This window comes from Triticum aestivum, chromosome 6D (assembly GCF_018294505.1).
Source record: "Triticum aestivum cultivar Chinese Spring chromosome 6D, IWGSC CS RefSeq v2.1, whole genome shotgun sequence".
NCBI lineage: Eukaryota > Viridiplantae > Streptophyta > Magnoliopsida > Poales > Poaceae > Triticum > Triticum aestivum.
Window position 1 is genome coordinate 483,567,415 of NC_057811.1, and position 144,179 is coordinate 483,711,593.

The following is a 144,179-nucleotide window of genomic DNA, read 5'->3' on the forward strand; positions in this document are numbered from 1 at the left end:
ATCTCTATAGATCTTGATGCCCAATATATAAGCAGCTTCACCGAGGTCTTTCATTGAAAAACTCTTATTCAAGTATCCTTTTATGCTATCCAGAAATTCTATATCATTTCCAATCAACAATATGTCATCTACATATAATATTAGAAATGCTATAGTGCTCCCACTCACTTTCTTGTAAATACAGGCTTCTCCAAAAGTCTGTACAAAACCATATGCTTTGATCACACTATCAAAACGTTTATTCCAACTCCGAGATGCTTCCACCAGTCCATAGATGGATCGCTGGAGCTTCCACACTTTGTTAGCATCCTTTGGATTGATAAAACCTCCAGGTTGCATCATATACAACTCTTCTTCCAGAAATCCATTCAGGAATGCAGTCTTTACATCCATTTGCCAAATTTCATAATCATAAAATGTGGCAATTGCTAACATGATTCGGACGGACTTAAGCATCGCTACGGGTGAGAAAGTCTCATCGTAGTCAACTCCTTGAACTTGTCGAAAACCTTTCACAGCAAGTCGAGCTTTGTAGACAGTAACATTACCGGCAGCGTCAGTCTTCTTCTTGAAGATCCATTTATTCTCGATGGCTTGCCGATCATCGGGCAAGTCAACCGAAGTCCACACTTTGTTCTCATACATGGATCCCATCTCAGATTTCATGGCCTCAAGCCATTTCGCGGAATTTGGGCTCATCATCGCTTCCTCATAGTTCGTAGGTTCGTCATGGTCAAGTAACATGACCTCCAGAACAGGATTACCGTACCACTCTGGTGCTGATCTTACTCTGGTTGACCTACGAGGTTCGGTAGTAACTTGATCTGAAGTTACATGATCATCATCATTAGCTTCCTCACTAATTGGTGTAGGAGTCACAGGAACAGATTTCTGTGATGAACTACTTTCCAATAAGGGAGCAGGTACAATTACCTCATCAAGTTCTACTTTCCTCCCACTCACTTCTTTCGAGAGAAACTCCCACTACCAAAAAAATACACTTCCATGATGATACGTGTTTGTCACAGTAGGTCGCGTTTTTTGTCATGCATGTACATCCATGACGATTTTATGACAGAATCAAGATAGTCATACCTGTGCTGTCGTAGAAGTGTTCCATGACATTACCAAAATTATCATCACGGAAGTGTCCACTGCCATGACGACAAATCGCGCGTCACAGAAGTGCTTTCATCAAGGGTGACCGACACGTGGCATCCACCGTAACGGAACGCCGTTAAGCTATCGGGTCGGGTTTTGGATCCGATAACCCGTTAACAGCCCAGACCAATGGGGATTTTCCACGTGTAAAATCATCATTGGCTGGAGGAAACACGTGTCGGCTCATCGTTGGGACAGATGTCATCCACTGATTGGACAGAAGGCGCCTATGATACGTCGACATGTGGCACGGCCCAACAGAGGCCCATTCCTGTGTAAAGGCCGGCCCGTTTGACTTGGTCAAAAGGTGGCGGGCCGGCCCATGGAAAGCCTGTTAACAGCCTGTTCGCATATAGCCCATTTACAGCCCGCTAACCCAAGGCCCGTTACGCCCTATCCGAATTAGGCCCAGTAGCGTCATCTGGGCCATCCAATATGATTCCAGCCTGTTTTCACTTCTGGCCCATGTATGGCCCATGACGTCTTTCGGCCCATATGAGGCCCTTTGTAACTCTTGGCCCATTAACGGCCTGTGGTGAAACTGGACCGCAATGAACAGTGTATCACTTTATACCCATTAACGGCCCGTGGTGAAACTGGCCCGTAATGAACAGTGTATCACTTTATACCCATTAACAACCCGTTATTCCATTGGGCCGTTTCGAGCCCATGTTATCTTTCGGCCTTCTCAGAGCCCATTTATTCTTGGGCTCATTTCCAGCATTCATTTACTTACGGCCCGTTACTGTCATTTTCTGCTTGTGGGCTAAATTCAGCCCGAGGTTACAGTCGGCCCGCGGCCCGTTAATACGTTGGGCCGTTTTCATAGCGTCATCAAATACGGTCGATTAACGACGGCCCGTTATGGTCGGCCCATGAACAGGCGATTCCAACTCTAGCCCGTTTACGGCCATAATGCGGTCTGTTATTGGCCCATGGTTGGCCAACCGATCATATGGCCCGTACAAGGCCCATTGATGATACGGCCCGTACAAGGCCCATTGTGTCTATGACCCGTATAAGGCCCATTGTTTCTATGACACGTAGAAGGCCCATTATTTCTACGGCCCGTAGGAGGGAAATGGTAACTACAATAAATATGTAGCCCATGGTTATTGTGGCCTAGTTTTAAAAAATAGGTTATTGCGGCCACTAGCAAACCGCGGAAAAAGAACTGCACTGACTACAAGCAAAGAAATAAGCAAGACAATAAGGAAATAAATAAGCAAGCAGACTAAGGCATAGCCTAGTGGTGGGAAGGGGCTGATGCCTTCCCACCCACCCAGGTTCAAGGCACAATACTTGCAGTTTGGGTTAGTTGCACCAACTATACTGTAGGGGGTTCCCTTACAGTCTTTCTGTCAAAAAAAACAAGCAAAGAAATAAACAAGACAATAAGGAAATAAATAAGCAAGCAACTTACGCTAGGCTATCACGGCTATTACACATATTACATCCGCTGGGCATCAAAGTTCGCCACCAGTGCAAATATAGGGAACACGGCAGCATATAAACGCCGTAGCAAAACAAGTCCAGAACTGAAACCACTTCAGAAGAGTTCAAGAAACAATATCCTGGGTACCCATAATGCTGGCAAGATGCTTAGCAAGCTTATTAACTTTCTCTTGTTTGGCGCTTATGTCCTCCAGCACTTGCTGTTGCACCAGAAAGTATGCATCTGAATTCTGCAGGGACTTCCTCAGTCCTTCGGCTTCCTGTCGCATAACATCTGATCGATGTCTTTCAACTTGAAGTTGAGACTCAAGAAGCCGAACTGATTCAGGCAACGAGTTCGAAGAGCTGGTGCCAGCAGTAGTAGCAAGTAACTCGAACACTACATCAAGACAGGACTTTGGGGTTGTCTCAGTGTCTTCAATATAGTTTTTATCAGCTTTCTTGGAGACCAACAGGGATGTCTCACTATCTTGAACCTTATCTGCATTACTTCCTTTACCATTGCATAACGGGGTACTCTTCTCCAATATTTTATCCGCGTTCTAAAAGAGAAACAAACAAACACATCACAGGTTTACAATGTAGTATATGAAACTCATTTTGGTAAACCAGTTCAGCAGTAAGGTGGACAGGATAACAGCACGAAACAAACATATATCTATGTAGTATGGTCACTGTATGGTCTATATCATTCTAGTTTATGTTGCCAAATCAAGATATATACAGTTCGAATCATATCTATTTAAGATAAAGCAACATAGACAGAATATAAGTGTGGGAAACTACACAACAATAACAACACTTGTAATGTGCATGGCATGAGAACATAACTATTTATTCAATTGAAACTGAAATCAACATAGAGCAAGTTACAACAGCAAACAACCAAACACGTTAAAGAAACAGGTTTAAAACATACCTATTGCGCCATTGGAGTTTCAATCGCATCCTTCAAATTTGAAATTAGTTGGTATGAGTAAATACAGTGATGCAAGAGCAAAGTAGTATGAACCATAGCTACGGAACCTGACCTGAGAACAATTCTTCTTCTGCTTTAAGCGTTGACTTGGGGTTCGGAGTGGTGGTCCTCGTGCTTTGGGCACTGCAGTTGCCTTACTAACTGCTCGTGTTTGGGTGCTCTGTGGTGGAGACGGTGCTGTGTCAACGGGAACTGGGTTACTATCTGCTAGGGTTGGTGTTGGGGATATTACTACTGGGTATAAACCGGCCAGGAGAGGCCGAGTTATCCCCATAATGAGTTATTCCTACTTGAAGCCCATGAAGACAAGGAGCATGGCGCTTTACTACAGAGACTTAAAGGCCCAAGGCCCAAAGATTAGGGCTTGTAGATATAAACCGCCATGTAATGTATAACTTGTATCGTAAGGTATGAGAAAGTAGAAACCGAGCCGGACACGTGTATGAACCGGCATCGGGATTCTGTAAGCCGACGGGTGTCAGCCTGTGTATATAAAAGGGACGACCCGGCGGCGGTTTAAGGACAAGAAACAACAACTCGAGATCTAGGTAAAGCGATTCCGCTCCCTGATCATCGAGACCACATCAATTCCACCACAACTGGATCGTAGGCTTTTACCTTCACCGCAAGGGGCCGAACCAGTATAAATTCCCCGTGTCCTTTGTCCGGTTTAACCCCTTTAAGTTAATCTCGTTGCGATGGCTCCACGACTAAGTCCTTTCGCTAGGACATCTGCCGTGACAATTCCACGACAGTTGGCGCCCACCGTGGGGCTATCGCACGATGGTTTCGAGTTCTTAAAGGGCAACTTTGAAGGACTCAAGGGATACGCCGTGGGCCGGATGACCAAGAGTCGTCGAGGCAAGCTCTACATCGACGACGCAGGCTGGGGCCCCGAGGCCGGCTCAATCGAGTACGAGTACCGGGTCCCCTTTGGAGGAATTCACGTCTTCATCAGCAAGACCGGCGAACCGGGCCGTGACCCGGACATCTACACCGACCTCGTCGAAACGGCTCAGCGTGCAAGCCCTGCCCGGGTTCAGCCTGCCATGAAGCGTGCGTTCGTAGGATTCATCAACGATGCGGAGTTTGAACCGGTGTCCGATGGTGAGACGGTCGTTTATTCAGATGGCGAATCATCCACCGGGGAGACCGAGTCACTGTACCAGCTGCAAGATGGACGGTGTGGGGGCTGTTCCGATGGCGACAGTATTCCGGATCCCCTTGACCTGCCGAATCGGGTTGCGATTTTCATGGCCGGTACACAGCCCACGTTGCAGTCTTCAGCCGCGGCAGCAATAATTTCCGGATCGACAGCTGGGGCAGGAGGCCCCGCGCGCCGGCCGGCCCAAGTCTTGTCCGGTTTATTGGACGCCTGGACGACATTACCGACTGCACAGGTTACCCCGGACACCCAAGATCAGCATAATGCGGAGGTTGCTAAGCTGCAGGATCAGATAACTCAGGCCAAGGAGGACTTAGCGGCTGAGGAAACCAGGATGGCTGAGGAGCGGGCCGCTTTAGATGCACAGGCACAGCGGATTTAGGCAGAAAATTACCGGCTCATGTTAGATCAGAACACTTCAAATGACATGTTGAGGAGAAGGCATCGGTCTCGATTGCCACCGGTTTACGAAGCAATGCATCTCTTCAGCACACCAGGAGCAGGAACCAGTAATCTGGCGGCGGTAAACCGGATTGAAGCGCCAGGGACAGGAGCACCGGATCAGCCACGGGTGACTGACCCGCCTCGACGGACCCATGACCCGCCGCAGTATATACCAGCACCGCCGGGTCACTTCTCCACCCCTTTGGATAACATGATTGCTGTGGCGTCACGATTGGCAGCTATTCCAATGGAAGGCAAGTCCCCAGCGGCGGTTGAGATGCGGCGCGCCAGGGATCTTCTTCAGACGGCTATGGTACAGCAGCAGGCCTATTCATATAGTCGACACAGACTTCATTCAACCCCACGACCAAGCCGGAGTTACAGCAGACACATTGATGAACCGGCTGTGTCAAGCAGTGCGCGAAACCGTGACGCCCCTCGAGGGCCTAATCCGGCGCGCGGTGGGGCAAATGCTCAGGATGTGGTGGATAACGGTAGAGCACAACGAGAAGCCGAGTTAGCAGCACAGGACTGTCGCTCACTCCGGTTCGTCCAACAACTTCCGTGGAACGAGGTCTTACTTTCAGCTCTTGGGGAGTGCCCTGTCTCGCCCCGGCTTTGCGTAATGTGCGGCTGCCCAAGGATTTCAAGGGTCCACGTAAGGTGCCTAATTACACCGCCGATTTACCCCCTGAGTCATGGGTTGAGAGTTATGAGATGGCAGTGGAGATGTTGGATGTTGATGAAGCGGCATGTGCGAAGTATTTCACTATGATGTTGGACGGAACGGCTCGCACTTGGCTGAAAAGTTTACCAGTTAACTCCATTAGGTCATGGGCCGAGTTAAAAGCCCGGTTTGTAGCAAACTTCAAGGACACGTGCAAGCAACCCATGTCAATTGTGGATTTAGCTGCCTGCGTCCAGGAAGAGGGCGAGTCGACAACCCATTGGGTGCGCCGGGTCTCAGAGATTTTGCATTCATCGGACCGCATCAATGCTGACTCGGCAATTATAACATTGGAGGGTAATTGCCGGTTTAAGCCTTTGAAACTGAAGCTGGGACGGCTCAAGCGTCACTGCAATGACATGGGAACACTTATGGCTGCTCTGGTTAAGTATGCCGATTCTGATAGTACCAAGGACCCTGAGTCTGATGATGAAAAGCCGGGGAAGGGAAAGAAGAACGGCAACACCAAGGGGCAGCAGCATAACCAGGCGGGCCACAGTAACAATGGTAAGCGTAAAGCGGATGGTAATTCAGATTTTGTGGCTAACACCAATACGCAGGGGAATGGCCAGCATCGTAAGGGTAAACCGCCCCCACGAGGAGGAGAACCAAGTCCCAATCCGGAGCGTTTGAATTACCTGTTGAACCAGCCCTGCCCAAAGCACGGATCGCGGGACAAGCCGGCCACACACCTCTGGAAGGATTGTTACATCATGCGGGAGTTCAAAAATTCAGATTTTTTCCGGAATGATCATGGATCGTCCGGCAGTTCAGGTCTCGGGTCTTACGGGCCGGGTTATGGTGGAGGCAATTTCGGTTCAGGATTCCAGGGTAATCAGGGTGGACATGGCAATCAAGGCAACCAGAGCAACCAGGGTGGTTATAACCAGCAGGGAAATCAACAGCAGCAGCAGTCAGGTTACCAAAGTCACCCGAAGCAGTTGAATAGTGGACAGTATCACGTTTTCACCACTAGCCTGTGCAAGCGTGATCAGAAGCTTCATAAAAGGGCAGTGAACTCTGTTGAACCGGCGGTGCCCCGTTGCTTGCGCTGGTCTGAGCAGCCGATTGTGTGGAGTCGAGAGGATCACCCGCCCCGAGTTGATAATCCGGGTCATCTAGCGTTGGTGGTGGCACCTCAGGTTGGAGGTTATAAGTTCACCAAGGTGCTCATGGATGGACGGAGCAGTATCAACATCTTGTATTATGAAACCTTCCGTCGTATGGGGTTAACAGATAAGAATCTTAAACCGTCAAACACTGTCTTCCATGGTGTGGTGCCTGGCAAATCAGCTTATTCGGTTGGCAAGATAGCCCTGGAGGTTGCCTTTGGAGATGATCATGACTCGAGATCGGAGATGTTGACTTTTGAAGTGGTGAAAATCAAAAGCCCGTACCATGCCCTGTTTGGACGGCCGGCTTATGCTAAATTCATGGCACGACCCTGTTATGTTTATCTGCAGCTCAAGATGCCGGGTCATAAGGGGACCATCACAGTGCATGGAAGCCGTAAGATCGCTTTGGAATGTGAGGAAGGTGATGCGGCCTATGCTGAGTCGGTTTGTGCAACAGAGGAGTTGAAGTTTTATAAGGACAATGTTGATCCGGCTGATATGACTCCTTTGAAAAAACCCACTACGGAGCATGATCCGGCCTTGAAGTTTAAATCGGCTGATGAGACTAAGCTGGTTGATTTTGTGCCTGCGATTCATCCAAGCAGTTCATCATCATCACTAATTTGGATCCGAAATAGGAAAGCGCGCTCATCGAGTTCATCCGTGAGAATCGGGATATCTTTGCATGGAAGCCTTCTGACATGCCAGGTGTACCGAGGGAACTCGCTGAGCACACCCTTAATATTGATCCCAAATTTAAACCGGTCAGACAGTTTCTTCGCCGGTTCAATGAAGAAAGGCGCAAAGCCATTGGTGAGGAGGTCGCCCGGCTCTTGGCGGCTGGGTTCATTGTTGAAGTTTTTCATCCGGAGTGGTTGGCTAATCCGGTGCTGGTACTTAAGAAGAACGGCACTTGGCGTATGTGTGTGGACTACACAGATTTGAACAAGGCGTGTCCAGCTGATCCCTTTGCCCTCCCTCGTATTGATCAAATCATTGATGCTACGGCGGGTTGTGAGCGTTTGAGCTTTCTGGATGCTTATTCGGGTTATCATCAAATCAAGATGGCAGTTAAGGACCAGGAGAAGACAACGTTTATAACTCCCTTTGGAGCCTTCTGCTATGTGTCTATGCCTTTTGGGCTCAAGAGTGCCCAGGCGACTTATCAGCGTTGTGTCCAGAATTGTCTTCATAATCAGATCGGGCGCAACGTTCATGCTTATGTGGATGATATTGTGGTGAAGTCCAGGAAGGAGGAGACATTGATAGATGACTTGAAGGAGACCTTTGATAACCTCCGGGTTTATAAGATGATGCTTAACCCGGCCAAGTGTGTTTTTGGTGTACCGGCAGGCAAGCTCTTGGGTTTCCTAGTGTCTAACAGGGGCATTGAAGCTAATCCGGAGAAGATCAAGGCGATTACTTCGCTGGCTAAACCGAAATGTATCAATGATGTTCAACGATTGGCAGGCCGGATTGCTGCCTTAAGCCGGTTTATCAGTCGTCTTGGGGAGAAGGCGATCCCTTTGTATCAAATGTTGAAGAAAACAGATGACTTCGTCTGGAGTGATGCGGCTAACGAAGCATTTGAGGCTCTAAAACGGCAGCTCGCCGAACCACCTGTTCTTGCTGCCCCCATTGATAAGGAACCATTGCTGTTATATGTGGCTGCTAACGCCCGGGCTGTCAGCGTGGCTATTGTGGTGGAGCGCAAGGAGGCAGGAAAGGAATATCCGGTTCAGCGGCCGGTTTATTATATCAGCGAGGTGCTTATTGAGTCCAAACAGAGATACCCACATTGGCAGAAGCTGGTGTATGGCGTTTTTATGGAAAGCCGGAAGCTCAAGCAATACTTACAAGGCCATCCTATCACTGTGGTCAGTTCTGCTCCTTTGGGAGATATCATCCAGAACAGGGAAGCGACTGGCCGGGTTGCGAAGTGGGCTATTGAGCTTGGTCCTCACGGATTAGAATATATGCCACGCATGGACATCAAGTCTCAAGCGCTCGTGGATTTCATCAATGACTGGACAGAGTTGCAAGCGCCGGAGGATAAACCGGATAACACATACCGGACGATTCACTTCGACGGTTCCAGGCAATTGGAGGGCTCGGGGGCTGGAGTGGTTCTTACTTCCCCTCGAGGTGACAAATTTTGTTATGTTCTCCGCTTGATGTTTCCTTGTACTAACAATGCAGCTGAGTATGAGGCCCTGCTCCATGGTCTTCGAATGGCTAAGGAGATGAATTTGAGCCGGGTTAAATGCTTTGGTGACTCGGACCTGGTGGCTCAACAAGTGTCTGGCACTTGGGATTCTAAGGACCCGCTCATGGCAGCATATCGTCGAGAGGTGGATATTGTTGCAGGTCACTTCAAGGGTTATCAGGTTGATCATGTGGACCGGCGAAAGAATGAAGCGGCAGACGCTTTAAGCCGATTGGGCTCCCAGCGTAAACCGGTGCCGCCCAATGTTTTTCTTGACGTTTTGCATAACCCGTCGGTCAAGCTCCCCACGAAGGAGGATTTGGCTGTTCCTGATCCGGAGGCTCAGTTGGTGGCGGCGCTTCACATCACCCCGGATTGGACGGTCCCATATCTGGTGTATATGAACTGGGGTGGGTTACCAGAGGATGAAGTTTTGGCCAGACAGATAATCCGGCGGTCCAAGTCCATGACTATTATCAATGGCGAGTTACATCATTGCAGTGTCTCGGGGGCTTTTCAGCGCTGCGTCTCTCCTGAAGAAGGTTGTGAGATTTTGCGTGAAATCCACGAAGGGGATTGTGGTCATCATGCCGGTTCAAAATCCCTTGTGGCTAAGGCTTTTCGTCACGGTTTCTATTGGCTGACGGCTGATGCTGATGCTGAGGACTTGGTCAAAAAGTGTGATGGTTGTCAGAAGTTTTCACGCCGAGCTCACGTTCCAGCCCAGGAGTTGAGGATGATTCCAATCACCTGGCCGTTTGCAACCTGGGGGCTTGATATGGTTGGGCCCTTCAAGAGGTCCAAGGACAAGAAGACCCACCTTCTGGTGGTGGTTGATAAGTTTACCAAGTGGGTGGAAGCAGAGCCAGTTAGCAAGTGTGACGCAGCCACGGCGGTTCAATTCATAAAAAGGTGATTTTCTGCTTTGGTTTTCCACATAGCATCATCACAGATAATGGCACGAATCTCTCCAAAGGTGCCATGGAAGAGTTCTGTCAACGTGAGCACATCCGGCTTGATGTGTCATCGGTAGCTCACCCCCAGTCTAATGGTCAAGCTGAGAGGGCTAATCAAGAAATCCTGAAGGGTATCAAGCCCCGGCTTATGGTCCCTTTGCAGAGGACGCCGGGTTGTTGGGTGGAAGAGTTGCCTTCCGTTTTATGGAGCATTAACACCACCCCCAATAGATCTATGGGTTATACACCCTTCTTCATGGTTTATGGAGCAGAAGCAGTTCTCCCAAGTGATATTCGCCATGACTCACCTCGAGTGGCAGCTTATGTTGAAGCGGACAATGAAAGAGCACGCCAGGATGCATTGGACCTGTTAGATGAGAAACGGGACATAGCGGCGGCTCGCTCGGCAATTTATCAGCAAGACCTGCGGCGTTAATACAGCCGCCAGGTTAAAACCAGAACTTTTCAAGAAGGCGACTTAGTGCTCCGGCTTATCCAAGATCAGACCAATATGCACAAGTTATCCCCACCTTGGGAAGGGCCCTTTGTGGCTAGCAAGAATCTAAACAACGGATCATACTACCTCATTGATGTTCGAGAGCACAAAGACTCACGCAAGTCGGAGGAGGAGACGATCCGGCCGTGGAATATAGCTCATCTACGGCCTTACTACACCTGAGCCATAGGCTCCTATCATGTACATATTTTTGGCGATGTATATATTATGATCAATATAATAAACCGGAGCCCCAGCTAAAGCGGGGTATCTGTTATTTTCTCATATCATGAGTGGTTACATGGGGGCTTCTGTTTGCAAAGCGGCCTCCGGTTTACCCCTTGATTCAGCTTATACAGTTCTGTCTATATAAATCACTTGGGGGCTTGGTCGCATCCGAACCATAGCTACACCTCTTGATAGGCTCAGAGCCAAAAAGAAAATTACTTAGGGGCCAAAGAGAGTGTTACAAAAGAACAACTCAAACATAGGCACCCGCTGAGCACAGCTCAAAATGTTGCTTGGGGGACCTTTGCTTCCACAGGAACAAAGAATCTACACCTTGCAATAGGCTATCAAGCCACGGCTTGGAAGCCTGGTGTATACACCTAAAACCCCGGGTTAACCTGCCTTCATCAAGTAAGTCACTCCGTCCAAGTAAACCTGGTATGACCCGCCAGACTTCGACAAGTCAATCTCATAAGACCCTGAACTTGTCAAAGTTATACCGACGATTGGTTAAGGATTGAGGACCATCTTAAAAGGCTTTGTAAAATGGTTTAACTCAGTGGCCTGGCAGCCCATGAAAAGCCTTGAATTTAGGGCCTGGCAGCCTGTGAAAAGCCTCGCACATTCTTTTTTCGCTTTTATTTGCTAAGTTTTTCTCCTTTGATGAAAGTTTATAATCTCTTATGATAAGCCGGCGTTTGTTGACCCGGCTTGGCTTTCAACTATAAGTTGTCAGTATATGATAAACCGGTGTTTTATGAACCGGCCTGGTGCTGACTATAAGTCGCCCGTATGATCATCCGGTGTTTATTATAACCCGATATGGCTTTATTATAAACCAGCAAAGCATGGTGAGAGTTATAAACACTCAAGATCTGGGTCATCACCCTTATTACAAGAACGTTGGTAAACCAACAATGTGATTCAATATCGCAGGTATGATGTGTTTCATATTTCATTATCTTTACAGCTTTGGTTATAAACCCTGGCTTTATATTGGGCATTATGACCCGTCCGGCGATAAACCGCCAGGACAATTTTCAGTCTATTTTATGCAGAAACAGGACTGTATAAAACTGTTAAGGATCATAAGCAGACATAGCATGATGGATTAACAGTATTGTGCAAAGTAAATATGCACGATGGCATAACATACCAAGTATTCAAGCTAGCCTATTACAAGGCGTTTTCACTGCCCAAAAGAATAATTGTCTTTCACAAGGATGACAGTGTGCAAATGATAAACCAGCTTCCGGATTATGACTCTTCCTCAGGTTGATGTGAAGGTTGCGGATCATCCTGCGCCGGTTCACCCTTCTTCTCTCCGCCCAGTGGCTGGAAGTCAATAGTTGTCCAATCAATCCCTGTTAAGGCTTGGAAGACAGCTTCATCGTTTATAAGGTTGGACGGTTCAACATCAGAAGCGTAAGTATGCTTACGAATTGGCGGGATCAGATTTTCCACGTCATAAGTTGGTGCATTCATCCGTTTGCTGCTGGCATCATAAGAGTTCTGATAAAATGACAAGTCAGTGTCTTCAGCCAACTTGCTTGCCAGTGGACGCATTTCTAGATTGATCGCCCTGAGGTCGTCGTTATCAAACTCTGACCCGTCCTCCTTATGGCTTGGATAACCATTCCCAATATCTTCCGGATTGAGGTCAGATACCCATGCCTTGGCCCGAGTCAACGCAGTAAGAGCACCGGCCCTAGCAGCTGATTTTTTCAATTCTTCAATCCGGGCAGGCATCATGGATAGCTTCTCCAGTGTCTCCTTGATTAGCGTTGGGGGTGGTTTATTATTGGAGGCTGTGCAGATGGCTCGTTGAGCGCCGGTATATTGCTGTTCTACCAAAGTATAGGCAGCCTTCAACTTTTTGCGCATGTCTGCGCCAAGATGAGTAACACGGCTACCTGCAAAAGGATCAAACTATTATTAAACCGGAAGTTTCATAGCTGGCACTGGTTAAGAAATTATTCATGAAGAGGTTCTTACCAAAGATGGCAGAGGTCATGGCATCGATCTACCGCTTCACGCTGCTCAGCTCTTCTGTTATCGGATTAAGGGCATTTTCAGCGTCTTCTGCCCGCTTTAGTAAAGTTGCTTTCTCAGCTTCCGAGTCTGCCCGTTCACCTTTAAAATACTCCTTCAGTTGTTCATTGGTTTTTAAAGCGGAAGTCGGCTCGCCTCTAGCCTTGCATGTCTCTTCTTGCTGGGATTTGATATTTACTTGAAGGTCGGCGATTTGAGAGTCTTTTTTGCTCAGCTCAGCCTGAAAGAGACAGTTAATGAGTTGATAATACATCTTTGAAGTCCCAAGCCCATAACAAGTTATACACTTGGCACTTGGGGGCTAATGCGGGTTGCTTTTTATCAGCTGTCAATTTAAAGTCCCAAGCACATAACAAGTTATCTACTTGACACTTGGGGGCTAATGTATATTTGCTCAAATTAAGATAGAATACCATAATCACAAGTTGTGGAAGCAGTATGACATGGATTGTACCGGTTCATTCTAAAGGTATAAGCCGGTCCATGGGGGCTACACCAGCAAAATTAAAAACAATCGGTTCTATTACAAGACCCGGTTCACAACATTTTTATGAACCGGTCCTTGGGGGCTACTGGAGTTGATAAGTCTACAACCAGTTATAAGGAACAAATATTTATGTATAAGGAAGTGATAATTACCTCATAACGACCCTTCATCAGGCCTACTAGGCCGGCTTCATAGTCACGGCTTGTGTACAGGCGGTTCAGAAAACCAGAATGAAGATCTTGAGCGTTGAGATGGGCATAGCTTGATAAATCAGATTTCCATTTGCCCTTGTCCATAGCGGCAAATTCTTCTTTGGCACTATGCTTTGATAAAGCGACAGGATGGCCAGGGGAGGTGAAACCAATACCAGTTACAACAACATCGTCATCCATAGTATTGGCTGGGCTTGGCGGTTTATCTGACATTTTTACTAGGCTTGGCGGATTAGCAGATGGACTTGGCGGATCAGTAGGCTGGCCCGTTGGGTTTGCCTCCGCCGGTTCAACATAAGTGTCTAGAGCTTGGGGTACCGGATCATCAAGGACCGTGTCAGCATCCGGATCAACAGCCTCTGGGATTTTCTCCGGTTCAGTGGCCGGATCATCATCAGTCGGTTTATTCAACTTAGCCTTCTTGCTAGGTCTGGCTTTGGCACTGGAAAGAACAGGTACAAAAATCAGTATGATAAAGTAATACAAGGCCGAAAAGGTTAGGTATGATGTGCTTACCCAGGAACAGTTTTCAGAGGAGGAAGTTGTGTGGCTGATGACTCGCCGGATGATGAATGGGAAGTGCCCTGATAATTTGAGTCAGGCGGATTAAGTGGATATCGGAAGTAACCCGCCTTAGGATAAAGTGTGTCAGGAATATAAGAAACCTCTTGGCGGCGTTTGCGAACCGGAGAGTTCGGTAAACCGGAGGAAGTCACCACTTGGCCACTATGCCGAGTTGTGCGGCGAGTTTCATGCTGCTGTGTCTTCAAAAGAAAGTGCGGATCCAAATAAGAAAGAGGGCATGAAAATTTTACTTTCCGGACTGCTCGACGGATTTTTGGTATTGGCACATGATTTGAATCGGAAGAAAGAATAGTTACCTCGTCAGCACGGCTAGCTTCCGCATCATCCTGATAATAATCATTGTCAATAAGGTGTATGAAAAATGAACCAAGAGAGTCAAGTTCTACCTCTGAATCCGGATTATCCAGATCGTCATCAATGATTGGCTCAGACGGTTCAGCGTTTCTCCTTTTTGCAGGCTTCTTTGTAGCTTTGGTCTTGAGCCGAGGAGCTCTAGCCGGTTTATCCTGTGATTTCCTTTTCCAGAACGGATCGGCGGCCTGCACAGACAGACAGTAAATTATGAAAGAGCATTTAACAAAGGATGGGTCAAGACAATAATGCGGTAATGCTTACTTTGGCGGTTTGTTGGAAGCATAGAAAGGACTAAGCCCTGTTTTGCTGCAATCAGCCACCGGTTCATCAAGCATCTTCTTGACAGCTTCGGTGACTTCATCATCGGTAAGCTAGATGTCGATATGACACTGTGGGTCTTTCAGATCCCCAGTGTACTCACACATTAAACCGGGGCGCCGGCTTAAGGGCAGTACGCTCCAAGAAACCCAGCATCGAACAAAGTCGATGCCTGTCAGTCCGTTTGCAACAAAGGCTCTGAGTTTTGCTAGCTGAGGGGCATATTTTGCTTTTCCTTGGCGGTCAGTCGTTGAGGCATTGGATGAGTTTTGGTAAGCCGGTGTGGACGATAACCCGGCAGAGGATTTTCATTGTCCGGGGCTGTGTTTCGGCAATAAAACCAAGTCTGATTCCAGTCCTTGGGATGGCTGTGATGCTTGGCGTGAGGAAAATCAACATCTTTTCTCTTCTGAATTGAAACGTCGCCCAGTTCAGCGTTGGGTCCGTCCGTAAATTCAGTACGGCGGTTTAAGTAAAAGAAGTCCCGGAAAAACTCGACAGTAGGTTCTTCTTGCAGATACACTTCACAAAATACTTGCCAGTTGCAAATATTGGACACGGAGTTTGGTCTGTTATCTTGAGGGCGGATCTGAAAGCTAGCTAGCACATCGCGGAAGAATTTTGATCCGGGAGGGGAAAACCCACGACTCAGATGATCAGCGAACACAATAACTTCTCCATCCTGGGGCTCAGGAGGATTTTCTGGACCGGGGACTCGCCAATGAATGATATCTTTGCTTGCTAAAGCGCCAGTCGCAACACACCCAGTCAGTTGTGCTTCCGTAACCCGGGAAGGAACCCAATTGCAAGAGTAAAACTGTTTGGCCATTTCGGTGGAAAGCTGGAGAAAAGGATCAATAACCGGTTTAAAATTCATGGTTGGCACTTATAAACCGGTGCAATGATGGAAGAAGATGACATTGAAACGTCTGTATATACTAAACCGGATTCTGATATTTAAAGCAGGTTGGCGGTTTAAAAGAGGGCTAATGGTACATGGCGGGTTATCATTTTCTAAAAGTTAAACCGCCTACAATGGTATGGAAGCTACAGATCAGAAAAATTCCTAAGTGTTGCACAAACAGTTTTCACAGATTGGTGTTATAATTTTGGATCTGCCGCAGTTATAAAAGGGAGATAAATTGTAAACCTAAAGTCGCGACAGTAGAAGAACATATATGCTTAGATGGGAGTTTATGCAGACCAAGATATCTTTTGTGATCAGAAAGGGATGCTAAACTACTGCCGCTCGCCTTTGCTATCAGGTTCAGGTCAAATTATGCTATCTAAGAAAGAAAAAGGAGGGACGGTGAAGAACACCGATAAACAGCAGAAACCCTAATGCAGATCTGGTATTCGAGAAGAGGGATACTTACTGGTGCTGCTGAACAGCAGAGATGCGTTGCAGTTTCTCTGGTCAAAACAGGTTGATGCAGCGGCCTTTGTTGGTGAAGAGGCGAAGGTCGTCGGCAGCGGCGGTGCTCGGGCTCTGAGGCGACGCGAGGTGGAAGAAGAGATGAAAAGGCAAGGGGGAAAATGGAAAGGACCCCCGGTCTTATTTATAAAGGTGAAAGGATAAGTGCCAGGTGCGAGAATCGAGGAGCCTAAAGGTTGGATATGTGACAGAGTTGTCGCCTCGATTGTCGAAGGCTTATTAATGAAGGTGAGATATATACCATTTTAAATAACAGGTGACGTCATGATGTTTATCATGATACTGGAAGATGATGTCATGGCGGTTTACAAGATTTATGCGAAGGTGCTGAATGAAGAATTGTTCTCAAGTTTTGAAGATTGACATGAACCAGTCCAAATCAATCTGGGGCCTAATGTTGGGGATATTACTACTGGGTATAAACCGGCCAGGAGCCTACTTGAAGCCCATGAAGACAAGGAGCATGGCGTTTTACTACAGAGACTTAAAGGCCCAAGGCCCAAAGATTAGGGCCTGTAGATATAAACCGCCATGTAATGTATAACTTGTATCGTAAGGTATGAGAAAGTAGAAACCGAGCCAGACACGTGTATGAACCGGCATCGGGATTCTGTAAGCCAACGGGCGTCAACCTGTGTATATAAAGGTACGACCCGACGGCGGTTTAAGGACAAGAAACAACAGCTCGAGATCAAGGTAAAGCGATTCCGCTCCCTGATCATCGAGACCACATCAATTCCACCACAACTGGATCGTAGGCTTTTACCTTCACTGCAAGGGGCCGAACCAGTATAAATTCCCCGTGTCCTTTGTCCGGTTTAACCCCTTTAAGTTAATCTCGTTGCGATGGCTCCACGACTAAGTCCTTTCGCTAGGATATCTACCGTGACAATTCCACGACAGTTGGGGTTAGAAGGGGTGTTGCTGGTTCTCTGTCCAACTGGGTAGGGGTACAATCTGCATGAGTCTGGGTTATGTGTGGTGGGGCTGGTTCTTGGGCAAGTACAACTGTGGTTCTATCTGCATCGACAGGTAGCACGATCTTTTCTGAAGACCGTGTTTTTACTCCCATAGATACTGCCATCACTCCCTCCAATTGAAATGGCTGATAAACAGGAAAAGTAATTGAATGTACAGACATTGTAAGATAGACAGGTGCACTGGATAGTAGGGAAGAAAACAGGGCATGAAATAATTCACATTTATGTTGTCTAACCAAATAGAATAGCAGGACATAATTTCACATATATGATGGCTAATTAATCAGGATAGCATGACACAATTTCACATGTATGATGGCTAACTAAATAGGATAGAATGACATACTTCAAAATATGATGACTATGTAAACAGGATGACATGATATAACTATAGGATGTGTCTATTAAAGTGGTTGGCATGCCATAAATCACAAACATGCCGTCGATGGAAACATGATGGCATGATATAATTCATGGATAGAATGACATAATTTAAAATATGATGACTATGTAAACAGGATGAGATGATATAACTATATTATGTCTTTAGAAAATGGGTTGGCATGCCATAATTCAGATACATGCTGTCTATGTAAACATCATGGCATGACATAATTCAAATGTATGATTTATATACTAAGGAAGTGAGCAGAGGGCAATCGCATATATGATGTGTCAACTAAGGAGATGGCATTCAATATTGTGTATATGATGTAAAAACTAAGCATTGCAATACAACATATGCATGATATGAGTAATATAACCCTGCCAAGTTTGAGCATACACCTCAGGGGGATAATAGGACTGGTCATCTGCCTCTGAATCCTCCTCTGAAGAGTTATCTATAACCAGCAAGATATCTGCTTCAGCAGGTAGCATTGTCTGCTCTGAAGACCTTGTTTTCACTCCAGATTTCTCCATCACCAATTCAAATGGCTGATGCATAGGAAGAGCAGTTGAATATACAAACATTGTCGACAAAAGCAATGAGAAATATAAAAAAAGGACGGCATGATATAATTCACATATATGACGCTTGCCTAAACAACATGGCATTGCATAATTCACATACATAATGCCTTGTAACAAGATAACATTGCATAATTCACATATATAATGTCTTGCAACAAGATGGCATTGCATAATTCACATATATGGTAATTAGACACTAAACAGGTGGCATTCACACAAAGCATGTCTAAACTAAGCAAATGACATAGCAATGCAAGATACCATACGCACGATATGAGAAACATAACCCTGCCAAGTTAGAGCATGCACCTCGGGGGGGGGGGATATGACTGGTCATCTGTCTCTGAATCCTCCTCTGAGGAGCTATCGGTAACCAGCAAGACATGCGCTTCGTCAGATAGCATTGTCTGCTCTGAAGACCTTGTTTCCACTCCATATTTTTCCATGACCGTGCCGAATGGCTGACGCACAGGAAGAGTAATTGAATGTACTAAAATTATTGACAAATTTAACACGTAATAAAAAAATGATGGCATGATATAGTTCACATATAAGATGATTGGCTAACCAGGGTGGCATTGCAAAATTCACATATATGATGCCTGGCTAAACAAGATGGCATTGCATGATTCACATATACGATAAAGAAACTAAACAGATGGCATTGACACAAAGCATGTCTAAACTAAGCAGATGACATCTTTAATGTATATAGTAAGCAATGCAAGGCACCATATGCATGATATTACCAACATCAGCATGCCAAGTTAGAGCGAAGACCTCATGAGGTAAATAGGAGTGGTCTTCTCCTTCTAAATCCCCCTCAGAACAATTATCTTCCTCTTGATTACGATCCGAAATGGGTGGAGGGGGGCTGCCTTTGCGCCCACCATGGAGTGACGTCTGCATGAAATTTTATTGCCACGCAAGGCTCGTCTCTTTTGCTCTACATGATCAATTCCATTGTGTACAATAACTGGCATGCATAGGAATAAAACATAGTGAGATTATGTAAGGAGTGCATGCACAAATCCAGGGTGATGGTAGCAAACTGTGGATAGACCCAAAACCAATGATAGCAGGCAGATAATAGCTTTAGTTAAAAAATACAGATAATGGCTCCTTTAATGTTTGTTTGCACCCAACATGAAACTCATAGTAGACACCCGAGATTAACCAGATAGTAGAAGATAGTACTGATTGCTGCCCCAATATGTACCCCACAACCATTTAAAAACTCAAGTTTCAGCATTAGTTTGGACCTGACTCGGAGTCTAATAGGTGAACACGACGATAATGTAGCATGTCATCATATTAAGCGATGCATAACATAAGCAGACACGGAAGAGTGCGACCTCTCTTGCGGACCCGTGTAGTCCTCAAGGTCATCTGCTCAGTTGATGATGGTAATGCAGTTGTCGTGGCTGCCGGCGGCGGGGAAGAAGATCTGAGGCAGCGAAAGACAGTCTGGAGAGCAGATCCCTGCTATGGTGAACCCTTCCATCGTTGGAGCAGCTGAGCTGGGGTGGAACACAACACCGCAGGAGCAGGACAAACCACACAAGGTTTTCTTTGACAAATATCTGTAACAGAAGTAATTGAGTAAGGGCTTGTTTGAATTTGAGGATTCTAACAATGCAGGGATAGGAAATAGACAGGAATAGGATAGGAATGCATGTGCAAAACAGAGAATTTAAAAACACAGGTTTTCTGCCAATCTCGGTGTTTGATTCACAACAATTGGAAGATCACAGGATGCAAAAAAGCATGGTGAGATTAAGTCAAACCACAAGAAAATGTACGGTTATAATGCTATTATGCTACTATCTCTTAGTCTTGTGCTTGATGAATCTCTACTCTTATAAAAAATAGAGTCGGTGATGATGGTGTGCCTGCCATCCTGCAATATAGGCCGTCCGATTTATATCTGACGGATAGGAAGGAAACTATGGCGATTTTGCAAAAAGATACCCACACCCCTCTCCACATTTTCAAATAAGGCCTTCCCTCGTTCATCCTTTTCTCCCACAAGATAAACTACTCATACACATGCTTCTTGATGTTCCGTGCAACGCATGTGCATCTTGCTAGTAGGAATATGAAAAGGAGGACAAGTGGAAATTAGAATTCCTACGGTTTTTCTTTGAAGGAGACACTAAATGAAAAAATCCTACAGTTTTCCTTTGCTCCATTCCTTTGCACCAAATTCATGAAAAGTAGTACCATAGGTAACTTTCCAATTCCTATGTTTTTCATTCACTTTTCCTTTCAAGCACTGGCGATTCTAGTAGGCAGGCTTGAGCAAGGAAAATCCTACACTAAAAAAATGTTTTTGTGGTACTTCTATTACTTTGGACCCAGGCCACTGCCATACTAGCTCAACTCCCAGGCCCATCGACAAATGCATAGCTCAAACGCGCAGAGATAAATAATGATGGCGTTCAAGAGAGTCCATCACGGATAGCTAAGTTGCCTGGTACCTCACTGCTTGTCATATAGTAGGATAAAATAATCGTATTTCCCGTTACTACGTGTGCTCAGTGGACAATATATATAACATGTAGAGTAAAAAAGAGATGCAACAAGTGTACAACCTCTTTGGCGAAGCCATGTCGATCTCAGCGTGATTGGGTTGGCCGGTGAGGATGCTCCGGCTGACTTGGCTGTCGGAGGAGGGGAAGAAGATCTTAGGCGTCTCGAGATGGAGCCCGAGGTATTGCTCCGCTGTGATGGAGGGTTTCGTCGTTGGAGCAGCTCCGGTGAGTTGTACGACGCCGAGGCTGAAGCAGGACAAGAGAGACAACGTTAACCTGAGTGGAATTCTAATAGCATCTCCAATACATGACGTAAAATACATAACCACAAAGTGCTAGATGTAAAATAAATCAGCCGCTCATCTCTGAACTTAACTGTCGAAACTGAATTTAACTGTCGAAACTGAACTTAATTGTCGAAACTGAATTTTGCTGTCGAAACTGAATTTTACTGTCTAAACTGAACGCACTAGCAAGGTGAGGCTACACATCAGTCGACTGACTTTTTCATCTCTGGTCAGTCGATTTTGCAGCCGTTGGATACGAAATCAAGGGCCTGCAGTTCATCTTCAACCTCCACCCCCCTGAGCCGCCAGCCACCACCGACCAAACAGCAGCCCCCGCCGCTCGCAACCGGCGGTGCACCGCCCCGCCCGCCCCGAAAACACTCCCCACCACTGGTCCGCCGCCGCCATCCCTCTAGGCCCCCCTCCGTGCCGAGATTTTTCTCCGGCGATCCCCACGCCACCGCCCCACCACCGCCGGCAACCACCGCCCCCACCCTGAACCCTAAGATAGATAGTGGGGTACCTCTCCGGCGAGCCCCCCTCCCCGCTACGGCTGGTTCTTCCTTCACCCCGGCGAGCCCCCCACCCCTGAAAATCGACTGACCCAAAAGTCGATTCACTCGATTGAAGTGTAGCTAAATCGGAGCAGCATCGCAAGCAAGAGCAGCAACGCGAGCAAGAGCAATAGCAAGAGCAGACCAGGCAGGGGATCGAGAGCAAGAGCAGAGCAGCAGCGCGAGCGAGAGCTAAAGCAGTAGCAGCTCCTACTAATGTGGACGTCGCCGCCGAGGGAGAGACGCCATGGAGGAAGTGTCCGGCGACGCCGCCGTGGATGGAGCCGCGCCGTGTCGGCTCAGGACCGAGCGCCGGCAGCACCGTGAGATCGAATCAAGAAGAAAATGCGGCGATTAGTGTACAACCTCTTTGGTGGCGCCGATTAGGCCGCAGCTTCATCCGAGGAAACGGTGATGATGATGCTCTTCCGGTGGTGCAGGTGAAGACGGCGGTGTGAGAATGGAGGTGGCGCGAAAGACGAGGGGAACGTCGGGGCAGCTCCTTAGAGGTGGAGGACAGGGTGGCTGAACCGGCGGGACGACGATATCGACGACGGATCCTCATCCGATAGGGTGGATGAGGGACGTCGAGGTGTTGTTGTGGACGGCGTCGTCGGGGAAGAGGCTCCGGCTGGGTGGCGGACGGAGGAGGGTGTGGGGCTTCGTCGCGGGTTTTCGCGGCCTCGGTGTATGGGATGGGAGTGGGGAACCATGGCTTAGGGACGCGCTTGTCCGAAATGTGGTGTAAGTTACGAAAGTACCCCCACCGATTTGAGGCGGTTCTTTCGGTTCAGGGGTACCACGGGCATTTCGCGTGCCGGGATTTCACAGGAGGTGGGAGTTTTCGCGCGCGTTGTAATTTCGGAGTAGCAAGGCGCGGGTTGAGATGGAGGGAGTTGTCGGAGCACAACGAGACAAAGATATATCTTAAATATTTCAGGCTAACAAGGCGCGGGTTGAAGAGGCGGGAGTTTCGCAGCACGATAGACAGAGACGCTAGCTTGAATTTTCGGCATAACAAGGCGCTGCTTGAAATTTCGGGAGAACAAGCTTAACGTGTACCCAAAAAAAGACAATTTGCACCTCAATACGCACAACACACACACAAACACCATTTAGACTAGAGTAAGGTACACGTGCATTGCACGCATGAGATTTGGCAACCAAATTATGAATAAATACCACATTATAGCATGTAAGCTTTGAGTCATATATGCATGATGTAGATGTTCGTTTAATTCGTATAGTTCATTTCATTCAAAATCATCTAGTTTTTATACGAAAGCTAATCTATTTTAAGATTCATGGAATTATGCGTTGTAAGACATAAAGTAAAACAAATAATGGCAAATCATGTAGAAAAACATTTGGGCAATTTTGATACGGAAGATTCTAGAATAAAGAAGAAGTGCTTGTGTTTTGATGTTTGTGCATTATGCTTAAGTTCAACCATGGAGTCTTCTAGATTATACATGTGGTGAAATCTGGTGGAATCTAGATGATATCCAACGGCCAGTAGTGCTCAAATTTGCCATCTTTGGACCATCGGATTCGCCTAATCCAACGACCATCTTTCAGAGTTAAAGTTACCCGCACACAATATAAAAAATATAAAATATAATATATATATATATAGGGGTATAGATATAGATATGTGATGCGAAAGCCACCCATCATCTCCAATTAGAATAGTGTGTCTGTAGCGACCAGACCTCAAACAGTCTGTGCTGCTGTGCATCAGTGTCATCCCTGGATCAGTAATGCTGACACGCACAGTACAGATGGAGGATTTATAACAGAGTAGCAATCACACACTTATTACAACGAGTATCTCAAAAGAGAATAAGTATGATAAATATGGCTTAAGGCCATCTAAATACGATAACAGCGGAAGACTTGGAAGATAAGTGAGTCCATCAACTCCAACGGCATCACTGAGTATAAGACCATGACCTAAGGCACCTTACTCGTCGTCTGAAAAGTCTGCAACATGAAACGTTGCAGCCCAAAACGGGTCAGCACATGGAATATGCTGGCAAAATAACACATAGAGAGTAATGAACAGAATGATGCTATCACTACATGCATATTTGGCTGGTGGAAAGCTCTATGGTTACTGTTTTGCGAAAAGCCAATTTTTCCCTACTGCAAAGGAAATAACTTTTATTTAACTATCATGGTGGTTGTTAAACATTGAGAATGGTTGACAGCATTCTCAATCCCAATTAAGTATCATCATTAACCCAACAAAATTAATTAAAGTAACATGGTGATGAGATTCACATGATAATCCAAGTACTAGATACTCAAGATGTCCATAACCGGGGACACGGCTAACCATGATTAGTTTGTACACTCTGCAGAGGTTTGTGCACTTTTCCCCACAAGACTCGATCTCCTCCGTTGGGATTCTCGCACTTCATGGTGTTTGAGAAACGGATGACCGAGACACAGTCTTTCAGAAGCGTTAACTCTCTACTCCGGGTAGACAGTACCACCTACAACCCCTACATCTGCTAGTCTACCTCTTCAATAGCTCACACAACTTAATCAACTATGCTAGAGCCCATAATAGCTTGTGGCTGCACACGGAAGTTTCTAGCATGAATAATCTCATGATCCCTTTGAGCCTGGGTGGCGGTCCTTAGAAAAACAGGCAATCCTGGAATACCCAGGTACCTCAATCCACCCAGATGTGAGTTTTAATTGCCACCTTAAGTTTAACCATATATTAACAATCTCACATCTGTCATGGATACACTCAAACCCAATCCACGTCTACTAGCATAGCAATATAAGCAAACGTAGAAGTAACTCCCAAGGGTTTGATAATAAAACAGGTAATAGGTACTACCTCAACTACTTCCCTATACCCTCAATTTAATTAGATCCTAATCATGCAATTGTTTGAGGATTGATCTAATGCAATAAAACTGGGTAGTAAAAGAGGTATGATCAAAGTGTTACTTGCCTTGCTGATGATCCGTGAAACTTAGAGATTCGAAGTAGCAAGCGGCGCACTCCGGGTACTCTATCGCAAACAAACAAGCATACAATAAGCACTCATCAAATGCACAGGTAAAACTCAAATAAAAGATGTAACCAGAAAGTTTAACTTAAGAACTCCGGTTTGCAAAAAGAAACAAATCGAACGAAGCAACGAAAGTCAAACGGCGAAAGAAACAAGCTTCGTTTACTAATCTGGATCTAGGTCAAATTTTACAGTAGCAAAAACTTGTTTGAGTAGGTTAAACGGAAAGATAATTTGGAGATGAAACTCTAGGCGCTTGAATCGCCTGATTCCGATAAACGAGCGAAAAGATAAACCAGAACGAAAATCTGATCAGAAATCGCGATCTGGAATAATCGCGGAAAAACCGACGAAAAAGAAAACTGACGAACAGTTAAACGAACGGACGTTCGTTAGCTGCGACAAACCGACGAACACGTTCGTTAAAACGAACGGATCGGTGAACGTTCACTAATTAACTAAACCGAAAAAACCGATCTATAAAAAAAACTAGGGTTTCGGAAAAAAAATAAACCGAACTGTTTTTTGAAAAAAAACCGGCTCGGCGGTGGCGGCTCGGCTACCTCGTCGGGGCAACTCCGGCGGGGCTCGGGATGGGCTCCGGCGGGGCTCGGGGGGTGCGGCGAGGGGCGGCGCGGCTCGGGGTGACGTCGGGGTGGCGAGATGGGGCTTCGACAGCGGCGTACGGGCTCCGGGGCGGCGGCGTCGGGCGCTCCTGGCGGCAGGGACGGGTGCGGGTCGGGGCGGCGGGGTGAGGAGAGGGACGGGGGGTGTATATAAAAAGGGGGGTTGCCTTGGGGAAGGGGCGACGGCGGCGGCGTCGTGGCCGTGCGGGAGTCGGGCGGCGGCTCCGTCTCCAGGTGGGAGACGACTCGCGGCTGGGTCGCCCGGGGAGCTGGGCCGTCGGCTGGGCTTCGGCCCAGTCGGCGCGCTCGGGATTTTTTTTAATAATATTCCGCCGAACAAAAAAACGTAGAAAATAAATAAAAATCCAAAAATGCCAAAACAAATTTTCGCCGTCTAATTAAAATAATTAGAATGACGTGAACATTTTCTTGGCCCTAAAATGCAGTTTTTAAAACGTGCAATTTTTCTAATGCAATTAAAATTGCAAATAAAATCCGAATAAAATCAAATATTTGATTTTAATATTTTTCCTCCAATATTTCAATTATTTTGGAGAAGTCATATTTTCTCCTCTCATTTATTTTAATATGAATATTTTTAGGAGAGAAAAATAATTAAAACCAAAAATCCTCGTTTTATTATTTGATAAAAATAAAATATGAAAACCGGGAAAAATCCCCAACTCTCTCCGAGGGTCCTTGAGTTGCTTAGGATTTTCGAGGATTTGCCAAAATGCAATAAAATATGCTATGCAATGATGATCTAATGTATAACATTCCAAATTGAAAATTTGGGACGTTACAGTGTCCATGCACGGATGCGACGTGGCCAAATGATGTCTGCCATCGGTATCACAAATTCAAATCAGTCTGACCTTGTTCAATGTGTATACATTACAACATGCTCGTTTCCAAACCACACAGCGCAGATCTCCGTTATATTCATGCATGCATGGGTTTCAAACATCAGGATCTCTTATTCAAATATTTGAATTCAACTTTACATTGATTATGACCTCACCTAGTCTTTTACACCCACACAGTCGTCTTCTCTTTATAATTGTACAACTAACTTTCTCTCGTGCATGCATGCACACACACTACGAGTCAGCATTGTCCATCGCACACATGCCATCTTTTTCTTTAGGTCGGTCTCCCATGAAGGCACACACCCACACACATCCCCCTCTCCATCATATCGGGCATTCTTTATCTCTCACGCGTGCATGCGCAATGATCGATGTTCCTCTATGTATGTGTGTATATAGCTAGGTCTTTCATAGTTTTCCACACAAACCGATCAATCGATATATCCAGTGAGGTCTCACCCTCTTTCCCACGTCCACATCGATCAATCTATACCTCTCTATATAGGATTAACATATATAGCTAATACACCCACATTAATTATATATCCAACGTCCCCCTCTCATCATCCATGCCTTCCGCTTCATCTCTCACACGCGCGCACAATGGCGAAGACAGGGGGCAGCAAGGGCCCTGCCCCCCCTAACATCACTATATATCGAGGCTAATATGAATGTGATCATTAGACAATTGCTGCTAAAAATGGTTTAAGTTCATGAATTGACCCTCCTCGTAAAGGATTAGCAATGCTTGGCCCCCTAGCTCATTTATTTTTCATGGCTCTGCCACTGCGCGCAACAGCGCACGTTCTCGCCCCCTCTCTCTAAATATCGATCTCGCACTTGTGCACTCCTTCATAGTCTCCCTCCACTCGGCCCCTCGCACCATCTTCTAGCCCCCCACCGGATTTTGCCACATGTACAATCTAGCAGACTCCATGGTTGAACTTAAGCATAATGCACAAACCTCAAAACAACAGTGGCTCTCTTTTGTTCTATAATCTTCCGTACCATAACTGCCCAAACTTTTTTTCTAGTTGAATTGCCATTATTTGTTTTTACTTCATGCTTTACAACGCACAATTCCATGAACCATAAAATAGATTAAGGGCTTCTTTGATTCAAAGGATTCTCAAAGGAATTTTGGAGGATTCTAATCCTTAGGAAATTTTCCTATCTTGGTTGTTTGATCCGTAGGATTGTAAACCATAGGAATTTTTCCATATGATTCATTTGCACTAGATTTCATAGGAAACATCCCATCCACTCAAACCTCTTTGAAAGAATTCTGCGTTTATTCTATGCACAATCAAACACTCGTACAATCCTGTAGGATTCAAGATGATATTCCACTATAATCCCATGTTTTTCCTATTCCCGCCTTTTGAAAATCCTACGAATCCAAGAGGCCCTAGCTTTTTTATAAAAACTAATTGATTTTCAATGAGATGAACTATAAGAATTAAACGAAGGTCTACATCAGGCATATATGACTCAGAGCTTAATTACATGCTATAGTGTGGTATTTATTCATAATTTGGTTGCAAAATCTGATGTGTGCAAGCACGTGTACCTTACTAGTACTTCGAGTATGTGCAAAACACGTAAATTAGAATTCCAATGGCACGCTACATTCATGAAGCCACGTGGCACATGTGGAGGCGTTGTCGCGACCTCCTTGTGTGGATTGATCAAGTGACGTGCTGCTGGTTCCAGAAAAATGTACTCGTCCTCCCTGAGCCATACTGTCGGTACATGCACGAAGCGAAGATGTGCACGCACGCCACGCACGCACTCATTCGCTCGCACGCACACGCGGGTACACGGGCGGACGCAATTTTGTACCAAGATCCACCCCATGTGATAATTTGACGCGTGTAAAGTCGTTCACTTCATTGATGGTTAATTAATACAGCGCATGCAAATTGAGTGGACGTGAGGGCGGAAGAAAGACATTACCACTCCACTGCGCGCATGCGAGTAGTTAAATCATGGGTTGCTAGTAGTACTTCCATTGGTCTCCTTCGTATTTTGTGCCAATTTTTGACAGTAACATAATATTTACGCATTTGAGCAGTGTAGTCTACTTGAAATTTATGTTCCACTAAACTCATCGGGCGCCGTTTCGGGCCTCGAAACCAAAACCATCAATTAATCTTTACCTTGTTCCCATCCCATTCGAAAGCCTGCTCACACCTACGAGTACGTACCAAACCTGAATGTGTTCCCACTATGCAGGTATTAGTACTAGTGCTAGTACTTAGGTTATAATAAAGGGAACTACCTAACCGAAAATTATTGTACCTTTCCTCCTCTTAAGTGCTTCTTCTTCGTCCGTCCTTGCCATGACCGGTGAGCAGAGCTCTAGGTCGAGAACTACTCGTAACAAGGGAGCGGCAACCAAGGCTGAAAAAAAAAGAGAGGGCTTGCCGCCACGCAGAGACCTCGAAAGATCTCTCACGGGCAGGCAATGGCTCCCAGGAGCGCCCTAGCCGCGGAGGCGAACATGCTGAGCCGGCGGGGCTGGAGTCGTTATCCCTCAACGGCATGCCCGATCAGCTCAATAAGCACCTCAATAAGCAGAAGGAGTTCATCCAAGGCTTGGTGGAGCTGCTGAAGGAGAGCCTCGACGACATGCCCGCTGAGCTCAATAAGCAGGGGGAGTTGACCGCCGGCTTGGTGATGCTGCTGAAGAAGAGCATTGCCTCGGAGAAGAAGGCGACCGACGAACTCCTGCAACTTCAGGAGGACAAGGCGAAGCTCTGCCACGAGCTCGACATGTTGAAGGAGAAGAACACCGGCTGGAAGAAGCTGCATGAGAATAGTAGTTCCTCGATGAAGATGCTGCATGCCCTCGTCATGGAACAGAAGGAGGAGTTGGCGAAGCTCCGCATCGAGCACCCGGCTACTGTCAAGGTACGTAATGCGGCCGTGGAACAGATGATGAAGGCTCGCGCCGAGAAATCCCGCGTCATGGACAAAATGAAGAAGATGGCGGAGGAGACGCGCAAGGAGATGGAGGTCGTGGAGGCGATGAAGAAGTAGTTACGACTCCGCGGCAAATTAGATCATTTGGGGTGATAATCTTCCTTCTTCTTTTGCTCCTGTGTTTCATCTTTTGCTTCGGGTGTTTCGCCGCACGTGTCACGTTCTTTGCGAGGCATGAATAGAACAATGCTTTTTTTGAGGGAATGAATAGGACAATGCTAACAATTTTATGACTAGAAAATTAGACCATTTTTAATGCCATATGGCACTGGGCTGCCGTGTTTCGTGCTCCTCAGTCGTAGTACTACTCCAGTGGAAAACTTGAGTATACCGCACGGTTCTTTGCTCCTCCTCAGGTTGTCGACGCATTTATACGAGCAGTCAAATCACAAGGCCCCGCCTTCCAGCAGTAATGAGTCGTCAAATCACAAAGGCCCTCGCCTCTCGTGAAACCGACCAAGCTAGACTGCCCCGCCCTCCAGCCTTTTAAAAAATGTATACTTTTGTACAGTAGTAGTATCGATGGATTGCGCCATGGAGCAAAACTTGAAATTAAAAAAAGGTGGTACATATAGAGAGCGCTCGTCGCCAAATTATGCATATGTACTATTAAAAAGGCTAGTCACAATAATGGTGTCCAACACAACCCACCCCTCAAATAAAACTAAGGATCCTGGAATTCTTTGACAAAACTAAGCACCCTGAAATTCTTTGACAACTAAACTGCTGGCTATATGATGTTGGCCATATATATTGTACGTATATAATGTGAAGAAACGAGTGGTAGTACTATACCAACTAAAAGATGAAATGTGAGAAATACTAGTATGTACGTACTGAAGAGTTAAAGTAACGAGAAGAAACATAACATAGTTCTTCTGGGGGCTCAGCACAACACACCCCTCAAATTAAACTAAGCACACCTGAAATTAAACTATGCAACTAATCCGGTAGACACTGCATTAGAACCACCATGAGCAACGACACTGCCACCTTACTCGGAGTCCTCGTCCACGTCCTCGACTTCGTCCTTGTCCCTCTTCCTCTTGGCCGATACTTCTTTGCTAGAACCGCACACTTGGCTCTTGCTCTTCATCCAACCCTTGTAGATATTGAAACAAAGGTAGCCATCCATTGCAGCGTAGTGGATGTGGTCTATATCTGGTACATTCCGCTGCCATGCATAACGATGAAACGTGCATTGAGGTTTCTCCAGTTTACCGTACGAAGGATGAACCATGGCTCCTGCCAGGGTCAGCATTGAAGGCTGGCCACCGGAGGGCAGCAGCCGATTCTTCTGGAGGTCGAAGGGGTTGCCTACAACGAGGCCTATCCGACCCAGGACTTCTTTGTCGTTCGTAAAGTCTACAGTAACGAATTTGACTAGGTTGCTCTCGAGGAAGTTCTTAAAATCCAGGCATTCAACGTCGGCATGGCATATGTGGTAGACCAAGCATAAGTCATGCACGCAAACCTGGATCACGGCGGGCTTCTTCCTCTCTTCGTCCTTTAGATCCTTCTCTCGTCCCAGGACTGTGGTGTACTCAACATCTAGCCCAGCGACCTACTCATCATCTGAGTTTTCGAACATGCGTCTGAAGCGAGAAAGGCATCCTTTCACCGTCACGGAAGAATGGGTGTAGATGATGTCGAACTCATCGCCGGTGATGGTTCTAACCTTGTACTCACCGCCGATCATGGAGATTTGGGACGCCATGGATTTGGAAGGAGGGTTAGGATTAGTGGAACTGCCATAATGTGAAAGGACAGGACGACTAGGAGCGAACCGCCGTAATATTAAAGGACGTGCGGGGACGAGCAGGAGCGAACTGCCAGCGTGCGAATGGAAGGGTAGTGGCTTTCCATTCTCCCATGATACGGGCTTCCGAGAGCCGTTGGATCTGAGATCGAACGGTTGCACGGCGTGATTCTAGACCTATGGGTGAATATCCTATCCTGGAAGGTTATTCTGCAAATTTTCAGCAACTTAGCATGCGACCGTTCGATCTCAGATCCAAGGGCTGCCAGCAGCCCGTATCATGGTCGCGCCTACCACGACCGCCGCGTCGCTCGTGCGGTCGCACCCTTGGAGATTTAACCAGGTGCGTTAGGCTATCTGATGTTGGCATGTCATCACTTAGTCACTCATACTACAACAAGGTTAGCTATAAGGTTGGCTATAAGTGTATTTTTTTACTTCTCTCTATCTCTTTATTCGTAGTAGTATTTATTGCATTTGCCAAGGAGTGACCTCTTCCAATGAAATGGTGTGCTTATTAGTTTTTTGTTGCTAAGTTTGCTTCATTTAATTAGCTATAGACTCAAAATTGTCTTTTCACCTAGGTACACGCGCTTAGCACCATTTCTTCCTTGGGTCACCAAACTAGTATCTCTCTTCTTGATTAACTTGCCACATCAGACTTTATGCCTATGTGGCAAGCTTAGCACCTGTAGGAGCAAGTAAGTACAATAGTGCGCTTTACATGGCATTTTTGCATATGTGGAGGAAAGAGAGGCAAGGAAAAAGTGGGGAAGTGGGTTCTCATGCAAGAGCCAGCCTCTACTACATGGTGGAGCATTGGGAGAGGCACCTGTATGGAGGTGGTCAGGAATTAGGAGACTCACGCTGGTCGTAGCACCGCAGTTAAAATGATAATGGCAAGTCAAATCACGGGGCCCCACCTATCCAGCAGTAACTCGCTGTCAAATCACACAGCCCTACGTTTGCAGCAGCCTACTCCCTCATCTTCTCGCGTCTCTGTCGAACCGACTAGGCGGAACTGCCCCGCCTACCGCACAGGAAAAGCCCCGCCCTTGACTTTTAAATAGTACAGTATACTAATTTTGTATCCATGGATTGCGCCATGGAGCAAAGCATCTAGAAAACGGCGGTACACATGTACGGAGTATACAGCACGCCCGTCGCGTTCGCGTCGCACCCCAGACGGTCGGTCGGTCTGGCATGCTTCTCCCCGAATGGAACGCGCGTCATACTGCGTTTGCACACACATGTGGGACCACAATTGAGAACCGACCATAGGCACACTCCCTGGCCCCGCAAGTCGGGTGACTTAATAGGAGAGGGAGACGAGCGATAGTACTAGAGAAGTGTTGTACTACGTTAGTGCCTGGACGATCCCTGCAAGACACGGAAGATCAGTTCGTCCATGCATGTGACCAGACTCCAGCAGACACGCCTGGATTGGCTATCGTCTACATATAGTGCAGGCTGTGTTGTACATGGCTGTAGTTGTGGTGAGAAATCTAAAAAAAGGTTTCTTGTCATCTCGCAAAATTAGGTGTCATGTGCTTCGGATCACTGCGAGGGTTAAACAGCGACAACTGAGTTGGGCTAGTCATTGGGGGCACATGCACGAAGACTACTCGGCTGCCATCTAGGTCAAGCGGGCTATGTTAATTAGGACATCTATCGACGGACCCCTTTTCTACGAGTTTATCTTTAATTTGAGCTTTGTTCCTCGTCTAGTTTGTCCGTCGGGATTCATGTTGTCTCCTTTGGGCAGTGAGGTTATGATTTCTTGTCATGTGGCATTTTTTCGTGTTATATGTTATAATCCGGTGCTTCAGATCAAAATGACGACAACTGCGCCTCCGGGCCACGTGCATGAAGACTTCTCGACAGTCATTGACGAGGTCAAGCCGTCTCTGCGGTAGTACCGCGTACCCCTGCGGTACTACCGCGCCTCTGGTGCGGTAGTACCGCGTGCCCCTGCGGTAGTACCGCGTCTGAGGTGCGGTAGTACTGCGCTGCGCAGGCTGAGTTGGTGGATAACGGTTGGATTTGTTCTCCCACTATATAAGGGGTGTCTTCTTCCTCTAGTTGACCACCTCTTCCACCTCCAAGCTCCATTGTTGCTCCAAGCTCCATTTTCGCCCGATCTCCTTCCCTAGCCAATCAAACTTGTTGATTCTCTAGGGATTGGTTGAGGAGGCCCCGATCTACACTTCCACCAAGAGATATTTGAATCCCCCCACTAATCCCTTGTGGATCTTGTTACTCTTGGGTGTTGAGCACCCTAGACGGTTGAGGTCACCGTGGAGCCATAGTCCATTGTGGTGAAGCTTCGTGGTGTCGTTGGGAGCCTCCAATTAAGTTGTGGAGATTGCCCCAACCTTGTTTGTAAAGGTTCGGTCGCCGCCTTCAAGGGCACCAATAGTGGAATCACGGCATCTCGCATTGTGTGAGGGCGTGAGGAGAATACGGTGGCCCTAGTGGCTTCTTGGGGAGCATTGTGCCTCCACACCGCTCCAACGGAGACGTACTTCCTCTCAAAGGGAAGGAACTTCGGTAACACATCCTCGTCTTCACCGGCTCCACTCTTGGTTATCTCGTGCCTTTACTTGTGCAAGTTTATTTGTGCCTTATCTCTTGCTTGCTTGTATGCTTATTGTTGTTGCATCATATAGGTGCTCACCTAGTTGCATATCTAGACAACTTACTTTGATGCAAAGTTTAAATTGGTAAAGAAAAGCTAAAAATTGTTAGTTGCCTATTCACCCCCCCTCTAGTCAACTATATCGATCCTTTCAATTGGAATCAGAGCCTCGTCTCTTTATTAAGGACTTTGCCGTCCGAAGAGTATGGTTGACGTCGTAGACGGTGTGGAGGAGCACTCCGGTGTGAATCCGGTCTCGTCTATGGGAGATGGGGGAACCGCGGTCTCTCGTGAGGAATTAAATGTGGCGTTGGACACATTGAAAACCTCCATGACTACCGAGGTCGAAAGCATGTTTAATAAATACTTAGAAGGGCTTAAACTTTCCACCGCACCGTTGAAAGTGGGTGATCCCGCCAACAAGGTGACGGATGCTACCTCCGACAAAGGGGAAGCTATTAGCGAGAAAGCTCCTTCTTCTAGTGGTAAAAATGGCACCGGCATCTTTGCCCATGTGGAACCTCCACCTGTCTATGGTGGACCGCTCCCTTCCACTCATTTGAATCATGCCGGTCCGGCTCCGAAGATTGAGAAGAATGTAGGTTTTGATTCTTGGGTCTATCGTTTTAAGCGTCATTTAAATCATGTGAACACTAACCTTTGGAGAATCATTGAAGAAGGTTTTTATCCGCATGACCGAAGTAACTTCACTCCTAGAGAAGTTGTGGATCATCAATTCAATGAGAATGCTCTCTTCATCATCCAAGAAGCCATCCCACCCGAAGATCTTCCTCATCTCCGGCCCTACACCGTGGCCAAAGATGCTTGGCTCCAAGTCGTTTCCCTCTATCGGCGAAGCGCAAGCATTCAACGCTCCAACTATGAAGTGGTGCAAGATGAAGCCGATTAGTTTGCAATGAAAGAAGATGAAGAACCTCGTGAGCTTTTTCGGAGAGTAACCAAACTCGCGGTCTCTCTCCGAGATCATGGAAGTAAAGACACGGATGACAATTGGATCAAGCGCAAATTCCTCAAGGCAATGATGCCCTACCACAAAGCCATGTCCTCCGTCATTCGTCAAAGGCCGGACTTCCACACCTTGTCCTCAAGTGAAGTGTTGGATGAGTTCGTTGCTATGAGCATCTTGGACAAGACCGCCGACAATGCGGTTCTTCGCTGTCAAAGAGTAAAGAAGCCCAACCTTGCTCTAAAGGCCAAGGTTAGTATGGAGGAAGAGGATGAAGAGGAAGAAGAGGAGGGCAACCTCGAAGATACGAAGTATGCCTATCATGAACACATGGCTCTTGCTTCAAGGCAATTTTGGAGCAAGAAGAACACAAGGCCAAACTTCAACAAGAGCAATTCAAGTGGCGCAAGGGGCAAGCAACGAGTGAGGACTTGCTTCAATTGTGGCAATGTGAGCCACTTTGTTGCGAAGTGCCCTTACGAGAAGAGGGAAGACAATGGTGGCAATCTCATTAGAAAGGACAAGGCCCAGTCGTTCCCCAACAAGAGCAACTTCACCAAGAAGACTCCTTCCAAGGCATTGGTGGTACAAGAAGAGTACAATGAGGATGATGACGATGATGAAGATGGTGAGTCGGTTGCCATGGCCTCCGTTGCCATTGCGAAGACTCCACGGATGTCTCTCTTCGACTCACCCAATGAGAACATCACTGCCAAGTGTTTCATGGCTAAAGCCACCAACAAGGTAACCCCCAACATCAAAACTACCATCATTAACCATCCTTCTTCGACGGATAGCGTTGATGAACATGAGGGGGCAAATGTGGAGGAAAATGAGTTTGAGACCTTTATGGGTAAACTCAAGGGTAAATCCAAGAAGCACTTCGTTGCTCTCTTGGAACAACTTGGTGAAGCCAATGACATGATCGAGGCTCACGAAGATACCATCTCTAAGATGGAGGGGCATAGTCGTGACTATGCCGATGAGATTTCGGATCTTTCCAATGCTCTTAATGAAGAGCGTGGTCTTCGTTTGGCTCTTGAGGAGTCATACAACGATGATCATGCTAAGTTAAAGAAAGATCTTGATCATGCTCTTGTTGTCTCTCGTGTGCTAAACTCCGAGAAGGCAAAGCTTGGGGTTGATCTTGCTAGACTCAAAGAGGAGTTTGACATTCTTGACAAGGCTCACAAAGTCTTGAAGGGTGTTCATGCTAGCCTCAAGGAGTCTCATGATCAACTCCAAGTGAAGCTAACTAAGGAGAAAGACACCTTTCCTCATATGGTGTTAATTGATAATGCAAATGCTACTAATCCTTGTTGTCAGCATCTGCATCTTGTTGAGGAGAACGCTAAGTTGAAGGAGCAACTTGAGAAAGGCCTTGTGTCATGCATACAAGGTGAGAAGAACCTCAACGACCTTTTGAGCAATCAAAAGGAAGTTATGGCCAAGGAGGGGATTGGTTTCGCACCCAAGCCCAAGAACAAGAAGAAGAATGACAAGACCAAACGACCTCCTCCTCTCAAAGCAAACTTTTGTGAAGGAGGGAGAGGGTGCTTCCAAGGATAAGAAGAACAATGCGAAGGGTGGCGGTGTCAAGAAGGGCAATGCCACCCCTTCCAACAAAGCCGGCGACTTTAATCCTTCTTATGTGCTATGCCGTGCTAGTGATGGGCATGTTTATGCCAAATTTGTTGGTTCTCCTCATGAGTATATTGAATGGTCTATTTGGGTTCCTAAGACCCTTGTTACTAACATCAAAGGACCCAATACAAAATGGGTACCTAAAACCAAGCACTGATCTCTTGTAGGTGTTTGCTTCCAGTGGGGGATCATGGTTGCTCGATAGTGGAGCTACAAATCATATGACCGGAAGCAAGGACTTGGTGGTGGACGTGCACAAGATTCCATCTATGCCCACCAATGTCGAGTGGGGTGATGCCTCGTCTTCTAAGGTATTGGGACTCGACAAAGTTGTCATTTCTCATGATCTCACGATCGAGAAGGTCATGCTAGTTGAGTCCCTTTCATACAATTTACTTTCCGTTCGTCAACTTGCTATCATGGGCTTTGCCACTTTCTTTGATATTGATACCGTGGCCCTCTTGTGGAGCAAGACTCTTAAAGTAGCCTTTGTTGGGCATGTCGAGAATGGTCTCTATGTGATTAACTTCTCGGAGCGACCCACTAAGACCGCGACATGTCTAATGGCTAAAGTTGACGTGGGATGGCTTTGGCATCGCCGTTTAGCCCATGTCAATATGAGATCTTTGCAAAGTCTTCTCAAGGGGGACCATGTCCGTGGACTAACGAACGTTAGTTTTGCTAAAGATCGTGCTTGCAGTGCTTGTATCGAAGGAAAGCTTCATGAGAAGGCTCATCCTCCCACGACTCTCATTTACTCGGAGAGGCCTTTGGAGCTCCTTCATTTGGATCTCTTTGGGCCTCCATCCTTTGATAGTCTTGGGGGTAGAAAGTATTGCTTGGTAATTGTGGATGACTATTCAAGATACACTTGGGTGTATTTCTTCAAGAGGAAGAGTGAGACCCAACAAACCGTCATTGACTTTGCAAATGAAGCCCAACATCAACACAATGCAAAGATCTTGACAATAAGAAGTGACAACGGCGTCGAGTTCAAGAACTACACCTTGGATGAGTTTCTTAGTGATGAGGGGATCAAGCATCAATATTCCGCACCTTACACCCCTCAACAAAATGGTGTTGCGGAGAGGAAGAACCGGACGTTGATGGATGCCGCAAGGACCATGATGGCGGAGTTCAAGTCTCCATACAACTTTTGGGCCGAAGCCATCAACACCGCGTGTCATGCATCCAATCGGCTCTACCTCCGCAAGGGCTTGGACAGGACTCCATATGAGATACTCACCGGTAACAAGCCCAACCTCAAGTACTTTCGGGTGTTCGGGTGTAAGTGTTTCATTCTCAAGAAAGGTGTTCGATTGTCTAAATTTGAGGCTAGAGCATATGAGGGCATATTTGTTGGTTATGCTACAAACTCTCATGCTTACCGTGTCCTCAATAAATCCACGGGACTTATTGAGGAGACGTGTAACGTGGAGTTTGATGAGAATAACGGCTCCCAAGTGGAGCAAAGTGGCACTTGTGATGTAGGTGATGAAATTCCTCCTCAAGCCATATAAAGAATGGGTGTTGGTTTTATCCTACCCATTGAGGAACCCCTTGTGGACGAAGGAGAAGGACAATGCTCCACTCAAGTGGAGCCATCACCAACCCAAGGCCCACACGCTTCCGAAGAACAAAGTGAAGGCCCTCAACCTCATGAACAAGACCAAGGGCAAAATCATGATCAAGACGGTGGTGACACACCAAGTGATGTCCAAGGTCAAGTTCTCTCCCCCGAGCAAGTTCAAGATCAAGAACAAGCTCAAGACGGCGCTCAAGATGATCAAGTGACCACTCCTCGACTCACCACCGAGGAGGAATTGGAGTGTCGTGCCGCCAAGATTGCATCCAAGCTCTCCACCAAGGGTCATCTCATGAAAAATGTGCTTGGAAGCATTCAAAAGGGGGTAAGCACTCGTAGACAATTGGCAAACTATTGTGAACATCACGCGTTTGTCTCTTGTGCTGAACCCCATAAGGTATATGAAGCACTCGAAGATCCGGATTCGCTTAATGCCATGCATGAAGAACTCAACAACTTCGAGTACAACAAGTTGTGGAGATTAGTGGCGTGGCCATCGGGGAACCACAATGTCATTGGAACCAAGTGGATATTCAAGAACAAGCAAGATGCTCATGGGACCATCATTCGCAACAAGGCACGATTGGTGGCACAAGGCTACTCCCAAGTCGAGGGTATCGACTACGGTGAAACCTTTGCTCCCGTTGCTCGCCTTGAATCTATTTGTTTGTTGATTGCTTATGCCTCTCATCACAACTTTAAGTTGCAACAAATGGATGTGAAGAGTGATTTTCTTAATGGTCCCATTAATGAGTTGGTTTATGTCAAGCAACCCCCCGGGTTCGAGGATCCCTACTTTCCCGATCATGTGTATCAACTCGATAAGGCACTCTATGGCCTTAAACAAGCCCCACGTGCGTGGTATGTCCACCTTACCGAGTTGTTACAAGATCGTGGGTTTGAAGTTGGGCTAATCGACCCCACTCTTTTTACTAAGAAGGTCAAAGGGGAGTTGTTTGTATGCCAACTATATGTTGATGACATTATTTTTGGTTCCCCTAACAAAGCTTTCAATGAGGAATTTGCCGCACTCATGACCTCAAAGTTCAAAATGTCTTCCATGGGAGAGTTGAAGTTCTTTCTCGGTTTCTAAGTAAAGCAAAGAAGAGAAGGAACCTGCATCAACCAAGCCAAATACACTCAAGACATGCTCAAGAGATTCAAACTAAGTGATGTCAAGCCGGCGTCCACTCCAGTGCCCACCAAGTGCCAACTTGACATCGATCCCAATGGTAAAGCGGTAGATCAAAAGGTATATCGCTCCATGATTGGTTCCTTGCTTTATCTTTGTGCATCTAGACCAGATATCATGTTGAGTGTGGGAATTTGTGACGGTTTCAAGCCGCACCTAAGGAAAGCCACTTTGTGGCGGTCAAGCGAATCTTTCGATATTTGGCTCATACCCCAAACTTTGGCTTATGGTACCCAAGAGGAGCAAACTTCAAGCTTGTAGGATATTCGGACTCCGATTGGGCGGGAGACAAAGTGGATAGGAAGTCCACTTCCGGAGGGTGCCAATTCCTTTGTTGCTCTTTGGTAAGTTGGTCTTCTAAAAAGCAAAGTTGTGTGTCTATCTCGTCCACCGAAGCGGAGTATGTGGCGGCCGGGAGTTGTTGTGCACAACTCTTATGGATGAGGCAAACTTTAAAGGATTACGGTGTCATTTGTGACAAAGTGCCTCTTTGGTGTGATAATGAAAGTGCCATCAAGATTTCTCTCAACCCCGTGCAACACTTCAAGACGAAGCATATTGAGATTCGGTATCACTTCATCCGAGATCACATTAGGCGAGGGGAGATCGAGCACAACTACGTCAACACCCATGATAACCTTGCAGATATTTTCACGAAGCCTTTGGATGAAGCAAGATTTCGCGAGTTAAGGCTAAAGGAAATATGCCCTAGAGGCAATAATAAAGTTATTATTTATTTCCTTATATCATGATAAATGTTTATTATTCATGCTAGAATTGTATTAACCGAAAACTTGATACATGTGTGAATACATAGACAAACAGAGTGTCACTAGTATGCCTCTACTTGACTAGCTCGTTGATCAAAGATGGTTATGTTTCCTAGCCATAGTCATAAGTTGTCATTTGATTAACGAGATCACCTCATTAGGAGAATGACGTGATTGACTTGACCCATTCCGTTAGCTTAGCACTCGATCGTTTAGTATGTTGCTATTGCTTTCTTCATGACTTATACATGTTCCTATGACTATGAGATTATGCAACTCCCGTTTACCGGAGGAACACTTTGTGTGCTACCAAACGTCACAACGTAAATGGGTGATTATAAAGGTGCTCTACAGGTGTCTCCAAAGGTACTTGTTGGGTTGGCGTATTTCGAGATTAGGATTTGTCACTCCAATTGTCGGAGAGGTATCTCTGGGCCCACTCGGTAATGCACATCACTATAAGCCTTGCAAGCATTGTGACTAATGAGTTAGTTGCGGGATGATGTGTTACGGAATGAGTAAAGAGACTTGCCAGTAACGAGATTGAACTAGGTATCGAGATACGGACAATCAAATCTCGGGCAAGTAACATACCGGTGACAAAGGGAACAACGTATGTTGTTATGCGGTCTGACCGATAAGGATCTTCGTAGAATATGTGGGAGCCAATATGGGCATCCAGGTCCCGCTATTGGTTATTGACCGGAGACGTGTCTCGGTCATGTCTACATAGTTCTCGAACCCGTAGGGTCCGCATGCTTAACGTTACGATGACAGTTTTATTGAGTTTTGATGTACCGAAGGAGTTCGGAGTCCCGGATGAGATCGGGGATATGACGAGGAGTCTCGAAATGGTCGAGACGTAAAAATCGATATATTGGACGACTATATTCGGACTTCAGAAAGGTTCCGAGTGATTCGGGTATTTTTCGGAGTACCGGAGAGTTACGGGAGTTCGTATTGGGCCTTAATGGGTCATACGGGAAAGGAGAGAAAGGCCTCAAAAGGTGGCCGCACCCCTCCCCATGGTCTGGTCCGAATTGGACTAGGGAAGGGGGGCACACCCTTCCTTCTTTCTCCTTCCCCCTTCCCTTCTCCTACTCCCACAAGGAAAGGAGGAGTCCTACTCCCGGTGGGAGTAGGACTCCCCCCTATGGCGCGCCTCTCCCCTTGGTCGGCTGCCTCCCCCTTGCTCCTTTATATACGGGGGCAGGGGGCACCCCAGAGACACAACAATTGATCTCTTGATCTCTTAGCCGTGTGCGGTGCCCCCCTCCACCATATTACACCTCGATAATACCGTTGCGGAGCTTAGGCGAAGCCTTGCGTCGGTGGAACATCATCATCGTCACCACGCCGTCGTGCTGACGAAACTCTCCCTCAACACTCGGCTGGATCGGAGTTCGAGGGACGTCATCGAGCTGAACGTGTGTAGAACTCGGAGGTGCCGTACGTTCGGTACTTGATCGGTCGGATCGTGAAGACGTACGACTACATCAACCGCGTTGTGATAACGCTTCCGCTGTCGGTCTACGAGGGTACGTGGACAACACTCTCCCCTCTCGTTGCTATGCATCACCATGATCTTGCGTGTGCGTAGGAATTTTTTTGAAATTACTACGTTCCCCAACAGTGGCATCCGAGCCTGGTTTTATGCGTTGATGCTATGCACGAGTAGAACACAAGTGAGTTGTGGGCGATATAAGTCATACTGCTTACCAGCATGTCATACTTTGGTTCAGCGGTATTGTGAGATGAAGCGGCCCGGACCGACATTACGCGTACGCTTACGCGAGACTGGTTTCACCGTTGCGAGCACTCGTTGCTTAAAGGTGACCGGCGGGTGTCTGTCTCTCTCACTTTAGTTGAACCGAGTGTGGCTACGCCCGGTCCTTGCGAAGGTTAAAACAGCACCAACTTGACAAACTATCGTTGTGGTTTTGATGCGTAGGTAAGAACGGTTCTTGCTAAGCCCGTAGCAGCCACGTAAAATATGCAACAACAAAGTAGAGGACGTCTAACTTGTTTTTGCAGGGCATGTTGTGATGTGATATGGTCAAGACATGATGTGATATAATGTGTTGTATGAGATGATCATGTTTTGTAACCGAGTTATCGGCAACTGGCAGGAGCCATATGGTTGTCGCTTTATTGTATGAGATGCAATCGCCATGTAATAGTTTTACTTTATCACTAAGCGGTAGCGATAGTCGTAAAAGCAATAAGTTGGCGAGACGACAACGATGCTACGATGGAGATCAAGGTGTCGCGCCGGTGACGATGGTGATCATGACGGTGCTTCGGAGATGGAGATCACAAGCACGGTGCTTCGGAGATGGAGATCACAAGCACAAGATGATGATGGCCATATCATATCACTTATATTGATTGCATGTGATGTTAATCCTTTATGCATCTTATCTTGCTTTGTTTGACGGTAGCATTATAAGATGATCCTTCACTAAATTATCAAAGTATAAGTGTTCTCCCTGAGTATGCACCGTTGCGAAAGTTCTTCGTGCTGAGACACCACGTGATGATCGGGTGTGATAGGCTCTACGTTCAAATACAACGGGTGCAAAACAGTTGCACACGCGGAATACTCAGGTTAAACTTGACGAGCCTAGCATATAACAGATATGGCCTCGGAACACGGAGACCGAAAGGTCGAGCGTGAATCATATAGTAGATATGATCAACATAGTGATGTTCACCATTGAAACTACTCCATCTCACGTGATGATCGGACATGGTTTAGTTGATATGGATCACGTGATCACTTAGAGGATTAGAGGGATGTCTATCTAAGTGGGAGTTCTTAAGTAATATGATTAATTGAACTTAAATTTATCATGAACTTAGTCCTGATAGTATTTTGCAAATTATGTTGTAGATCAATAGCTCGCGTTGTTGCTTCCCTGTTTATTTTTGATATGTTCCTAGAGAAAAATTATGTTGAAAGATGTTAGTAGCAAAGATGCGGATTGGATCCGTGATCTGAGGATTATCCTCATTGCTGCACAGAAAAATTATGTCCTTGATGCACCGCTAGGTGACAGACCTATTGCAGGAGCAGATGCAGACGTTATGAACGTTTGGCTAGCTCAATATGATGACTACTTGATAGTTTAGTGCACCATGCTTAACGGCTTAGAATCGGGACTTCAAAGACGTTTTGAACGTCATGGAACATATAAGATGTTCCAGGAGTTGAAGTTAATATTTCAAGCAAATACCCGAGTTGAGAGATATGAAGTCTCCAACAAGTTCTATAGCTAAAAGATGGAGGAGAATCGCTCAACTAGTGAGCATGTGCTCAGATTGTCTGGGTACTACAATCGCTTGAATCAAGTGGGAGTTAATCTTCCAGATAAAATAGTGATTGACAGAATTCTCTAGTCACCATCACCAAGTTAGTAGAACTTCGTGATGAACTATAGTATGCAAGGGATGACGAAAGTAATTCCCGAGCTCTTCGTGATGCTGAAATCGACGAAGGTAGAAATCAAGAAAAACATCAAGTGTTGATGGTTGACGAGACCACTAGTTTCAAGAAAAGGGCAAAGGGAAGAAGGGGAACTTCAAGAAGAACGGCAAGCAAGTTGCTGCTCAATTGAAGAAGCCTAAGTCTGGTCCTAAGCCTGAGACTAAGTGCTTCTACTGCAAAGGGACTGGTCACTGGAAGCGGAACTACCCCAACTATTTGGTGGATAAGAAGGATGGCAAAGTGAACAAAGGTATATTGGATATACAAGTTATTGATGTGTACTTTACTAGTGTTTATAGCAACCCCTCGGTATTTGATACTGGTTCAGTTACTAAGAGTAGTAACTCGAAACGGGAGTTGCAGAATAAACAGAGACTAGTAAAAGGCGAGGTGACGATGTATGTTGGAAGTAGTTCCAAGATTGATATGATCATCATCGCACACTCCCTGTACTTTCGGGATTAGTGTTGAAACTAAATAAGTGTTATTTGGTGTTTGCGTTGAGCATGAATATGATTTGATCATGTTTTTTGCAATTCGGTTATTCATTTAAGTTAGAGAACAATTGTTGTTCTTTTTACATGAATAAAAACCTTCTATGGTCATACACACCAACGAAAATGGTTTGTTGGATCTCGATCGTAGTGATACACATAATCATAATATTGAAGCCAAAAGATGCAAAGTTAATAATGATAGTGCAACTTATTTGTGGCACTGCCGTTTAGGTCATATTGGTGTAAAGCGCATGAAGAAACTCCATACTGATGGGACTTTTGGAATCACTTGATTATGAATCACTTGGTACTTGCGAACCGTGCCTCATGGGCAAGATGACTAAAATACCGTTCTCCGGAACTATGGAGAGAGCAACAGATTTGTTGGAAATCATACATACAGATGTATGTGGTCCGATGAATGTTGAGGCTCGTGGCGGATATCGTTATTTTCTCACCTTCACAGATGATTTAAGCAGATATGGGTATATCTACTTAATGAAACATAAGTCTGAAACATTTGAAAAGTTCAAAGAATTTCAGAGTGAAGTTGAAAATCATCGTAACAAGAAAATAAAGTTTCTACGATCAGATCGTGGAGGAGAATATTTGAGTTACGAGTTTGGTCTTCAATTAAAACAATGTGGAATAGTTTCACAAATTCGTGCCACCTGGAACACCACAGCATAATGGTGTGTCCGAACGTCATAACCGTACTTTATTGGATATAGTGCAATCTATGATGTCTCTTACCAATTTACCACTATCGTTTTGGGGTTATGCATTAGAGACAGCTACATTCACGTTAAATAGGGCACCATCAAAAGCCGTTGAGACGACGCCTTATGAACTGTGGTTTGGCAAGAAACCAAAGTTGTCGTTTCTTAAAGTTTGGGGTTGCGATGCTTATGTGAAAAAGTTTCATCCTGATAAGCTCAAACCCAAATCGGAGAAATGTGTCTTCATAGGATACCCAAAGGAGACAGTTGGGTACACCTTCTATCACAGATCCGAAGGCAAGACATTCGTTGCTAAGAATGGATCCTTTCTAGAGAAGGAGTTTTCTCTCGAAAGAAGTGAGTGGGAGGAAAGTAGAACTTGATGAGGTAACTGTACCTGCTCCCTTATTGGAAAGTAGTTCATCACAGAAATCTGTTCCTGTGACTCCTACACCAATTAGTGAGGAAGTTAATGATGATGATCATGTAAACTTCAGATCAAGTTACTACCAAACCTCGTAGGTAAACCAGAGTGAGATCCACACCAGAGTGGTATGGTAATCCTGTTCTGGAGGTCATGTTATTTGACCATGACGAACCTACGAACTATGAGGAAGCGATGATGAGCCCAGATTCCGCAAAATGGCTTGAGGCCATGAAATCTGAGATGAGATCCATGTATAAGAACAAAGTATGGACTTTGATTGACTTGCCCAATGATCGGCGAGTCATTGAGAATAAATGGATCTTCAAGAGGAAGACGGACGCTGATAGTAGTGTCACTATCTACAAAGCTAGAATTGTCGCAAAAAGGTTTTCGACAAGTTCAAGATGTTGACTACGATGAGAGTTTCTCACTCGTATCTATGCTTAAGTCTGTCTGAATCATGTTAGCAATTGCCGCATTTTATGAAATATGGCAAATGGATAAACAAAACTACATTCCTTAATGGATTTATTAAAGAAGAGTTGTATATGATGCAACCAGAAGGTTTTGTCAATCCTAAAGGTGCTAACAAAATATGCAAGCTCCAGCGATCCATCTATGGACTGGTGCAAGCATCTCGGAGTTGGAATATACACTTTGATAAGTTGATCAAAGAATATAGTGTTATACAGACTTGCGGTGAAGCCTGTATTTACAAGAAAGTGAGTGGGAGCACTACAGCATTTCTGATAAGTATATGTGAATGACATATTGTTGATCGGAAATAATGTAGAATTATTCTGCAAAGCATAAAGGAGTGTTTGAAAGGAGTTTTTCAAAGATAGACCTCGGTGAAGCTGCTTACATATTGAGCATCAAGATCTATAGAGATAGATCAAGACGCTTGATAAGTTTTTTCAATGAGTACATACCTTAACAAGATTTTGAAGTAGTTCAAAATAGAACAGTCAAAGAAAGAGTTCTTGCCTGTGTTAAAGGTGTGAAATTGAGTAAGACTCAAAGCCCGACCACGGCAGAAGATAGAAAAAGAATAAAAGTCATTCCCTATGCCTCGGCCATAGGTTCTATAAAGTATGCCATGCTGTGTACCAGATCTATTGTATACCCTACACTGATTTTGGCAAGGGAGTACAATAGTGATCTAGGAGTAGATCACTGGACAGCGGTCAAAATTATCCTTACTGGAATAAGGATATGTTTCTCGATTATGGAAGTGACAAAAGGCTCGTCGTAAAGGGTTACGTCGATGCAAGTTTTGACACTAATCTAGATGACTCTAAGTCTCGGTCTAGATACATATTGAAAGTGGGAGCAATTAGCTAGAGTAGCTCCATGCAGAGCATTGTAGACATAGAAATTTGCAAAATACTTACGGATCTGAATGTGACAGACCCGTTGACTAAAATTATCTCACAAGCAAAACATGATCACACCTTAGTACTCTTTGGGTGTTAATCACATAGCGATGTGAACTAGATTACTGACTCTAGTAAACCCTTTGGGTGTTGGTCACATGACGATGTGAACTATGGGTGTTAATCACATGGTGATGTGAACTATTGATGTTAAATCACATGGCGATGTGAACTAGATTATTGACTCTAGTGCAAGTGGGAGACTGAAGGAAATATGCCCTAGAGGCAATAATAAAGTTATTATTTATTTCCTTATATCATGATAAATGTTTATTATTCATGCTAGAATTGTATTAACCGGAAACATGATACATGTGTGAATACATAGACAAACAGAGTGTCACTAGTATGCCTCTACTTGACTAGCTCGTTGATCAAAGATGGTTATGTTTCCTAGCCATAGACATAAGTTGTCATTTGATTAACGAGATCACCTCATTAGGAGAATGACGTGATTGACTTGACCCATTCCGTTAGCTTAGCACTCGATCGTTTAGTATGTTGCTATTGCTTTCTTCATGACTTATACATGTTCCTATGACTATGAGATTATGCAACTCCCGTTTACCGGAGGAACACTTTGTGTGCTACCAAACGTCACAACGTAAATGGGTGATTATAAAGGTGCTCTACAGGTGTCTCCAAAGGTACTTGTTGGGTTGGCGTATTTCGAGATTAGGATTTGTCACTCCAATTGTCGGAGAGGTATCTCTGGGCCCACTCGGTAATGCACATCACTATAAGCCTTGCAAGCATTGTGACTAATGAGTTAGTTGCGGGATGATGTGTTACGGAACGAGTAAAGAGACTTGCCGGTAACGAGATTGAACTAGGTATCGAGATACCGACGATCAAATCTCGGGCAAGTAACATACCAGTGACAAAGGGAACAACGTATGTTGTTATGCGGTCTGACCGATAAAGATCTTCGTAGAATATGTGGGAGCCAATATGGGCATCCAGGTCCCGCTATTGGTTATTGACCGGAGACGTGTCTCGGTCATGTCTACATAGTTCTCGAACCCGTAGGGTCCGCACGCTTAACATTACGATGACAGTTTTATTGAGTTTTGATGTACCGAAGGAGTTCGGAGTCCCGGATGAGATCGGGGATGACGAGGAGTCTCGAAATGGTCGAGACGTAAAAATCGATATATTGGACGACTATATTCGGACTTCGGAAAGGTTCCGAGTGATTCGGGTATTTTTCGGAGTACCGGAGAGTTACGGGAATTCGTATTGGGCCTTAATGGGCCATACGGGAAAGGAGAGAAAGGCCTCAAAAGGTGGCCGCACCCCTCCCCATGGTCTGGTCCGAATTGGACTAGGGAAGGGGGGCGCACCCTTCCTTCTTTCTCCTTCCCCCTTCCCTTCTCCTACTCCCACAAGGAAAGGAGGAGTCCTACTCCCGGTGGGAGTAGGACTCCCCCCTATGGCGCGCCTCTCCCCTTGGCCGGCTACCTCCCCCTTGCTCCTTTATATACGGGGGCAGGGGGGCACCCCAGAGACACAACAATTGATCTCTTGATCTCTTAGCCGTGTGCGGTGCCCCCCTCCACCATATTACACCTCGATAATACCGCTGCGGAGCTTAGGCGAAGCCCTGCGTCGGTGGAACATCATCATCGTCACCACACCGTCGTGCTGACGAAACTCTCCCTCAACACTCGGCTGGATCGGAGTTCGAGGGACGTCATCGAGCTGAACGTGTGTAGAACTCGGAGGTGCCGTACGTTCGGTACTTGATCGGTCGGATCATGAAGACGTACGACTACATCAACCGCGTTGTGATAACGCTTCCGCTGTCGGTCTACGAGGGTACGTGGACAACACTCTCCCCTCTCGTTGCTATGCATCAGCATGATCTTGCGTGTGCGTAGGAATTTTTTTGAAATTACTACGTTCCCCAACAAAGGCATGAGCTAAATATCATTGATTCGAGCAATGTTGCTTGACCCCTTGCACACCCCACCACACTCAACTTGTTGTCTATTCTAGGTGTAGGCATGGACATAGGGGGAGTGTTGTTCTCTCAATGAACTCTCCCCCCCCCCCATTATGCATAAAGTGATCAACTCTTTCACATTAGCCATTTTTGATGGTACTTGTGCTTCAAAGACGAGTTTTGGTCATGGGCCCAAGGATAATTCTTCGCGGTGCCATACCAATTGACTCAAACATAGGTGGCTCCGGCCACCGCCCTCTGATTGGAGAGGTTGTGTCTCGTGGTTGATTCTTGTTGTCTTTTGCCTTTCCCTCTTCGTGTTGAGCGTGTTCCTGTGGTGTCTTGTTTGCTTGAAGATTCCGTGCAAAGACCATTTTTTTCTTGTGTTTGAAACGTGCATCTTCTTGAGCTCACGGTACTACCGCGGCCTGCCACGGTACTACCGCGTGTGGAGTGCACGGTACTACCGCACCTAGCGCGGCAGTAATTTTTTACTGCCGCCTGGGGGAGCGGTACTACGGCCTCGGTGCGGTACTTCCGCCCGGGCAGTAGTACCGCGATGACGTGCGGTACTACCGTGCGAGGAGTGAGCGGTACTTCTGCACCCAGCGCGGCAGTAATTTTTTACTGCCGCCTGGGGGAGCGGTACTACGGCCCAGATGCGGTACTTCTGCCCGGGCGGTAGTACCGCGATGACGTGCGGTACTACCATGCCTTCACGGGCGCGTGGGGGTTAAACACAGGCAGGGGGATTTCTAACTCCCCCATACCCATTCGTCTCTCTCCCCACTTCGTCTCTCTCTCTCTCTCTCTCTCTCTCTCGCTCAAGAACGGCACCGGAGGACCTTGCCGGATCTCCGTCTCCGGCCGCTCTCCTCGGATTCCGACCGGTGGGATCGTTCCCCCCCACTCCCTCTTGCCATGGAACAAGGTTTCTCCCCAATCCCTCTCGTTTTCTTGTTCATCTTGTTGCTTTTAGGTTTTGGGGAGATGCAAGTTGTTCTTGAGATTTTTAGTCAAATCTATGCAAGAGTAGGATGTAGGAGAGTAGTTTTGTGTAGTGTTGGTACTTGCTATAGTTGTCCCGTGATGGATTTGATCGACCGTAGTACCGCGTGTTGACACGGTTGTGCTCAGATCTCCATGGCTTTTTCGGATCTGCACCCGTGCGGTACTACCGCTCCTCAAGTGCGGTACTACCGCTCGTCCGGTACTACCGCCCTACTGGCGCGGTACTACCGCACGTCCGGTACTACCGCCCTGCGGGCGCGGTACTACCGCACGTCCGGTACTATCGCTCCTTGGAGCGGTACTACCGCACGTGGCACAACACGCGTTACTACCGTTGTCTCAAATCCCTCTTGTGGCACTTCTTACGTGCCATGTCTACTTGTTTCATCTGCTTTGCTGTGGTCTTTGCATTGATCCTTCTCGTGTTTCGTGCGTGTTTGTTTTGTGGTGTGTTTTAGGTGGTGGCTCAGGTGCTCCAGCTCGCCGCTCCAATCCACCCCGTGACACGGGGTCCAAGCGTATGCGCAACACAGAAGAAGCAGAGGGCTCCAATGCCCCCCAACGCAGAACCAAGACCACTGCCAGCAAAGAGAAGGAACCCACCAAGGGCATGGATGAGATACCGCTTGCTGAGTTCATCGCTCGGAGGAAGGTCAATCCGTATGGAAACCCTCGTGCCATCTTTCGAGGGAATGATCTATTCTGGACCAAGCAGCAGAATCTCATTTATCTGGATGTCATCAAGGCCAAGCAAAATACCCATGTGGAGGTGAAGTGGATCAACATGCATCACATGCGCAAAGAGGCGCACCGGGAATACTTTGGTGAGGCTTTGGACCTCGTGGAGCAATTTGGCATTGAGCATATCATCTCATTCCACAAAGACTATGATCCTGAGATCCTTGCCCAGTTCTTTGCCTCCATGCATTTTCATCCCAATGAGGAAAGGACCATGACTTGGATGACCAATGGCCGACAGCTGATTGCTACCTGGAAGGAATTCATGACCCTGCTTGGGGTTCTGGATGAGGGGCTCACCACTCCCCAAGGTGTTCGCCCTCATGCCAATTCCGAGTCTGCCAACAAGAACAAGCTCATGCCCTACCTTGTGGAGAAGAAGCTCTCCAATGGCAAGTCAACTTGGGTACTCAACTCATTTCTTGACATCATGCACCGGATCTTCCGCAACACTCTCTTCCCATGCATTGGGGACAAGGACAAGGTGCATGCCTATCTGGTGGATATGATGCTCTTGTGTGAAGATGCTCGCAACTCTCTCTTCTCAGCCACTTGATGTCTCACATATCATGTGGACTGAACTTCAGTTTGCGGTCTACAACCGCAAGGTCCCCATCTATGGACCTTATCTGTTTCAGTTGATCTCGGCTACTTGGGAGCGGGTCTACCCTCAGGATGAGTTTGAGGCCCCTGGTTGGATCCGGCATGAGCCCATCAACCTCCGTATCAAGTCTCAGTGGGCCAACACTACCTCTCATGCTGATACTGTGGCTGCCATGGACATGGATGCAGATGAGGAGGAAGAGGAGGCAGCAGACGAGGAGAGCTCTGAGGGTTACATCCCTCCCACCTCTGAGCCATCTTGGGCTAAGTGACTGAAGAACAAGATGAAGATGCTGTTCTGTATGCAAGCCAAGGGGCAGTACCAGATCCATGTGGCTTCCAAGGAGGTTCGCCGCCGCGACAAGCGGATTTTCAGGACTTTTGGCGAGAACATATCGAGCGGGTCAGAGGTGAACATCACCCCAGAGGCAGAATGGCTGCACAAGCAGGGCTATCGGTGGACCGAATCTGAGGAGGAGTCCGTCCCAGCTGCAGAGTCCGACGAGGAGCGTGACAGTGACTACTCCGCTTGAGCCACCACTATTGCCGTAGGTGTCCTCTCTGCCTTTTTTGCGTCTCGATGCCAAAGGGGGAGAGAGTGTAGGATTTGCTGCGAGTTATGTCGTGTTTGGGTCAGTTGAACTTCGTTTATGTCGTTTGCTTTGGTTTGCTTTGGTTTGCTTTGGTTTGTGCTCGTGAGACCTTCTATCATATGGTGTAAGACATATGCACTCTATCGTACCGTAGTAAGCTTATTCTATCGTGTGCTTATTACATTATGCTCCTGTCTATCTTGCTTAGCTTTAGCCTTATTGCAAGATTTGCCATGTCTATAAAATATAGGGGGAGTGTTGATCCTAATATGTGTGCCATGCAGTCCAAAGCACTATCGAGAGAGCACACATCTAGGGGGAGCCCGTCTATATTTTAGAGACTTGGGGTTTGCCCTTGCTCTTTGCGTTATACCCTCGTGCAAATCCCGTGTTGTCATCAATCCACCAAAAAGGGGGAGATTGTAAGGGCATTTTTATCCCTTAGTTGGTTTTGGTGATTGATGACAATGCTTTTGCGGACTAATCATATGCATCAAATATTTCAGATATATTGACTAGGCACAAGATGGTTGGGTTCCCCTCGAAGGCTATAGAAGACGGCGTTTCTCTTCGGTTCTTTGCGGTGGTATTGAGTCGTAGGGAAGCCGTACTATTAAGAGGGGGTCCGCTTTGGAAAGGTTGGGTGAATTCATCATGTACACATGGTCCCTTGCACCTCCTTTCCTCTTGCCTTTGGAGCATCCTAAGTTTTCTTTGTCTATGCAATTATAGCTCCTGTCTGCCGAACTAGGAAGTGCGGTAGTACTGCTCGTCAGAGCGGTACTACCGCAGGACCTTGCGGTAGTACCGCCCGCTGGTGCGGTAGTACCGCAAGGCCCCATGGTGGTACCGCTTCTGGTAAGCAGTAGTACCGTGGTCCCTGCTTAGTTCCGCAACTACGCGGCTGTAAGGGGCGGATGTAATTTTTTACATCCGCACCTCGCGCGGTAGTACCGCGGCAGGCTTACGGTACTACCGCGTCGGGTTTTTGCATCGACTCCAACTCTGCGGAAGTAGACACAGATGTAATTTTTTATATCCGTGCCTTCCCATTCCTGGACAGCCCCTGCCTTGCGGTAGTACCGCAAGGGGGAGCGGTAGTACCGCGCCAGCAGTACTACCGCCCTCTGCCGTAGTGCTGTGTGGCTGTTCTGGTCTCTGCTGCGTGGGCGGTAGTACCGCGGGGCTCTGCGGTAGTACCGTGCCTCTGGTGCGGTAGTACCGCGTCCGAGGTGCGGTAGTACCGCGCTGCGCAGGCTGAGTTGGTGGATAACGGTTGGATTTGTTCTCCCACTATATAAGGGGTGTCTTCTTCCTCTAGTTGACCACCTCTTCCACCTCCAAGCTCCATTGTTGCTCCAAGCTCCATTTTCGCCCGATCTCCTTCCCTAGCCAATCAAACTTGTTGATTCTCTAGGGATTGGTTGAGGAGGCCCCGATCTACACTTCCACCAAGAGATATTTGAATCCCCCCACTAATCCCTTGTGGATCTTGTTACTCTTGGGTGTTGAGCACCCTAGACGGTTGAGGTCACCGTGGAGCCATAGTCCATTGTGGTGAAGCTTCGTGGTGTCGTTGGGAGCCTCCAATTAAGTTGTGGAGATTGCCCCAACCTTGTTTGTAAAGGTTCGGTCGCCGCCTTCAAGGGCACCAATAGTGGAATCATGGCATCTCGCATTGTGTGAGGGCGTGAGGAGAATACGGTGGCCCTAGTGGCTTCTTGGGGAGCATTGTGCCTCCACACCGCTCCAACGGAGACGTACTTCCTCTCAAAGGGAAGGAACTTCGGTAACACATCCTCGTCTTCACCGGCTCCACTCTTGGTTATCTCGTGCCTTTACTTGTGCAAGTTTATTTGTGCCTTATCTCTTGCTTGCTTGTATGCTTGTTGTTGTTGCATCATATAGGTTGCTCACCTAGTTGCATATCTAGACAACTTACTTTGATGCAAAGTTTAAATTGGTAAAGAAAAGCTAAAAATTGTTAGTTGCCTATTCACCCCCCCTCTAGTCAACTATATCGATCCTTTCAATTGGTATCAGAGCCTCGTCTCTTTATTAAGGACTTTGCCGTCCGAAGAGTATGGTTGACGTCGTAGACGGTGTGGAGGAGCACTCCGGTGTGAATCCGGTCTCGTCTACGGGAGATGGGGGAACCGCGGTCTCTCGTGAGGAATTAAATGTGGCGTTGGACACATTGAAAACCTCCATGACTACCGAGGTCGAAAGCATGTTTAATAAATACTTAGAAGGGCTTAAACTTTCCACCGCACCGTTGAAAGTGGGTGATCCCGCCAACAAGGTGACGGATGCTACCTCCGACAAAGGGGAAGCTACTAGCGAGAAAGCTCCTTCTTCTAGTGGTAAAAATGGCACCGGCATCTTTGCCCATGTGGAACCTCCACCTGTCTATGGTGGACCGCTCCCTTCCACTCATTTGAATCATGCCGGCCCGGCTCCGAAGATTGAGAAGAATGTAGATTTTGATTCTTGGGTCTATCGTTTTAAGCGTCATTTAAATCATGTGAACACTAACCTTTGGAGAATCATTGAAGAAGGTTTTTATCCGCATGACCGAAGTAACTTCACTCCTAGAGAAGTTGTGGATCATCAATTCAATGAGAATGCTCTCTTCATCATCCAAGAAGCAATCCCACCCGAAGATCTTCCTCATCTCCGGCCCTACACCGTGGCCAAAGATGCTTGGCTCCAAGTCGTTTCCCTCTATCGGGGAAGCGCAAGCATTCAACGCTCCAACTATGAAGTGGTGCAAGATGAAGCCGATGAGTTTGCAATGAAAGAAGATGAAGAACCTCGTGAGCTTTTTCGGAGAGTAACCAAACTCGCGGTCTCTCTCCGAGATCATGGAAGTAAAGACACGGATGACAATTGGATCAAGCGCAAATTCCTCAAGGCAATGATGCCCTACCACAAAGCCATGTCCTCCGTCATTCGTCAAAGGCCGGACTTCCACACCTTGTCCTCAAGTGAAGTGTTGGATGAGTTCGTTGCTATGAGCATCTTGGACAAGACCGCCGATAATGCGGTTCTTCGCTCTGAAAGAGTAAAGAAGCCCAACCTTGCTCTAAAGGCCAAGGTTAGTATGGAGGAAGAGGATGAAGAGGAAGAAGAGGAGGGCAACCTCGAAGATACGAAGTATGCCTATCATGAACACATGGCTCTTGCTTCAAGGCAATTTTGGAGCAAGAAGAACTCAAGGCCAAACTTCAACAAGAACAATTCAAGTGGCGCAAGGGGCAAGCAACGAGTGAGGACTTGCTTCAATTGTGGCAATGTGAGCCACTTTGTTGCGGAGTGCCCTTACGAGAAGAGGGAAGACAATGGTGGCAAGCTCATTAGAAAGGACAAGGCCCAGTCGTTCCCCAACAAGAGCAACTTCACCAAGAAGACTCCTTCCAAGGCATTGGTGGTACAAGAAGAGTACAATGAGGATGATGACGATGATGAAGATGGTGAGTCGGTTGCCATGGCCTCCGTTGCCATTGCGAAGACTCCACGGATGTCTCTCTTCGACTCACCCAATGAGAACATCACCGCCAAGTGTCTCATGGCTAAAGCCACCAACAAGGTAACCCCCAACATCAAAACTACCATCATTAACCATCCTTCTTCGACGGATAGCGTTGATGAACATGAGGGGGCAAATGTGGAGGAAAATGAGTTTGAGACCTTTATGGGTAAACTCAAGGGTAAATCCAAGAAGCACTTCGTTGCTCTCTTGGAACAACTTGGTGAAGCCAATGACATGATCGAGGCTCACGAAGATACCATCTCTAAGATGGAGGGGCATAGTCGTGACTATGCCGATGAGATTTCGGATCTTTCCAATGCTCTTAATGAAGAGCGTGGTCTTCGTTTGGCTCTTGAGGAGTCATACAACGATGATCATGCTAAGTTAAAGAAAGATCTTGATCATGCTCTTGTTGTCTCTCGTGTGCTAAACTCCGAGAAGGCAAAGCTTGGGGTTGATCTTGCTAGACTCAAAGAGGAGTTTGACATTCTTGACAAGGCTCACAAAGTCTTGAAGGGTGTTCATGCTAGCCTCAAGGAGTCTCATGATCAACTCCAAGTGAAGCTAACTAAGGAGAAAGACACCTTTCCTCATATGGTGTTAATTGATAATGCAAATGCTACTAATCCTTGTTGTGAGCATGTGCATCTTGTTGAGGAGAACGCTAAGTTGAAGGAGCAACTTGAGAAAGGTCTTGTGTCATGCATACAAGGTGAGAAGAACCTCAACGACCTTTTGAGCAATCAAAAGGAAGTTATGGCCAAGGAGGGGATTGGTTTCGCACCCAAGCCCAAGAACAAGAAGAAGAATGACAAGACCAAATGACCTCCTCCTCTCAAGCAAACTTTTGTGAAGGAGGGAGAGGGTGCTTCCAAGGAGAAGAAGAACAATGCGAAGGGTGGCGGTGTCAACAAGGGCAATGCCACCCCTTCCAACAAAGCCGGCGACTTCAATCCTTCTTATGTGCTATGCCGTGCTAGTGATGGGCATGTTTATGCCAAATTTGTTGGTTCTCCTCATGAGTATATTGAATGGTCTATTTGGGTTCCTAAGACCCTTGTTACTAAAATCAAAGGACCCATTACAAAATGGGTACCTAAAACCAAGCACTGATCTCTTGTAGGTGTTTGCTTCCAGTGGGGGATCATGGTTGCTCGATAGTGGAGCTACAAATCATATGACCGGAAGCAAGGACTTGGTGGTGGACGTGCACAAGATTCCATCTATGCCCACCAATGTCGACTGGGGTGATGCCTCGTCTTCTAAGGTATTGGGACTCAGCAAAGTTGTCATTTCTCATGATCTCACGATCGAGAAGGTCATGCTAGTTGAGTCCCTTGCATATAATTTACTTTCCGTTCGTCAACTTGCTATCATGGGCTTTGCCACTTTCTTTGATATTGATACCGTGGCCCTCTTGTGGAGCAAGACTCTTAAAGTAGCCTTTGTTGGGCATGTCGAGAATGGTCTCTATGTGATTAACTTCTCGGAGCGACCCACTAAGACCGCGACATGTCTAATGGCTAAAGTTGACGTGGGATGGATTTGGCATCGCCGTTTAGCCCATGTCAATATGAGATCTTTGCAAAGTCTTCTCAAGGGGGACCATGTCCGTGGACTAACGAACGTTAGTTTTGCTAAAGATCGTGCTTGCAGTGCTTGTATCGAAGGAAAGCTTCATGAGAAGGCTCATCCTCCCACGACTCTCATTTACTCGAAGAGGCCTTTGGAGCTCCTTCATTTGGATCTCTTTGGGCCTCCATCCTTTGATAGTCTTGGGGGTAGAAAGTATTGCTTGGTAATTGTGGATGACTATTCAAGATACACTTGGGTGTATTTCTTCAAGAGGAAGAGTGAGACCCAACAAACCGTCATTGACTTTGCAAATGAAGCCCAACATCAACACAATGCAAAGATCTTGACAATAAGAAGTGACAACGGCACCGAGTTCAAGAACTACACCTTGGATGAGTTTCTTAGTGATGAGGGGATCAAGCATCAATATTCCGCACCTTACACCCCTCAACAAAACGGTGTTGCGGAGAGGAAGAACCGGACGTTGATGGATGCCGCAAGGATCATGATGGCGGAGTTCAAGTCTCCATACAACTTTTGGGCCGAAGCCATCAACACCGCGTTCATGCATCCAATCGGCTCTACCTCCGCAAGGGCTTGAACAAGACTCCATATGAGATACTCACCGGTAACAAGCCCAACCTCAAGTACTTTCGGGTGTTCGGGTGTAAGTGTTTCATTCTCAAGAAAGGTGTTCGATTGTCTAAATTTGAGGCTAGAGCATATGAGGGCATATTTGTTGGTTATGCTACAAACTCTCATGCTTACTGTGTCCTCAATAAATCCACGGGACTTATTGAGGAGACGTGTAACATGGAGTTTGATGAGAATAACGGCTCCCAAGTGGAGCAAAGTGGCACTTGTGATGTAGGTGATGAAATTCCTCCTCAAGCCATAAGAAGAATGGGTGTTGGTTTTATCCTACCCATTGAGGAACCCCTTGTGGACGAAGGAGAAGGACAATGCTCCACTCAAGTGGAGCCATCACCAACCCAAGGCCCACACGCTTCCGAAGAACAAAGTGAAGGCCCTCAACCTCATGAACAAGACCAAGGGCAAAATCATGATCAAGACGGTGGTGACACACCAAGTGATGTCCAAGGTCAAGTTCTCTCCCCCGAGCTCGGTTTCTAAGTAAAGCAAAGAAGAGAAGGAACCTTCATCAACCAAGCCAAATGCACTCAAGACATGCTCAAGAGATTCAAACTAAGTGATGTCAAGCCGGCGTCCACTCCAATGCCCACCAAGTGCCAACTTGACATCGATCCCAATGGTAAAGCGGTAGATCAAAAGGTATATCGCTCCATGATTGGTTCCTTGCTTTATCTTTGTGCATCTAGACCGGATATCATGTTGAGTGTGGGAATTTGTGACGGTTTCAAGCCGCACCTAAGGAAAGCCACTTTGTGGCGGTCAAGCGAATCTTTCGATATTTGGCTCATACCCCAAACTTTGGCTTATGGTACCCAAGAGGATCAAACTTCAAGCTTGTAGGATATTCGGACTCCGATTGGGCGGGAGACAAAGTGGATAGGAAGTCCACTTCCGGAGGGTGCCAATTCCTTGGTTGCTCTTTGGTAAGTTGGTCTTCTAAAAAGCAAAGTTGTGTGTCTATCTCGTCCACCGAAGCGGAGTATGTGGCGGCCGGGAGTTGTTGTGCACAACTCTTATGGATGAGGCAAACTTTAAAGGATTACGGTGTCATTTGTGACAAAGTGCCTCCTTGGTGTGATAATGAAAGTGCCATCAAGATTTCTCTCAACCCCGTGCAACACTTCAAGACGAAGCATATTGAGATTCGGTATCACTTCATCCGAGATCACATTAGGCGAGGGGAGATCGAGCTCAACTACGTCAACACCCATGATAACCTTGCAGATATTTTCACGAAGCCTTTGGATGAAGCAAGATTTCGCGAGTTAAGGCTGAAGGAAATATGCCCTAGAGGCAATAATAAAGATATTATTTATTTCCTTATATCATGATAAATGTTTATTATTCATGCTAGAATTGTATTAACCGGAAACTTGATACATGTGTGAATACATAGACAAACAGAGTGTCACTAGTATGCCTCTACTTGACTAGCTCGTTGATCAAAGATGGTTATGTTTCCTAGCCATAGACATAAGTTGTCATTTGATTAACGAGATCACCTCATTAGGAGAATGACGTGATTGACTTGACCCAGTCCGTTAGCTTGACCACTAGTTTCAAGAAAAGGGCAAAGGGAAGAAGGGGAACTTCAAGAAGAACGGCAAGCAAGTTGCTGCTCAATTGAAGAAGCCTAAGTCTGGTCCTAAGCCTGAGACTAAGTGCTTCTACTACAAAGGGACTGGTCACTGGAAGCGGAACTACCCCAACTTTTTGGTGGATAAGAAGGATGGCAAAGTGAACAAAGGTATATTGGATATACAAGTTATTGATGTGTACTTTACTAGTGTTTATAGCAACCCCTCGGTATTTGATACTGGTTCAGTTGCTAAGAGTAGTAACTCGAAACGGGAGTTGCAGAATAAACAGAGACTAGTAAAAGGCGAGGTGACGATGTATGTTGGAAGTAGTTCCAAGATTGATATGATCATCATCGCACACTCCCTGTACTTTAGGGATTAGTGTTGAAACTAAATAAGTGTTATTTGGTGTTTGCGTTGAGCATGAATATGATTTGATCATGTTTTTTGCAATTCGGTTATTCATTTAAGTTAGAGAACAATTGTTGTTCTGTTTACATGAATAAAAACCTTCTATGGTCATACACACCAACGAAAATGGTTTGTTGGATCTCGATCGTAGTGATACACATAATCATAATATTGAAGCCAAAAGATGCAAAGTTAATAATGATAGTGCAACTTATTTGTGGCACTGCCGTTTAGGTCATATCGGTGTAAAGCGCATGAAGAAACTCCATACTGATGGACTTTTGGAACCACTTGATTATGAATCACTTGGTACTTGCGAACCGTGCCTCATGGGCAAGATGACTAAAACACCGTTCTCCGGAACTATGGAGAGAGCAACAGATTTGTTGGAAATCATACATACAGATGTATGTGGTCCGATGAATGTTGAGGCTCGTGGCGGATATCGTTATTTTCTCACCTTCACAGATGATATAAGCAGATATGGGTATATCTACTTAATGAAACATAAGTCTGAAACATTTGAAAAGTTCAAAGAACTTCAGAGTGAAGTTGAAAATCATCGTAACAAGAAAATAAAGTTTCTAGGATCAGATCGTGGAGGAGAATATTTGAGTTACGAGTTTGGTCTTCAATTAAAACAATGTGGAATAGTTTCACAAATTCGTGCCACCTGGAACACCACAGCATAATGGTGTGTCTGAATGTCATAACCGTACTTTATTGGATATAGTGCAATCTATGATGTCTCTTACCAATTTACCACTATCGTTTTGGGGTTATGCATTAGAGACAGCTACATTCACGTTAAATAGGGCACTATCAAAAGCCGTTGAGACGACGCCTTATGAACTGTGGTTTGGCAAGAAACCAAAGTTGTCGTTTCTTAAAGTTTGGGGTTGCGATGCTTATGTGAAAAAGTTTCATCCTGATAAGCTCAAACCCAAATCGGAGAAATGTGTCTTCATAGGATACCCAAAGGAGATAGTTGGGTACACCTTCTATCACAGATCCGAAGGCAAGACATTCGTTGCTAAGAATGGATCCTTTCTAGAGAAGGAGTTTTCTCTCGAAAGAAGTGAGTGGGAGGAAAGTAGAACTTGATGAGGTAACTGTACCTGCTCCCTTATTGGAAAGTAGTTCATCACAGAAATCTGTTCCTGTGACTCCTACACCAATTAGTGAGGAAGTTAATGATGATGATCATGTAAACTTCAGATCAAGTTACTACCAAACCTCGTAGGTAAACCAGAGTGAGATCCACACCAGAGTGGTATGGTAATCCTGTTCTGGAGGTCATCTTATTTGACCATGACGAACCTATGAACTATGAGGAAGCGATGATGAGCCCAGATTCCGGAAAATAGCTTAAGGCCATGAAATCTGAGATGAGATCCATGTATAAGAACAAAGTATGGACTTTGATTGACTTGCCCAATGATCGGCGAGTCATTGAGAATAAATGGATCTTCAAGATGAAGACGGACGCTGATAGTAGTGTCACTATCTACAAAGCTAGAATTGTCGCAAAAAGGTTTTTGACAAGTTCAAGATGTTGACTACGATGAGAGTTTGTCACTCGTATCTATGCTTAAGTCTGTCTGAATCATGTTAGCAATTGCCGCATTTTATGAAATATGGCAAATGGATAAACAAAACTACATTCCTTAATGGATTTATTAAAGAAGAGTTGTATATGATGCAACCAGAAGGTTTTGTCAATCCTAAAGGTGCTAACAAAATATGCAAGCTCCAGCGATCCATCTATGGACTGGTGCAAGCATCTCGGGGTTGGAATATACACTTTGATAAGTTGATCAAAGAATATAGTGTTATACAGACTTGCGGTGAAGCCTGTATTTACAAGAAAGTGAGTGGGAGCACTACAACATTTCTGATAAGTATATGTGAATGACATATTGTTGATCGGAAATAATGTAGAATTATTCTGCAAAGCATAAAGGAGTGTTTTGAAAGAAGTTTTTCAAAGATAGACCTCGGTGAAGCTGCTTACATATTGAGCATCAAGATCTATAGAGATAGATCAAGACGCTTGATAAGTTTTTTCAATGAGTACATACCTTAACAAGATTTTGAAGTAGTTCAAAATAGAACAGTCAAAGAAAGAGTTTCTTGCCTGTGTTACAAGGTGTGAAATTGAGTAAGACTCAAAACCCGACCACGGCAGAAGATAGAAAAAGAATGAAAGTCATTCCCTATGCCTCGGCCATAGGTTCTATAAAGTATGCCATGCTGTGTACCAGATCTATTGTATACCCTACACTGATTTTGGCAAGGGAGTACAATAGTGATCTAGGAGTAGATCACTGGACAACGGTCAAAATTATCCTTACTGGAATAAGGATATGTTTCTCGATTATGGAAGTGACAAAAGGCTCGTCGTAAAGGGTTACGTCGATGCAAGTTTTAACACTAATCTAGATGACTCTAAGTCTCGGTCTAGATACATATTGAAAGTGGGAGCAATTAGCTAGAGTAGCTCCATGCAGAGCATTGTAGACATAGAAATTTGCAAAATACTTACGGATCTGAATGTGACAGACCCGTTGACTAAAATTATCTCACAAGCAAAACATGATCACACCTTAGTACTCTTTGGGTGTTAATCACATAGTGTCGTGGAATTGTCACGACAGATGTCCTCGAGCTAGGACTTAGTCGTGGAGCCATCACAACTAGGAAGCTTGAAGGGGTTATGTGGGACAAGGAACACGAGGGTTTATACTGGTTCGGCCCCTTACGGTGAAGGTAAAAGCCTACGTCCAGTTTGAGGTGATATTGATTAGGGTTACGATCGTCAGGGAGCTAAACAGCTATGCCCGGCTCTCGATCAGATTGTTGTCGTCCCTAAACCGCTACCGGGTCGTCCCTTTATATAGGGAGGCTGACGCCCAGCAGCCCTTAGAGTCCCGGTCGGCTCATAAGAGTGTCCGGCTCGGACTCTAAACAATACTTGCCTTACACTACAAGTTCTACTATAATGATGATTGTAACTACGGGCCTTAAGCCATATCCGTGTCTCAGCCCATCTCTGGCCCGTTGTCTTCAAGCTTGGCTCCGGGCTTCTGGCAATGACCACGCGAGTAACCCGGCCCCTCCTGGCGGGTGACTCTAAGGTCTATATCCTCAACATTAGGCCCCAGATTGATTTGAGCCGGCTCATGTCAATCTTCAACTCTTCTGACAGAAAAAACCTCTGGCTTACCATTTATGAGAAGGCCATAACCCGGAGTGACGTCATCCTCTGGACTCCGGATAATCCGCCATGACGTCATCCTCCATTAAGTCCGTTTTTTACTCCGCCAGATCCGCAACGGATCTTTGCTTTTACTGCCATTCCGAAAATCGAGGCGTCGTGGGGGGGGGGGGAGATAACCACGCCGTGGTCTCCTTGAATCTCGCGCCCACTTATGACCTTGCCTTATAAATAGGCCGGCCCAACAGGTTCTTCTCACGCCCTCTTCTTCCTCCTCACGCCGTCGCTCCTCTGCCCGAGCTCTGCCACTTCCGCCGCCGTCGCGCCCCTGGTCTTCATCAACCCGGCCGCTGCATCACCCTGATTCGGACCAGATAAACGGCGGCGACTTCCGCTCTTCTCCAACTCCGGTGAGTCTCCTTTGCCCTGTCAGATAGATCTACTGTAGGGTTCGCCTGAGTTCTTCGCGTTCATCGCCATTGCCACGACCCTCAGTACTTCTCGTAGCCACTGTACTTGGTTGATCTTTAACCTTGCATAAAGTTGCTGCGGTAGTTGTTTAACCCTCATTTCAAGTACCAGTAGATCTCCTTCCACTGTATAGATGCTTCGTTCGAGCTCAAGAACTCCCCTGCGTCCGCATTTTAGGTCTAGAAAATTTTCTTTACTCCAACCATTTTGATCCAAAAAAGTTACGGTAGTATGCGAAACCTGTTTTACCACACTTAGTAAAAACTGCAACTTATTGAATCCTGGCGGCTTACATTTCCGGCTTAAAGAAAAACACGCACCGTAGAACTCTCCGGTTTAAAGAGAACCATGCTCTGTAGAATCCTCCGGCTTAACTGTAGTAAAGCCGTAAATAACCAATTTACTCTGAATCCCCCTGCGGCTTAAATAATCCACCGTATCTGAATATACACCATTAGTCCCCTTCATAAGCCGCCATCTTAATTTGAACGATAGATCTCCGGCTTATAATTAACCCGGGCACTTTTCTCTTTATCGTAGACCACCAACCTTCACCATGCCTCCCAAGGCTCCCATCACTTGCAACTGGATGAGGTCCAACGTCACCGACGAGACCCTAGCCAATTTTGTTAAGTCCGGATATCTGCCCAAGAAGGAAGTGATGTCCTACCGTGCCCTTGACCCGTCAGAAGAAAGACCACAGCCGAGGGACGGGGAGGTAGTGATCTTCGCAGACCATATGAGCCGGGGCTTCGCACCGCCCGGCTCAAAGTTTTTCAGGGACGTGCTCAACTTCTTTGACCTACGGCCTCAGGATATAGGACCCAACTCCGTATCCAACATCTGCAACTTCCAAGTCTTTTGCGAAGTGTACCTTGGAGAAGAGCCTAGTCTGCTGCTCTTCAGAGAGCTGTTTTATTTAAACCGCCAGAATGAGTGCGCCAACGGGCCAAGTCTGGAGTTAGGTGGCATCTCCATCCAGCGGCGTAGGGACTGTCTGTTCCCTTACGCAGAGCCGCCGAGCCACCCCAAGGACTGGAATATGACTTGGTTCTACTGCCAAGATACGTCTCCGGCTGACGAAAACCCGCTGCCCGGCTTTCGCCCAACACGTCTAGAGCCGACTCATCCGCTGTCGGACAAACTGACTGCAGCAGAACGCCAGCCTCTGCTTCCAACTATCAATAAGATCAAGGCCCTGCTAGGCAACGGTCTGAACGGAATTGACCTGGTCCGGGTCTGGATCTCATGGCGGGTGATCCCATTGAGCCGCCGCCCCGGCTTAATGTGTGAGTACACCGGGCGAAAGGATGACCCGCAGAGGCACAGTCGCAATGATCTTCCAGAAGACGTTGCAGAGGAAGAGACCAAGGCTCTTTAAACGAGAGCCTGGCAGACTGCGGAAGAACCGGGCTAGCCCCCTTCTGCAAGACCAATCCAGCCCCAGCGGTAAGCCGCTGACTTTAACCTTTATCTTCGTCTGCATATAACCTTCAACCGAACCGTTTTAAGAATCAATCCTTGTATCTTTCAGGCTGATGATAAGTTCTGGCGGGTCAAATATGACCATGAAGCGGCCAAGAAGGCCAGAAAGGCGAAGAAAGCCGCCAAGAAAGCCGCCCCTCGCAAGAAGGGAAGCCGACCCACTGCTTCGGAGCTAATGCAATTAAGCGACAGCTCCGAGTCAGAGGTAACCCTTAAACCTTTAAATTCTTGCTATACTTGTTGTTTGCTGCTGTCCACCTTATCAACACTTTGCTCATTGACAGGATGACACCGGCGCCAGTAACCCGGTGGTTGAGGAGGTAATGTCACTTTCCTCCGACTCGGAGCCTTTGCCACAGCTGAAAGTCCGAAGAGTAACCCGGAAAGTAAGCTTTTCACATCCGTTAGCTCATCAAGACCCTCAATTTCTTTTGAAGCAGCAGGTGCACGAAAGCCGGCGTCACACCCGGGCCCGCAGGGACACCGACCTCTCCGCCGGGTTACCCGACGCAACAAGGAAGCGTCGCACTGAGGGTTTTTTCTCACTTATACCCTTTTCCTCCGTTGGCGGGTGTTATCCGTCAGCCAGTCAGCTCTTCTGACTCCAATTATCAGGAGACCTCCCCCTCTTCGGGTGACTCCATGCAGTCAAATCTGCCGGCTTTCAAGACCGCGCCCGGGTAACAACAATCATCTCATGTCGTTCTGATCTTTACTCATATGCTTTGTACTAACCTTTGTTGTTCTTTCAGTGCTCAAGCAAAGCTCACCAAGAGGGTGAAGAAAACCAAGTCGGCCGGAGTGCCGGACTTGCCTGAGCCGGCGGTGACAGTCCAAGAACCGCCAGCTGCCTCCACCCCCGAAGCCGCCACTCCAATGGACACGGTGCCTGAGGCCCCTGCCCCTACCACCAAGGTAACGACCGAAGCTTCGGTTAATCCGGAGGCCTCCGGCTCAGCTCCACCAGCAGACGACCCGGACGTGGTAATCACCCGGACGGAGTTCGTTGAGCCGGGGAGACCGACCGCGTTGGCCAAATGCTCCGCGAAGGGGGAGTTGCTGCAGCCCCACCGGGTGAACCTGGACCTCTCCGGCTACACCGACTTGAGCATTGGAGAGCTCGTCTCTGGCTACATCAGCCAAGTACACAAGAGCCGGGACGCCGAGGTTGCCATGGTCAACCAGATCCAACAAAAATCTGAGGTATCCTTCTGTTGTCTTCTTACTTTACTGCATAGTTACCTTTGCCATGCTAGCCCCCAAGTCGACGACTTATACTTGAATATGTTGTAGACTTAGGTTCCGGTTTACTCAATTGAGCCGGCAGTATGTAGATAGATACGTTCAACATGCATTAGCCCCCAAGTGCCAAGTGTCTTTGCTTGGAAAGTGCTTGGGACTTGTATAGTAACTGTTAATTAACCCGGAAACATATGCAGGCTGTTGGCAAGAAATTAGAAGCGGACCTTGCGGATCTCAAGAGCCTGCTGAAGATGCAGGAGATGGAGACCCGGAAGGCAAACGCCAAGTTTGTCTCCAGCATCGCCGCTCAAGAGAAGCTAAAGACCGAATTTGACGCTCAGCGGAAGGCCTGGGCTGAGGAGAAGGCCGCACTGGTGACCCGGGCAGAACAGGCGGAGAAGGCTCTCTCTGAGAAGACCGCCGAGCTCTCCGGCCTAAAACGCCAGGTTTCCCAAATGGTAGCCGCCATCTTCGGTAAGTTGCTTCACCGGCTTTCATCAAATTAGTATGTGGCATGATTCATCCTTGTTACCGGCTCATCTGATTCTGTTAAACAGGTCCCAGGAGTGCCAACCTCAACCAGAGCGTGGTCACCAAGTTAAAGGCCGTGTACACCCTGGTGGAACAGCTCTACACCGGGTCACAGCGCGCCTTAGCCGTGGTGGCCCTATCCAACGAGGTGCCAACTCATCTGGCCGAAGTCCTGCGCCGGCTCGCCGTTCTGCCTCAGCGGATCCAAGAGCTGCGACGGGCCTCTGCGAGAGCCGGAGCGATCGCCGCGCTGAGCCGGGCCAAGGCATTTCTGCCGGAGCTAGACCCGGCAGACATCGCCCTGGGTTACCCAAGCCTGAAGGAAGACGGCTCCGCCTTTGACCAGAAGGACTTCGCGGCGTGTGTGAAGGCTGTACGCCCGGTGGCCACCCTTATCGGGGACGACACTGATCTAACAAAGTACCAGCCGGGCTACAATGCAGAGAATCAGAGGATTCCAACCCCTCGCTATGAAGACCTGAGTTTAATTCCACCGGCTCGTCAGCACACCTTTGCCCCAGAGATTGACCCGGCGGGGTTAATTGATGAAGAAGCCCAATTCGAAGCTCTCCGCGGCATCGACTGGAAGTCATCAACTTTCCAAGTCTTGGGGTCAGCCGGAGGAGAGGACAGGAACGAGCCGGAGACTTCGACTCAGCAGGCATCATAAATCGGCTGACGGTTCACCGAACAACGCTCCATCCTTGAGACTTGATGAATTTTGTAATAGAATAGGTGCAACAATTTATCTCTGCCGTGCCATCGTGCACGTAATGAATGCTGAAATCCCTTGAAGTTATCCTTTTGATGTTTCTCCGGGTCATAATCATCCCTTTGTCCTTCTCAACCTTAAAAGGTGCCTTTAAGTATCTGCATAGAAAGGCAAATCACAAGTCTCAAGGCGGCTTACCGCCCTGAGAATCAGGTGTTTGAGATGGATAACCCGGAATACGAATCAAAAAAGACTGGTCCTTAATTATACTCTGAACATAGCCGTGATAACACACTTAACGGCCTGTAAGCATATGTCCGGTTTAAATAACCCGGGTAGCACGGTTGGTACCTTAACTCTAATTTACTTGCCTTGATGACATCCATGATGTTCAACTAAAAAGATAAACCAAAATTAAGCCGGCAAGTGAGACCCGGCAGTACACACCTTGACGTAATCAGAGTAAACTTGTGATAAAATATAAGAACTTAGGGGCTTCCGGTTCGAATACGACCAGAAACCCGGCCCAAAGGGGTTAAGCTAAGATTCGGATACGATCACATAGCCCCCAGTGGGTGTGGCGGTGCCAATCAAGAGGGTACCGACAGCTATGTTCTCTTTGGTTCGAATACGACCTATGTTTGAACAGGAAGCCCCCAAGTGATTTAAAATTGTTTAACGACGCTGATTCGAATACGATCCACGTCGGTTCTCAGAGGGGTTAAACTATGATTCAAATATGACCAAAGATAACCTCCCAATGAGCTCGGCACTTTGCCAATCAAATGGGTATCGACAGCTATGTTCTCTTTGGTTCGAATACGACCCATGTTTGAACAGGAAGCCCCCAAGTGACTTTACTGCTTACGGCTAGATTCGAATACGATCGTAAGCCGGATCCTCCTTTAAGTCAGCATGTAATCTTGTAATAAAAACAACACACACATATTTGGAGGAGAGAAAAGGACAGAGGTCCTGCTTTATTGCTTATCATAATATATACATGGCTGAGATAAGTATGTACACCACGAGAGCCGGTAGCTCAAGTGTAATAAGGCCGAAGCTGAGCTATGTTCCACGGCCGACGGGTCTCTTCCTCAGACTTACGTGAATCTTTGTGCTCCCGAATGTCAATGAGGTAATATGACCCGTTGTGCAAGTTCTTGCTGACCACAAAGGGCCCTTCCCAAGGTGGGGATAACTTGTGTGCATCTGTTTGATCCTGGATGAGCCGGAGCACAAGGTTGCCTTCCTGGAAGACCCGGGATTTGACCCGGCGACTATGATAACGGCGCAGGTCTTGTTGGTAAATCGCTGAACGGGCTGCTGCCACATCACGCTGTTCGTCCAACAAGTCCAGAGCATCTTGGCGCGCTTGTTCATTATCCGTCTCAACATAAGCCGCCACGCGAGGTGAATCGTGACGGATGTCGCTGGGGAGGACTGCTTCTGCTCCATAAACCATGAAGAAAGGCGTGAAGCCGGTAGACCTGTTAAGGGTAGTGTTGATGCTCCACAAGACGGAGGGCAACTCCTCCACCCAACAACCCGGCGTCCGTTGCAAAGGGACCAAAAGCCAGGGCTTGATGCCCTTCAGAATTTCCTGGTTAGCTCTCTCAGCTTGACCATTGGATTGAGGATGAGCCACTGAAGAAACATCAAGTCTGATATGCTCTCGTTGACAAAATTCCTCCATGGCGCCCTTGGAGAGATTGGTGCCATTGTCAGTTATAATGCTGTGTGGAAAACCAAAGCGGAAAATCACCTTTTTCATAAATTGAACCGCCGTGGCTGCATCGCACTTGCTAACTGGCTCAGCTTCCACCCACTTTGTGAATTTGTCAACTGCCACCAAGAGGTGGGTCTTCTTATCCTTGGACCGTTTAAAAGGCCCAACCATATCAAGCCCCCAGACCGCAAAGGGCCAAGTGATTGGGATCATCCTCAACTCCTGAGCCGGCACATGAGCCCGTCGTGAGAACCTTTGGCAACCATCACATTTACTGACCAAGTCCTCTGCATCAGCATGAGCCGTCAGCCAATAAAAACCATGACGGAAAGCCTTGGCTACAAGGGATTTTGAGCCGGCGTGATGGCCACAATCCCCTTCATGGATCTCACGCAAGATCTCTTGGCCTTCCTCAGGGGAGATACAACGCTGAAATGCCCCTGAAACACTGCGATGATGTAACTCGCCATCGATGACGATCATTGACTTAGCCCGCCGGGTTATTTGCCTGGCCAAAGTTTCATCCTCAGGCAACTCTCCCCGGGTTATATAAGCCAGATATGGCATTGTCCAGTCTGGTATGACATGAAGAGCCGCCACCAGTCGTGCCTCCGGGTCAGGGATAGCCAAGTCCTCCTCTGTAGGCAATTTAACCGAAGGGTTATACAGGACATCCAGGAAAGTGTTAGGCGGCACCGGCTTTCGCTGAGAGCCTAGTCGGCTTAAAGCATCAGCCGCCTCGTTCTTCCTGCGATCAATGTGCTCTACTTGGTAGCCCTGAAAGTGCCCCGCAATGGCATCAACTTCGCGGCGATAAGCCGCCATTAGAGGGTCCTTAGAGTCCCACTTGCCTGATACCTGTTGAGCCACCAAGTCTGAGTCACCGAAGCACCTTACCCGGCTCAAGCTCATCTCCTTAGCCATCCGAAGACCGTGGAGCAAGGCCTCGTACTCAGCCGCATTGTTAGTGCAAGGAAACATCAACTGTAGCACATAATGGAACTTGTCACCTTTAGGGGAAGCCAATACAACACCAGCCCCCGAGCCCTCCAACTGCCTGGACCCGTCAAAGTGAATAGTCCAATAAGTGTTATCCGGCTTCTGCTCGGGCACTTGTGATTCTGTCCAATCGTTGATGAAATCCACCAAAGCCTGAGATTTAACAGCAGTGCGTGGCACATATTTGAGACCATGGGGTCCAAGTTCTATAGCCCACTTAGCAATTCTCCCTATGGCCTCTCTGTTTTGAATGATATCACCAAGAGGGGCAGAACTGACCACAGTGATGGGATGACCCTGAAAATAATGCTTAAGCTTCCGGCTCGCCATGAACACTCCATACACAAGCTTCTGCCAATGCGGGTACCGCTGTTTAGACTCAATGAGCACTTCGCTGACATAATAAACCGGCCGCTGAACCGGATGCTCCTTACCCGCCTCCTTGCGCTCCACCACAATAGCCACGCTGACTGCTCGTGCGTTTGCTGCCACATACAGTAGTAAGGGCTCCTTATCAACCGGAGCAGCAAGGACCGGGGGCTCTGCCAGTTGTTTCTTCAATTCTTCAAAAGCGGTATTAGCTGCATCATTCCAGACAAAGTTATCAGTTTTCTTCATCAACTGATATAAGGGCATGGCCTTTTCACCCAAACGGCTTATAAACCGGCTTAAAGCAGCGATGCGACCCGCCAAGCGCTGAACGTCATTTATACACGCCGGCTTAGCCAGGGAGGTGATGGCCTTGATCTTCTCCGGGTTAGCCTCAATGCCTCTGTCAGAAACCAAGAAACCCAAGAGCTTGCCTGCAGGAACACCAAAGACACACTTGGCCGGGTTAAGCATCATCTTATAGACCCGGAGATTATCAAAGGTTTCTCTTAAATCATCTATCAGGGTTTCCTCTTTGATGGATTTAACCACAATATCGTCCACATATGCATGAACATTGCGCCCGATCTGTTTATGAAGACAATTCTGTACACAACGCTGGTAAGTTGCCTGTGCACACTTGAGTCCAAAGGGCATAGACACATAACAGAAGGCTCCAAAGGGAGTGATGAACGCCGTCTTCTCCTGGTCCTTAACTGCCATCTTAATCTGATGATACCCGGAATAAGCATCCAAGAAACTTAAGCGTGCACAACCTGCCGTAGCATCAATGATTTGATCAATACGGGGGAGAGCAAAAGGATCAGCCGGACACGCCTTGTTCAAGTCCGTGTAGTCCACACACATCCGCCAGGTGCCGTTCTTCTTGAGCACGAGCACCGGGTTAGCCAACCACTCTGGGTGAAAGACTTCAACAATAAACCCGGCCGCCAAGAGCCGGGCCACTTCTTCACCAATAGCCTTTCGCCTCTCTTCATTAAACCGCCGAAGGAACTGTCTGACCGGCTTAAATTTCGGATCAACATTGAGAGTGTGCTCAGCGAGTTCTCTAGGTACACCTGGCATGTCAGAAGGTTTCCACGCGAAGATGTCCCTATTCTCACGGATGAACTCGATGAGCGCGCTTTCCTATTTTGGATCCAGATTGGCACTGATGCTAAACTGCTGAGATGAATCTCCTGGAACAAAATCAACAAGCTTAGTTTCATCAGCCGACTTAAATTTCATCGCCGGCTCAGTCTCCGTAGTCGGCTTCTTCAGAGAGGTCATGTCTGTTGGGTCAACATTGTCTTTGTAAAACTTTAACTCCTCTGTAGCACAAACAGACTCTGCATAAGCTGCATCACCTTCCTCACACTCCAGAGCCACTTTCCGGCTGCCGTGAACCGTAATGGTCCCATTGTGACCCGGCATCTTGAGCTGTAAGTACACATAACACGGCCGTGCCATGAACTTGGCGTAAGCCGGCCATCCAAATATAGCATGGTATGGACTTCTTATCTTGACCACCTCAAAGGTCAACTTCTCCACCCTGTAATTATTGTCATCACCGAAAGCCACTTCCAATTCGATCTTGCCGACTGGATAAGCCGACTTACCAGGTACTACCCCATGGAAGATAGTGTTTGACTGGCTGAGGTTCTTATCAACTAACCCCATACGGCGAAAAGTCTCATAATAAAGGATGTTAATGCTACTGCCTCCATCCATAAGTACCTTTGTGAACTTATATCCTCCCACCTGAGGAGCCACCACCAAGGCCAAGTGGCCTGGGTTATCCACCCGAGGAGGATGATCCTCCCTACTCCACACTATGGGCTGCTCAGACCATCGTAAATAGCGTGGGACTGCCGGCTCAACAGCATTCACAGCCCTCTTGTGAATCTTCTGATCTCGCTTGCACAGACTAGTGGTAAATACATGATACTGTCCACCGCTTAGCTGCTTTGGATTGGTCTGGTAACCCCCCTGCTGCTGTTGATGACCCTGGCCAGACTGTTGATTAAAGCCCCCTTGACCGTTCTGAGGACCGGAATTTGAGCCGCCGCCCGGGCCATGAAAGCCGCCGAGCGACCTGAGCCGCCACCCGGGCCATTGTAGTTTTTAAAGGCCTTCATGATCGCACAATCCTTCCACAGATGAGTCGCTGGCTTCTCTCTAGAGCCATGCCTTGGACAAGGTTCATTCAACAGCTGCTCCAGCGTCGGACCTGACCCGCCGCCTCGTGGAGGGGGCCTCCCCTTGCGTCGCTGGTTATTACCTTGGGAGTTGGCATTGGCTACAAATTCCAGGCTGCCATCGGCCTTGCGCTTGCCTCCTCCTTGGTTCCCCGGGTTAAACTGAGGACCCTTGCCATTGCCGTTCTTCTTTCCCTTCCCTGTCCTTTCATCATCTGAAGGGGGATCCTTGGTACCATCGGAATCGGCGTACTTGACAAGAGCCGCCATTAATGTACCCATATCTGTGCAGTCGCGCTTAAGCCGCCCGAGCTTCATCTTTAGGGGCACAAAGCGACAGTTCTGTTCCAACATTAAGACTGCAGAGCCGGCATCCATCTTATCTGATGAATGTATGATCTCCTTGACCCGGCGGACCCAATGGGTCGTGGATTCACCCTCCTGCTGCTTACAGTTAGTCAAATCCACAATTGACATAGACTGCCTACAGGTATCTTTGAAGTTTTGGATGAACCGGGCTTTCAGCTCAGCCCAAGACCCAATGGAATTCGGTGGTAGCCCTTTCAACCACGTGCGGGCAGTTCCATCTAACATCATGGTGAAATACTTGGCCATGGCCGCCTCACTGACCTCCAGCAATTCCATAGCCATCTCATAACTCTCAATCCAGGCTGCAGGCTGTAAGTCAGCTGTATAGTTAGGCACCTTCCTAGGGCCTTTGAAGTCCTTGGGTAGACGTTCATTACGGATAGCTGGCACCAAACAAGGGACACCCCCGGTCCTGGTAGGGATACCCACATCAACGGAAGTCGTCGGATAAGCCGGGGGGGTCTGGTAAGCCGTCAATTGAGGCACTTGCTCCGCCTCTTGCCGTGCTTGGTCTGCTGCGTAAAAGGCTCCGTTATGAGCCGGGCCATGGCCAGGGGGCGGGTCATGGCGCCGGACATTGCTTGAGCCGGTTGCTGAGACCATGTGCCGGCTGTAACTCGGGCTCTGACCTGGACGAGGGGTCGAGTGGATCCTGTCCCGGCTGTAGGAGTACGCCTCTTGCTGTGCCAGTGCCGTCTGCAGGAGTTCCCTGACCCGGCGGGTTTCGATGGCCGCCGGAGAATCGCCGTCAACGGGGAGAGCCGCCAGCCGTGCTGCCGCAGCTACCATGTTCTCCAGCGGGTTATCATAATGACCCGGGGGTATTGGCACATACTGAGGCGGGGCAGGGGGCACCTGGGGAGGCCCCATCACCCGTGGCTGAGTAAGGGGTCCAGACCCGGGCGCAATGACCCCTGGCGGGTTACTAGACCCTGCACCCGGCGTGTTGAAGAGATTGCGTGGATCGTAAACCGGTGGGAGTCGAGACTGGGCCTTCTGATGCCTCCTTCTCATGACCTCATTGGCCGCGTTCTGATCCATCGTGAGTTGGAAGGACTGCGCCTGAATCAGCTGAGTCCGGGCGTCGAGAGCCGCCCGCTCCGCAGCCAGCCTGATCCCTTCTGCTGCAAGATCCTCTTTAGCTTTTATCAGATCCAATTTTAACTGCGCCACCTCCGCATCATGCTGATCTTGATCCGCCGGGTCAACCGTGGCGGCTAACAGGGCCGTCATCTTGTCCGTCAGATCCATCAGCACCTGAGCCGGAGAAGGCACCGGGTTTCCCGATCCAGCAGCGGGGTTCTGAACAGGCTGCGCCCCAGCCATAAAAACTCCAACCTGACTTGGCGGCTCAAAAAGGTCCGGAATACTGTCGCCATCGGAACAACCCATGAGCCTGCCATCTTGAAGTTGGTACAACGAGTTTGACTCATCAGTGGCCGACTCGCCGTCAGAACCGGCGGCCGCCTCATCACCAGACCCAGATGGATCAGAGGGCCCTCCATGGATGCATCCCACAAAAGCGCGCCTTAAGGCAGGCCGGGCCCGGGCGGGTCGTGCGCGCTGAGCCGTTTCGATGAGATCGGCGCAGAGATCCGGCTCGGGGCCCGGCTCACCAATCTTGCCAATGAAGACATGAATTCCGCCAAAGGGGACCCGGTACCCGTACTCAATTGAGCCGGTGTCGGGGCCCCAGTCCGCATCGTCGATGTAGAGCTTGCCGCGACGACTCTTGGTCATCCGGCCCACAGCGTATCCCTTGAGCCCTTCGAAGCTGCCCTTCAAGAACTCAAATCCACCGTGCGCTGGCCCCACGGTGGGCGCCAACTGTCGTGGAATTGTCACGGCAGATGTCCTCGAGCTAGGACTTAGTCGTGGAGCCATCGCAACTAGGAAGCTTGAAGGGGTTATGTGGGACAAGGAACACGAGGGTTTATACTGGTTCGGCCCCTTACGGTGAAGGTAAAAGCCTACGTCCAGTTTGAGGTGATATTGATTAGGGTTACGATCGCCAGGGAGCTAAACAGCTATGCCCGGCTCTCGATCAGATTGTTGTCATCCCTAAACCGCTACCGGGTCGTCCCTTTATATAGGGAGGCTGACGCCCAGCAGCCCTTAGAGTCCCGGCCGGCTCATAAGAGTGTCCGACTCGGACTCTAAACAATACTTGCCTTACACTACAAGTTCTACTATAATGATGATTGTAACTACGGGCCTTAAGCCATATCCGGGTCTCAGCCCATCTCTGGCCCGTTGTCTTCAAGCTTGGCTCCGGGCTTCTGGCAATGACCACGTGAGTAACCCGGCCCCTCCTGGCGGGTGACTCTAAGGTCTATATCCTCAACACATAGCGATGTGAACTAGATTACTGACTCTAGTAAACACTTTGGGTGTTGGTCACATGACGATGTGAACTATGGGTGTTAATCACATGGTGATGTGAACTATTGATGTTAAATCACATGGCGATGTGAACTAGATTATTGACTCTAGTGCAAGTGGGAGACCGAAGGAAATATGCCCTAGAGGCAATAATAAAGTTATTATTTATTTCCTTATATCATGATAAATGTTTATTATTCATGCTAGAATTGTATTAACCGGAAACTTGATACATGTGTGAATACATAGACAAACAGAGTGTCACTAGTATGCCTCTACTTGACTAGCTCGTTGATCAAAGATGGTTATGTTTCCTAGCCATAGACATAAGTTGTCATTTGATTAACGAGATCACCTCATTAGGAGAATGACGTGATTGACTTGACCCATTCCGTTAGCTTAGCACTCGATCGTTTAGTATGTTGCTATTGCTTTCTTCATGACTTATACATGTTCCTATGACTATGAGATTATGCAACTCCCGTTTACCGGAGGAACACTTTGTGTGCTACCAAACGTCACAACGTAACTGGGTGATTATAAAGGTGCTCTACAGGTGTCTCCAAAGGTACTTGTTGGGTTGGCGTATTTCGAGATTAGGATTTGTCACTCCGATTGTCGGAGAGGTATCTCTGGGCCCACTCGGTAATGCACATCACTATAAGCCTTGCAAGCATTGTGACTAATGAGTTAGTTGCGGGATGATGTATTACGGAACGAGTAAAGAGACTTGCCGGTAACGAGATTGAACTAGGTATCGAGATACCGACGATCGAATCTCGGGCAAGTAACATACCGATGACAAAGGGAACAACGTATGTTGTTATGCGGTCTGACCGATAAAGATCTTCGTAGAATATGTGGGAGCCAATATGGGCATCCAGGTCCCGCTATTGGTTATTGACCGGAGACGTGTCTCGGTCATGTCTACATAGTTCTCGAACCCGTAGGGTCCGCACGCTTAAAGTTACGATGACAGTTTTATTATGAGTTTATGTATTTGATGTACCGAAGGAGTTCGGAGTCCCAGATGAGATCGGGGATATGACGAGGAGTCTCGAAATGGTCGAGACGTAAAAATCGATATATTGGACGACTATATTCGGACTTCGGAAAGGTTCCGAGTGATTCGGGTATTTTTCGGAGTACCGGAGAGTTACGGGAATTCGTATTGGCCTTAATGGGCCATGCGGGAAAGGAGAGAAAGGCCTCAAAAGGTGGCCGCACCCCTCCCCATGGTCTGGTCCGAATTGGACTAGGGAAGGGGGGCGCACCCTTCCTTCTTTTTCCTTCCCCCTTCCCTTCTCCTACTCCCACAAGGAAAGGAGGAGTCCTACTCCCGGTGGGAGTAGGACTCCCCCCTATGGCGCGCCTCTCCCCTTGGCTGGCTACCTCCCCCTTGCTCCTTTATATACGGGGGCAGGGGGGCACCCCAGAGACACAACAATTGATCTCTTGATCTCTTAGCCGTGTGCGGTGCCCCCCTCCACCATATTACACCTCGATAATACCGTTGCGGAGCTTAGGCGAAGCCCTGCGTCGGTGGAACATCATCATCGTCACCACACCGTCGTGCTGACGAAACTCTCCCTCAACACTCGGCTGGATCGGAGTTCGAGGGACGTCATCGAGCTGAACGTGTGTAGAACTCGGAGGTGCCGTACGTTCGGTACTTGATCGGTCGGATCGTGAAGACGTACGACTACATCAACCGCGTTGTGATAACGCTTCCGCTGTCGGTCTACGAGGGTACGTGGACAACACTCTCCCCTCTCGTTGCTATGCATCACCATGATCTTGCATGTGCGTAGGAATTTTTTTGAAATTACTACGTTCCCCAACAAAGGCATGAGCTAAATATCATTGATTCAAGCAATGTTGCTTGACCCCTTGCACACCCCACCACACTCAACTTGTTGTCTATTCTAGGTGTAGGCATGGACATAGGGGGAGTGTTGTTCTCTCAATGAACTCTCCCTCCCCCCATTATGCATAAAGTGATCAACTCTTTCACATTAGCCATTTTTGATGGTACTTGTGCTTCAAAGACGAGTTTTGGTCATGGGCCCAAGGATAATTCTTCGCGGTGCCATACCAATTGACTCAAACATAGGTGGCTCCGGCCACCGCCCTCTCATTGGAGAGGTTGTGTCTCGTGGTTGATTCTTGTTGTCTTTTGCCTTTCTCTCTTCGTGTTGAGCGTGTTCCTGTGGTGTCTTGTTTGCTTGAAGATTCCGTGCAAAGACCATTTTTTTCTTGTGTTTGAAACGTGCATCTTCTTGAGCTCACGGTACTACCGCGGCCTGCCACGGTACTACCGCGTGTGGAGTGCACGGTACTACCGCACCTAGCGCGGCAGTAATTTTTTACTGCCGCCTGGGGGAGCGGTACTACGGCCTCGGTGCAGTACTTCCGCCCGGGCAGTAGTACCGCGATGACGTGCGGTACTACCGCGCGAGGAGTGAGCGGTACTTCCGCACCCAGCGCGGCAGTAATTTTTTACTGCCGCCTGGGGGAGCGGTACTACGGCCCAGATGCGGTACTTCCGCCCGGGCGGTAGTACCGCGATGACGTGCGGTACTACCATGCCTTCACGGGCGCGTGGGGGTTAAACACAGGCAGGGGGAGTTCTAACTCCCCCATACCCATTCGTCTCTCTCCCCACTTCGTCTTTCTCTCTCTCTCTCTCGCTCAAGAACGGCGCCGGAGGACCTTGCCGGATCTCCGTCTCCGGCCGCTCTCCTCGGATTCCGACCGGTGGGATCGTTCCCCCCACTCCCTCTTGCCATGGAACAAGGTTTCTCCCCAATCCCTCTCGTTTTCTTGTTCATCTTGTTGCTTTTAGGTTTTGGGGAGATGCAAGTTGTTCTTGAGATTTTTAGTCAAATCTATGCAAGAGTAGGATGTAGGAGAGTAGTTTTGTGTAGTGTTGGTACTTGTTATAGTTGTCCCGTGATGGATTTGATCGACCGTAGTACCGCGTGTTGACACGGTTGTGCTCAGATCTCCATGGCTTTTTCGGATCTGCACCCGTGCGGTACTACCGCTCCTCAAGTGCGGTACTACCGCTCGTCCGGTACTACCGCCCTACTGGCGCGGTACTACCGCACGTCCGGTACTACCGCCCTGCGGGCGCGGTACTACCGCACGTCCGGTACTATCGCTCCTTGGAGCGGTACTACCGCACGTGGCACAACACGCGTTACTACCGTTGTCTCAAATCCCTCTTGTGGCACTTCTTACGTGCCATGTCTACTTGTTTCATCTGCTTTGCTGTGGTCTTTGCATCGATCCTTCTCGTGTTTCGTGCGTGTTTGTTTTGTGGTGTGTGTTTTAGGTGTTGGCTCAGGTGCTCCAGCTCGCCGCTCCAATCCACCCCGTGACACGGGGTCCAAGCGTATGCGCAACATAGAAGAAGCAGAGGGCTCCAATGCCCCCCAACGCAGAACCAAGACCACTGCCAGCAAAGAGAAGGAACCCACCAAGGGCATGGATGAGATACCGCTTGCTGAGTTCATCGCTCGGAGGAAGGTCAATCCGTATGGAAACCCTCGTGCCATCTTTCGAGGGAATGATCTATTCTGGACCAAGCAGCAGAATCTCATTTATCTGGATGTCATCAAGGCCAAGCAAAATACCCATGTGGAGGTGAAGTGGATCAACATGCATCACATGCGCAAAGAGGCGCACCGGGAATACTTTGGTGAGGCTTTGGACCTCGTGGAGCAATTTGGCATTGAGCATATCATCTCATTCCACAAAGACTATGATCCTGAGATCCTTGCCCAGTTCTTTGCCTCCATGCATTTTCATCCCAATGAGGAAAGGACCATGACTTGGATGACCAATGGCCGACAACTAATTGCTACCTGGAAGGAATTCATGACCCTGCCTGGGGTTCCGGATGAGGGGCTCACCACTCCCCAAGGTGTTCGCCCTCATGCCAATTCCGAGTCTGCCAACAAGAACAAGCTCATGCCCTACCTTGTGGAGAAGAAGCTCTCCAATGGCAAGTCAACTTGGGTACTCAACTCATTTCTTGACATTATGCACCGGATCTTCTGCAACACTCTCTTCCCATGCATTGGGGACAAGGACAAGGTGCATGCCTATCTGGTGGATATGATGCTCTTGTGTGAAGATGCTCGCAACTCTCTCTTCTCAGCCACTTGATGTCTCACATATCATGTGGACTGAACTTCAGTTTGCGGTCTACAACTGCAAGGTCCCCATCTATGGACCTTATCTGTTTCAGTTGATCTCGGCTACTTGGGAGCGGGTCTACCCTCAGGATGAGTTTGAGGCCCCTGGTTGGATCCGGCATGAGCCCATCAACCTCCGTATCAAGTCTCAGTGGGCCAACACTACCTCTCGTGCTGATACTGTGGCTGCCATGGACATGGATGCAGATGAGGAGGAAGAGGAGGCAGCAGACGAGGAGAGTTCTGAGGGTTACATCCCTCCCACCTCTGAGCCTTCTTGGGCTAAGTGACTGAAGAACAAGATGAAGATATTGTTCTGTATGCAAGCCAAGGGGCAGTACCAGATCCATGTGGCTTCCAAGGAGGTTCGCCGCCGCGACAAGCGGATTTTCAGGACTTTTGGCGAGAACATATCGAGCGGGTCAGAGGTGAACATCACCCCAGAGGCAGAATGGCTGCACAAGCAGGGCTATCGGTGGACCGAATCTGAGGAGGAGTCCGTCCCAGCTGCAGAGTCCGACGAGGAGCGTGACAGTGACTACTCCGCTTGAGCCACCACTATTGCCGTAGGTGTCCTCTCTGCCTTTTTTGCGTCTCGATGCCAAAGGGGGAGAGAGTGTAGGATTTGCTGCGAGTTATGTCGTGTTTGGGTCAGTTGAACTTCGTTTATGTCGTTTGCTTTGGTTTGCTTTGGTTTGCTTTGGTTTGTGCTCGTGAGACCTTCTATCATATGGTGTAAGACATATGCACTCTATCGTACCGTAGTAAGCTTATTCTATCGTGTGCTTATTACATTATGCTCCTGTCTATCTTGCTTAGCTTTAGCCTTATTGCAAGATTTGCCATGTCTATAAAATATAGGGGGAGTGTTGATCCTAGTATGTGTGCCGTGCAGTCCAAAGCACTATCGAGAGAGCACACATCTAGGGGGAGCCCGTCTATATTTTAGAGACTTGGGGTTTGCCCTTGCTCTTTGCGTTATACCCTCGTGCAAATCCCGTGTTGTCATCAATCCACCAAAAAGGGGGAGATTGTAAGGGCATTTTTATCCCTTAGTTGGTTTTGGTGATTGATGACAATGCTTTTGCGGACTAATCATATGCATCAAATATTTCAGATATATTGACTAGGCACAAGATGGTTGGGTTCCCCTCGAAGGCTATAGAAGACGGCGTTTCTCTTCGGTTCTTTTCGGTGGTATTGAGTCGTAGGGAAGCCGTACTATTAAGAGGGGGTCCGCTTTGGAAAGGTTGGGTGGATTCATCACGTACACATCGTCCCTTGCACCTCCTTTCCTCTTGCCTTTGGAGCATCCTAAGTTTTCTTTGTCTATGCAATTATAGCTCCTGTCTGCCGAACTAGGAAGTGCGGTAGTACTGCTCGTCAGAGCGGTACTACCGCAGGACCTTGCGGTAGTACCGCCCGCTGGTGCGGTAGTACCGCAAGGCCCCACGGTAGTACCGCTTCTGGTAGCGGTAGTACCGTGGTCCCTGCTTAGTTCCGCAACTACGCGGCTGTAAGGGGCGGATGTAATTTTTTACATCCGCACCTCGCGCGGTAGTACCGCGGCAGGCTTACGGTACTACCGCGTCGGGTTTTTGCATCGACTCCAACTCTGCGGAAGTAGCCACGGATGTAATTTTTTATATCCGTGCCTTCCCATTCCTGGACAGCCCCTGCCTTGCGGTAGTACCGCGCCAGCAGTACTACCGCCCTCTGCCGTAGTGCTGTGTGGCTGTTCTGGTCTCTGCTGCGTGGGCGGTAGTACCGCCGGGCTCTGCGGTAGTACCGCGTACCCCTGCGGTAGTACCGCGCTGCGCAGGCTGAGTTGGTGGATAACAGTTGGATTTGTTCTCCCACTATATAAGGGGTGTCTTCTTCCTCTAGTTGACCACCTCTTCCACCTCCAAGCTCCATTGTTGCTCCAAGCTCCATTTTCGCCCGATCTCCTTCCCTAGCCAATCAAACTTGTTGATTCTCTAGGGATTGGTTGAGGAGGCCCCGATCTACACTTCCACCAAGAGATATTTGAATCCCCCCACTAATCCCTTGTGGATCTTGTTACTCTTGGGTGTTGAGCACCCTAGACGGTTGAGGTCACCGTGGAGCCATAGTCCATTGTGGTGAAGCTTCGTGGTGTCGTTGGGAGCCTCCAATTAAGTTGTGGAGATTGCCCCAACCTTGTTTGTAAAGGTTCGGTCGCCGCCTTCAAGGGCACCAATAGTGGAATCACGGCATCTCGCATTGTGTGAGGGCGTGAGGAGAATACGGTGGCCCTAGTGGCTTCTTGGGGAGCACTGTGCCTCCACACCGCTCCAACGGAGACGTACTTCCTCTCAAAGGGAAGGAACTTCGGTAACACATCCTCGTCTTCACCGGCTCCACTCTTGGTTATCTCGTGCCTTTACTTGTGCAAGTTTATTTGTGCCTTATCTCTTGCTTGCTTGTATGCTTATTGTTGTTGCATCATATAGGTTGCTCACCTAGTTGCATATCTAGACAACTTACTTTGATGCAAAGTTTAAATTGGTAAAGAAAAGCTAAAAATTGTTAGTTGCCTATTCACCCCCCCCCCCTCTAGTCAACTATATCGATCCTTTCAAAGGGGCCTAATGGTATATGACTAATTACGTGAGGTTATGTAAACCGCCATGAAGCAGTGCAAATTACTTAAGCCGCCATGATAAGTTGGATGATGTCCTTTGAGCATTGCAATTTAAGTCGGCAGTTTGAGCCGCCATGGTTAGGTGGATCTAACAAAATGCAGTTTTTGCTTAAGTGTTACACAAACAAGTTTCACAGGCTGCGGCTATTATTTTGGATCAACGGCCGTTCAGGAAAAGAAAATAAATCTAGACCTGAAACCAGTACAGATGAGTTCATGGGCTCCTACAAGATCTTTTCTTCAAGGAAGGGAATCTACTGATACCAAAAGTGGAAACAAAACAACTACCGCATTAGTTAAGCACCATTTTTTAGATCAAAAAGGATGTGTTACGAGCACTCAAGACGAACTACGATGAACAGCGAAGAACACAGAGAAAATCGCAAACCCTAATGCGGATCTGAGGTGCGGAAAAGTGAAGACTTACAGCTGCAGATCTACTGCGGAGGGTCGCCGCCGTTCTCTGGATCGACTCAGGTTGATGCAGTGGCCAAGATTGAGGAAGACAAGGTGCTCTGCGGCGGCGGCGGAGCTCGAGCAGCAGAAGGGTTGCGAGAGGAAGAAGATGACTGGAAAGGAGGATAATGTGGAAAGACCGGTCATGCCTATTTATAAGGAAGGGCTCTTAAGTGGGCGCGAAAAACGAGGAGGCCGAAAGCATGGTTATCCAGCTACAAGGACGCCTCGATTCTCAGGATGGTCATTAAGATAAGGATCCGTTGAGATATGTTGGACAAAGTGCGAATTAAAGACAGATGACATCATGGCGGGTTACCACAAATCCAGAGGATGATGTCATGGCAGGTTACGAAATTTTTTGTACAAGCAAAGAGCAGAAGATTTTTCTTAAGTGTTGAAGATTGACATGAACCAGTTCAAATCAATCTGGGGCCTAATGTTGGGGATATAACTATTAGGTATGACCCGCCCAGGAGGGGCCGGGTTATACCTATGACAATTATTGAAGCCCAAGACGACACTTGAAGATGGCGGTTCAGTTAAGGGCCCAAGCCCAAAGGCGACTCGTGGCCCGTAGAGATAAACCGCCATATGTATATAACTTGTATTGTAAGGAAATAATAGAGAGAGACCGAGCCGGACACTGTTTATGAGCCGGTCGGGACTCTGTGAGCCGGTGGGCGTCAACCTGTGTATATAAAGGGACGACCCGGCGGCGGTTCAGGGCAAGGAAGATCAGATCGAGAGCTAGGTCAAGCGTATTCGCTCCCTAGTTATCAAGACATAAGCAATCCCACTCAAAACTGGATTGTAGGCTTTTACCTTCACCGTAAGGGGCCGAACCAGTATAAACCTCGTGTCCTTTGTCCCGATTAACCCCTGTAAGTTTCCTAGTTGCGATGGCTCCACGACCAAGTCCTTTCACTAGGACATCTGACGTGACAATTCCACGACACAACTCACGCCCCCTGGAACACCACAGCGTAATGGTGTGTTCGAACTTCGTAACCGTACTTTATTGGATATGGTGCGATCTATGATGTCTCTTACCGATTTACCACTATCGTTTTGGGGTTATGCATTAGAGACAGCTGCATTCACGTTAAATAGGGCACGATCTAAATCCGTTGACACGACACAGTATGAACTGTGGTTTAGCAAGAAACCTAAGTTGCCATTTCTTAAAGTTTGGGATTGCGATGCTTATGTGAAAAAGTTTCAGCCTGATAAGCTCAAACCCAAATCGGAGAAGTGCGTCTTCATAGGATACCCAAAAGAAACTATTGGGTACACTTTCTATCACAGATCCGAAGGCAAGATCTTTGTTGCTAAGAATGGATCCTTTCTAGAGAAGGAGTTTCTCTCGAAAGAAGTGAGTGGGAGGAATGTAGAACTTGATGAGGTAATTGTACCTTCTCCCAAATTGGAAAGTAGTACATCACAGAAATCAGTTCCAGTGATTCCTACACCAATCAGTGAGGAAGCTAATGATGATGATCATGAAACTTCAGATTAAGTTACTACCGAACCTCATAGGTCAACCAGAGTATTGTCCGTACCAGAGTGGTACGGTAATCCTTTCTGGAAGTCATGTTACTAGACCATGACGAACCTATGAACTATGAGGAAGCGATGATGAGCCCAGATTCCGCGAAATGGCTTGAGGCCATGAAATCTGAGATAGGATCCATGTATGAAAACAAAGTGTGGACTTTGGTTGAATTGCCCGATGATCAGCAAGTCATTGAGAATAAATGGATCTTCAAGAGGAAGACGGACGCTGATGGTAGTGTTACTATCTACAAAGCTCGAATTGTCAAAAAAGATTTTTGACAAGTTCAAGGTGTTGAATACGATGAGATTTTCTCACTCGTAGCGATGCTTAAGTCTGTCTGAATCATGTTAGCAATTGCCACATTTTCGGAAATCTGGCAAATAGATGTCAAAACTCCGTTCCTTAATGGATTTCTTAAAGAAGAGTTGTATATGATACAACAAGAAGGTTTTGTCAATCCTAAAGGTGCTAACAAAGTGTGCAAGCTCCAGCGATCCATCTATGGACTGGTGCAAGCATCTCGGAGTTGGAATATACGCTTTGATGAGTTGATCAAAGCATATAGTTTTATACAGACTTGCGGTGAAGCCTGTATTTACAAGAAAGTGAGTGGAGCACTACAGCCTTTCTGATAAGTATATGTGAATGACATATTGTTAATCGGAAATGATGTAGAATTTTCTGGAAAGCATAAAGGAGTATTTGAAAGGAGTTTTTCAAAGAAAGACCTCGGTGAAGCTGCCTACATATTGAGCATCAAGATCTATAGAGATAGATCAAGATACTTGATAAGATTTTCTTTACATACATACCTTGACAAGATTTTGAAGTAGTTCAAAATGGAACAGTCAAAGAAAGAGTTCTTGCCTATGTTGCAAAGGTGTGAAGTTGAGTAAGACTCAAAACTCGACCACGGCAGAAAATAGAAAGAGAATGAAAGTCATTCCCTATGCCTCAGCCATAGGTTCTATAAAGTATGCCATGTTGTGTGCCAGACCTATTGTATACCTTGCTATGAGTTTGGCAAGGGAGTACAATAGTGATCTAGGAGTAGATCACTGGACAGCAGTCAAAATTATCCTTAGAGGACTAAGGAAATATTTCTCGGTTATGGAGGTGACAAAGAGTTCGTCGTAAAGAGTTACGTCGATGCAAGCTTTTACACCGATCCAGATGACTCTGCGTCTCAATCTGGATACATATTGAAAGTGAGAGCAATTAGCTAGAGCAGCTCCGTGCAGAGCATTGTAGACATAGAAATTTGCAAAATACTTACGGATCTGAATATGGCAGACCCGTTGACTATGCTTCTCTCACAAGCAAAACATGATCACACCTAAGTACTCTTTGGGCGTTAATCACATAGCAATGTGAACTAGATTATTGACTCTAGTAAACCCTTTGGGTATTGGTCACATGGCGATGTGAACTATGGGTGTTAATCACATGGTGATGTGAACTATTGGTGTTAATCACATGGTGATGTGATCTAGATTATTGACTCTAGTGCAAGTGGGAGACTGAAGGAAATATGCCCTAGAGGCAATAATAAAGTTATTATTTATTTCCTTATTTCATGATAAATGTTTATTATTCATGCTAGAATTGTATTAACCGGAAACTTAGTACATGTGTGAATACATAGACAAAACATAAGTGTCCCTAGTATGCCTCTACTTGACTAGCTCGTTTATCAAAGATGGTTATGTTTCCTAACCATAGACATGTGTTGTCATTTGATGAACGAGATCACATCATTAGGAGAATGATGTGATGGACAAGACCCATTCGTTAGCTTAGCATTATGATCGTTGCAGTTTCATTGCTATTGCTTTCTTCATGACTTATACATGTTCCTCAGACTATGAGATTATGCAACTCCCGAATACCGGAGGAACACCTTGTGAGCTATCAAACGTCACAAGTAACTGGGTGATTATAAAGATGCTCTACAGATGTCTCCGATGGTGTTTGTTGAGTTGGCATAGATCGATATTAGGATTTGTCACTCCGTGTATCGGAGAGGTATCTCTGGGCCCTCTCGGTAATGCTCATCACTATAAGCCTTGCAAGCAATGTGACCAATCAGTTAGTTGCGGGATGATGCATTACGGAACGAGTAAAGAGACTTGCCGGTAACGAGATTGAACTAGGTATTGAGATACCGACGATCGAATCTCGGGCAAATAACATACCGATGACAAAGGGAACAACGTATGTTGTTATGAGGTTTGACTGATAAAGATCTTCGTAGAATATGTGGGAACCAATATGAGCATCCAGGTTCCGCTATTGGTTATTGACCGGAGACGTGTCTCGGTCATGTCTACATAGTTCTCGAACCCGTAGGGTCCGCACGCTTAACGTTCGGTGACGATCGGTATTATGAGTTTATGTGTTTTGATGTACCGAAGATAGTTCGGAATCCCTGATATGATCACGGACATGACGAGGAGTCTCAAAATGGTCGAGACATAAAGATTGATATATTGGACGACTATATTCGGACACCGGATGAGTTCCGGGGGTCACCGGATATTTATCAGAGTGCCGGGGGGTTATCGGAAACCCCGGGGGAACTAATGGGCCAACATGGGCCTTGTGAGAGAGAGAGGAGGGAGCCATGGGCTGGCCGCCCCCCCCCACCCTTGGGAGTCCAAATTGGACAAGGAGGGGGGCGGCGCCCCCTGTTTCCTCCCTCTCTCCCTCTCCTTCCTTTCCCCTTCCCCCTTCCTAGTTGGACTAGGAAAGAGGGAGTCCTACTCCTACTAGGAGGAGGACTCCCCCCTCTCCTTGGCGCGCCCCAAGGCTGGCCGGCCTCCCCCTTGCTCCTTTATATACAGGGGCAGGGGCACCCTAGAACACACAAGTTGATCATTGATCTCTTAGCCGTGTGTGGTGCCCCCCTCCACCATAATCCACCTCGGTCATATCGTCGTAGTGCTTAGGCGAAGCCCTGCGCCGGTAGCTTCATCATCACCGTCATCACGCCGTCATGCTGACGAAGCTCTCCCTCGACACTCTGCTGGATTGTGAGTTCGTGGGACGTCACCGAGCCGAACGTGTGCAGATCGTGGAGGTGTCGTACCTTGGGTACTAGGATCGGTCGATCGTGAAGATGTACGACTACATCAACTGCGTTGTCATAACGCTTTCGCTTACGGTCTACGAGGGTACGTGGACAACACTCTCCCCTCTCGTTGCTATGCATCACCATGATCTTGCATGTGCGTAGGAATTTTTTTGAAATTACTACGTTCCCCAACAACACGATCATAGGCACCCACTCAATGCCTTCCATCTTTCCTCGTCCGCATAAAGTGTGTTATCTCGCAAGCTAGAAAAACATTATATATTATCATACGACCTGGGATGAAACATGATTGCGTTGGAGAGATAATCCCTGGCAGCAACGACTTCAAACGATTTGCAAGGGATATCCAAGTTCACAGTGCTCATGCGTGAAGCGTCACGGATCCACAACACGTGCACGCGGAGTGTAAGGCACACCAAAAGTAGTTGGCGCATCAGTTGACAGATCCACACCACGTGGATGACGAGTGTAAGGCAGACCAGAAGTAGATGGCGCATCAGTGGACGCATCCACAGGACGTGGACGACGAGTGTAATGGAAAGGAAAAGAGGGATAGGTAGGAATCACCGAAGGTGGAGACGGGGAAGACATCGGTGCTGATGGGGAAGGCATCATTGATGAAGGTGGAGACGGAGAAGGTATCGGGGATGAAGTTGGAGACTCATGTGACAAGGGGAGAGAAGAAATTGTGAGAGAGGATGGCGTCGTATCTGCAACAACGGGGGAGGAGGAGTAGGAATATGGGGCATAGAGGGAGCTGTATCGGGAAATGTGAGGAAAGAGATGTCCTCCAGAAAAAAGGTCGAGGAGGATGGACGCGGGTAGAAAGGGCGAAACTCATCAAAGGTCACATCACGGGAAATACGCATCCGACGACCGACAGGATCCCAACACCGATAACCCTTATGCTCATCGATGTATCCTAGAAAGACACACTCAGCAGACTAAGCGATCAGCTTGGTGAGTTCACGTGAGAGAAGAAGAACATAACAAACACAACCAAACAAACGAAGCGCTGAATAATCAGGAGAACGATCAGAAAGTCTCTCAAAAGGAATACCACCCTGCAAAGCAGCAAATGGCTAAATGTTGATGAGATAGGTGGAAGTGGAAATAGCCTCAGCCCAAAAGTGAGGCGGAAGAGAGGCATCGATCATCATCGCACACGTCGTCTCAAGAAGGTGATGATGCTTGCGCTCAACACACCATTCTGAGCATGAGCACCAGGACAAGAGAACTGGGGAAGAGTACCATGTTCAGCAAGAAATCCTCGCAACGCATGAGAGATATACTCACCAGCAGTATCTATGCGAAAAACACGAATAGGAGTGGAGAATTAGGTATGAACCATGGCAGTAAATTTTTTGTATATAGATAAGACCTCACTACGAGAAGATATTTAATAGATCCAAGTGTAGCGAGTAAAATCATCTATAAAGAGAATATAATAGCGATGACTCCCTTTCGAAGCGAAGGGAGCAGGAGCCCAAACATCTGAGTGAATGAGATCAAAAGGATGCTCAGACACTGACTCACTGTGAGGATAGGATAGCCGAATCCTCTTACCAAGCCTACAACTCAAACAATCCAACGAAGCGTTGCCAGAGACAGACCCCAGAACACCACGATGAACTAAAGACAAGAGACGAGAACCACATAAATGGCCAAGACGATGATGCCGCTGCTGAAAAGAACTGGTAGATGCAACAACAGGGGCTACGAGACTGGTGGCGGTGGTAGCAGAAGGAAGACGAAGCAAGTCAAGCTCCCAGAGACCATCAGAGCGTCGAGGGCCAGCACCAAGCAGTGCGCCTGTGCGACGATCCTGAACAGAACATGAATCAAAGTCGAGAATGACCCTACAACTAGAGTCAACAATCTGACCACCGGATATGAGCTGCATGGTAAGTCGAGGAACATGAGCGATAGAGGGAACATGAAATGAAGAAGTGCTAAGAGTGCCTCAACTAGCTACAGGGATGGGAGTGCCATCAGCCGTAAGAACACAAACAGGAGAATCGACAGGTCAAAGGGAGGTCAAAGTGGAAAAATTATAAGTCATATGAAAAGACGCTCCAGTATCAAGAATCCATAGGGATGTACCTGAATGAGTAGAAGGTGGTTTCTCAGTGCCAGAAGAGTCAGTCACTGAACCTGCAGAACCAGTCGATGAAGAATCCCAAGCAGCAAGCAGGCATCACAGCTGTGCAATCTCACACGCAGACAGAGACACGACGGAAAATGTCGAGGTAGAAACACATGCCGATGATGACCAATCACCACCACCCGTGGAAGTCGTGTGTGGAGTCAACCGAGAGTAGTTAGTCGACGTAGTGCTGCATGTGGAAGCCACTGGGGAGTCGACGTAGAGCAGTCACCACTGCACACGGAAGCCTCGAGAGGAGTCGACGTAGAGCAGGCACCACCACCTCGGGCAGAAGCCGTAAGAAGAGTCGATGAATAACGACCAGCACAGCCTGTTGAAGACAACTAGGGGACAACATCACAGACAGGCGAGTACCCAGCATCGACCGGCGTCGCTTGTGTGAGACATGATCAATATAGGGAACACTGTCAGAAGTCAGCGGGCAACCACGAAGATGCAGGCCCGGTGGAAACATCATATCATTTTCTTTTTACGCCCTTCCTTTTTTTACTCTCTCACCGATCTGGATCAGGTCCACCACCCACACACGCATAGGCACACGCACGTTCACCACAACATTGCCCACAAACCGCATGAATTTGAGGAGCACCGGCCTCGAGACGACGACGGCCGGGAGATAGCAGACTGGACACAAGGGGCGGCGGCCTGGCCTGAAGGAGGCGGGGCGGTGGCGTCCTGGGGGTCGGCGGCGGTCGGGCCTGGGATCCAGGCATAGGCAGCGGCGGCGATGGCCTGGCCTTGGAGCCGATGCGGCGGCGGCTTGGAATCATCGGCCAGGACGGAGATGCGGACCTCCGATTGCGGCTCCTCCCACGAGTACGTGTCCAGATCGAGAATGATTTTTGCAGACGCCAGATTACTTTGATGACGGGGATATTGACCAGGCAGGCGGAGGGGTAATACAGGAGGAAGCAGCGGACTAGGGTGTGTTTGGATTGTAGCCAAAGTGCACCCTATTAAAATTTTAATGATGATTCAAAGATTGATCTTTGTTTGGATTGTTGCCAATTTTTTGGCATGTCAATGAACTCTAGGCAACTATTCATTTTTCCTGCCAATGTTGGCCAAATCATGGGCAACCAAAACCTCAACCAAATTTTTGGCTAGACAATGCTTTGGTGGGGCAACCTTAAGTATAAACCAAACACACCCTTAGGTGCTGCCCGACCCGGCCTCTTTGGTCTGGATGGGGAGACGCCTCTTCGAGGGAGACAAGAGAAGGGGAACTGGCTGCCTGAGGAGCGAGGACAACAAGGGCGGCGTGGCAAAGTCAGAGAGAATCGGAGGAGAAGTTCAGCTGGCCTGAAAGAAGACAGCGGCAGCAGCAGTACTAGGCAAAATTTCGTGTTTTGACCCTTTTCCGTAACAATTTCAGGATCTGGCCCTGGTTTGAAATATTTTTGGGATTTGACCCTTTTGCTACCGCCAGGGCCTCTGGTGGTAGGGTTAGACAGGCTACCGCCAGAGCCCCTGGCGGTGTGACGGAGGGGGACGGCGGCCGTTTGCCTGTGCTGACGTGGATAAGTACCTTACCGCCAGGGCCCCTGGCGGTAGGCTGTCTAACCCTACCGCCAGGGTCCCTGGCGGTAGGGTGTGGCAGGGTTTTGCAGTGTAAAGTTTCTGTGACGAAATGTGCAATGGCCCTGGCGGTAGGGTCACCCTACCGCCATGAGGTCTGGCTGTAGGTTGTATGACCCTACCGCCAGGGACCCTGGCGGTAGGGTCCTGTGTTTTGCGGTGTAAAGTTTCTGTAACGAAAAATGCACGGGCCCTGGCGGTAGGTTCACCCTACCGCCTTGGGGGCTGGCGGTAGGCTGTTTAACCCTACCGCCAGGGTGCCTGGCGGTAGGGTCCTCTGTTTTGTTGTTTCAAGTTCATTTGGTTGCTTGTTTTCAAATTCAATATGACAGCAATATCACGGCAAGTTTGACAAAATATGACAGCAATATCACAGATTTTAAACAATTAAACTTGGACATCACATAGACCCATATTAAGATAACTTGAAATGCATAGAACATTTCAAATGAACTTTAACTAATCAGTAAACGGAGTTCCACATAGTAGCAAACACATAGGTCCACAAATAGCAAACACATAGTTCCACGTAGTTCCACAACCGACAAGTTCAACCAAACGAAGTTCAACCTAATAGCAAACACATAGACAACCCAACTACAAGAGCCAACTATCGAAGATCATAATCAGTTGCTCCTTCCTCTCTTGGAGGTACGGTCCTCGTTACTCTTTGAATGAGTCTCTTCGGTCTTCTTCTTGGGCTGGCGAGGAAGCGGTCTCTGGAAAGGGTCCGGACTCAGCAAATCCTTCTTCTTCGGATTCCTCTTCTTCGGCAGCTGAGATGCTTGAGATGATTGAGTTGGTGGAGGTCCATAATCTTCATCGTACTCCTCCTCCCCGTTGCTCTCATCCTCCTCCTCCTCTTCCTCCTCCCCTTCTTCATATGTGGCCTCCTCCTCATCCTCCTCCTCCTCGGCCAACCTAGACACCGAGGGAACCTGGCTCGATGAGCCGATGTGACCCTGTGTGGCTACAGGCCGATAAGCTTCAACCGACCCAGCTCCAGCACACCCAAGCAGCCCTACTAGCTTGCGACAACGCTTCACGAACTTCTGCACTCACAATGAAACAAGGGCATAATAAGTATCAGGTTTATGATTGCAAAGTGAACAAGATGCATCTGTTCCGAGGAGGCTGAAATTGTACCTTCATCGTCCCCCTCATTTTGTTCTCGGATTGTACGCTCCCGGGGACATCACCTAGTGCATCTGAGGCTTCAAAGATGCATCTGTTCAGCTCACCAGACTGCAATGGCATAAGTCAGTCACGATGACGAATGAAATAGTTTAAATACAACCGTCGGTTCAAACTTACCACTCTGTTGATGAGGGGGGCAAACTCCCTAAAGCCACTGTGCATGTCTCTGATGCCAGTCTGGTAGGCCTCTTCCTCGGGGTCATCCCTCTCCAGCTCCGCGATGTCTTCCGCCGTCCACCGAGGCCTGAGACGAAGACGGTGCTTCTGGCCATCATCGTACCACCTCATGTGTCGGCCCAGGTAAGCATCCCAGTCAGTCACCCTCCTCTCCCAGTCTTTCCGGTACCTCCATCGGTTCCACTCTGTCACATGACTTTTATGCTGCTCTCCCCAGTCCATGATCGACTGATTCTTCTGCCGGCTCATCCTGCAAGGCATTAGCAACAAGAATCATCATAAGCGCAACGAGATCATCATAAGCAACAAGAAACATGATAAGCGTAATGAAATCATGGGCATGGAGAACAAAGCGCTCACAGGTGGAGCGCGTGTCCGCCGGTATCGGTGGGCTGGCCCGGTGGGGTATGCTGAAAAATCACAAACTGCGTGGTCACGCGGTGTGGCAAGTGCCACTCGACGGCGTACACACAGATCATGGGCACGATGCACTGCCAAAGACCACGGTCTGCATCGCACATCACGTTCAGATCAAAGTCCCACTCTCGGTCTTGTCGATACGGCCACCAGTTTACCTATTACATATACATTGGTAAGTTCCCACTCTCGGTCAAAAGTGGAATCAAAGAGAAAGGTGTTGAGCGAGTTCATATACCTGTGAATGCATCAAAGCGTCCAACTCGTTGGTGTAGGTCTTGTACGAAGTCTTGTTTAGGCCCGTGTAGAGTTTGACAACGTCCCACTCGTAAGCTACGGTGGGGTTTCGAGTCTCGTCGCCGTCTTTGCCATAGTCTTCCCATGGGCGTCTTGGCATCTTCTCCGGACGCCCCACCGGCAGCCGCTCCCACATCCAATGGATAAGGCCCAGACAAAGCCACCCATATTGGACTTGTCTCCCGTCCTCTGCGTTGCGTTGTCAAGCTGCAAAACATCCAATGAGGATCAGATATAAGAAATTGTCATGGACATACTTTCCTAGGTAGGTAGGCAATTAGACACTCTCTTACCGAACAGTACAGGTAGGCGAGAGATGCGGTCCCCCAACTGTACCCTGCATCCCAGTCGGCTAGGAAGAACAAATAGGACCAGTTGGCAGAGTTCCCGGAGCTGTCAGGAAACACGACCTCCGTGAGAAGATACCACAGGTAGGCCCTCGCGTACCACTCCACAGTCGCCTCGTCTGCGCCTTCGGGGCATGTCTTCCGGTGCTCCGAGAGCCAGATCAAGGGCACACCGGATGTACGGTTACTCTTGGCACCGGGGCAGTCGCCGATGAGGGTGGTGACCCTCTCCTGCCAGTTGGTCCTCTCCAGTCGACCGGTGAGTGCATGACCCTCGATCGGCATGGCAGTAATCATCTCCCAGTCCTCGAGGGTCACCGTCATCTCCCCGCATGGCAGATGGAAAGAATGGGTCTCCGGTCGCCACCGGTCAATCAGAGCTGTGAGAGCTGCGTGGACAAGCGTCGGCGGCTGACGCTTGAACTGCAACACGAAACCCAACAGTCGGGCTCTCTTGAAGAACGGCGCGTAGCGATCGTCGTAGTCCATATGCCCATGAACCCCGTGACCCCTCATGCGCAGTGGCTGGAGCATCTGTCAAAAAGTGAACGCCAAAAGTTAGGAAATCATTTTCATCAATCCGAAAACTTTGATCAAAATTTCATTCATATCACTTACCTCTCCGTTCTCTATGAACCGGGCACGATGACCCTTGTCGAATGCCCAGTCCAGCATGGAGTACCGTGGGCCGATGTTGTCCGCAAGAGGTGGCCGCCTTAATAAAATTTCATAAACAAAAACATCGTAAGCACTTCATATCAAAATCATATCACCATGCATCATATCACAAAAAAAATCATATCATATCACCATGCATCATGTCACCATGATGGATCAAATCATATCAACATTGCTCATATAAAAAAATCCTTCCCCTCTTTAATCATATCAACATGCATCATATCACAAAAAAAAACCCTCCAACAATAATCTTCAATGTATTATCTCCAAACAACATCTTCATATCATCATATCAACATGCATCATCACTCCAACATGCATCATATCATCATATTTTTAAACAAAAAAAATCCTCCAACATGCATCATATCATCATATTTGTAAACAAAAAATTCCTCCAACATCTTCATATCATCATATCAACATGCATCATCAACCTACAATCAATTCCTCCCACATGCATTACATCATAATTTTTTTAACAAAAAAAATTATGAACTAGGGTTCATCTTCACACTAACATATGAACTATTGATTAGAGTTCATATCCAATACCACTAGTTACTAAAGAACTAAGAACTACAACTACAATCAATCTTAGGTGAAAAAAATCCAATCTAAAGTTCAAAAATATGAGGGATTTCAAGCAAATAATGCGTCGAATCGGAAGCAAGTTTGCAAAAACTAATTGGAGGGATCGGAGGAGCTTACGATTCTCTCTTCGGGGCCATCTCGATCCGCCAAAACGGTGAAGAATCGGTGAAGATCCGAGGGGGGAGTGGAGGAGAAGAGAGAGGGAGAGAGGCGACTTGGGGGAGAAACTGCCGACGGGGGGGGGGGGGGGAGGGGGAGGGGTGGGGAGATGGGAAGGGGCGCGGGGTCTCGGGCGGAATAACTGCCCGGACCCTACCGCCAGGGTCCTGGCGGTAGGGTTAGACAGGCTACCGCCAGGTCCCCTGACGGTAGGGTGCGACGGAGGGGGACGGCGGCCGTTTCCGCGAGCTGACGTGGACTAGTACCCTACCGCCAGGGGCCCTGGCAGTAGGATGTATAACCCTACCGCCAGGGCCTCTGACGGTAGGAAAAAGGGTCAAATCCCGAATTTTTTTCAAACCGGGGTCAGATCCTGAAATTGTTTGCAAAAAGGGTCAAAACACGAAATTTTGCCGCAGTACTAGATGGATCTAGCACGAGTGGCAATCGTGCAGAAAAAAGAACCTAAGCTCTATACCATGTTAGAGAAATATGCAACTTAGTATTGTCAGATGACCAAAGCCAGCATATATATACACATATACGAGGATGCCAAAAGGCTACACGAGGATGCCAAAAGACTAGAATGCAAAAGACCAAAAGACATCACTAATATAACTTTAACGATCATTACTGCGATGCTTTTAGCGTCTGTGCCGCATCGTCTTGTACTTATTTTTTTTTACTGATTTGACATCATACACGTTTCCTTGCAAAGTGCTTCATCCGTTTCAGAATAAGTGTCAAAGCTTTGTACGGAATTTGGTATAAAGTTGTATAGTAGAATTGGGACCCTTATTTCAGGACAAGCGAGTATTTTGTAAGGTGTATAAGTAATTTTGGGCGGCGAGGAAGCAGGTAGGCTGCAGACATGACCAAATGCAAAGGCAAATTAAAGACGCAGGAAAGGAATTCCAATTCCAATTCCAATTGTCGCTGTCATGTCAACCAAACCAAGGACGAAAACGAAACGAGCTTCTAGATACAACAGGGTTCAGTCCAACGGCTGGCTGGAAGCGACGGGACTTGCTGCAACATCTTCTTGTCCCTTCCTCCACCCCACTGCGCTGCGATCCAATTTTTCTCGCCTACCCGTCCCATCCTTTTCCTCCTCCTTCCTTCCTTCCTACCACCTGGCCACATCGCCATTACTTCCAAATTCGAGCTACGCCACCACACCACTACATATATGTTGCATTGCATCCACATCGTCATCATCGAATCCACCTTCCATCATCCATTGATCGGTTTCAGTTCTTTCTGAGCTGAAGCACAAGCATCCATGGCCCCCGTCTTCCCGGTGCCGCAGCGGCAGGCCCCATCCTCGACGCTGCTGTTCCCGCCGCCACAGACACCATTCACACCTTACTACTACTCGTCGTCTTCTCCGGCGACGTCGTCCCGCCTGACGCACCACGTGACGCTGAGCCTCACCAGCCTGCCCATCCTGGTGCTCACCGTGCTCGGCATCCTCACCACCTCCGCGCTCCTCCTCACCTACTACGTCTTGGTCATCCGCTGCTGCCTCACCTGGCACGCCTCCTCTCCCGACTCCGGCGCGCCCAGAAGTTCATAATTTCTCTCTCCCGCCGCCGTCGCAGTCGCAGCAGCGCCGCCTACGACCATGAGCTTCCCGTGGTGCACGGGCCGGCTCCTGACGAGGGTCGTGGCGGGCTCGGGGAGCCTGCCATCCGGGCGCTGCCGGAGTTCAGATACAGCAAGGCCGCCAAGAACAGCGCCGACGCGAGCGAGTGCGCCGTGTGCCTCGGCGAGTTCCAGGAGGGGGAGAGTGTGAGGCTCCTGCCGGGCTGCCTCCATGTCTTCCACGCGGAGTGCATCGGCACTTGGCTCCAGGGCTGCGCCAACTGCCCGCTCTGCAGGGCAGCCATCACCGCCACCATCGGCAAACAAGCTCCATTGATTGATCAGCCCCTGAGACCAGAGGAGGTTGTCATCCAGGTGCAGGTCGACCTCGCCGGCACTGGAGAAGAAGGCACACTGACACAGCAACAAGAAGGCGGCACGGCGGCCTCGAAGAACAGCACCCGCTTCGATGGAGATGGCAGTGGCAGCAGCACCGAAGCACATTGTAGGTAGTGATTTTAGTTAGTTAGTTGCATCTTAGCTTACGGCAAAGCAAATTGTGTCACATTGTTTGGGTGTTCATCTCTTTTGCCGCTTGCAAGATTAGTGTAAGATAGTAGGAGTAGATTATAAGAGGAGGTTGTGCAGAGCATTTGTATTATCTTTAATGGAGGATAATTAGTTGTTATGACAGTCCTGAGGTGTCCCAAGTTTCCAGCTCTGCCAATGTACAGTAAAGTTCTCCCTGAACATTTCTTCAGAACATGAACTTTCAGAACAACATGAGCAGCTGCTCCTACTGTAACAGTGTAACTGCACAACCACTTGCCTGATTTACTACATTACTTGGATGAGAACGAACAGTAATGATCAATAATTCCTCCATTACTGAAATGGGCAACTAGTGAAGAAGTAGATCACAAGAAGCAAATAAGTTGAGGATGATGATTGGAACAGGTGCCCAGGAAACTGAAATTCAGAGGCAAAAGGGAAAAACAGCGTGATCTCCTGATCTTAGCACAAGCAACAAAGTCCCACCAAAACCTTACTAAAAGACCAATACAAGTTGAGATCTCTCCCTTCAAACCTTATGAAAGCAGAATGGCTGTCCACCAACCAAACATTGATTTTCTGGGACTAAGATATTCTTGTACTTACAATACTCTGATCTGTGGCATGGAAAAACTCTTCACCTGATAGTCCCATCAAGTTCCTGTTCTTCATCATGACAAAATAAAGTCTCCGTTACTTCAGATAGACTGCTGAGTCTTCTAGATGGTACAGAAGGCTACCTCCCGTTCAACCAGGTTCACCGTAAAATAGCTACATTTACAGTACAAAATTCTTCTACTACAGAACAAAACGGCATCAAAATAGAAACCAATGACTACACGAATTACTGTTGTGCCACTCTGGCCGGCTCAGAATCGACTTTCTGTTCCTGAGGTTCACGCAGCGCGATTGCTGAATCAACAGGTGACAGGAATGCTAGGGCCTTTATCTTGATCTGCTCGTAGAGGCGAATAGCTTCCTTGAGCTCGTCCATAGCGCTCGGACCAAGGTTTCACCATCAATCAATCACTCGCTTTTGGAATTCCATAGATAGGGCATAGCTGCATTGAGAAAGAAGAGGATATTATCATATTGCTGATCAACTCAAAGTTTTTTTTCACGAATACGCAAAGTTTGCATATCTTTTCACCGATAGAGGAAAAGCGAATGAGTATAAAGAAGGGTACAAGACATGACATGAACACAAGGTGGCATGAACATGGGGTCCGGAGCAGATAGAGAAGGGGTGCTCAGCCCGGACAAGGAAAATCACAGAGCTAAACCCACCAAGCCTAAAACTAGAGGAGTAGGCCGAATCAGCAGGACGTGGAGCATCTTTGATTCCAACGCTGGGGACTCCGCGAGCGAGCAAGATAGCGCCTTCAAGAAGGAGAATGACGTCGTGACGCCGCCACCATCCGATCCGAAGAACCCGACCTAGGGTTTCCCATGATGCTCGAAAAGGGGCTCGGATAAAGGCCATGGCAGCGGCACCGGTGAGTGCCGTCGCTGCCAGCATCGGCAAGCCAAGCATGGATTTCACCTGGCCTAAGTCCAAGTAATCCCATAGCCACCAGATCATGATTCAAAGATGCGGGAGTCAATCCTCCTGTAGACCACGAGCTTTCAAACCGACTCGGATGGTAGGATGGCGGCCGACGCCGGCGGCAATCTGAAGCCGGAGAGAATAGAGATCCGTGCTGCCGGAGCCGGAGCCACCAGAAAGCTGGCAAACCGAAGATGCTGGAAGGGGCTGTCGGATTTCGGGTTCCGGCAAAACCCTTGAGGTTCGAACACTGGGGTGCGCACGAAGATTTCCTCCTACCTAATCACGTCCTCAACCTCGCCACGATCTCAAAGGCTAGCTCGACGAACTTTCAACACAAGGGACACAAGATTTATACTGGTTCGGGCCACCGTTGTGGTGTAATACCCTACTCCAGTGTGGTGTGGTGGATTGCCTCTTGGGCTGAGGATGAACAGTACAAGGGGAAGAACAGCCTCCTGAGGAGAGGTGTTCTTGTGCTTGGTGGGTGTCAGGATGGGTTGGATCTAGTCCAAGATGAGATGAGTTGAGGCTCCATTGAGATCCGTCGCCTCCTACTGTGGTGGCTAGTCCTATTTATAGAGGTTCTGGTCCTCTTCCCAAATATTGAGCCGGAAGGGAGCCAACAACGGCCAATTTGAAAGGGGACAGTTGTACAAGCTATCCTGACTAAAGGTATTCTTCGCCTGCCAAAGGCTCTGGTGGTGACACCGTCTTGGACTCCACGGTGACCTTCGTCCTCCCGCCCTGCTGGTCTTGGTCTCGTTGTACCGATATGGAAATCTTTGCCTGATGCCTCGGTACTCATCGCCTGCGCTTGCCTCTTTAGCACCAAAGAGGAAACGAGGACACTGTGCACGCTGGCGCCCGTCTGGCCTTGGTCATCATGGCTGACGTCGTAGGAACCTCGCGAGGTTCGCCTCGCCTTGATCTCTCCGCCCCTCGCGAGCCAGCCTGGTGAGGCCGCTCCCGAGGAGGTCTCGTGTCGTCTGCCTCGCGAGGCTTGGCCCCTCGCGAGGGTCTTGAGTGCTTGTTGGTGAAGACGGGCCGTAGGCAGGCAAGTCTGGAGGCCCTCGTTCCCAAAACGCCGACAGTAGCCCTTGGGCCCAAAACGCACTTGGACTTGGCTTCGAGGCGAAGCCAAAGGGCAAGTGCAGAGCGCCGCGGGCCCCAACAGCCTGCGCCCTTGGTTGGCGTGTGGCGATTGATTGGACGTGGGCGGCCCCGCTTCCCCACGTAGCCTTGAAATCCGCCTGGCTAGGCGGCCACGGCATCCTACACAGTTATTCCCCCACTGCTGGCGACGCATTCCCCAACTTCTCCGCTTCCTCGTACCTCTGCTTCCTCTTCCAATCTGACTCGAGCTCAGCCTCTCAATCGCCATGGCGCCGAACTGGACGGATAAAGGGAAGAAGCCCTTGTCCCCAGCCAGCTCGCCTCCGGCCATCGAGCCCGCCGTCGGCCGATTGCGGGTGCTCAATCAGGAAGCCATGGATAAGGTCCGCCCTGCACTTGCTACCATCTTCAACGAATGGGGAGGGACGGTGGCCTGGCCTGCGTCCCAAGCCTCCATTGATAGGACGGCCACCGAGGTCCAGTTCTTCGTCGACGCCCTGTGGGCTGGTTTGGTCCCTCCCTTCTCCGCCTTCTTCGAGGCCGTGTTTTCCCATTACCAGATCCATATGATGCATCTTGATCCTCAATCTGTCGCCCTTCTCGCTGTCTTCGCTTTCGTCTGCGAGGCCATGGTGGGCATTGCTCCTTCTGTGGCCCTCTTGCGCCATTTCTTCTCGCTGCACCTGACCGACCCTCGGCAGTGCTCGGGGTGTCTGAGCTTCCAGGCCGTGGCGGCAACAGCCGGCTCGGGGATCGAATTTGATCTCCCGCCGTCTACGAGCGAGTTTCGGAAGCGGTGGGTGTATGTTGATGTCGGAGTACTCAGTCCCCTGCTCTCGCCTCCTTCGTCCCCCGCCATCCCCAGCTCCGGCTGGGGTCACGAGGAGCTCGTGAGCTCCCGTCTCTCTTTCGTCTGGTTCCGGCTGAGGAGGCTGAAGGATCTTGGTGTGACCGCGCCCATGGTGATGAAGGAGTTCCTCCGGCGCCATATCGCCCCACTCCGGCGCCATTCCCAGCCGATGTGGACTCTGACCGGCAACCAGGATCGTATGAGGCTTCAGGCGTCGGGGCTTCCAGCCGAGGCGCGAAGGGCGGTGCTCGAAGTCCTGGCCGGTGACTCCTCGCCGGGCGATTTGTCGCAGGGGGTAGTTGCTTGTACAACTGCTCGAACAGGGTGGAGTTTGCGGGGCAGATGCCCCCCTTCAATGAATGGGGGCTGCGTCCAGTCGGCCTTGTGGGGCCTCGTGGGAATCCCGCACCGTGGTTCCCCTCCTTGTCGCCGGCGCCGAGCTTGCCCCAAGAGTGGATGCAGGGAGGCCGGCACAGCTAGAGGCCGGAGGCGCGGGTGCCGAGGCGTCGGCGCCGCCTGAGGCTCCCGATGCGTCGTCCTCGGGAATCCGTGATTCCCGCCCTGAGGCGGCAGCTGAAAGGGTGACGCAGTCTGCTGCTCCTGAGGCCGAAACTCCTGAGGCCTCGGCGAGTTGTCGCGAGGCGGAGCCCGATAGCTCTGTTCAGCCTGGCGCTCCCGAGGTTGTCTCCTTGGATGCTTCACTAGCCGTGCAGCGCGCTGGTCGCCACGTACAACGCTTGGGCCAGTTCCGCATGGACTTCGAGGCGCTCCGCAAGAGGAAGGGGTCTCCAAGCTGCAGCAGTAGCACTGTCTGGCCGTTGAAGCATAGGAAGTACATCGCCATAGACGAGTAAGTACCTTATCTTTGTAATTCTTCGAGTGCTGCTTCCCTTCCTGACGGTGGCTCTTCAGGATCCCTTCTGCCAAGGCTATGGAGCCTCCTGAGGAGCAACTTCCTCTTGCCTCATCTTCCTCGCTAGCCTTGAGCACCCCAAGCCGGTGTGCCGCCTCCGGTGCGGGGTTGGCTGAAGAGCCAAGCCTTCCTGCAACGCGCCTCGGGCCCGGGCCCTTGCCGTCTCTCCTCCGTGGCCTTGCTTGGAGCGCGGCCGGCGTGCCAAGGGTTCCTCCTCTGGTCGTGGACGGCGGCTGGATGGCTTCGATCTTGGGCTTCCCTTCAAGCAGCGGGTCTACGCCTATCCGGGCCCCTCGCGGGGCCTGGCCAGCGATCGAGGGGGCGCCAGCCCCCAGCCCCCTGCCGAGAGGGGGTGAGCCGCCCCGGACCCCGTCGGCAGCTCCCGTGGCGGAGGACGGAATCGGCCGCGCGCTTAAGTTTGCGCACGAATGAAGCGTCGTCTGTCACGAGCTTTTCCAAGAGGCGATGGGCGCGATGAACCGGCTTGGCGAGGAACTTGCGGACGTAGACGCGCGACTTGAGGCCGAGGGTCTTCGGCTGATGGAGGAACGGCACAAGTTGAAGGTGGCCATCAACCTCGGGCGCCACCAGCACGAGCTTGACAATGTGAAGGCCGAGGCGTCTCTTGCGACCTCGCGCGAGGCCTGCTTCCGAGCCTTGGAGGAAGCCCGGGAAGCCGACCGCCGCCGCGAGATCGCAGAGAAACGCGCGTGGGAGCTCCAGGCCTGGAGCGCCTCCTTGGAGCAGCAGGTGGAGGCACGCCAAGCCGCCCTTGCGTCGATGAGGGGGACGCCCGCCGAGGAGGAAGAGATCCTGAAGCGCGAAGAAGCGCTGGCGCTGGAAGCCACGGAGCGCAGCCTTGAGCTTGAGCGGCTGGAGACGAGGGAGCGCCAAGTTGCTCTAGCGGAGGACGCTGTCGGCGCGTGCGAGGTCCGGGCCCAGGAGGATGTCGACCGCCGCGTGGCCGAGGCTCGCGCGGACCTTGCGGGCAGGTACAACCTGAAGCTGAAGCTCGTAGCGGCTGAGGCTGCGGGCAGGACTGTTGCCCTCAAGTCCAGGCTAATTGAGGCGGAACGCCGCGATGAGGCCACCGCAGCCTCCCTGGCCTCAGCACTGGCTGAGCTGGCCTCTGCCAACTCCGAGCTGCTTCCTCTTCAGCAGCGGGTCGCCAACGCCGAGTCCATTGCGCAGCAGAACAGGGAGGAGGTGCTTCAGCGGCGAACGCTGAAGCGCGTTCATGCCCCCATGCTCGAGGGCCTCGGGAACAGGGCCAACGCGGCGTTGGGCCACATCTGTGATGAGAATGCTCCTCATCCCCATGCGAACGGCTACGCCAGCCACCTCCACTTCTTTGCCGACGTGGTGACACGCCTGGAGAATCGTTTCAAGAGAGCTCGCCAACTTGTTGAAGAGAGGAGCCGCGGCCTGCTCGGGCGTGCCTTCTCCCGCGTCTTCAGCCATCTCTAAAACACCGATCCCAACTTTGATTTTGATGCCGCCATCGCTCCCGTGCCCGAGGCCATCCGGGGTGACCTGGTGCGATGGGTGGAAGACAATGTGGACGCGCTGGTCAGGGCCTTCACTTCCGATGACGATGCGGTGGTGGTCGCAGCGGACGAAGGCGACGTGGTCGACGACGGCGAGGGCGGTGCTGGTGATGGTGACGGGAACGCCAGCGACGGCGACAGCGACGCCAGCGTCGCGTCTGAAGGCGACCCGGGGGACGCCGTGAGCGACATGTCTGATTGAACCCGTGCTTCCCTGTCGTTTATCCTGCATGCTAAAACTCGGGCACGGCCCCAGAGGTTGTAAGAGCATTTTAGGAGGGGAAGCCCCTCGTGCAAACAAATTGCCGTTTCTATTTCCTAGGCCAAGCTGAATATATGTCTTCATGAACCCATGAACCCTGCGGCGAGTTCGCTGTTGTAATTTACCTTATCCTGAGCAGGGCCCCGAGCTGGCCCATGAGGTCGCGAGTTTCTGAGGAGCCTGCGAGGAGCTTGCCGATCCGCCCGAGGGGGCCTCGTGAGAAGCATGCGCCAGTCATGGCAGGGCATGCGGGCAGCGCTCGCGAGGGGGGAGGCAGCAGGCGCAAGCTCTGAGTTGATGCAGGAACCAAATTGCAAGAAATCGCACGAACGAGAAAAGGCACCCCCCGCGCATACCAAAGAAAATTCCAACTTAAATCCAAAGACAGAAAGCAGGGCCACAGAAAAGAGGTTAAAAGAAAATGGTCGCGTCCGGCACCTAGCCTAGTCTTCTTGTCTTCTCACCAGCGCGGAGCTAAGTGTTGCCACTAGGACGTGGGAGGGAGCCCCCGAGGCCTGAGGGCGGCACTCCTGAGACTCCGGGGCGAGTACAGCCTCACTCATTATTACGTGAGAGTGTCACGAGCGGAGACCTTCACAGGCGCGAGCCTTACTTCATATCGCCAGACGAAGGCCCCGCCTTGCGCCGCCCTCGACCACCATTGGGGGCATCCGGTAACCAGGACGTCACCAAGGGGCAAAGGGGACGCCAGCGGCGACCACGGGTCCTCTGTCGGGGGAAGGCTCTCCAGCGCCTCCCCGGCAGAGGGCCTACCTCCGGGGGACACCTTGCTCGATGCGGCGCGGGGAGGTGCCTTGCTCCCGGCCCCTCTCCCGTAGCACCCAGGGCGCTCCTCCTAGCGGAAGGGAGGCTGCCGAGATGGGGCCGCCATCCACCGCTGTGACCTGATCCTCCTGCGACCCATGGTTAGCGTAAGCTTGCTCCTGAGAGACTAGTGGTACCCTGTAGCTGTTGTCACCGGCGCGGTTGGTGAGGCTCCCGGTAGGCTCCTGGAAGGTCTCAGTCTCTAGCGCCTCCTCCTCCCAGCCCTGCTCGAGGAGCGAGTTGGGGTCGTCTTCCAGCGCATACTCCTGGTCCACCATGCGGGGCACGTAGGCCTCCGAGGTCGTCGCCTCGAAGACCTCGCCGTAGTGCCCCACACTCCACGTTGCCCGACCCAGCGCGCGGCCCTGAGGATGGTAGGGCGGCATCCCGCCGGGGCCGTAGGTGGCAATGCTCGTACCCGCGCTTATTGGGGGTGGCGCGGGTGCGATTGGGCGTCCGGTGCCGTTGGTTACGCCGGTGTCGATGAAGCCCAAGGGTGCGCCTGGGGCACGCGGGCGCGGCAAGGCCCGCCGTGCGATCCGGCCGCGGCCTGAGGTGCAAGGAAAGAGCAGAAGGGTGGTGCTTCCGAGGCCGCGGCATCCAGGAGTTCGACGACGCGCTCCAGCAGCGCATCCCGGCCACTCTCCATCAACCGTCATCGCAGTAGCTCCCGAGCCACCGTGACGCAGCCCTCATGTTTGCTTGTTCCCGTCGGGTGTGCGGCGCCGTGGCCGCGGCGTGGCTTGATGCCCTTGCGGCTGCTCGCGCTTGTCATGGAGTAAGGGCGGATGGCGTGTGACCGCGTCGCCCGCGCCCCGCGGTGTTTGGCGGCGCACGCGACGCCTGGGACGCGGGGTTGAGGTCTTCTTGGGCAGACGGCGCCGCCCGGGCCGGCCAAGCTGCCCAGCGGTCGGAGTTGGTCCTCGCGTCGCCGGACATCGGAGTCGAGGAGTGTCGGCGGATCAACTGGCGGAAGGAAAGCTCAGGCGCACCCCTACCTGGCGCGCCAAATGTCGGATTTTGGGTTCCGGCAAAACCCTTGAGGTTCGAACACTGGGGTGCGCACGAAGAATTCCTCCTACCTAATCACGCCCTCAACCTCGCCACGATCTCAAAGGCTAGCTCGACAAACTCGCAACATAAGGGACACAAGATTTATACTGGTTCGGGCCACCGTTGTGGTGTAATACCCTACTCCAGTGTGGTGTGGTGGATTGCCTCTTGGGCTGAGGATGAACAGTACAAGGGGAAGAACAACCTTCTGAGGAGAGGTGTTCTTGTGCTTGGTGGGTGTGAGGATGGGTTGGATCTAGTCCAAGATGAGATGAGTTGAGGCTCCGTTGAGATCCGTCGCCTCCTACTGTGGTGGCTAGTCCTATTTATAGAGGTCGTGGTCCTCTTCCCAAATATTGAGCGGGAAGGGAGCCAACAACGGCCAATTTGAAAGGGGACAGCTAGTACAAGCTATCCTGACTAAAGTGACGCTGTCTTGGGCTCCACGGTGACCTTCGTCCTGCCGCCCTGCTGGTCTTGGTCTCGTTGCACCGATATGGAAACCTTTGCATGATGCCTCGGTACTCATCGCCTGCGCTTGCCTCTTTAGCACCAAAGAGGAAACGAGGACACTGTGCGCGCTGGCGCCCGCCTGGTGCCCGTCTGGCCTTGGTCGTCATGGCTGACGTCGTAGGAACCTCGCGAGGTTCGCCTCGCCTTGATCTCTCCGCCCCTCGCGAGCCAGTCTGGTGAGGCCGCTCCAGAGGAGGTCTCGTGTCATCCGCCTCGCGAGGCTTGGCCCCTCGCGAGGGTCTTGAGTGCTTGTTGGTGAAGACGGGCCGTACTGGGCCGCGAGTGGAGCCACGCCGTGGGCCGTAGGCAGGCAAGTCTGGGGGCCCCTGTTCCCAGAACACCGACAGGGGCTTAGCAACCGGTCTGTCACGATTGAAACCGCGTCGGTGAGGATGTCGGCAGACCACAGACACTAGAGACTGCACGTCCGTAGACGCCAAGACAGGAACTATTTCGACAATGAACCACCGCGAAGCTTTAGCTGCCTACCGAAGAAATGTCATGACCACACACACATGTAGAGGTCCTTGCCGAAGCTCGAAGGAGGCACCGTTGAGGACGTAGAGTCCGCCCCGCCGCAAGTGTCCTCAAGCGCGGCGCAACCACTCCGACCAGCCATCGACGGCGGCGATGCGGGGAGGAGGTGGCGTAGGATGTGCCCCGGGGTAGAGGAAGTGGTGGTGGGGGGAAACGAAATCACCCCGTCGCCGCCATCCCCGGGCGTGGCGCGGCTTTGCCGGTTAGCCCTTCGACGGCGAAGATGCGGGCATGGCTGTAAGGACAAAATTACTATCATTAAGGTGAAGCATGTACCTTGTTCATGAATTTTTTTGGAGTTATTTGTGTCTCAGGCTTGAGGGTGAACCTTGTTAAATGTGTGGCCTACCCATTAGCTGTCATGGTTTTGATTTGAGTGTTATCCTCTTGGTCTTTGGAGGTCAGATGGGCTCTCTGCCATGCAAGTACCCTGGCTTCCCCTAGGTTACAGAAATATTAGGAAGATTGATTTCCAGCCTTTCTTGGTTCTATCGAAGGCTAAAGCACTGGGAAGGAAAGCTCATGTCTAGGGTGGGACATTTGGTTCTCGTCAATTCGGTGCTTTTCTGCCCTTCCCACTTATTTTTTTCACCGCTTTTCCTCCCTCTAAATGTAGGGTGGAAAGTGACAGTGAATAAAATATCCGATATTATCCGGAAAATGCCTATTTGTATCCGATGCATTCGCATCCGAGCTAAAATGAAAATGGAAATGGAGGATATCCGGATCTATTCTACAAATACAATTGCAACTACGGTATGGGATTTTAACACAAATATTGATATGAAAGTGGATATAGCTGTATCCGAATAAAATACAACTGCAACTATGGTCAGGGGTCACCAACAGATCTTTCGGAGTGTTCATCTTTTTATACCCGGTGGTTGAATTCAGCAGTGAGATGCAAATTATGGATAACGGCTTGATACAGAGGGATGGTTGTGCAGCAGCAATGATCGCATCGCATGCAGCTACTAGGATCACGGAAAAGTGGTGGCGACAACACTTGTGTGACTTTGACGGTGGTGCTACTCCAGCACCCGGTCTCGAGCTCCGGGGTGAAAGCCTAGGTCTTACCCGAGTTGGTTATATCTGGCAATTGCGATGTTTTCTTATGTTGTTACCTTGTTGAAGGCATTGCTCGGAGGTGTTCAGATTCATTTTTCAAGGTGAAAACCTATATTCTGGCCTTGATGGTTGGAGTCGGTGACGGCGGCGTTTGAGTGTCACTCCCTTCCTGAAGGTGTTGCTGTTGAAGAATCTCATTATCCGTGTGATGTCATAAGATGGTTGGTGTGGATATGGTCATTGCTGCAGTTTTGCCAATTGTGAATCTGATTGGCTTGGTACTTTTTTCCTTTTCCTTGTCTATGCATAGTTTTGGTCTTATATGACTTTGCTAGTTGTTTGCATGTTTTTTTGTGTATATTAGCGTAGGAGTGTGTATCATAGCTATGCAGAGTCCGGGTATGGACTCAATGTGTTGTATGTTCTCTTGGTGCTTCATTTTAAAACAATAAAATCCACCCTTTATAGAAAAATGATAAGTCGGCCTAAACGTGCCACATAGTGACATAGAAAACATGGTGTCAAATGTTTCACTCAAGATGAGAGGAGGAGACCAAAGTTTCACTCGAACAAACAAAAAGTGTGAGCAGAACCCGTGTCACGTCGTCATGTTCCCTGGCCGTTCTAATCGCTGGCGGGGACAGCGCTACTCTGTTGAGAGCGGGAGGGCAGAGGGTCCTCCCCGGCGATGGTTGGTAGCGACCTTGAGTAATAGTTTGATGGTTTGATTCGGGATCTACAAGTCTGTCGGTGTCAATTCTTGGGTTTCTTTTAGTTGTGATAAATCCGTACATGTTGATATTAGGTAATATATTAATTACAATGCACGTCGATATTAGGTCGAATATTAATTGCACACAAGTATTAGATAGGATATTAAATGTGTTGAGGGCTCACCATTAGAGGAGTCTGAATCATTGAATTGACCTAGTTCGATGGCCGAGATTTGTCGGATCTGTCCCTTTGAATCTCTTTTTATTGGTATAGATATAGATATAGACTAGTAAAATGCCCGTGTTACGCTATGGAACCACATGAAGTAGAGCCAAAAGTAGTTTATTCCCATTTTGTTATTCAAAAAATCCAACCAAGATCTTCTAAACTTACACAAGAAACAATTTATTTCTGTACTAATGGGCATTTGTAATAATGCTACTATACACAGCATTGTTGTACTTTACAAGGTAGGCTAAAACACTGACGACTTGTTTGTTTGTCGCAAATCAGATCATCATTTTATCTTAATTTGTCTTATGTTTCTAGTGCCAAAGTATATAACTATAGGTTACAAGAATCAACATTTAAGATCTCCACAGCTCATTGTATCCCATTTGCAATGGTATGCCCCATTAACAACATTCCATAAAAACCACGCTTATGGATTTGAGAGGACTTGAAAACAACATAAGCCAAGCTACAGACTACCAAAATGATGTCTGAATGTAGTTCAAAGAACTCAATGATGGGGAGATAATAAGCGGAGTTCTATAAACATATAAAAGATGCGGTGTCCAACATCACATCATCATCATCCACCCAATGTTGCAGAGGAAGATAGATGAAATACACAACGAGAAAAAAGAAGATATAAAGCACGTTAATACAAGCCATTAGGTGATAAGCAAATAATATTATTCCACACATAGAAGTTTCTATCGAGAGTGTGTGATATATATTCAATATGCCAATAGGAAGAGTGAAAGAACCAAAATTTGATGATTGCCAATATTATTATGTTGAAGGAGGGCCTGTATGATCCTATCACATTCGATGTGCCTTGAGCATGGCCTTTATTGTGGTCCTCATGGCGTCCGCCATCGTGGCCTTGATCGCTGTGAATAAGACATAATACTCACAGCTCCTCGAGGAGTTGTCGGACCATGGGGCTCTGGTGGGAGCTCGAGCATGACATCAGTGTTGCGTTCGCCGCGACGCAGTAGCCAAGGCCGATGTGCAGGACGCCACGGACCAAGTGCTCAGGCTTGACACCGCCTACCGACTTCCTATGCTGCCCAACGTCGTCGAGCCCGTGCACTGGTAGCCCAGCTCCTCAATATCTTCGACCCCGCCATGAGATGGTATTGCTTTGCGAAGCACTCCCCACCCGGGCCGCACCTGTCATCGTCTCCTTGATCCTATTTGCCGCCCACGGGCAAAAAACAGAGGTGGCTTTGCTGAGAGCGCGAGTAGGTGGGCCGGCCCCATCGACAGTGTCTGTCCTAAGTGTCTCTACAAGCTTGGCGAAATGTGCTCTTTTTATTCGAAGCATCCACAGAGCCTCTACGTCATTGCAGATGTAGGTGTAGTTTAAATTCGTCGTCCTCTCCCTATCCCGGATTAACATTGGGTCATAACGGATGAAAGGCTTGTCACTCTGACAAACAGCTCTCTTGTGGACCAACATGAACAATGCCCGAATCACATCTACGAGTGTTGCTGCCTGAACAACTAGCTTCATCCATTCATCCATAACCTAGGCGACATCGATGGTGCGGTGAGAAGTGGTGAAATCGATCTCACATCATACCTAACGGCCTAACAAACGACCTAAAAGAGAGGGGGTTGTATGTTGCTTACCCCCTTTGGAGCCGACGACCCGCCCATGGCGCAAATGAGGAGGATGAGACAGGGTCGCCCCCGCCGCCGACCAATGCAAGAACTGAGGCTGGGTTTGTCCTAGCATTAGAGGTGAGCGAGTAAATGGGAGAGGGGAGGTGATGCTAGATTTGTGTCATCTTGTGCTTGCCGATTTCCTTCTCCTGCCATCTCCGCCCCAATTTCTCCTGCACCGTGGCATACCCCTTGCCTCACTTTTGCGTCCGACTCGTTGGAAATGGCTTATTCAAGTGTTCTTAGCGAGCCAGATTTTGGGCTACTTTAAGATTCGTGCGCTGTGAGCCAAGCCTTCGTGTATTCAACCAAACGGGTTTGCCTCGCACCCGGTGGGTCTGTTTGGGGTGATGCATGCTACCAGACATGCTCTATTAGACTCGTCACTGATGTCCTCTTTTACAGAAGATGATCACATCAACGACTTGTCATGCAAGCCATGCACGGCTTATCCATCGCACCACCTCCTCATGCACACAACGTACACATACAATCCGTGCAGAATAGGATCTGTGGCCTAGGCTTTTTAGGTCTATTTCTTGATGATGTATTCTCTATTTATACACCTATTTTTAAGACTATATTTATACACCTAGGGCGCTCCGCTCCGCTCCCGGAGTGGACAGAGCTGGAGTTATAATCCCTGAAGCGAGCTAACGGGCTGCTCCATGGATTCTAGGATTTGAAGGAGCAGTGGACTGCCGAACGCGGCCCTAATATTGAGGATGGATAGAGACTCAATCCGTCCCCCAGCTCCTCCATTCCTGTTGAGCCTAACCCAAACAGGCGACGGTTTTGGCCATCCCGCACTGTCGCAGCACTCCGTTTCTGAATTTTCAGTCATCTGCACTGCACCTGGGTACTGTTCTATGAGCAGCAGAGAATCCAGGTAAATCCCTTGGGTCCTTAAAGCTGAGGCATTGGCTTTCCTTTCCATATGTAACTTCGTCGTCGACATGCCAGCACGTCCATAGCCACAGGAGCACCTTCAGTAGTTGCATACACTGTGCCTCTACACATCTTCCTGTGCACCTCCGGAGGCAGCAGAGTGTAAACGTGGCAACAGACATGGCCAAAAGCAAAAGCAAAGGCAAAGACTGAAAGACACGAAAGGGACCTTCCAAATCGAACCAACAACCAAGGAGAGGAGAGCCAAGTTTCACTCGGAAAACGAGACGAGGAAAGCGAAATCAGCAGAGCCAAATGCTTCTAGATACTACCTACTACAGTCGTTCGGTCCAACGGCTAGATGGAAGCGACGGAAGAAAATTCTTCTTGTCCCTTCCTCCACCTTACTGCAATTCCTTTTTCCTGCCCGTCCCATCCTTGTCCTCCTCCTCTTTCTTCTTCCCTCCTACCACCCGGCCACATCGCCGCCATTGCCTCCAGCTTCTGAGCCAAGCCGCCGCCACCACTACATATGTCGCATCAGCATCACTGTAATCAAATCGATCTCCCATCATCCGCCCATTCTTCCTTCTTCCTGAGCTGAAGCGTCCATGGATGCAGACGGAGCAGGGAGGGCCCCCGTCTTCCCGGTGCCGCAGCAGCAGGCCCCGTCGTCCACGACGCCGCTGGCACCCTACTACTACTACTCGTCATCGTCTTCTCCGGCGACGCCGTCCCGCCTGACGCACCACGTGACGCTGAGCCTCACCAGCCTGCCCATCCTGGTGCTCACCGTGCTCGGCATCCTCACCACCTCCGCGCTCCTCCTCACCTACTACGTCTTCGTCATCCGCTGCTGCCTCACCTGGCACGCCACCGCCTCCGACTCCTCCACCCCCAACTCCGGCGCGCCCAGAAGCCTCGTCATCTCCCTCACCCGCCGCCGCCCTCGCCGCAGCAACACCCCCTCCGAACACGAGCTCCCCGTGGTGCACGGGCCGGCGCCCGACGAGCCACGCGCCGGGCTCGGGGAGCCGGCCATCCGGGCGCTGCCGGCGTTCAGGTACAGCAAGGCCGCCAAGGACGACGCAAGCGAGTGCGCCGTGTGCCTCGGCGAGTTCCAGGAGGGGGAGCGGGTGAGGCTCCTGCCGGGCTGCCTCCATGTCTTCCACGCGGAGTGCATCGACACTTGGCTCCACGGCTGCGCCAGCTGCCCGCTCTGCCGGGCAGCCATCACCGCCACCACCGGCAAACAAGCTCCGTTAACAATGGACCGGCCGCGGAGAGGGGAGGAGGTGGTCATCCAGGTGCAGGTCGCCGGCACCGGAGAAGAGGAAGACACACTGACACCGCAGCAAGAAGACGGCGCCGTGGCCTCGAAGAGCGGCACTCGCTTCCATGGGGAATGCAGCGGCGGCGGCAGCAGCAATGAAGCACATTGTAGTAGGTAGTGATTTTAGTTAGTTGCATCACTCGGCTTAGGCAAAACAAAAAATTTTGCCGCTTGAAAGATTCATGATAGATAGTTCTAAGGTGTCACAGGTTCAGTTCTCGCTGAATATTTCTTCAGAGCATGAGAACTTCAGACAACATGAGCAGCTGCTCCTACTGTAAATGAACAACCACTTGCCTGATTTACTGTAATATTTGGACGAGAACAAACAGGAATAATAAATATTTCTTCAAATTCTCACAAAAAAGATTGGCAAGCAGTGTGAAGAAGCAGAACACAAAAGGCAAATAAGCTGAGGGTGGTGGAACAACTGTGACCAAGAAATTGAAACTTCAGAGGTAAGCGAAAGAAGGACATGAAGTGAGAAGGAAAAAAACTGGAGTTCTGGCCCTTCGAGCCCACTGTGATATCCTGATCTTAGCACAGGCAGCAAAGTCTCACCAAAACCTTACTAAAACACCACCAAATTTCGAGATTTCGTCCCCGTTACATCATCAGGGGCCAGGGGCAAAATGGCTGTCTACCAAACGTTGATTTCTTGGACTCGGATAATTTTTATCCTTTATACTCTATATAGCATAGAAAACTCCTAACCCAATAGTTCAATAAAGTTCCTATTCTTCATCATGGCTAAATAAAGTATCGATTACTTTAGATAGACTGCAGAATCTTCTAGATGGTACAGAAGACTACCTCCCGTGCTACATTTACAGTCAAGATTTCTTCTACTGCATAGTGGCATCAAAATAGAAAGAGAAAAGAGTACATGACGTGAACTTCCAAATTACTGTTGTGCGACTTTGGCCGGATCTGAATCGACTTCCTGTTCCTGAGGTTCAGGCAACGCGATTGCTTGATCACCAGGTGACATGAATGCTAGGGCCTTTATCTTGATCTGCTCGTAGAGACGAATGGCTTCCCTGAGCTCGTCCGCACCACTGGGACCATGGTTTCGCCATGAATCAATCACTCGCTTTTGGAACTCCATAGCCAGGCCATAGCTGCATTTCAAAAGAAGAGGATATTAATGATCAACTGAAAGTCAAAAGGCATAACAAATTACTGTCATTACAGGGAAGTATCGTTGCTCAATTAGTCCCAAGACTCCAGCTAAAGAGGAAACAACACCCGGCATACAACTGTGTGGTTATAATACCAGCTCGCCACTATGGTGCATGCGCATCTTGTTCATGCAATTTTTTGGAGTTGTGTTCAGACTTGAAGGTGAACCTTGGTAAATGTGTGGCTTACCCAATTAGCTGACATGGTTTGGATTCGAGTGATATCCTCTCGGTCTTTGGAAGTCAGATGGGCTCTCTGCCATGCAAGTACCCTGGGCTTCCCCTTGGTTACAGAAATCCTAGGAAGATTGATTGCCAGCCTTTATTGGACGAATTCTGTGGAAGGTTAAAGCTCTGGAAAGGAAAGCTCATGTCTAGGGAGGAACCTCTGGAGCTCGTCAATTCGGTGCTTTCTGCCCTCACCGCTTATTAATTTTCACTGCTTTTCCTCCCTCTAAATGGATCATCAAGAAGAATGACAAGATCAGGAGAAGTTTCCTTTGGTGTGTGGATGAGAATGCTAATGGAGAAAAATGTTTGGTTAACTGGAAAAAAGTGTGTTCTCTTAAATATTGTGGTGGTCTGGGTGTCCAAAACCTAGATTTCTTTAACCGGGCATTATGTCTGACATGGTTGGGACAACGAGGATCGACCTTGGAAGGGTAAGCTGTTCCCTGCAATGAGACTGATCAGCAGCTCTTTGCTGTGTGCACCAACATTGAGATAAAAAATGGTGTGCAGGCTTCATTCTGGAAAGGCAAGTGGCTACAGATTGGTGCACTCAAAGATTTTTTTTTTTTTTAGCAAACTGCTCTCAAAGATTTTGCCCTGACCATTATATGCTGGCAGCTCGGAAGAACTTTTCTGTTAAAGAGGGGATTATGGAGGGGAAGTTGATGAGAGGCCTTCAGAGAATTAATTCCGAAACTCAAATGGATTGTTTTATTCAGATTTGGGCTATGCTGCAGAAAAAAAAAATTAGACCAACAGGGGAGGAGCCCCGCGGTATTATTATTAAGGAGGTGTGAGACACCAAGTTTTAAATCCGCGAAATAAATTCCGCCCGCAGGGTTCGAACTTGGATCTGCCAAGGCACACAGCCGTGCTCTTGCCAATGGGCTAGGTGCCCATGCACTATGCTGCAGAACATTCAGTTAGTTAACAGTCCAGACTCCAGATACTATTCAGTTAGTTAACAGCCCAAATACTATCTCTTGGAAGCTGAAGCCTATCGCGAAATACTCCGCTGGGTCAGCATATAGTGTTCATTTCACTGGCAATATCAAGAATAACAATCTGAAGAAGGTGTGGGACTGTGAGGGCTGAAGGAAAGATGATTGAATCGGCAGCTTTATCACTGTTGAGAGAATCATGCTTCATTGCCCTTTTGTGAAGGAAATTTGTTTTATGTTTGCTTTATCACTGTTGAGAGTATCGGGGACCGCCTTGAATACAAACACTGTCAATAGTTGGTGGTGAAAATCTTCCGGAGTTATAAAGAATCCTGGCGAAGACATCACGTTTTGGCGGCGGTTTATGTGGGTTGGCACCTTTGGAAGAAGTGTAATCGTAGAATTTTTCAAAATGAGTCGTCCTCGGTTGTAGTGTTGGTCCGTCCTGATCTCGAGGCCCTTGGGCAGGCGTTTTGAGAATAATGGCCTTAGTTTAGTTGTTCCCCTTTCTTCTTCTTTGTCAGGTTGATCTCAGTTTGTACAGTATTCCCTCTGCTTAAATGAATTTGGCAGAGCTCCCCCCCCCCCCCCCCCCCCCCCCCCCCCCTTTCCTTGTAATGTCACCTATGTAGCACCCAACAGTCTGTACTTTCTACAGTGTTTGCCAACAATCTTTAGCTTAGCATTTCTTGCAGTAGTAGCATGTAACATGTAAACTTAGGTAAAAAGCAGGAATATGCAAAAACAAACCTACTTGCAGATTAACATGCAAATTATCTTAGACAACCATTGAATTTTCTGCCAGGCTAAAAGAAAGAAATCAGGTTGCTGTTTGAGTGAACACCCATTTGAAAAGAAAAGTAAACAGAAATAGTAGTACCTTCCCATCGTATTGTATGCATTGGCCAGGCTCTGGCAGGTCTCAATTGTATCTGAATGGTGAGGCCCTAGGGAAACATCCATGACTTCCTTTGCCAGTGCAAACATCTGTGCAGCAGACTGGGGGCGGTCCATCTCCATGTACGCAGCCCCCAGGTTGTTATATACATACCCTACCCCATAATGCTTCGGCCCGAAACTTTCTTTCATCCTCTCCACTGCATCCTCCAAATATGGGACGGCCTCAGTCACCTTCCCTGTCAGAAGCAATAGCCATCCAATCTTAGCTGCGACATTCCCCTCCAAGTGTTGTGATTGAGGGATCCTCTCGAGCATCCCCAAACTCCTCTTCATCAAAGATATTGCCTTGTCAAGTTCATTCACCATCTCGTACAGTGAGGATACTTCAATATATGCTTCGGCCACCTTGTCAGGTTCAGACACTTCCTTCTTCTCTAGAATGTCGCAAGCGATCTCCAAGCACCTCTTGGTGTCCCCGACCTTCTCCTGGTTGGCGAGCGCCTTGGCCATCGATATGAACACTAGAGCTCGTGCATCGCTGTCCTTCTCCACCTTCTTAGCGACATCCTTCAACACACTTACAGCCTCGTCAAACTTCCCCAGCGCGATCTTGATGTTCGCCGCATCAATCTCGGCATGAATGAGATCGGCGCCGGCCACGCCCCACTTCTTCATCACTTTCTGGGACATCTCATTCTGCTCGAGCGCCTGTTCGTGCTGCTCCAGGCCAGTGTATATCACACCGAGCAGCCGCCTGTCGTGCGCAAGCTCCACCGAGTTCTTGCCCAGCGTCGACTCATGCAGCTCCAGCGCCTTCTGGCAGAAGGGCAGCGCCTGCTTGAAGTCAAGCACGGAGGCGTGTGCCTCCGCGAGGTCCCGGTACGCCGCGCCGAGCTCCCGGCTGCCCGGCGGCAGGATCGACTCCTTGAGCTCCACGCTGGCACGCAGGTCGGCAAGCGCCTCCTCCCGCCTCCCCAGCGCCGTCTTCACGTTGGCGAGCTGCAGCCGCACCGCGTGCGCCACGGGCCTCACGTCGAACCCTTCGGCATCGGGGTCGCCGCCCTCGTCCCCAACGGCGGCGTCTTTAGCCGGGAGAAGCGGGGTGAGGAGGCGGAGGGAGCGGGAGAGGAAGGAGAGCGCGTCGTGGAAGCGGGTGAGGTCGAGGGAGGCGGAGCCGGCGAGGTGGAGGGCCATGGCGGGCGAGACGGCGTCGGAGTCCGACGACGCCCCGGAGGACCTGGCGCCCCCGGCCTCGAGGATCCCGACGGAGCGGAGCGCGAGCTCGAGGACGCGGGAGGGGTCGGCGGAGGCCGAGGAGTCGAGGTGCTGGCCGAGCTTGAGGCAGGCGAGGGCGAGCCGCTTGTCGGTGGGCGAGACGGCGTTCTCTAGGCGGGAGAAGGCGGCGAAGAGGTCGGTGGTGGTGGAGGCCGCCTCGAACGCCTCCTCGGCCGCCTCCGCGAGGGCGCGGGCGGACGCGGGGAGCGCGGGCGGCGGCCGCGGGGAGTAGTGGCGGCGGGGATGCGGGAGCAGAGGGTTTGGGGGTTTGGGCGCGGACGCGGGAACGGGGGCGAGGGTCCGGAGGCGCTGCCTGAGGACGAGGGAGGCGGCTCTGCGTAGCGCCATGGCGGACGGCGATCGATCGCGGCGGCTGCGGCGGCGGTGGCCGGCGGTGAGGGGGCTAGAGCGGAGTGGATGGGTAGGGGATGGTGGAGTGGGCTGGGCTACTCTAGGCTTTCGATGCGAGCTCCTAAACGTGGAGGTTCTGGGCCGTTCTTGGGAGCAGGCTTTTATTCATCATCATTGACCATCCAGCCCATTTCCTCTCAGAAAAGGAAGAAAAACTATCCAGCCCACTTGGACATTCTGTATTCTGTAAGGATGATCTTTGGGAAAACCCTGTTTGACGCATTTTGCGTCAAACTGTCAGGGCGCCGCACACCCTTCGCCCTAATTGGGCCGACCCTTTTTTCTTTTTCGTTTTTTCTCTTCTTCATTCCTCTTTCAACCGACTCCATTGTAACCTGACTAGTGCATTCATTTTTCCTCGCTCCCATTCATTCCTCGTGTAACCGATCCTCTCGATTCCTCTATGTCTTCATCTTGATTCTTTGTCATCGTCGTCATTCCTTCCTCCTTCGTCTCCCTTGAGGTGGTCGGCGCTCTAGTTCTTCATCTTCTCACCCCTTCATGCAAGTCTCTCGAATGGTAGTTAGGGTTTGCTGATTTGTTCTAATTTTGTTGGCAGACATTGTCTGGCAAACAAGTTATGAAGAATAGCCTGTAGTCACCATTCCTTCCTCGTTTGTGCGTCTCGGGGCGGTAGGTGCTCTGGTTCTTCTTCATCTTCTCCCCCCTTCCTGCAAGTCTCTTGGACGATAGTTAGGGTTTGCTGATTTTGTTCTAATTTTGTTGTGGTGTTTTGGCGACCAAATTCTGAGGAATAGTACTTAAGTTTGTGATACTTGGTTGAGGTTCGTCAGATTTGGCATTCCCTGTTTGGTTGTTTACATTCCAATTGTGTTTCCTCAACTGCATTCTCTTGTTTTTTGTTTGTGTTTGCAAGTTCGACTGAGAACTAACATATCATGGTTGTTCTGCAGAGTTGAAGGTAAATCATTGCAACAAGTATGAGGGCAACTGTTTTTGTTATGGTGGTCGATAATTTTATTTATAACCCTTGCTTGGATATGCTATAAGATGTCTTGGATAGGGCTAGAGAAGTGAACAAGCATGTCCCTACAATTTTGAAGAAGCTCTTAAATCTTCCATGTACATACTTATGCACTGGTGATAGTGATAGTGTTGTAGTTCTCTTCTAGTTTAGAACTAGAACTTGTACTTGAGCTATTATAAGATGGATATTGTGTGGTACTATTCTACTATTTTAATTCTGGTGCTCACTAGTTTTGTTTTTGGTCATAGGCAAAGGTTGAACATGAACTGATATTAGATGTGGTGGTTGTATTTTTGATATAGGACATAATCCAAGCATAGAAGATGAACTATTGTAGTGTTTTGTGTGGTTACTTGTAAGATGTGGTGATTATTAGCTTTTTTGTTTTAAGTTGAACTTGAACTTGAACGGTTATAAATGTGGTTAGGAGTTAATTTGTTTTGTAGGTGTGGTGTTATCAAGGCGTGGAGCTTGATAACAGCTCCAGACCTTTTTTGCCCTAAAAAGGTGTGGATCTTAATTTGTTAAGTTGTGATTATTGTGGACTTTTTTTGGGTCATAATCCAGGGAGTGGTAGTTGATTTTCTTAAGTTGAATGCCTGTAGTTTTTGGTGATAATCCACGGGTGGATTTCTTTTTTCTTTTAGGTGTGGTCATAATCCATGGCTAGAAACATTATTCATTTGTTGTAATATTTTTAAGATTTTTTGTCTTTTACTTGATAATACGAATTTATAATTTTTATTAATGTATTAACAGATTCAGTCTAATGGTATTTAATGTCTTACTTTTAAAATAATATAATTATCAGTGATACTAATTAGTGCACATGTTCTCCAAAAATGGTTGTTGACCACCTTACTTTTATTTTTGTTTTTATATAGTATTTTCTCAACAATCAAAGATTGGTAGAATTCACAGATTTTTTGTAAGTATTATTAAGCACTAATTCTCTACTCTTAGATAGAATAAGGCAATCATAGATTCAACTGACAAACAAAATGAGTATTTTTTGAAATGTGAGCTTGACAATCTTGTAAAATTAACCCTCGTCTAATGATTCATATTCCAGTGGAGAAAATACTATCTATGATAAAGAATGATGAGGATGAGAAAAAAATTCCTATGTAGTTTCATATTTATGCTCTTTAGCATTGTATACACCGATGTCCGGTTTTTGTCGTGATTAACGACGATGATAAAAAAATTATTGATTTGTACTAAAATTTTGTATTTATTGGTAATTCCTTAGCATGATTAACTATGTAATAATATTTCTAATTTAATATTTAGATGCAATTTTGTTCTTACATAATCTTAATATTTATCATTTAAAACTTATTTGACTACATTTAAATTGGATTTTATAGCATATATTTTGTTAATTCGAGACAATGATGTTTTAAAAGATCTCCCATTAGACTAAACCATCTTAAGTGTGAGAAAAGGAACTTAAATGCATATGCATAATTTGTGGCATTTGCATGAATTGTAGTGTATAGATATATATGTGTGAGGCCGCATATATGTTAGTATTCTTGAATATTTTGGTACCGAGGTCTAAAGCGTACGATATCAGATATATCTTGCTAGTAGTGGTTTCTAGTGGATTGTTATGGTTTTCGCAAATTAAAGAAGCATAGAGCCTAGAGTATTTAATCTTTTCAAGTGGATATTGTGATCGAATTGTTGGGATTGGTTTTCTTGGTCCAGTATCGATCAAATATGTCTTACATCTTCACGTGTAGTCAATAACCTGACAACTGACGACAACACATGATTGGTACATTGTTGGTATTAGAATAGCATAAGTTTTGACAAAGATGGAAATTTTCATATTACCTTTTCTTACTAATTAGTCCACAGATATGCATCATAAGGTGGGAAATTCAACTCTCCACAATATAAAGAAGTTGACAATGTGTTTCGGCACATGTGTTAGCTACCATGATGGAATTGGTTGTCTAAGCTATCAATCCTTATAGGCTTTTGATACGAGCTCCTTAACGTGAGGCACTAGTGCTCTTGGCTATTGATTGGAGGAGCCTTTTATTCATCATCATTGACACCAAGTCCATTCCTCTAAAAATGAATAAGAAAGTTACCTAGCGGAAGATAATCTTTGAAGTGAATTTTGGTTGGTTGGTTTTCGAGCATATGTGGCATACATTTTGGTGGTTTTGAGCCAAGTAGATGTTCATTAGGACTTTGACCTCATTTTGACCGGCTAGACCACCCCCCCCCCCCCTCTTCCTCAAGTCTGGACGCATTCCTCTGGTAGCTCTGAGCCATCACTTATGTCATCAAGTCTGGCAAAGGGTGACGTTTTCTCAATGATTTGTGGCTACTGGTGGTCGAAAGGACCCTCAGAGTCAAGTAGTCTGGCATGCAACTTCACGCAACCGGCAGTGGAAAACTTGCGGTGGTGATGAGAAAGGTAGTGGATGTCGGTCCTTCCGTAGTGCCTAAACTCTTACTCCTCTAGGAAAAAAAGGTTTCACACATGGAAGAGACCGAGAGGTCTCACATCGACGTCTTCTCCACATGAGGAGGGTCAATGAAACATCAAAACCACGTAAGTCAATGTCTTGTCAGTCCGAAAACCGATTAAGGGCCAAACTAATACAGTATTTTATATTATAGGTGTAAAACGATCAAAAATATATTTTAAAGGCTTATTGCTCTACTCAGATACATTTTTGGAAGAAAAAAAAAGTATACTCTATTAATAAAGGAAAACGTTTCTGCCCACTTAGGGCTCCTTTGATTTCAAAGGATTTCATTGGAATTTTGGAGGATTAGAAGGAAATTTTTTCTATGTTGGTTGTTTAATTCATATGATTGAATCCTATAGGAACTTTTTCTAAGGATTTCGTTGTAATACTTTCCATAGGATTTGTAGGATCCACTAAAACCTTTTTGGAAGAATCTTCTGTTTTTCCTACGATGCAATCAAACAACCCAAAATCCTGTAGGATTGAGATGAGTATGATATTACAATCCTATGCATTTTCTATTCATGTGTTTTAGAATCAACCAGAGAGGTCCTTTTCTTTTAATAAGAGACAACTTTTGGAGTAGTAGAAGTTTGCACCGACAAAAGAACATTACAGCTAGTGGATGTGATCATGTAAACGGGGTGACCTCATTGGGTTTACTTAGCTGTGCTACACCAGCGATAGCTGATCTCATGATGCTAGAGGTAGTGGATGTCGGTGTCGTAGTGTGTCTAAACTCTTACTTCCTCTGTCCCATAATATAAGAATGTTTTTGACACTAGTGCAGTGGCAAAAACGTTCTTATATTATGGAACGGAGGGAGTACTACTTAGGGGAAAAGGCTTTGCACACGGCAGAGAACGAGAGGTCGCACATCGGTCTCTCCTCCACATGAGGAGGGTCAATGAAACATCGCACACATAAACCAATGTCTCGTCAGTTTGAAAACCCACTAATGGGCAAATCAATCAAATATTGTATTACCTCTGTCCCAAATTACGTGTCTTAGATTTGTCTAGATACATATGTATCTGACACTAAAATGTGTCTAGATACATCCATATTTAGACAAATCTGAGAAAAAATAATTCGAGACAGAGGGAGTATATTTAAGGGTGTAAATCGGTCAAAATATATTCTAAAGGGTTATTCCTCTGCTCAAATACATTGTTGTAAGAAAGTATACTCTATAAAAAGGAAAACCGTTCTGCCCACTTAATTTTTTGTTTTTCTTTGAATGAAAACCAGGTTTTGGCATCTAAAAAAAGTCAGGTTTTGGAGTAAGTACTACTCCCTCTCATATTGTGGGACGGAGATAGTAAAAGTTTACACCGACAAAAGAACATTCCTGTTAGTGGATGTGATCATGTAAACGGGGGTGATCCCATTGGGTTTGCTTAGCTGTGATGCGATGATGCATACACGCAACGAGCATTATTGTTGGGAGAAAATGAGCTAGCAAAAATGATGCGCTTGTTCTTGCTAGCTCATAGTAATATCATTGAGCCTCTTTTTTTAGTTGTTTTTTTGCAGGTGGATATGGATTAGCCTTGCTAATGACGAATTAATTACTTGTTCTCTTACTCACCACAACTAATTTTCTCACTTACTACAACTAATTACTCCCATTAACAAAGCCTCATTGTAATTTTAGCATCCATTCTCTCAAATATACATTTTATATTATAGTACTAGTAGTATAGGAGCAATTGCAATTTTGCAATATGATCAATAATCTTCTCTTGTTCTTGCACTGACCACCAGCAGGATCATCTCCCTGCTCATAGCTGGTGCAGGCCGTCGGAGAAGCATGAGGCGAACCGCGCCATGTCGGCCTCCGGCAGCGCCACGCCGACCTCAATCCCGCGCTGCCCGTCGGTGCCCTCGGCCAGCGACACCGTGCCGGGCGTCTTGTCGATGGACACCAGCTCCACCTTGCTCGGCCGCCCCAGGCCGAAGTCGGTGTCGTACACGCCGTACCGCGGCGAGCCGCCCACGGACATGGGCCGCCGCGGCACCAGCGACAGGATCTTCTGGAACCACCCCTCGGCGCCCGCCAGCACGCCGTCCCCGTCCAGCGCCCGGATGGCCGCGCCGATCGCCGCGGCGGCCGTGGTCACCCCGTCCGCGCCGAGCAGGTCGCGCGCGCCGACCTCCACGAAGCAGGGCCGCAGGCAGTTGCCCAGGTACTCCTGCGGCACAGGCGGGGACAGGCGGCGCCGGCACTCCACTGAGAAGAGCAGGTGCGCGCGCTCGTCGGAGGCGGGGGAGGGGGCGTCGGCGGAGGCGGAGCGCGCCAGGCAGGCCCACGCGAACGCGCACGCCACCGTGAACGCGGAGCAGTGGGTGGTCGCGTCCTTGGCGTCGGCGGCCACGCGCTGCTTCAGCTTGTCGATGCAGCCGCGGGCGATTGTGAACGACCGGATGACCAGCTTGGGCGGCGGGCCTACCGGCGCCGGTGGCGGAGGAGGAGGCCCGTTGGCCGCCAGCTGCCGCATTTCGTCGAGCGTCCTGGCGGCAAGCCCTCGGGGGTCCGCGATGACCGCGCGGTCCAGGAACGGCGGCGGGGGCAGCGCGGCGCCAGCGTCCTCCCCACCGGCGGCCAACCGGCAGTGGCCGGCCCAGGTCTTCACGAAATGCATGTAGCTGGAGTCATCGCAGGCGACGTGGTGTATCGACACGCCGACGGCGACCCCGCGCCCGGCGAACACGGTGACCTGGACCGCGGCGAGCGCGAACCCGCCGTCCCCGCCCCCCTCAACCACCGGGAGCCGCGGCACGAGCGAGTAGAGCCGGGCGACGTCGCGGGGCCCGTCGCCGGAGAGCTCGTCGAAATCATCCTCGCTCTCGGCGACGGTGAGCTCGACGGCGCCACCACCGCCCCCTCCCCCCGCGGGCAAGAAGAACTCGTACCCGCCGCCGTCCGGGCAGGGCCGGACGCGGCCGAGGAGCGGGTAGAACCTGCCCAGCGCGGCGGAGAGGGAGGAGACGAGGCGCGGCAGGAGGGCGGCCCGGAACCGCTCGGGCGGGTGCGGGTACGGGTAGAAGAAGACGCGCTCCACGGGGCCGGTGAAGATCCAGGGCACGTCGAAGAAGGTGAGCGGCAGCGCGCCGCAGCCCCCGTCGCCCTCCGCCGCGACGGCGAGCGTGTCGAGGACCCTGGTGGCCATGGGAGGGAGGGAGCTCGATTCGAGATCCCTGCCGCGGCGTGCTCCCCTGCTCTTCTTGACGGCGGTGGTGGAGGTGGGGATGGGGGAAAGATGGGAGCTTTAGCGATCCAGATCCACCAAACTCACGCACCTCACCGAACAAACGATCCAAATTGCTGGTCGCTGGTGGTTGGCAGATCAGATGAGCTCGCCCGCTCCCTCCCTCCGTCTCTCTGTCCGTCGGTCGCTGTCGTGTGCGTGTGTGTCTTCTTGTTGTTTATTGCTGTCATGGCTCTGCTGTTCTGAATGTGCAGAACAGTGGTGGGCAATCACGCGCGAGGAGCAGAAGGCAGTGCTGTCAGTGGGTGGTCGCAGTAAAGATTCAGAGAACAACCTGACAATCACATGAAAATTGTTCTCGAATTGTATGGTGACTGTAACCTATACAAGCTGCTTCAGGGCAGCAGTTAATCGGGTCAATGGTGCAGTTAGGCCAGTTAGGTTAGGTTAGATATCTAATTTCAGAGAAAAAATGTTGACATGTGATTGTTGCAATCAATCATGGATGGAGTGGAAGCTGTTTCTTTCTGGCTTTCAGCTCTCCTCGTGTCCACAGGAAAAGAATCTGTCAGAGTTGCATGACTTTAACAATCGGAGCATTAGCAGATGCCAAGGCCTTGAGGGCCACCATTGCCACTGAAGCAATTGTGAGGAGGACTGGTGAAGGAAATAGCAAGGCTATCACCAAATGCAATGGATTGATAGTACGAGTGCCTAGCAACGAATGGAAGTAGCTTCCACGTGAAGGGACGGGCTACCAACCAAGTAGACCAGAAGACAAAGCCAAATTATTTAGTTCCATGTTCTTTTTTCCTCTATATTTTATTTATACTTTGTACGTAATAACTAATAAGTACTCCCTCTGTCCCATAATATAAGAGCGTTTTTGACACTACACTCTTATATTACGGGACGGAGGGAGCAACATATTTCTAATGGCTATACCTCACAATATAACTATGGAGCAAAATCTGTCTTTTTTTCCCCTTGGACTTTGATCACATTAGCATTTGTTGGGAGTATAAAGATGTTGATTTCGAACCATTGCCGATATTCATGACGAACAATTACGGTAAATTTGTCTACATTAACGGGAAACTATCCTATTACTAACACAGGAGTATATTTTAAATGAGTAAATTCCTCAAAACCGCCACAATCAGGGACGACTATCAACATTACTACTACCTTTGCACCTTTTTTCAGAAACCCACCGCTCTCTAGGCAAGTTATCACAAAAAGCGCCGATTGCTTTCTCACCATCTTTTGACGATGTTTCTGACTGGCGGGTCCAGTGTGTCAGAGATGACATGGCAATTCGACGTGTCGTGACCAAGCACGACCTGGTTAACTCAGCCTAGTCTCGTTAATGTACAGAGAATTAACTGAAAATTCGACGTGTACCAACCATTGGACGCGTCAGAGACATTTTAGGAGAATACTAGTTATTCAGCTTAGTTGTTAGGGAAAAAAAAAACAGCCTGTAGACAAAACTTCAAGACATATCTTTTGGAGAATACTAGTAGAATGTGCAGCATAGGTTCCAATCAAGGAGAAGAGAAGACAACGTCAGCGAGTGATTGCGGTAAAGATGCAGAGAACAAACTGACAATCACACCAGGGACAGTTGTAAACAGAATGCAGTGCCGAGGAGCTCATCACATGAATATTCTCCTAAGATATCCTCTTGAAGTTCTGCACTGAAGACTGCAGGGCTGCACACTTAATCAGGTTCAGCGCCGAGGATCAATGGTCCAGCTGGGCTCTGAAAATGCAAAGAAACAGGATGGAAAAGTTAGGTCTCTGCTTAAAGAAAAAAAATGCTGAAAATGTGCTTCGGCACATGTGCTTGTTACAATCAATCATGGAACTGGAAGGCATTTGTGAAACGAATCTGTCAGAATTGCAAGGTTTCGCCGATCGAATCATTATCAGATGCCAAGGACTCGAGGGCCACCACTGAGACTGAAGCAATTGTGAAAATGGCCGGTGAAGGTCAGTACTAGTATCATGCAATAGAAGCACCAAAATGCTTTGAATGGTCAGTACTAGTATCAGTAGACGACAACGATAGGAAGTTGCTTCCGTGTGAAAGGATGAGCTACCAACAAAGCTGATCCAAGAGCATCTTCGTCACCGACGGACTAACAAAGACAAGCCATTTTTAATGATCTTTCTTCTAAATTTTGATAATATCTTGTAATCGACAACGTATTTTTAATGGCTATATTCCAAGAGATAATATGATTATTCGAAAAAAAACATCTTCTCGCAAAACTATAATCACATCTAACATTTGTTGGGGTTATCAGTATTCGTGACAAAAAAATGTTAAAAAACTGTCTACATTAATGAGAAACTATCCCGTGTCACCATAATCGGGACATGCCGTTTAATTTGTTGCTGATCCAAGAGCTACCACCATGAATATTCTCATGAGATATCTCTTGAAGTTTTGCACAGAAGACTCCAGGGCTGCACTTAATTCAGGACTGACGGGTCAATGGTGCAGTTAGGCCGGTTAGCTAGGTTCTGGAAATGCAAGAAAACAGGAAGAAAAATCAGGAAGGGTTAGGTATCTTCTTTAAGAGAAAAATGTTGAAAATATGCTTTGGCACATGTGCTCTTCTAGTCTTGGTTACAATCAAGAAAATATGATTGCAATATCCTTCGGCACATGATGGAAAAGTTAGATCTCTGCTTAAAGAAAAAATGCTGGCAATATGCTTCGGCACATGTGCTTGTTACAATCAATCATGGAACTGAAACCAATTGTGAAAAGAATCTGTCAGAATTGCATTGGTTCGCCAACCGTATCATTATCGGATGCCAAGGCCTCGAGGGCCACCACTGAGACTGAAGCAATTGTGAAAATGACCGGTGAAGGTAAATAGTGAGGCTATCAGAAGCACCAAAATGCAATGAATAGTCAGTACCAGTATCACTAGACGGCAACGAAAGGAAGTTGAAGTTGCTTTCATGGAAGGGATGAGCTAGCTACCAACAAAGCTCGTCCAAAGGCATCTCCGGCACCGACAGCCTAGCCAAGACCATCCAAATCCTATATTTCTATGTTCTTTCTGCTAAATCTCGATAATATCTTGTACTATCTCCGTACCAAAATATAAGACGTCTTTGTAGGTTAAACTAGCCTAAAAACGTCTTATATTTTGCTACGGAGGGAGTAACTGATAACATATTTTTATGGGCTATATTCCGAGAGATCAGGTGCTGCTTATGCATAAAATTCGTCCTTTCGCTACTCTAATTGCAGCTAACACATGTTGGGGTTATCAATATTTGTGACAAAATAATGATTTAATTTGTATGCATTATTGAAAAACAATCCTAGTTACCAACACACCTTTTAAAGGAGTAAATTGTTCAAAAGCACTGCAATCAGGGACAACACCATCAAAGTAACTACCACTACTCAACATAAAAAGAGAGAAATATTGCTCTCTCGAAATAGGCTTTTGACCCGCTTTATAAATAAAGCTAAAAACATTGCTTTTTTATGTGAGTTGTTGTAAAAATCAACGGCTGCTCTCTGCCCACGTTTCGGCAATGTTTCTGACCGACTTAACATACCACCTCGAAATAGGGCTCTCTGACGCACCATTCACCAAACGCAATCGATGGCAACAGTAATGGTACTCTTCCCGTTTCTTTTTTACTTCACATATATTAGGTTTGTCTTAAGTCAAACTTTCTAAAATTTAACCAAAATTATTTTAAAGAATGTCAAGATCTACACTACCAAATAAATACAATAAAAAATATACTCTATGATGCATCTAATGACAATTCTTTGTTTTGTAAAGTTAACACTTCTGCTTGTAATCTTGCTCAAACTTAAGAAAGTTTGACTTAAGGCAAACTTAATATGCGAAGTAAAAAGAAACGGAGGGAGTATCGAGTTGTAGGCAGCAACGAATAGAAGTTGCTTCCACGCGAAGGGATGGACTACCGACAAGTAGCTGATGTCTCCGGGAGAGTAGAGAATACAAGCTCTTTTTCTATATTTAATTATATCTTGTAACTAACAACATTTTTTTAACGGCTATATTCGGACCGCATTTAACATTTGTTGGGGAATACCATAAAAAATAACTACTAGCAATATGTAAGACAAATAGTTAAGGTAATTTTGGTCTACAATCCAAAAGTACTACTCCTACCTTTTAACTAGAAAATTACTTAAAGCCACTACAGTCAGGGACTACCATCAACATAACTACTGCTTATGCAACTCTGTTTAAAACACGTTGCTCTCTAGGCAGGTTGTTGCAAAAAGTATGAATGCTCTTTGGAAACGTTATGGCAATATTCTTTTCTTTTCTTTGCGAAAGTTTAGATAATATTTTTGACAGATGGGCTTGCGTGTCTCTGATGACGTGGCCATTCGACGCGTTCAACCGAACCGAGCACGACGTGGCCACTGTGCTCCCTTTGTCAGCACTAAAGATCCAGTGATCTAGTTAGGCCAGTTAGGTTAGGGGTATGAAATTGCTCCATCTCTCTGTCTGTCACTGTCACTCTTGTGCGTGTGTCATCTTCTCTACCCTTTATTGCTATCGTATTCATGGATACTGCTGATGCCTCTGTTTTCTGAAGGTGCACAACGAAAGGTTCCTATGTAGGTGGAGAAGAGAAGCAGAGGTTCCTATGGGTACTGCTGATGGCTCTGTCTTCTGAATCTGAACGTGCAGAACAAGTTTCTGTTTAGGACACTGTCAGTGAGTGCAGTGAACCAACATTTGCATTGCACAGAGAATAAACTGAGACTGCACTGTCGACTACCTCATCACATGAATATTCTTGTAAAATACCCTCTTGAAGTTTTTTTGGCTTGTAACTATAACCTGCAGATTGTAAGACTTCGTCAGGTTCAGCACTGAAGGTCAACAGGTTATAGTTACAGTACAACAGGAGGGAAAATTAAGTTTCTGCTGCAAGAAAAAAAATGTTGTATATGCTTCGGCACATGTGCTTGTTACAGTCAGCCATGGTACTGGAGGCTGTTTCTTTCTGGCTTTTCAGCTCTTCTCAACTCCACAGGAAAAAATATCTGTCAGAATTGCATGATTTCGCCAAGTCCTCCTGGAGGACCACCGCCGCAACTGAAGCAAATTCTGAAGAAGAGGGCCTGGTTAAGGAAATAGGGTTCTTGCACACACACCACTCACCAAATGCAATCTATGGCCACAGTACTGGTCTCAGTAGGTAGCAACGAAGAGGGACTGGTAAACAGGATGCAGTGCCGAGGAACTCGCCACATGAATGAATATTCTTTCAAGATATCCTGTTCAAGTTTTGCACTGAAGACTACAGTACAAGGCTATCAGCTTTCAGCACCCAAGATCAATGGTCCTGTTAGGCTCTGAAAATGCAAGAAAATTAGGTCTCTGCTTAAAGAAGAAAAATGCAGACAATATGCTTCGGCACATGTGCTTGTTACAATCAATCGTGTAACTGTAAGCAATGGTGAAACGAATCTGTCAGAATTGCATGGTTTTGCGCCAATCGTATCATCATCAGATGCCAAGGCCTCGAGGGCCAACACTGAGACTGAAGCAATTGTGACAATGGCCGGTGAAGGAAATAGTAAGGCCATCAGAAGCACCAAAATGCAAAGAATGGTTGGTGCTAGTATAAGTAGACAGCAACCAAAGGAAGTTTGCTTCCATGTGAAAGGATGAGCTACCAACAAAGCTGCACATTGGGTCTCTGCAACTGCAAGCAGTACACTACAGGGAGCATCAGAAAAATAGATGAAAATCATTACATCCATACCATGTAAAGCAGTTCCAGAGACCACCATTAATGAAACCAAAAACTCGTTTCTTGCACCGTACATGACATACTCCCTCCGTTTTTATTTACTCCACATATTAGAGTTGACTGAAGTCAAACTTTGTAAAGTTTGACCAAATATATAGAAAAGAATATAAATATTTACCATAAAAAATCTATATGATGTGGAAGTACATTCTGTTAAACATGTGACATTGGCTGCTGTTGGCACATATATCTGAGGAGTGCGCCAGAGGTTAGGAGATAGATATTGTGCTGTTTATTTAACTCTGTATCTTATCTCTACTTATCTCCCCCTTGTAAATCTCCTCACGGTTGATCTCTATAACAACCGAGGTATCCTTGTAACACAAGTAATGATCAATACAAATACGCGGGCTCCCATGTATGGGAGTTTGAGACGCTTCATACAATTTAACATGGTATTCAGAGCCCACCTCTTCCCCAGCATCTAGATCCTCCATCCTCCTCGCCGCAAACATCCTCAACCTTCGACCACAACCTTTCCCATCGCACCACCATGTCCACATCCAACCAGCTCGTCTCCTCCGGTCTCAACTACACCAGCTCTGAACCCCTTACCAGGAACAACTACATCCTTTGGCGAGCCCAAGCTCGCTCCCAGATCATGGGGGCGGGACTATATGGGTATGTCGACAAAACAATCCCCGAGCCATCCAAGACCATCACCACCAAAACCGCCGACGGGAAAGACCAGATCGGCCCCAACCCTGCCTACAACCCTTGGTTAATCCAAGATCAACAGATAGTCGCCTACTTGCTCCGAAATCTCTCCAAGGAGGTCTTGGTTCAGGTTGCTTCCTTAGAAACCTCTTCTGCCATATGGTCGGCTCTCGCAAACATGTTTGCAGCACAATCACGATCTCGTGAAAACAACTGCCGCATTGCCCTCTCCAACGCTCAGAAGGGCACCCAATCTGCAGCCACCTTTTTTGGTCATATGCGATCTCTCTCCGACGAACTAGCAGCAGCCGGCAAACCCATCACTGAGCAAGAGCTCATCTCCTTCATCATAGCCGGGCTCGATATGGACTATCAGCCCCTCATCTCTGCTCTCGATGTTCGAACCGATCCTGTCTCCGTTGACGATCTGTTTGGTATGGTGGCGAACTTCGATCAGCGAGTGGAGATGTTTCAGGGCACCGGTGCAGGCGCCTTCAAGTCCTCTGCAAACGCTGCCACTCGGGGGCGTGGCGGCTTCTCCAAGGGCTCCCGCTACCCCCCCAAGAACGGCGGCGGTGGATCTAGTGGTGGTGGCAATCAGGGTGGCGGCGGCGGCTACCACAATGGTGGTGGCGGCGGCGGCCAATACAACAGCAGCGGTGGTGGTGGTGGCGGCGGCCACTACCAGAACTCCGGCGGCGGCGGTGGTCGCTACCACAACTCTGGTGGGGGCAACAATCCTCGGCAGCGCCCCTTCTCCAACAACAACAGGGGGCGCGTTTTCCAGGGGTATGATGGTTATGAAAATAAGTGTCAGATTTGTAAAAAAAATAACCATATTGCTAAGGATTGTGACTGGCGCTATGCCGACGACAACTCCCAACGCAAGAAAGTTGCAGCTGCTGTGGACAACTCCTATGGTGTTGACACAAATTGGTATGCGGACTCCGGGGCTACAAACCACATCACCCATGAACTCGAGAAGGTGACAATGCACGAGAAATACAATGGTCATGATCAGATCCACAATGCCAATGGAGAAGGTATGGATATAGATCATGTTGGTCATTCAATTATCAAAACCCCTCATCGTGATATCCATCTTAGAAATATCTTGCATGTTCCTGACACTTCTAAGAATCTTCTTTCTGTTCATCGTATTGCTCTTGACAATCATGTGTTCTTAGAATTTCACCCCTATTTCTTTTTGATTAAGGATCAGGTCACGAGGAGGGTTCTCTACCGAGGTAGATGTGTGCATGGGCTATATCCGTTGATCCCACAGTTTAGAAGCTTCAATAAACAAGTGTGCGGTGTCATCAAACTATCGTCGGAACGGTGGCATGCACGCTTAGGACACCCTTCGTTTTTTATTGTTCAACAAGTGCTTAGAAATAATCAGCTCCCGTGTGTTGGTGAGCGTAGTCCTGAAACTATTTGTGATTCTTGTCAGCAAGCAAAATCTCATCAATTACCCTACCCTGTTTCCACTAGTGTTTCTACCAAAGCTTTGCAACTCATTTTTTCCGATGTATGGGGTCCGGCCCCCTCTTCTGTTGGTAGACACACCTACTATGTTAGTTTCATTGATGATTTCAGCAAATTCACTTGGATCTATCTCCTTAAAAAACGCTCCGACGTTTTCCAAGTCCTTAAGAATTTTCAAGCACTTGTTGAACGACAATTCGATAGCAAAATCCTTGCCGTCCAGTCTGACTGGGGCGGCGAATATGAGAGACTCAATGCGTTCTTTCAGACCCTTGGTATTTCTCATCACGTCTCATGCCCGCATGCACACCAACAAAACGGTTCCGCCGAACGCAAGCATCGTCACATTGTTGACGTTGGGCTTGCCCTTCTTGCGGGCGCCTCCATGCCTCTCAAGTTTTGGGATGAGGCGTTCCTCACCGCCGTTCACCTCATCAACATGCTGCCTAGCCGTGTTATTAACAATGAGACACCCATGCAACGCCTTCTTCATACTCGTCCTAATTATCATTCCCTCCGTGTGTTCGGTTGTGCCTGTTGGCCTAATCTTCGTCCTTATAACACTAGAAAACTCATGTTTCGATCTAAGCAATGTGTTTTTCTGGGCTACAGTGCACAACACAAGGGTGTCAAGTGTCTTGATGTATCCTCTGGTAGAGTCTATATATCTCGTGATGTTGTCTTTGATGAGACCGTTTTTCCTTTTGCGCACCTTCATCCTAATGCTGGTGCTCTCTTGCGCAAGGAGATTCTTCTTCTTCCCTCTCATCTCTCCGGTATAGATAGTGGGGATGATAATTTGAATGATCAAGTGACTAATCCTTCTAACCATGCATCTGAGATTCATGTTACAGGGCAAGGCAATGCAGCAGCAGACAAAAATCTGGCAGCAAATCGTCAAGAAAACGTCACGCATGGGCCATATTTTATGTGTCCCCTGGGTGGTGGCAGCTCTGCTGCCGAATCCCCCTCGGGATCGGTATTCCCAGACCTGGCACGATCGTCCTCGGATCCGCCGCCCTGCCAGGCGGGCAGGGGCAGTGGATCGGCGCCTGGATCCGTGCCTGACGCGCCGCATCAACCCGCGCCTGACACGCGGTAGTGGTCCGCTCCGCCTCCCCCCGGTGCGCCTGTGACGGGCCAATCATCACACGGGGACGCGCCCACGCGGTTTTCCACCGAGCCGCGGGTCTTTGTCAGGCGGGGCCCGCGTCCATCAGCGGCTGGGGACACGGGTTCCCAACCTGATCCGTCTGGACCGCTCGGATCTTCTGCGCCGAGCCCATCGCCTTCAGCTGCACCCTCGGCCACACCTGATCCGGTCGACTCTGCATGCGACAGGATCCTCTCGGGATCACCGGGATCTTCTGCTCCGGAGCAGCAGCCTGGATCCTCTGCGGCTGGGTCTTCTGCAGCGACTCAGCAGCCCGCTTCTCCTCCTCATACACGTCTTCGAGCAGGGACTCAACAGGAGAACCAACCACCTTTCGTGAAGCATGCACCGATTCAAGGTGGAAACAGGCTATGGAAGAAGAGTTTCAGGCTCTTAAGAGAAATAAAACATGGCACTTGGTCCCTGCTCATTACGGTAAAAATTTGATCGATTGCAAATGGGTGTTCAGGATAAAGAAAAAGGCAGATGGTACGATCGATCTCTACAAAGCCAGACTTGTTGCAAAAGGATTCAAGCAAAGGTATGGCATTGATTATGAGGACACCTTCAGTCCTGTTGTCAAAGCTGCTACTATTCGTCTCGTTTTATCTATTGCTGTCTCTAGAGGATGGAGTCTCAGGCAACTAGATGTGCAGAACGCGTTTCTTCATGGTGTTCTGGAATAGGAAGTATATATGAAACAACCCCCGGTTTTGAGGACAAAAATAAACCCTTTCATGTGTGCAGACTTGACAAATCCTTGTATGGACTGAAGCAGGCTCCACGGGCATGGTATTCTCGTTTGAACTTAAAGCTTCAAGCACTTGGTTTCACTCCATCTAAATCTGATACATCGTTGTTCATCTACAATAAGTCAAATACGTCCATATTTGTACTTATCTATGTTGATGATATTATTGTTACAAGTTCCTCAAATGATGCAATCACAGCCTTGTTAAAAGACTTGAATTCAGAGTTTGCCCTCAAAGATTTAGGGGATTTGCATTTCTTTCTTGGTATTGAGGTAAAGAAATTGAGGGAGGGCAGTATTCATCTTTCTCAGGAAAAATATGCAACTGATCTTTTGAGCAAAGTTGGAATGAAGGGTTGTAAATCGTCACCAACACCATTGTCTAGCACAGAAAAATTATCTCTTGCAGAAGGTGAAGTCTTGAGTCAAGAAGATGGCACTAAATACAGGAGTTTGGTAGGTGCTCTGCAGTACTTGACACTCACCAGGCCTGATATTTCCTTTGCTGTAAACAAAGTATGTCAGTTCCTTCATGCACCTACCTCATCACACTGGACAGCGGCAAAACGTATACTCAGATATATACATGGTACCTTGAGTGTTGGTCTAACCTTTAATAAGTCTGCCTCCACTCTTGTTAGTGCCTTCTCTGACTCTGACTGGGCAGGATGTTTGGATGATCGACGATCAACAGGTGGCTTTGCAGTATTTTTTGGACCAAACTTGATATCTTGGTGTGCAAGGAAACAGGCCACAGTTTCGAGATCAAGCACTGAGGCAGAGTACAAGGCTCTAGCAAATGCTACAGCCGAGGTTATTTGGGTAAAGGCTATGCTTAAGGAACTTGAAATAAAACATATCCAAACTCCGTGTCTTTGGTGTGATAATCTTGGTGCCACCTATCTGTCAGCTAATCCTGTTTTTCATGCACGAACTAAGCACATTGAGATTGATTATCACTTTGTCTGAGAAAGAGTTGCCAATAAAGAATTGGACATACGGTTTGTGCATTCCAAAGATCAAGTTGCAGATGGCTTCACAAAAGCATTGGCTACAAGACCATTTGAGGAGTTCAAGCGTAATCTTAACTTAGTAAAGTTATGATTATGGGAGGGTGTTAAACATGTGACATTGGCTGCTGTTGGCACATATATCTGAGGAGTGCGCCAGAGGTTAGGAGATAGATATTGTGCTGTTTATTTAACTCTGTATCTTATCTCTACTTATCTCCCCCTTGTAAATCTCCTCACGGTTGATCTCTATAACAACCGAGGTATCCTTGTAACACAAGTAATGATCAATACAAATACGCGGGCTCCCATGTATGGGAGTTTGAGACGCTTCATACAATTTAACACATTCAACAATGAATCTAATGGTATTGATTTGTTATTGTATATGTTAATATTTTTGTCTATAAACTTTGTCAAAGTTTGCAAAGCTTGCCTTTGACCAAAGCTAATATGTGGAGTAAATAAAAACGGAGGGAGTGTCAAAGTTAACAATACATAGAATGGCAAGGGGGTAGTAGTATGTCTAATGGCAGGAGCAAAGTACAGAGATTGGCAAAAACTGTGCCAACAGATAGTTCTGCACAAAGTAACTAAGACGGCGGTCTCAGAGAGATAACAAAACCAGCGATTATCTTGGGCCACTAGAAATAAAAACAGAGGAGGCTGAAGCTGCAGAAGAAGCATTCATTTAGAGCTTAAAGTGTATCCCCTGAAACAAAAGAGGGCTCGACTTTCACGGGTACAACTAAGGCCCTGTTCGGTGTCGCTCCGCTCCGCCAGCTCATGGAGCAGAGTTGTGGAGCTGCAGTTGAAAATGAGGAAGCTGCAGTTTTCTCGCTCTGCAGATCCCGGGAGTTGGTGGATTACCGAACAGGGTCTAAACTACTAGTTAGTGCCAAATTTTACACTTGACCTATGTACCACCAATCGTCTACCAGGTTGAAAAACTGATTTGTTTTAAGAAAAAAAAACTTGATATCCTAGCTGAATGAATAGATGACCTCAATGGCACATTGCAAACTTCAAGTGTCCATCAGTTAGCTAAAGATTCAACTTACGAGGATCTGAAGAGCCACCAAACCCCGGCTCTCAAGAACAAGGGACAAGGCCAAAGAGAAAACCAGGCCCGCCGGAGCAGGCCCCATCCTCCCGGCCTCCCCAACCTTGTCTCCCAGGCGCATACGGATCCATCCCACTCCCGCCAAGCTTAAAAATGGATACTTCATTCATGAACGGTAAACTACAGATTCAGTACAATTCAACCAGGACACAATTCTTTTTCAGAGAACAAAACAGAGACTTGATGCAGCAGTTCCAGGTGGAGAAGAATTTAGAGTAGTTGTTCATGTACCTGCTGCACACTAGCTCACCCACTTGTTTATACTAATTTCAACTACTCTTCTTTCTGTTGCATCATTATAAGTATTGTAGCATTTTTGAGCTCTTCTTATGAAGTCTAGTTTGTTTGGTGATCAGTTGCACATTCATTACAATGTTCAATCGAAACAGCTTTGTTTCATAGCATGACGTACATCACCTGCCCGGAAAAAACCCTCATATTTATATTTAAATTCAGAAGTTGGCAAAAACTGGGCTGGCGTTACTAAGAAATTAAGCACCACATGATTGTTAAGAAGTAGTACAAGACTAGTACAAGAGAAGAACAAGTGGACACATAGACATAAGATAGCATCAAGCACAATAAATGTAGCATTAGCTAGGTAGTGCTAATTGAGATAGAAAGCAGTAGTTCCACCACAGGTCATCTATCTACCCGTAACAGGGCAAGGCAAACCAAAATAAGAAAAGAAAATGACTATAGAGAAGACAGAATCAATTACTTAGCACAAGCATAACCTTGTCGGTCGGTTGTCGAGATCACTCACTATCCCCAGAGTTGAGTTGACTTGTTGGCGACTTATGGTTTTTGTTACAGCAAGGGCAGTTGAGAACCCGGCATGTTGATGGTGTAGCTGGAGAGAAGATGGATGATGGTGAAAGGACGGTCGGCGACGAGAACAAACTGATCGTCCTGCTCCAAGAAATCGACGTCTTCAGATATCGCCTTGACCGTCTTGAAGTTAAACTTCCAGATGTGAGCTGCTGACCGATCCAGATGTCGAGTGAAGTAGACGCAATTTGGCTCGATGCCTGGGAACTTATCAGCATCCACAGCCACACACCTCCGTTGCCCAACGAAGATGGCAAACCTGCCGATGCTCCACATAGGCACGAGCTGGCGGGTCACGGTGTCAAATCTGAGAACACTGGGGAAGACGGTTGTACGTTTTCTGAAGACGAGCAACATGTGTCCATCCAATCCAACTAGAAAACACCGGTCGTCGTCTGCATCATACTTGCAGCTAGAGAAAACATTGACGAGGAACATGCTTGTACTCAAACCAGACGGGAAAGAATCGGTTGCCATGTAGCTGATTAGAATAGCAAACATGGCAGCTTTGTTCAAACTCTGTGTACACACCACCATTCACGGCCGTCTTGAGTAAGAAATTATAATCTGCTGGTCCACAATCGCGCACGATGAAACTCTGACTGTCAGGATCGGCCATGTAATGATCCGTGTGAGACGAATTGCAGATAAAAACAAGCTTGAGCGGAGAGCCATGGCGGAAGACGACGTCAGCGACTTCCATTTGGTCCAAGCGATATCTGAGGATGTCGATTTCTTGGAGCAGGATGATCAGTTTGTCCTTGTCTCCGACCGTCCTTTCACCATCATCCATCTTCTCTCCAGCTACACCATCAACATGCCAGATTCTCAACTGCCCTTGTAACAAAAGCCCTAAGGCGCCAGCAAGTCAACTCTGGGACAGTGATCTCAACAACCGACCGACAAGGTTATGCCTTTGCCAAGTAGTAATTGTTCCTAGTCATTTTCTTTTGTCATTTTGGTTTGCCTTGCCCTGTTACGGGTAAGACACATGTTGCTTATAGGATAGATCACCTGTGGTGGAACTACTGTTTTCTATCTCAATGAGTACTACCTAGCTTATGCTACATCTATTGTGCTTGATGCTATCTTAGGTCTGTGTCCACTTATTCTTCTCTTGACTCTTGTACTACTTCTTAACAACGCAATATGGTGCTTAATTTCTTAGTAATGTCGGCCCTGTTTTTGCCAACTTCGAAGTTTAGCTCCTACAATCGGGCATTGAATCTATTACCATGCCATGTCCTTCTCTATAAGCTTTGTTAGTTTGCAATGTCCTGTATTGGAGAAGAATCGGGTTTATTGGTTTTTGATTTGCTTACTGACGGTTTGTGGAGCACCTGTAAGTTGCTGCTAAGGCTTAGAACAGGGTACGGGTGATGAAAGTATTGTGTCCTGGTTGAATTATACTGAAGTCGTGGTTTACCATTGATCAATGAACTATCCATCTTTAAACTTGGCTGGAGACAATGTTGGGGCCTGGTTTTCTCTTTCGCCTTGTCCCTTATTCTTGGGAGCCCGGGTTTGGTGGCTCTTCAGATCCTGGTAAGTTATTTTTTAGCTAACTGATGTACACTTTAAGATTGCAATGTGCCATTGAGGTCATCAATTCATTCAGTTAGGATATCAAGTGTTTTTCCTTAAAACAAAAATCAGTTTTTTTAACCCGGTAGATGGAGGTCAAGTGTATTTATTTAGCACTCACTAGTCATTTAGTTTTGTACGTGGGAAAGTGAAACCCTCTTATGTTTCAGGGGATGCATTTTAAACTCTAAATGAACTGCAACGTCTGCCTCCTCTTCTTTCCTTTGTAGTAGCCCAAGATGATCAATGGTTTTGTTATCTCCCTGAGATCATTGCATGTCGTTCTTAGGGCATCTACAACGCCGGCTATCTGTTGGCGCACCGTTTTTGCCAATCTCTGAACTCTGCTCCTGCCATTGGATATATTAATTTTGCAATGTCATGTATGGTGCAAGAAACGGGTCTTTGGTTTCACTACTGGTGGAACTGCTGTACATGGCATTAGAACAGGGTATGGATGTAATGTTTCATCCATTTTTCTGAAGCTCACTGTGGTGACTCTTATGCTTCCATCCTTGTACTGCTTGCAGTTGCACAGACCCAATCTGCAGCACCATTGCTGTTAAGAACAGAGGTGTGCTAAACTAAAGACGTTCTCTGCATATAAATATTTGTGAGACTGTTGGCGATTGCTATCATGAACAAGATATGTTGTATGCTGAACTTGCAAATAATGTCTACTACTATAAGGCGTGGGTCTCCAGATGGAAGCGCGCCAAGACGTTGCCCAAACTTGACATCTTTTGCATCTAGTTATGTTTGTTCCTTATCAAAGACTTGATGGTCGGCCTGAGGCTGGGTGGTCGGATCTCCAGATCCGTTATCTAGTCCCGGCTGCGAGTTGGGGAAACAGAGTTGCCGGTGAAATCGAGCCGACGGCGGGCGATGGCGGCGTCTTGTTTCGTTACCTTCATGAAGGCATCGTCGTGTAACTTCTGTCAACTCACTCCTTCTGCTTCGGGGGAAACCCTAAGATCTGGTAATCCAAATCGGACGATGATGGTACTGCGGTGTCGTTCCTCTCTTGCGAGCATCATTTGTGGAGCAGCGCTGGAAGTCAGAGGCAGGAGGTGGAGTGGCTTCATCTTGCACGGAGCTTCGGTGGAGATGTCAAGTCATGCCAGATCGACATGTGCTACGCTTTGTCATGCCTGATCGGCAGGTGCTACGCACGACAGATTTTTCAGAGACTTTAAGCTGTGTCGGCTGGTGGTACTTGGCGGCATGGTGCCGAGGTGTACCGGTGGCGACCGCGACGTGCTCAGCTGTTCGCCCGCAGGGAGGTGGTGCCGTTGGGCACCGTGGTGGCGTCGACGGCAGCTAGACTGGGCAAGATGAATGCGTCAGTACAACTCTGAAGATGGAGTGGTGGCAGTTGGCGGCGGCGGCCTCTGAGAGCGCGTCGGACCGGTGTGTGCCCCAGACCCGGCAAGTGGCTTGGTTGGGGCCTCAGGTCTTAGATGTTAGGCTTGGCTGCGAGGTCTGTGATATTATGCCCGGACTATCAGCATCCCTACGTCAACTGGATAGGAGTAGCGACAGATGTTGCCTAGATGTCCCTTTTCACCTTGTCTTGCAGGTTGTACTCGTCTTGCAGCAGCGCGCCCAGCTTCGTGAGCAGGCTGCTCGTTGCTCCCCCCACCGCCTCCATGGCAGCTCAGCTACGTAGCTATACCTCGGCTGTCGGCTCACACAGTGCCTTCTGATCTGGTGGTTGTATGGTGAAGTTGTGTGGAAGGCTCAGAGGCAGATAGATGCTACCTTCCCTGCTATATGGCTGGCTGATTTGCTTGATCTGTTCGGAGCTTGATATGGACACTTTATTTTTTTTTCAAAATAAAGGCAAAAGATTTATCTCATCCATTAATTAAGCAGAAGAGAATTGCCCAATTAATCATAAAAAACTGAGCAAAAACCAGCACAAACCGCGGCACACACATGATATGAACACTTTAGAAGTGGGTGGCCCTTGGTGGTTGGTCGTTGGCATCGAGTTAATGTGCATCTTGTGCATGGTCAGTCAGTTCATACTGGAAATAAAAAATAACCTCTTACCATGCTCTGGTACAGGAGTCCCAGCAGTGGTTGAAGTGTCAATCCAGTGTTCATCGTAGATTAAACTCTGCAAAAGCCGGGCGTACCTAGTATCATCTTAATGTTGATATACTGCCCTTTATAAATAAAAAAACTATTCGTTTATTTCCTTGTGATGTCTACTCCGTATGATATGATGAATAATGAATATATAATTTACAGATTCAACAACTTACCTGTCGAAGAGGAAGCACGAGGAGCTCCTTCCATGCTGAAGAAGAACATTGTTCTGGATTCTGATCCACGGTAGGGCAATTTCCAGCTAAGGGTGCTCTGGATTCCTGCTCGATCCGTGAGACTGCAATTTCCAGCTGAGATTGGTAGGAGAAAGGAGATTGTTAGGCTTGAGAAAAACCAAAATTTCTGGAGATTAACTACAAGGACAGGTAGATGAGATGTGTTTTTCGAGAGGTGGGGCCCACCAGGACAGCTGTCGACCGTCGCTTGGCCGCCCAGAATGGCGGGGGCAGGACTCGCGGCATGCGGCCAAATTTTGTGTTTTGACCCTTTTGACGAAGTTTAGCTAGATCTGACCCCGGTTCAGAAATTTTTTGGAATTTGATCATTTTTTCTACCGTCATAGTCTATGACGGTAGGGTATAATATGCTACCGCCACGCTCTATGACGGTAGGGTTTAACTGTGCCGTCACGCCGTCGTAACATAAAAAATAGCCTACCGCCAAGGTTTTTGGCTGTACCGCCAGAGTTGTTGACAGTACGGACTGCATACACTGCGCTCTGCCACTCTAGGCCCATTGCCCTAGGCCTCTAGCTGAAATAGCACGTACTAGTACTAGCAAAGCAACAGCAAAGAGAGAGAAAGGGTGACAGAGAGATAGAGCTAGAGCTAGCGCATGCAGGCTGCAGCTAGCTGCAGAAGTAGGCACATGGGATAGGGGCTTAGACAACTGTAGCATCATTTGGTACACTGTAGTACGTTCATCATACTTTCTTCGTTTCTAAATATAAGTCTTTTTAGAGATTTCACTATAGACTACATACAGATATATATAGACATATTTTAGAGTATAGATTCACTCATTTTGCTTCGTATGTAGTCCCTTATTGCAATCTCTAAAAAGACTTATATTTAGGAACGGAGGAAGTAGTTTGCATGTCAGTGGCTGCACCATTGAATGAGTGTGTGGTAGGGGTTCTCCATTTAACAAATGTTTCTTTGCTTCCGGTGTGGGTGCTAGTGTGCTACACATTGTGGGGTATATGCATGACAGATCCACTAGTACAATTACGAGATCGTGGGGTGCTATGGAGTGGAGACCCTACCACCAACAATTCTGGCGGTAGGATATAACGGCCTACCGCCAGAAACTTTGACGGTAGGGTATTTTCCACGTTACGACGGCGTGACGGCGCAGTTAAACGCTACCGTCGTAGAGCGTGGCGGTAGCATGTTATATCCTACCGTCAAGGCCGTCGTGACGGCGCAGTTAAACGCTACCGTCGTAGGGCGTGGCGGTAGCATGTTATACCCTACCGTCAAGGACTATGACGGTAGGAAAAAGGGTCAGATCCCGAAATTTTTCTGAACCGGGGTCAGATCTGGCTATACTTTGTCAAAAGGGTCAAAACACAAAATTTAGCCGCGGCATGCTGGAGAGTCCATCCATGTGCTGTGTAGCTAGCATTTAGATGTGAACAACTCCAGCATGTGTATGAATCACACATGGGACAGTTTGGAGTTTGGGCCAGCCTTAAGGAGGCTGAACAAGCAGATGTGACGGTGATAAACGCAGCACAACAACCGGTTTTCGGTGGCGTCGTCCTATTCTTCATCGCTGATGTCTCTTGCAGACGTACAGGCATTTTCCATGGCTCGGCCCTCTTCTCTGCTTTCTGAATGTGCAGCACGTTCCTATCCAATACAGGAGGAGAGAAGACACACTGTCGGTGAGTTGCTGCAGTGAGAAAAATTCCCTTGTGCACAGAGAATAAATTGATACCACACACATAGCACGCACAGACTCTGCAGTGTTTAACTCATCGGATGAATATTCCGTTAGCAGCTTGCAGTAAGTGCCAATGTTGTCAAATATCCCCCTATGCTGTTAGTCTTGCATCTTATTCTTACCCTGCAGTTTGTTTCGGGGCAACACTTTATCGTGTTAGGCAATGAAGATCCACAGTCCAGTTAGGCCCTGGATACTCAAAACAAATGAGGGATGTTCAGGAAGAATTAGTATCGTCCCGTGCGTAGCAGAAGGGATTTTTGCAAATGTTCAGATTATCTGTTGCGGAAGATAATGATTAGCCATGTTAATTGGTATGTACAGAGACATCTATTTACTAGAGGCAAATTGTCCAAGATACAACAATACATACTACAGCATTACAATATTTCGTAAATTACAGCAGCTTGTAGGTTTTGCAACAGTATATGTGACAACATTATTGTTCTACAATCAGTGACAAATTCGAGCTCATCAGATGAATATTCAGTTGGTGTGTGCCAATCAGTGACAACAATATCAAATATCCTCATATACTCTGGAAGTCTTGCTTCTGAGTTCTCACAGTAAACCTGTAATTTTTTTTTTGCGCAGGGACCTGCAAATTATTTCAGGGGGCACTTAATCATGTGAATTACTGAGGATCCATGGCCCAGTCAGGCCTTGGACATGCAAAGAAAGGAGTAATAAACTAGGTCCCTACTTTAGCAAATTATTCTGACATGAATAGTGGAACCGGGCATAAGAATGCCCAGAAATTATTTTGACAATGTGCTTCAGCGCATGTGCTAGTTGCAATCAAGCTCTCCTAATTTAATTTTCCCGCGAGGAAAATGTAGCTCTCGTAATTGCAAATATTTTTGCTGATCATATATCATTTGTAGAGATTGAGGGCCACTGTACAGAGGACTGGTTGGAGATAAGGCTCTCAGTCTCAGGTGACCCAAACAGTTGCTGCTAGTAGTACAAGACTCATTTGGTAGTGTGGCCAGCAACAAAAGGAAGTTGCTTTGATTGGAAGGAATTACTAGTGCCAGCCAATAGCCACTCTCTAAGAGGACAGATGAATTGAAAGGCTTGAATGCTTATTTGCCTCTTAATTGTATGAGCTGGTACTGTGACAAAAGTATCCTGACCATGAGATTGGTCTGATGCATTACCTCTGATCAGACTACAGACTAGAAGAGTTTCCCCAAAATAAATTACTAGGATGGCAAAAAGGTTACAGGCCATAATTAACCTCGAAACACTGATTTTTCATCCTGCAGTAATTGGCCATAAATATACCAGTACTAACAATATGATCACCGATTACAGAGATAGAAACTGCAATGTAGGATGATGAGTGAGTCTTTCCAGGGATGAAACCACAATATCTCTCGATTTGTGCGTGTCATCCTTGTGCAGGGGCCATGCTAATCTTCTCTGTATCGTTCCAATTTTATCGGATGTCCCCGAAGGGACTGAAACCACAATATCAGTCGTCATGACACTGCACACCCACGGGTCGGTGTGGCTGCAGAGCTGGCCTTTGTGTTGCTTGTATATTTTCACGGGCCACGTAAAAACTAGGTGAGCAGGGAATACTCAAGAAAAATGAAAACTAGGTTAGCCGGGAGCAGAGCTCCACCCCTCCATGGAGTCTTCCTATTCCCTTCCTGTTATGGGGAATAGTCGGGTGAATGCGTGAAGCAGCTTGCATGGGCGACTGTGGCGCATGCCAGTAAGACTCAAATATTTTTATTTAGAGAAATGTATTTTTTTCAAAAGTTTTAAAAACATTGTCAAAAATCAGTTTAACAAAGGGAAATGTATTTTTTTTGCAAAAAACCAAGGAAAATGTATAATGAGAAAATGTTCATGTACGCACATAAAAACATTCATATATAAAAATAGATGTTCATGTATTAGAAAATTATTCACGCATTAAAAAAGATTACATATTTTTTAGAAAATAACAATCATGGATTTAGAAAAGGTTAAAATATACTATGATGCTAAAATTGAAACCGGTGATGTTCTGATGCTACAGGCTACATCCCAAACACTAAATACACCTGAATTTACATGAAATTCGGCTTTGAATCATATGCTTACCAGTTTGTTCTCGAGGGGTATATATTTGGAGATCATAAAGCGGGGGGTCAAATGCCCCCCTCCCCTCGATTTACATTAGTCCTTCTTGACAAATGTCCCCTCGATTTACATTAGGCTGCTCCTAATGCTCCATCCTAGATCAGTGCTAAGCCTGCCACGCGAGCAAAAAACCGATGTGGCATGTTAATTAATGAGGAGAGAGTCTCGTTTGGTATCCTCGGGAGGAAGAGCACTGCTATGCACACGACGAATGTACGCACAATCCACACCCGACAAATCATCTACACCATTGGATTACCACGTCGTTTTAATCTGTGTGGTTTCTAATCACGTCGGGCGCAAATCGTGCAGGAGCAGATCGTCTGCGCAGGTACCTAGGCAAAAGGTGGAGTTAATCGATCCTGTGCGCTGAACTGAGCCGTCGCTCCTTTTTCGCATTCTTCCCCAACTCCACCGGGTGCAGCCCCTGCCGCCGCTTC

The 144,179-nt window shown here is 48.0% G+C and overlaps 3 protein-coding genes, 1 non-coding gene and 3 pseudogenes across 4 annotated transcripts in view; 3 read left to right on the forward strand and 4 right to left on the reverse strand.

The window, feature by feature from the left end:
• Positions 1 to 12,955: 12,955 nt before the first annotated feature.
• LOC123142781 (uncharacterized) lies at positions 12,956 to 94,247 on the reverse strand (annotated as a pseudogene).
• A 1,213-nt stretch (positions 94,248 to 95,460) lies between these two features.
• LOC123142180 (RING-H2 finger protein ATL1-like) lies at positions 95,461 to 96,518 on the forward strand (annotated as a pseudogene).
• A 14,093-nt stretch (positions 96,519 to 110,611) lies between these two features.
• LOC123146212 (RING-H2 finger protein ATL1-like) lies at positions 110,612 to 111,808 on the forward strand (annotated as a pseudogene).
• Positions 111,809 to 112,034: 226 nt separating this feature from the next.
• LOC123146213 (protein KINESIN LIGHT CHAIN-RELATED 1) lies at positions 112,035 to 116,449 on the reverse strand. The gene is made up of 2 exons (XM_044565821.1): positions 114,700 to 116,449; positions 112,035 to 112,587 (listed from the first exon to the last, which is right to left on the reverse strand). Exons 1-2 carry the CDS (start codon positions 116,340 to 116,342, stop codon positions 112,371 to 112,373), a joined length of 1,860 nt encoding a protein of 619 aa, XP_044421756.1. The 5' UTR covers positions 116,343 to 116,449; the 3' UTR covers positions 112,035 to 112,370.
• A 5,039-nt stretch (positions 116,450 to 121,488) lies between these two features.
• LOC123146214 (coumaroyl-CoA:anthocyanidin 3-O-glucoside-6''-O-coumaroyltransferase 2) lies at positions 121,489 to 123,418 on the reverse strand. Its single transcript, XM_044565822.1, has one exon. The coding sequence runs from the start codon at positions 123,059 to 123,061 to the stop codon at positions 121,673 to 121,675; it is 1,389 nt and encodes a 462-aa protein (XP_044421757.1). The 5' UTR covers positions 123,062 to 123,418; the 3' UTR covers positions 121,489 to 121,672.
• A 13,212-nt stretch (positions 123,419 to 136,630) lies between these two features.
• LOC123142782 (uncharacterized) overlaps positions 136,631 to 144,179 on the forward strand; it is a 9,774-nt gene continuing 2,225 nt past the window's right edge. The window contains exons 1-3 of the mRNA XM_044561536.1: positions 136,631 to 136,797; positions 144,052 to 144,070; positions 144,119 to 144,179. The exon at positions 144,119 to 144,179 is cut by the window's right edge and continues 247 nt beyond it. Of these exons, the coding sequence (XP_044417471.1) occupies positions 136,631 to 136,797; positions 144,052 to 144,070; positions 144,119 to 144,179 (247 nt within the window). The remainder of the gene's footprint in view (positions 136,798 to 144,051; positions 144,071 to 144,118) is intronic.
• On the reverse strand, positions 142,965 to 143,067 carry LOC123146499 (U6 spliceosomal RNA). The gene has a single exon (XR_006472761.1). It is a non-coding gene; the product is annotated as a U6 spliceosomal RNA (small nuclear RNA).

Excerpts from the sequence above, each read along its gene's own strand:
- LOC123146213 (XM_044565821.1), bottom strand. The coding sequence starts at position 116,342 with ATGGCGCTACGCAGAGCCGCCTCCCTCGTCCTCAGGCAGCGCCTCCGG. Across the intron at positions 112,588-114,699 it reads GCATACAATACGATGGGAAG|CTATGGCCTGGCTATGGAGT; the intron begins GTACTACTATTT and ends TTTGAAATGCAG.
- LOC123146214 (XM_044565822.1), bottom strand. The coding sequence starts at position 123,061 with ATGGCCACCAGGGTCCTCGACACGCTCGCCGTCGCGGCGGAGGGCGAC.